The 144179-nt window shown below is 40.8% G+C and overlaps 2 protein-coding genes and 1 long non-coding RNA gene across 4 annotated transcripts in view; 2 read left to right on the forward strand and 1 right to left on the reverse strand.

Moving 5' to 3' along the window:
- The first annotated feature begins 1032 nt into the window (after window positions 1-1032).
- LOC132072713 (uncharacterized) lies at window positions 1033-5569 on the forward strand. The gene is made up of 3 exons (XR_009418372.1): window positions 1033-1099; window positions 4093-4231; window positions 4397-5569. It is a non-coding gene; the product is annotated as an uncharacterized LOC132072713 (long non-coding RNA).
- A 20235-nt stretch (window positions 5570-25804) lies between these two features.
- FAM193A (family with sequence similarity 193 member A) lies at window positions 25805-103006 on the forward strand. Its single transcript, XM_059471288.1, has 22 exons — window positions 25805-26222; window positions 57384-57449; window positions 60071-60316; window positions 62563-62729; window positions 62974-63141; window positions 65188-65422; window positions 68676-68800; window positions 73037-73181; window positions 77906-77983; window positions 79553-79665; window positions 79819-80061; window positions 81984-82137; window positions 82244-82423; window positions 85299-85550; window positions 87513-87711; window positions 88947-89219; window positions 89572-89854; window positions 91713-91899; window positions 93400-93630; window positions 95522-96365; window positions 99295-99376; window positions 102126-103006. Exons 1-22 carry the CDS (start codon window positions 25989-25991, stop codon window positions 102217-102219), a joined length of 4599 nt encoding a protein of 1532 aa, XP_059327271.1. The 5' UTR covers window positions 25805-25988; the 3' UTR covers window positions 102220-103006.
- A 40636-nt stretch (window positions 103007-143642) lies between these two features.
- Window positions 143643-144179, reverse strand: part of TNIP2 (TNFAIP3 interacting protein 2) — a 7556-nt gene continuing 7019 nt past the window's right edge. For both annotated transcript variants that reach the window (XM_059470444.1, XM_059470443.1), the window contains exon 6: window positions 143643-144179. This exon is cut by the window's right edge. The gene's annotated coding sequence lies outside the window, so the exon portion shown is untranslated.

Below are 144179 nucleotides of genomic sequence, written 5' to 3' on the forward strand. Positions count from 1 at the left end.
ACACCACATTCTGTAATAATGGATTTTTTTTATAAGTCAGGATTAAAGTGGCAACCTCCATCATGCAATATGTCACCTGCTGTTCAGCAGCTGTCAGATGTTTTACACAGAGGGCTGTGTGGACAGGAAGACTGTTTGTTGTTATAGGGAGTCCTTGCTGCTTCAGTTAAGCCCTTGATCTGCTTCTGGTGGAACATTGGATCCATCAGATGTGCTCTCTGATTTGCAGCCAGATTTGGCACTTTGGGTGGATGAAGCATGCAGCAACTGCAGAAAGCTGTTCTCACTCGGGGTTTGATCCTGTATCACAGTTTTGGAAAGCAGAAGGGGTGGATATGAAACAAACCAGAGAGAAAACCAGGTCCAGGGCATACCAGCCCTGGTCTAAGGAGCTGGGTATGAACCATGGTGCAGTGGCTGGGCTGAACATGGGATCTGGGTAATGTTTGCGGTGCTGCAGTGTCTGAACTGAAGGCTCAGATTGGGTGGATGGTCCTGGGGGCTGGAGAGGAGACCATGGCTATGGAATGGGGACCAGGGCAGGAACATCACTCACTAGAAATTGAACTACAGAGGGAAGTGTACAGATGTGTTTGCAGCTTTTTGTGTGTGAGCAGACAGTTGGCAAAGGGGAGTTGCCAAGGGTAAGTGTTGGTGTATGGCAGGTGAAACAGATCAGCAGGGCCAGAGCTGCATTCTGGTTGCAGAGCTCAAACCTCCATTTGCCTGGATTAGGATGGTGACACAGGTCTGGGGCTATGCTGACAGGTGATGTGATGCCATCTATGAAGTTTTGTTAACTGTAGAGATGTGTCCTTGCATTGTGTCTGCTCTACACTTGCTGGCAGTGTGTGGAGGGATGGAGTGTTAGAAAATAAAGATAGTGCAGAAGGTAATCTCACACCTGAGGAGTTGCAGCTGTACCAATCACCAAAGATTAGGAACAGGCTGCCCTTAACAGGCCACAGCTGTGTCCAATAAGGAGACGAGTGCTACAAAAGAGTGGCGTTAGCTGGGTGATGAGAGGGATGGAGTTTGTTGTCTGTGCTGTGGAGGAGTCAGTGCTGTGAGGAACTGCACATGAGAAATCACCAAGAAGGTATGGGAGCTTTGCAATAAGGTGACAACAGCAGTGAATGCTAATTTCACATGTTCTGTAAAAATCTTTTCTCTAGGTCAAGAGATGCAGTTGAGCCCCTGGGCTTCTGAGGATGGTTTTACCTCCAACTACTTTATCTTTTTTATGTCAGTGTTGCCTGATGATGTAAAATCCAGCTTGGTTGTTTGTGTTTCATCAAAAGATCAAATTCATTGTAGTTTCTAGAGTTGACTTAGGGCCTGTGAACAATGAGATGCTTTAGAGCTGCTTCATATTATTTCTGTAATCCTAAATCCTCCTACAGTTTTTCTTTGAGAGTTCTGGGAAGGTAAAAGGAACAGGAATATCTGGTCTGGGGTTTCTCTCCCACCACTGCCACCACCACCACCCAGTGAGGTTTCTATATCCAGCGCACAAAAAATTAGGTTGCTCAAGAACTGTTTTATTCCTTTTTCACCCTTTTTCTCTCAATGCCTTTGTGCTTCACGGTGGGCACCATAATCTGTCTTGGTTTGAAAGACAGGTGTCTGCTAAGGAAGGCAAGAGCCTCCCTTGGAATGGAAAATGTAAACCCCCTCCTTCTGAACTGGCCGCTTTTTGTGTTTTTCTTAAGCGCCCAGTTGTTAGTGTTTCCTAGGAAGTTATGGAGAAAAATAATTCTAGAAGTAAAAAGGAACAAAAGGAAAGAAACCTAATCCCCAGCATCAGAGGAGAGCATTGCCATCTCTGTTGAGGAGAGTTGTTGGTGCTATGTCCAAATGCAGCCCAAGACTCCATGGATCCCTTCAGAGAGGGGTCCCAGCCGTGGCAGTGGTGCAGGATGGATGCAGAGGTGATGTGAGAAGTACTGGGTTTGTTAGGAAGGAGATGGAGGTCTCAAAGACCATTTCAAAAATATTTTGATTGCTTGCCCCGTCTTTCACTCAGTAAAGCTCTTGATTACACCAGCCATGTAAACCTGAAGCCTCACTTCCCCCTAGTAACTGCTACACACAGATTGTAGATTCAGACTTTGCATATTTTTATTTTCCATAGTAGATGTTACCCTGAGGTTTTAGGTAAGCATTTAAAAGCAGATATATTAGGAATGGAGAACTGCTTCTTTCTAATCCTGTTTTCTCTCTCATATTTAATGAAGAAGATATTAGCATTAAAAGTCTTACACAGAAAAACAATGGGTTATGATATTGATTTAATGCAGAGGTTACAAAGGTCAAGGGATTAATGGTCATAGAGGTCTGTCTAAATGAGCATTTGCAGGTGTCAGTTTTAAACACTAATTCTAATTCTTTATGGGGGAACTCTTTCACAGAGAGTACACCAAATGTGTTCATACATAGTAAGGGATTCTTTCTTCCTGGGGAAAGAGAAGGGCCTCTTTCTCTAGCTGTAGTTCATCCCACTTAGTGCCTTATGGGATGAGACAGATAGAGCAGCATTATTTTTTTTATGTAAACTTCTGTGTAGCTCTTTTTGCACATCTTGACTTGCTGCATCATCACAAGTGGGCAATTCATAATTGGTGTGATTAAAAGCACACATATTGCAGTGGAAAGGAACACAAAAGTTAGTCATTAAAACTCTGCTGCAAGGAGATGGTGTCCTATCTCTTCTTTCCTTTGCCAAAAATTCCTCCACAAGTCTAATTTCAAGCCTTGCTTAGCAGAGGAAGGGTATGAAACTGTGGCTATTTCCATGACCAGTATTACAACACCATTTCCCCAAATCATTTATTAGTTGCCACAAAGATTGAAGTGTATTTCTAACTGATTCAAAAATCAAAATTTTAGACATGGATCATGCATATATGTGTGCCTTCCTTTTTGCTGGAATGCAGACAAATGAATTTTAAAAATAGCCTGGGGTGAAGGTTTAAGTAATTTGTTTTACAAGGCTCTTTAAAAGCTTCTTTCCTAACCTGCCAAATTATAGGATGGCTATAATTTAAGTCTTTCAACATTTAGGAAAGTGCCTGCTGCATATTGAAGCATTAACTTGCCTTAGCTGAGCAAATTGAGCACGGGGCTGCAGGAGCAGCCGGGGCTCCGCTGGGAAGGAGCTGCCAGCTCCACACCAGGCCTCATGAAGTGCAAAGAGCTAATTAGGAGAAATGCTCACAAAAGACTGATTTTCTGACACTTCTGCCTAAGAAATATTTGAAGTGCTTTGGGCATTCTGAGGATTGTCTGTCTGTAGAGATGTTAAACTTGCCATCGGTGTTCCTTTTATTTCTGTCTTCTCCCACCTCTCATATCTGAAGGCAGAGAGCATGGCGTGGAACAAAGTGTTGCTCAGCCACTGTCACCATCAATCAGAAAGATAGGGGGCTTCCAGCTGGAGGTGCTTGGACCCTAAAATTGATTTTTTATTATTAATGTTTTTTAATTATTTATTTCATTAAAAAGCAGCCAGTTCCATAAACTTCTACAGCCATCTGCAGGAGCTGCAAATTCTCCCCCAGAGCTGTTTTCAGAGGGGAGCAGAGACAAGCAATTCAAGCAGTGTTGGAGGCTGGGGATTTAATAAATCCCCAGGCATGAACTCAGGCAGAGCCCTCATTTTGGACCCTCCTTCCCTGAGAAATCAGGGCTGTTGATTGTCCTGTGCTCAGGGATGCCCAGGGAAAAGGCTGATGCCCAATTTGCTGATCTGCTGTGAACCTGCCACTCCCTCTGGCAGCAGTGGGGTTTCACTGAGCCACAGCAGGGCAGTACCTGTTCATCTGAAGAGATGAATGAAATAATTGTGTTGTGTGCACAGCAGCTCCTTGGAAATGCAAGGGAAGTAGAAATGGTTTACTTAAAAGATGGACAGGAAAGCTGTATATACTCTTATTTATTACATCTCAGCACATCGGTACCAAGATATTTTATAGGATTTTATTGGTTTTAGTATTGTTTTGTATCTGTTAGGATGCATGGGAAAAGCTTTTTGGACATTATTTTGAAAGCAAATGTTTATGTATTTATCTATCCTACACACTGATTTTGCAGCTGGACTTGCAATGCTTGGATATCCTGGACAAGAGTGAGACTGTCAAGTCTAACCTCCTCAGTCATCCCTCTGGGCTTCCTCATCTGAAATTGCAAATATCCACAAGACTGCACCCTTAATATCTGAAACATCCCTTGGGTAAGGAAGGTGTTGCATTTGTGGGCTGGTAAATACCTTGTGGTCCTGGGTTTGTGTCCTGTGTCCCTCATTCCCTGCCATAGTGATGCCCAGTTGGAATTATGGCAAGCCAGATCAGGCACAAGGCAGTTCACTAGGACAGAAAACACTTTGTGTCTGGTTTAGGTTGGGTCCAACACCTAGGAAGAGTTTGAGGGACACACATGGTGTTTGACAGTGCAGCTTTGGCTGGTTCCTGGCAGGCAGGAGCTCACATCCCAAACTGGGTTATGCTGCTCCTACCTCATGCTGCAGCCAAGATCCCATGGGAGAGACCATCCAGCACTGACATGCCTGGAGTGACTTGGGAACCTGCCCCCTGCTGCCAGCTTTCTTCTGGAAAAGGGTTTTGTGCCAGGTGGGAGCATGTGAGAAATGTCCTCTGGGATGCACTGACCTCAGAGACAGGAGGAGGTGACAGTGCATGGGAGACTTGGGTTTCTGCCAATGCTTTGTGTGGGCTTTTGTGCCATGTCTCCCTGATTTCTGGTTGTGGGATTAATCAAAATTTACAAATAGAGTAAAACCAAGGTGAGGAAATACAAGGTTGGCTGGTACTGCTCCATCTTGCTCTGGGCCCACACCCTGACAGAGGTCTGGGCTAAGTGTTTCCAGCCAAGTCCAAAGAATATGTGCAGTAAGTCACCATTATCTTCATTCCTCTTGTGGTGCCAGCTTGGAAGAAGCCCTGGTCTGACCTTTCTTGGCAAAAGCATAGTCTAGACAAGATGGCCTGGCTCCCTGTCTAGCTGAATCTTAAAAATGTCAGCTATTGGGGAGTCCCCCACATCTCTGGGGAGTTTATCCCCATGACTGACTGTTCTCTGTCTGAAAAAATTTTCCTCTTTTGTCCAATCTCACCAGGAGTAACTCGTACCTGTTACCTCCCCTCTTTTCCATGTGACCCTATAAAAAGGGAGTCTCATGTTCTTTGTAGCCACCCTTCTCCCCTGAGCCTTCTTTTTCCAAGGTTGTACAAACCCAGTTCTCCCAGCCTTTTCTATTATGGCTGGTTCCCAATCCTCTGATCACCTTTCTGACCCTTCTCTTGACCCTCTCCAGCCCGTCCATATCATTTTTGTGTAGTGGGGACCAAAACTGAACTTTGTATTCCAGGTGTGGTGTGACAAATGGGATAATGACATGTTTATCTTTGTTGGTGATGCCCTTGTTGATGCAACCCAGAATCCTGCTGGCTTTCTTTTTATATTGTGTTGAAATATTGTTGGAACACTGAGTTGCAGATTTTGTTCATTAAACAACACTAATGCAAATTATTAAAAATTAATGTCTTTCTAACTAGTCTGTTTTTGCTTTGTGTTCAGTAATTTGAAGAAATTAGTGGTGAATAGCAAATTTTGTCAGTGCTGTGAATAATTATACCTGCAATTATTAAACACTTGTTATTAAAGTTGATGAGGAAGCTGCCAGTTCCTGTTGAAACTGCATACTGTTAGTACTGAAGAAGCCAAGAGGAAAACAATGGAGATGATTAGGGATCTTGGTGGGACATATTGAAGAAATCTGACTGTTATTCAGCCTAACAAGGGAACTGTTAGAGAGGATTTAACTCAAGTGTTTGGTACATTGAAATTTATTGCAGTGACAGGCCGAATAAGAGGGAAGCAATTATTAAAGGTTAATGGCAAACATTAAAATGTGCAGTTGTGGTTCTCCCCTTCAGCACTAAGCTGTGAGCCAGGCATCTCAGCAATGCCTTATCTTAGGTTTTATATGTGAGACAAGAGGAGAAACCTCGTGGACAGATGGACATAAAAAGACACAGCTCACAGAAGGGCAGTTGGGATTTAGCAGTAGAGTTTCTGTCAGGAGCTTCCCAACCCGTGGGAGTGGCCCATAGTGAACCAGTGAAAAGTGAGCGGTGTTTCTCCAATGCCTCTTTGAAGATTTGAGGTTTGACAGTTAAAGCTTCGAACTGCTTCACTTTAGGAAATGAGGCATACGGTGTGAGGTCATTAAAAGGCTTTGCAGTTGATACTTCAGGCAAACAAGCAAGGAACACAGACACATCAGGTGAACTTAGCCTGGATACAAACGAGCAGCCAACGAACTTTGGGGGAGCAAAGAACTTCTCTCCTGATGTGCTGTTGCTGTGAGGGGGACCTGAGGTTTCCCCTCTCAAAACCCTCCATAACAAGGGCCCAAGCTGCCACAGAGGCTGCTGCAAAATGTCCATCTGCCAAGTGCTGGATGGAGTCTTTTCTGTCTGTGCTGCTGCTGCCCTGCCTCCCTGTGCTGTTGTGGCTGCCTGGGATCACCCAGCACAGATCTTCCCTCTGCACCCTGTGAGCCAGGCTGGACCCATGGTGCTGGTGTCCCCCATCCTGTGCTGCTCGTGGCATTTTCCCACCTCCTCTCTTTTGTTCTTCTTTTATGAAAAAATAAAGTTTAATTATTGCTTAGAATACCAACATTTAACCTTGTCTGTGTTTTAATCTCACTTTTGGGTATGTTTAGAACCTGATTCCTTTCTGCAGCTGTGGATTGAGGCAAAACTTGCCTTTCCTCATCTTCAGCAGATTGGAACAAATGCAGCCTTGTGCAAGCCCTGAAGGGATGTTTGGGGTAGGCAACCTCATAGCATGGCGTTGGTCACGTGTGCTCTTAATGCTGCCCCTCCTGGCTGGACATCCCACTCACCAATGAGGAAAAGAATTTCCTGCCTCTTGCTGAAGAAAATAATCTTGAAAATATTTCTATGGAAAGTAAACAAGGCCCCTCTCAGGGTTTTCTGGGCAGCCTAGAAATTAAGAATTACACAGAATCATCAAAAACCAGAAAATATTTCTTTTCAAGAGCTAAGTATTTTCCTGAAAAACACTTTTATTTATGACTGTGGTCTTAAATCAGTGCAGGACACTGATACACAACATGCAGCTCTTGCTGACTTCCCCACACCAAAGTACATGGGCCTTTGCGAGCTCCTGTGCTGAGCCAAGAGGGGAATCCCTGCACTCCTTGTTCAAATTTGTTTCAATTCATGCTGATTTTAATTCCTATTAATTTTTCTGTCACAGTAATTTCTCTGTCAAGCAGCTGAGCACCCTGCTAGGTGGTGACTGGTGAGGCAGCGTCTGCCTCTGGGGCTGCTCCCTCTCTTGGCCACTGGTGAGCTGACTGTGACTTTGCCAGGGAGACTTTGCACCTCAGTGTGGGCCAGCCCAGGAGCAGAGGCCAGGCAAGCCGTTTTTCCCATTTTCTGGCTGCAGAAAGGACAAGAGTCTGCCAGCAGCATAAAATATTGGCACTGCTGCTTGGAGAGGCAAAGACCAGACCCTGTTCAGAGCTGAGGACCACTCCAAAGCTGTTTTTTCCAGAAGCCTTGACAACTGCTGGCACATTTGGTTGGTACAAGGCCAGCTGGTGTTGTAAAAGGGTCAAAAGGTGGGAAGATATTGATTTGCCTGACACAGAAGGTGGTCACTGGTGCTCTGGTGCACGCCACCACATTGGTCACCTGTGGGCCAGCGAGGAGCTGAGGATCCCTGAGTTATAAATTCACATCATATTTTTGCCCTGGAGGAAAGGTGCCTGATGTGCTTAAACAAAAAACATCTCTGTGTGCTCCAGGTCTGTGAAGAAAAAGAAATTATGGCTCAGATTAGGGAGGTGAACAAAGTAAACACTTATATTTTTCAAATGACCTCAGCTCCAGAGGAGAGATTAACAGGCAGCATTGGGATGTCTCCATTAAACACCTCTCCACCTAATGGCTTCAGCTAGACAGAAATGTTTTTTTCCTACTGCTGTAGAGCAGATGAAACTACTAGAGGAAAATAATGGATATTAACTTTCAAAAGCATGGTGATTTGGACTGAAATAAAATTCCTGTGGTTGACACTATGTACTTGAGTTATAAGATCAAGTAGTGATTTACTTATGAAATTGCTACGAGGAGGTCTTTGAAGTGGTGAATTGGGGGAAAGCATGCCATAATATATTTAGCAACAGATAATGCAAATTGCAGAAGAAGAGAAGAGGAGAAGAAAATAAATTAACTCTTTAAAATGTTGTTGAGTATTTATGGGGAGGTAATAGGTTTCGTGTGAATCAGGACATTAATCCTGGGGTCCTGCAGAAATGCCAGATCCAGTAATTGCATTTTGTCAGCCCAAGTCACATCCACAGCAAAGCACTCCAGGCTTGCACCTACTCCAATCCCCTCCACCACACAGGGAAATACTTCCACCTCTCTCATGCCCTCCTCAGGGTTCCCAAGCCCCCTCTGAGGTTATCCTGATATTTCAAGACCCTTAGAAATGCAATGTGTCTGTATTCTCATAGGAAATCTGTCAGTGCTGCCTGTGCCTAGCTGGGACCTGGGGATGGCCACAGAGGAGGTGCCAGGTTCCTGATGTGGGCAGTCAAGTGATGGGCTGAGCAACCCCAGTGCCAGCAGCTGCTCCCCACAGGACTGCTGCTCCAGACCCTTCTCCAGCTTCCTTACCCTTCTCTATTGGACACAGTTCCACACCTCAGTGTCTTTCTCACAGTGACTGGGCCCCAAACTGAGCACAGGATTTGAGGTTTCATGCTCTCAAATCCCAAACAGGATTTGAGGTCTCATGCTTCCCAGGGAACAGGTGCACCCCACTCCTGAGTGAGCAGCCAGGTGCTCAAGGGAGACTGGCAGCAGCCCCCAGGAACAGGGCAGGGCATCTTCTCATCCCAGAGCTGCTGCACGAGCACAGCCCACAGAATGTATTATGTGATGTACCCCAAGCTGAGGACAGTAACTGCTTCCAGCAGGGGACTGCAGCCCTTGCTTGCAGCAGCCTCTTTCTCTTTGCCCTTGTCTGCCTCATTGGACCTTTTTGTGAGCCCTGAAGGCACCTGCAAGAACTGTAAATAAGTAACAAGGAGCATGTTGCAGAAGTTCAGTACGTCAGAGACAGATTAAAAGACCATAACTTTCATGAGCAGACATAAGGGTTGAGAGAGATTTATTTCAAAACAGCTTTTGAGCTCTTTGGTGCTCCCTGTGCCAGTAAGAAGAAATGTCTATTAAGTCTGTAATCTGCCAGTGACTATATACACAAAATGCACTGAACTGATGCTTGTAGCCTAATTGAGATGCCTATTGTGCCCTCTGGGTGTACCAGTGCTGCCTGGAGTTCAGCACAGTAAATAGATATGCATGTTCTACACAGATGGAAAGCAGAGCTGCTCTATGCCAAGGATTTGCACAGCAGAGGTGTCAGTGTGCTTTTATTTTCCATGTGAGTTTCATGGTTTTCCACAGAAAATAAACTTTCAGTATTTCCCTACCACTCCCTAGCCCAATTCCTCTGGGTAAAAATAACAAATACATGACCTAATGCAGTGCTGTGCTGCTGGATGTGGAGGCAGAGGATTTGCAGCATCCCATGCTGATGCTCAGGCACCATTCCACAGCTGACAGCAGCTCTTGGAGGGGCAGTCGAGCCCTCTGTGCTAACAGAGTTAATCCTGAACTGCTGAACTTGCCCCAGGATGTCTCTCTTGCAATAGAGGTCATGCCCTGCATCTTGCCTACAAAGCAGGAGAGTCCTCCTGGTCTTGTCTCTGCAAAGCAGATCCTGCTGTGGGAATGGTGGTGCCCCCGTGGATCGTGCCTGAGGAGGGGAATAAACCACCCATCTCACAGACACCAGTACATTTGTAGTCTATCACATTTTGACATCCAACAAAAGTGCTTCTGTGTTGGATGATTTACTTACTCCTTTTGCTTCCTGAACAACCACAGCCACCAGTCCACCCTCCATTGCATCAGAGGCCATGGTTGAAAAGACTTCCAGCTCAGTGAGTGCTTGTTTGCATGACCACAGTTGTGTTATGCTCCCGGTGAGGACTGCAGGGAGGAGGGGAGATGACCAGGCTCTCTTCATCTCCATCCATCCTCTCCTTTCCCAGTTTTCTGCACTTGGAGAGTTTCTGAATCAGGCTGGGGCAGACCTCACTCTGTTCCCACCACCAGCACCTTTCAATGTGCTGAGAACAGCGATTCGAGTGTGTGATGTATTTACTGCTCACCATCTCCCTGCCCTCATTTCATAGAAAATGAATATTTCATAGAATATATCTTGAGTGAATATTTCATGGAATATATCCTGAGTTGGAAGGGACCCACAAGGATCACCAAGTCCAGTTCCTGGCCCTGCACAAGACAGCCCCAGTAATCACCCCATGGGCCTGAGAGCTTTGCCTGTGCTCCCGGCCTGGCACTGGCTGCAGAAGCAGCAGCCTGAGGCAGCCATCCTGGCCTTAATAAGAGTCCTGTGTAGAACAGCAACCTGTCACACTTACCTTAACTTTGATAAAGACTGTCTGTTCTCTTGGGAAGGGTGCATAGCAGAGAAGTGACTGCAGCCGTAAACACCACGTGTGAATGTTTTTCCTTTCCCTCCCAGGACACTGGGAGGCAGCACATTTGAGTGAATGGCCACCAAGGACAGAAATGTCTGCTCTAACAAGTGCTTGGTGCTGTGACTGTGGCTGGTTTGTCTTTCCTTCTGTACCCCAAGACTTGTTTTAAACTTTCCCAGGTAGAAACATAAATGCTGTATTGTGTGTGATAAAGATGGATCCTGCTGGCAGAAGCAGTGGTCTCTGTTGGTTTTTTTCCAAGCTGTTGCATTGGCTTTATCAATTATCCTTTCAAATGTCTGGCATTGATTTCTCAGTGGCAGACAGCAGCCTGGATGAGATGTTGCTCTGGCCTTGCTGGACACCAGCATTATCCTGCAAGAACAGACTTTCATGTTTTGAAGAAATGCCCATTTTACCCAAGTGTGTATGGTTTACACTTATGGTTCCCACATGGAGCTACTGGAAGGAAAACCAGAAAGGAAACAAGCATCTTCTGGAATCAGCTTTTTATTTTCTTAACACACTGACTGAAATGTGTCTATTAAACTACTGCTTGCAAAACCACAGGGTATTATGAAATTTTGAGCTGAAGGAGATCAGTAGAAAGACTCCAGGGAATCAGGCTTTAAAAAATGCAAGTTTTGGATTGTGGCAAAACTCTGAGAGGAAATTCCAGAAAGCTATTTTAAAGTTTAAAAAGTGTTCCTCAAGATTTCAGGAGGTCCAAGGGCAGTGAGGGGTGAAGTGCTGTATCCACAGCCAGCCCTTCCTCTAGGCAGCCATCAGGAAGGAACATCTACATTTTGATTTACAAAGTCAGCCCTCCTCAGGCAACTCAAGACTTAATACTAGGCATAAACAACATTTGTAACCATTATCTTACAGGACAAAACTAAGCCAGTATCAAATGATTGATTTTGTTGTTTACAACATAGATACAATGCTCATTCCTAGGTGCAAGAACTTGAACTGCATTAGAAAACATAAAATAAATGTCCTTATTTTCTTTTTTTTTCTTACCAGTCTTTAAAAATTGGTTACTAATAGATCTTCTGTTCTTTTCCTACCTCCTTTCAAACAATGGCCCATCCAAGGGCATCTCTGAGCTACAGCTGCTGTTACCTGCAAGAGAATACATAACAGGCTTCACCTCCAGGCATCACCTTGGAAACGGCAGAGCAGCTTTGTGCAGTGTCCAGGGGAGAGTGGGATGCTCTGCAGAGAATCAAAAGGCATTGCCCTTCTCCAAAGAGCTCTCAGTCTGTTGTTTATGGCAGCAGCAGCCCAGGTGGAGGCGACTGAGGTGGGCTGATGCTGCCCATTGTCAGCCCTGACTCCAGAGCCCTGGGCACGGCGGGGTCAGGGCAGTTTGGGCTCAGCTCGTGGCACCCAGGCCTGGGCTGCTGTGTCAGGACCTGTGTGAGTGTCAGTGGTGCAGCTCTGGTGAGCACATCTCTCAGTGTCTCTTTTGTTATGGCAAGGAGGAGTCTTTGCACTGCGTCAAAATGTTCTGCATTGTGCAGGAGCCTCTGGCCACTGCAGCAACATTACTCTGATTACAGGGAGTGCTAAAATAAATCACATCCTCCACTGGCTGATGTCACTGTGGAAAGGAATGGCCTCACTGCCTGCAAATCTGTGGCTCTTAATAGACAAAATTTATGCATACATGGAAATAGTGTATTCATAAAAGATAAAGCAGAAAACCAATAGCATGTATTAAAAAAAAAAATAGGTAAGTGACACAGACACTTACCGAGCTGTAGAATGAAGTCAGGCTGCTGTTTCTATCTTCTTTTAATCACATTTCATCCCAGCATTGTCACACATCCACACCCTGGGCACATGGACTAGCTCTGCTGGCTGCTGGAGTCAGCTGCAAAGTCTCTTGTGGCGTTTTGGCCATCCCAGAGATCCCTTCCAACACATTACCATAAATAAAACCAAGTAAAGGCCTGGAAAGGCACCTGTAGCATAGGTCAGCATTTATCCTGCTTCAAACAAAGGGAATCGTGCTTGTTTTATCTCATTACTAGGGAATTTGGCAAGAGCTAGCCTGTGCAAAAGCATGGAGTGCTGGGGGAGATGCCCTGTGCTGAGGGAGTGTTGCAGCCTGCAGTGGCATCAAAGCCACAAGTGCTCTGTGTTTATCATGAACTGAGCTGCTCTTTGTCATTTTTACACTGCAAAACACAGTATTGGGGATTCTGGTGAGACTGAAGCTGGAAAAAAGGCAGAAGGGCAGCAAAGAGTGTGTGGCCAAGGGTCAGAAGGAGCAAGCGCTAATTGTCTTCAGCTTGTCAGCTAGCTGTGATATTTGTACACACCTTTATTTCTCAAGGTGATATGGGAGTGCTATAAGAATAATGAGCTCTTCAGCTTGCAGGCAGAAGGATGCTTTTACTAAAGGTGAGACATACTGAGAATGCTCCTGACACTGAAAAGACATTTACCTTCATGCCTGGTCTCGATGAGACAGAAAAGTCACCTGGGTAAAAGGTGGAGAGCCTGCACCTGGAGGGGAAACCAAGCTTTTCCCTCCCACTGCTTTCACTGTCCACCTTGGGAGCTCACATCATGCAGCCTTCAACACTCAGCACTGCCAGCTGCCCAAAGAGGGAGGCAATGCCTCCTAGTGCCAGTGGCCACACAAAACCCAATGCACAATTTTCACCATGGATGGAGGCAAACAGGACTCAGGACTTTGGGCACAATTTCACAGAGATAAAACCAGGAGAATCTGTCACCAGCTGATGTTCCAGGGCTGTGTGTGTGTGGGTGGTCCCACTGCCTCTCCATCAGGCTCAGAGGAAAGATGTGGCCACGCTGAGCAGTTTGGCAGCCAGGCAGGATGGCTACAAACCATAAAGCAGACAGGTTAATTTGCTACCTTAACTCTTGAAGGCTGCCTCAGGCTGAGAAAATCAAAATTTCACAGAGAGTGAAGCAAGCAAAACCCCACAAACATCTGTCTTTGGTGCTGCTGAGAGTCTGGGAAAAGAAGCATCTTTTCCCTGCATACCTGCATCTCAAAATGATGGAGGCACCAACAGGGCTTTGGGCTTCGGGAAGAGATTGCTTGTCACAGTGGGAATGAAGTGAAGACCATTAATTAGCACTGTAATTGGGGAAAACCGAACTCTATCATATGAACAAGGATGAATCAGCCTTTTTATTTACAAATGTTTAGGTTTTTCGGCTGAAGGCTTGGGCTTGAAGACATGTGCAGCCATGCAAAACCTCCCCACTGCTTTGACAAAGCTAGGACTTCCTTCCCTAACAGTGACCATAAATGGGGGGAAAAAAGAGAAAATGGATGTTTAGTGTTGCCTCGACTTGCTGAGAAAGAGCAGGAGGTTACAGTGATTTGTATGTACCCTAAGCAAAAATTTTAAAGAAAATTTTTAACTTTTTTTTTTTCTCAGAAAGAGGTTTCATCCCTTGTGCTGCGGGAACACGGATGAGCTCACATGTCTTGCAGTGGGGCATTTCCAGATTGCCACAACACTTAACTCTGTGCACAGACCTGCAAAGGTGCTTTGCTCATGAGCTGGTTTTGCACATGGGCAGGACACAGTGAAACAAAGGGCGACTCAAAACCTCCACATTTTCCCTGGTCCCCTCTGTCTTATGTTCTTCTGTTTGAACTGCATTTTCTGTACCATTATTTTCTCCTGCTTTCTGCTAACACACCCTCACCCCTTCTCCTCTTGGCTGCCAAATGCTGGAGGCTTTCCAGGAGACCCTCACCCCAGCTGAAGTCCAAGAAACATCTCCAAAAATCCATGTCTTCCTGTCTTGACTGCAGTCAGTACCTCTCTTCCTGTGACACTCGTGGGACACTCACCTGCTCTCCCTGCCCAAGTCCCAGCTCTTCCTGACTTGCAGCTCTGTGAGGTGTGTGAGGTGTTCTGGCCTTTTTTTTGGGGTATGTCTTCCACGGCTGCTGTGTTTCCTTCATTTACAAGGATAACACACAGTAAAAACTCACCCATGCCAACTAGGCCAAGCAGATGAGACTTCTTGCAGTTTAACAGTACCAGGGGAAGCATTTTCCAGTTTCATGCACTACTTGACAAATGGTCAATGATTTTTTCTATGCCATTGAAATTCCACTGGCTTTTTATATTATGTTAGTGTTGTGATTTTTAAGAGAAAATGAGGGTTTAGTTTAACTGTGGCAGATTTTTTACAGAGCAATCCACTTTATAGATGGGATTTATATGGTTCTTGCAGTAAGGCATCATGACAGGCTCAGAAAGAGGATTTGCACCATGAGTTTTATTTCCATTTAATTCTTGGGAAACTGAACCCAAGGAGGTTCAATAGAGGGTGGGAATCATGGAGGGCATTGGGCAGAAAGGAAACTTCACCCATCCCTGTACTTCCTAAACCAGAGCATGAGCAGCATCAGTGGGTGACCCAGGTTAGATTGATTTCTAAAGGACATCCTCAGGAGAAAATCTCCTTCCAAGAAACACATTTCTGGCAGCCCTTCCCCTACCAGCTTTCTAAGCTTTCAAGCTGCCAAAAATGAATTGCTCTCTTTGACAAAGCTTTAGAATTAATTCAGGCTGAATCTGCTGCCCCTTCTGGATTTATTATCCATTATTTTCATCTACAATGCATTTGGCTACCACAAACTTTTAAATTAAAACATTTTTTCTACATTTTTTCTTTTGCACTTTGAAGAAAGTAAAATTGTTTGAAATGTAGAGAGGTAACCCTTCTTTGAGAAGTGCAGGACATTCAAGTAAATCTTCAGCAGAGAGTATTTCTCACAGCAGCAAGTTATTTTACTGAAGCATATGATGTAGTTGTTTTATATATCATTTATTTGCAGACATATAATGAAATATCTCTTCTTTGTTCAGTCTGTTTCCAATTTAGTCAACAAGAAATAAAATAATTAGGAAAATACACCCGTGTCTTATCTGGCACAACAGAAGTGCCATATTTTTAATTTGGAATGAAATGACTAGAAGTGCTTCATTAACTGAAGACAGGGAGCTGTTATATGGCCTGTGGAAGCTGAAATGTGATAGAAATAAATGTAAATAAAGTTATCATAACCAAACCCAACTGTAGCCTGTATCCCTTGACTTCAGTTGGCATGAATTATCGACAATAATGTAGACATTTTAAAAGGGGGAAGAGAAAATTTATCATTTCTCAGTCAGCCTTGACTCAATTAGCCAGGATGGGAAGAATTTATGCTTGAAAAATGATTTCTGATTATTTAAAGTTGCAGGGCTTCTCATTGTTGTTCTGAAAAATTTGAACAACATCAGGGAGGAAGGAAGGAAGTGTTGGAAGGAAGTGTCGGAAGGAAGTGTCGGAAGGAAGTGTCGGAAGGAAGTGTCGGAAGGAAGTGTCGGAAGGAAGTGTCGGAAGGAAGTGTCGGAAGGAAGTGTCGGAAGGAAGGAAGGAAGGAAGGAAGGAAGGAAGGAAGGAAGGAAGGAAGGAAGGAAGGAAGGAAGGAAGGAAGGAAGGAAGGAAGGAAGTGTCGGAAGGAAGTGTCGGAGGGAAGTGTCAGAAGTGTCGGAAGTGTCGGAAGTGTCGGAAGGAAGGAAGGAAGGAAGGAAGGAAGGAAGGAAGGAAGTGTCGGAAGGAAGTGTCGGAAGGAAGTGTCAGAAGGAAGTGTCGGAAGGAAGGAAGGAAGTGTCGGAAGGAAGGAAGTGTCGGAAGGAAGTGTCGGAAGGAAGTGTCGGAAGGAAGTGTCGGAAGGAAGGAAGTGTCGGAAGGAAGGAAGGAAGGAAGGAAGGAAGGAAGGAAGGAAGGAAGTGTCGGAAGGAAGTGTCGGAAGGAAGTGTCGGAAGGAAGTGTCGGAAGGAAGGAAGTGTCGGAAGGAAGTGTCGGAAGGAAGTGTCGGAAGGAAGTGTCGGAAGGAAGGAAGGAAGGAAGGAAGGAAGGAAGGAAGGAAGGAAGGAAGGAAGGAAGGAAGGAAGGAAGGAAGGAAGGAAGGAAGGAAGGAAGGAAGGAAGGACGGTGTTGCTTTTGTGCCCCAGCTGCGTTTACATGCTGTCTGTTGATGTTCACTGTGACTGGCTGGGCTGTGTGAGGTGCAATGTTTGCAATGCCCAATCTTTCCTTGTTTCACCTTTTTCACAAACAAATGGCACATGGTTGATGGTACAAGGCACTCTCTGAAAATGGATGCTTTAATAGTCCTAGTTTCTCTCTGAGATTAAAAATAATGGTATGCTCAAAGATGTGTGCTAAATGTTCCTTTTTCTTTCATGTACAAGTCTGTTCACATGAAATTTCTGCTACTTCAAAATAAATAAATAAATAGACCAATAGATAATCTAGCAAAAGCCCCAAAACCCAGCAACTGTAGCCTTCTGCTAATGGTTTGTGCCCTGGAACAGTGTACATTAAAAAGCCCATTTCTGCTGAAGCTTTTGATAGTGCACTTGACAACTCTGATACTGAAGTGGCACAGAAAATGCCTCTGCCAGCCTTGCTAATGCACAAACTGCTTCCTTGCACTTACAGAAATGCCTCTTGCAAGCACATACTGTGCAAACATGTCAGTGTTTATTAAATCTGGGGCTGAGATATGGAACGGCCTCAGTTTCCTCTGATACCAAGGCAGATGATGTTCCACTCCCTGCAGGAACAGCTCTTAGCTGCTAAATAATGCTATATTCTCATTCTTCCTCAAGTAAATTCCCTTTCTCTAGCAATCTCACAGTCTTGGAGTGATGCCAGCCTTATCCAAATGTGACAGGCCCTTTGGGGAATTTCTTTGAATAATTTCTCTTGTAGGGAGGAGAGAAGCTGAGAATTATGGCACCCTGTATTCATATAAATACCATGAAATGGTTGTTTACAGAGAACTGCTTATCAATCCAGCAAAAAGCCCCACTGTGCAAATGATGTGAATTGGTTAGAATAACAGGTAACTCTTAAAGGACCTGCAGCTGAAATCCAGACATATTTATACTTGCTGCTATGAGATTCCTGGTGCTTGGCATCTCTTTGGAACACATCATTTATTAATTGTTCATTTTCTGAGGATTAAAAGACCAGGTTAGGACTTTAGGAGACAAGATGAAAATGATTCAACAATGTGGGGGCAAAACCAGTCAGTTGCAATAATCTCATCAAATATTTAAGTTGAAGTACAGATGCTTATTGTGGAAAGAAATTTGGTCTGGACTGGAATTTCACAGCTGGTTTTGGTATCTTTGATCTTGAACCAAAATTCACCCCCAACACCCCAGGTCTGGAGACATCTCTGCAAAGCCACCTGTAAATCTCAGTCTCCATGGAAATAGGCTGCTCTATGAAGGGTGGGAATGAAGTTTCCCATGGGATTGGACTCTGTGTCTTCCCTGTCCTTCCCTGTCCTTCCCAGCTCTCTCATTTCCTCTCTGCATGGCCAGACAAGAAGCAGCATCTTTTATGCTGTGTTGACATGGGCTGATTGTCCAGTGAGTTCTTGCCTCCCTGATAAGGTACTGGAAGTGTTTTTCCCTTGATGGGACTACCCTGGCATGTGAAAGCTACTATCTGCCCAAAACTCATAGAATGGCATACCTGTGGGGTCACTGCCTCTGTCAAATGGGACTGAAAGTGATTGGTGGATTAAAAAATTCTTAATTGGGTCACTGAGACAAGGTGGTAGCATTGGTTTGGTTTCCTTTGCCCACTACAGCTGTGAACAGCTTGTAGAAATTACTTTCCTAGCTTATTTTGGGGTGTTTTGTGCTTAAACTTGTGTGCTCTTTTGCAGACAAAAACCCCACTTCAAACATGGGATCTCTCTGCTGTGTGGCACTGTGTGAACCAGGTTAAACTTGTGTCAGGGGTAAAAGCAGCAAAGTTTAGTTTTGGTGCTGTGTCCCCCACTGAGTCATGCAGCTGAAACATCATGGTTTGGGGTCAGTGTCTGCATCACAGCTTAGGGTGCAAAGAGGAGAGGCTTGTGGGGGTTTGACTCCATTCCTGTAAAACAGATAAAGGCTTTAGATGGATCTCTTCTGTCTCAGACTCTGCCCAGAAATGGGGACTGCCACACTGCAGAAGACCTGGGGAAGAGAGGCAAAGGTCAAGAACAGGAAACACAGAATTATCAGCTTCACCTGAGTTCCTGCTGCTCTGTTTGAGCAGGGCACCATAAAACCAGTGCCATAACAAACAGTGCCATGTGACCACATGTCCTTTGGTACTTGGTATTTTTAAGGTTGGGGTCAGACATCTTCTGGAAAGCATTGTCATCCAGAAACTGATTGGGGGGCATCCCAACAATAAGTGAAATTTTAAGGACTATGTTGAAGGTGGTCTGGTAAACTTGGTTTGTCCAGGCTTTAAAGCAACACTTAGAGCATCCTAAGGCCCAGTTCTCCACCTTGTTGTGTCAGGATGGACAAAAGATGCTGAGACTGCTGTTAATTCCCCAGGGGCTTGCTGGTGTGAAGATGTTCCTATCTGGGACTTTGTCTCTCCTGACATCCAAGAAAGACGATACAAACCCATAAACTTCCTCACTGTTACTCTGGCCTCAACTACTTTACAAATGTCAATTAAAATTCATGAACTGGATTGCTCAGAGATGAACAGAGGCAAACAGGAAATTTTTATCCTTTTTCTCTGTTGGGTTTCTTAGACACAGGGTGGAAACTTGGGTAATCCATGAGCTCTGTCTCTTCATGTTATGAAGAGATCTGCAAATAAAATGACAATTCAGTGACAGGGAAAAATAAATTATTGAAGAAACAGCTGACAGAAGAGCAATGGGATACTCTTTTTCTCCCCCCGTGATCATAAATTTAAAAGCCAAAGCAGAAAGATAAACAGTAAGAAAGATTCATAACTTGCATTGTTCATTTTGATAATATTAAAAAGCTCCAGATGAAAAGAGTGCAAAAGCAGAACATGTTTCTTTTGGTACAACTCACAAAGAAATTGGGCATGTGCTTGTAGATGCTAATGGCTGCCAGGAGGCAGGTTCTGATCTTTCAGCTGTCATACTCTGGATTAAAACTGATGGATGGATTTGGCATCTTTTAAAAGGTGAAATGAAAGGGTCAAAAGAGCCCCAGACCTTGTTATACAGCAGTTGCTGGAAACAGGAGGAAGACTCCTAGAATAATTTGAACCTGACATGTGGAACCAACCAAGAATGCTGGGAGACCTCTCAGTGAATGGCTGCCAATGCTTCATTTTAAGGGTTAGTGAGAGGAAAAGGCAGGGAAATGGAACATCCCTGGTGATTGTGGCCTTCAGAGGGAGTGGAAAGCCTGGGCTCCTGAAGGCAGGGAGCTGGCTGGGCAGGCAGGACTGGAAACTGTGAGCAAGGAAACTGCTGCTGTATTTTCTTGCTGCGCAGGGACTCTGTGAATAGAGAAGATCACACTATGAAAATATCTTCTTCAGTCCCCCAGCACACCATCAAAGCTCTGAATGTGTAGTTAACACCTATTCTGAAAGGTGGAAATTGGATTTTCTTCCCAAATGCTAGCTGAGAGACTAAACATCATTCCCTGTACACTTTATTTCAAGGGTTTGAAAGCATCTGAGGGCAGACTTGTCCAAGCTGCTCTGCTTCATTTTGAGCAGCTGCTGGAATTGCTGGTAGGAGGACATCCTCCAGCTGTGCCAGTAACCTGCAGCCACAGCCTTTCCCTCACACAGGGGGAACCTCATGCTCTAGTTAGGAAAAACTGGAACCAGCACAGTCTTACCTGCTGTCCTAGTACTAATGCGCAAAACATTTCTCTGTTTCACAAGGGCAACGAGGGGACAGCAAAGTTGCTTTTAAAATGCAGAAAAGGCAACAAATTTCATTATGTAAAACGCCAGCTGGCAGAGAAGCAACATTACATGACATAACCTGTATTTCAGTGGCCAGAATTAGGTAATTCTTTATACAATGCAGGTTATGTTTCAAAAGGCATTCTTCAGAGTAGGCTGAAAGAGTCTACTCTAAATGGAGAAAAAATGAGAATCAAAGTAATGTTTTGAAAAAAGTTGCTGAATTAAGATCAGTTCAGTAGAGATTCATTCCCATGGTAAGAAATTCACCTTTGTTCGGTTTTTTACTGTTATTTGGAAAGCTTTTTTGCTTCTGCACAACACAGGAGTCTTTCAGCACAGGCACTGAGAACAAGAAGCCAGGAATCACACATCTTCCCAGCTACAGCAAGCACCAAGTCGAGTTTCCCCTGGGACTCTGTTCTCATGGTGGATGCCCTGGGATAAGTCTGACTTTCTGCAAGGCCTCTGTGCTTATGGCTTTAAAAACCACATAGTTCAAGGACCAGAAGGTTGTCTAGGAAAAAATCCAAGAACCATAAAGTCAAAGGGGTCATAAGGCTCCTGAAATGAAGTTTTATTATCCAGCATGTGAGATTCCTTTTATTTTGCTCTAAACCTCTTCAGCATTAGATAAAGTCTTCTCAGCTGAGGCATCTGGCTGTGAAACAAATTCCAGAGGAGATTGGGTGAAACTAATTTTGGCCATCTAAAGGAAAAGCTGCAGTCTTTTGCTTTACAGAAAGCCTTGCTGGAAGAATGATGCTGCTTTCATTATTCTTCAGTTTAGTCCCAGCAAGCACCCAGAAACTCTCTCAACCAAAGCCAATAAATTTATAACTTCACCCAGAGAACATTTACTCCTTTTCTTTGAAAAGGAGTGAGTACCTAGACTCCTTGGCCATCCAGGAGCTTGCTGTCAATATCCATCATACCTGAAAGGAGCTCAGATACTCTGGAATTGGGTGTGAGAAGTGAGGGTAAGGTGATTAAAAGGCAGGCAGTATACATAGATGCTGTGATGCTGCACACTTATGTGTAAACACATCCTTCCCTATACCTACCCACCTGCATGCTCACTCTCCTGTAGAGGAAAATGAACTTCTAGTAAAATAGCAGCTTTTTGGACAGCAAAGACAAATTAGTGCCAGTTGCTGAAGTTGTCCAGACTGGATCCAACTCACACACAATTCTACTGTCTCCCATGGGCTTGGGCAAGGGGCATTACTGGAAAATTCTTCAGCCTAGTAAGGATCTCTGATTTCTATCTGCTATTGGTTGTTTGAGCTGACAGCAATGAAATAACAAAGAGAAGTCTGAGGGCAATCAAAAGAGACTTCAGGGCCTTGGCACCATTGGCAGAGGGATAGGGAGCACAGGTGCTGGCTCCCTTGATCCTTCCAGTTACAAGGAATAATGCTGTTAGGCAGATCCATCAGGTCAATATGTGGCTCCAAGACTGGTGCAATTGGAAAAATTTTGAGTTTGTTGGCCATGAGATGATCCACTCAACACCTGGTCTACTGAGCACTGATGTGGCACACCTGTCTCAGAGGGGGAACGGAGCTGTGGCACAGGAGCTCGTGGGGCTCCTTGAGAGAGCTTCAAACTAGCTTGGAAGGCGGAAAAGGGATGAAACCAGGGCTCACCTGTGAGGAGTGAGGGCACCGTGTGCCAAAAACTTGAGGGAATGAGCACCACTGTGATCCCTTAATCTGCTTTACAGGGTATTGGCTACAATGTACCACACCTGAAATGTTTCCACACTAGGCATAAGGAACCAAGCCAAGGTGCTTGAAGCTTTGACCCAGTCTGGGGAGATGAGTCCTGTTACTGCAGGGCCATTTTGGATGTTTCTAGGCTCTTGAGGAGGGATAGGCAGGGCAGGAGAGGCAGAGGGATGGTACTGTATGGAACAGAAAGGTTAGAATATATGGAGCTCACAGCTGATGATGGAACAGTTGAGAGCCTCTGGATTACAATCAAGTGGCAAACAAATAATGTGGATGTCATTGTGGGAGTCAGCTACAAACCTACAGCCAGGATGATGATGCAGATGGAGCTAAGGGATACACCTCCAAGCCTACTGCCCCCTGTTCTTACTGGGGACTTCAACTTGCCAGAAATTAACTGGAAGCATCACAGCTGGTACATCTGAGGCCAGAAGATTCCTAAAACATCTGCATGTGCTTTAAACTGCCCATGGCATTGCCATGGGTGAGAGTTGCTCCTTTGAGTTCAGTCTATTACCAATGTCATCAAGTAGCACCTGTAAAATTGGGAACTAAATGCATAATTAAGAACCCCTTGAAATGAAAGAAACCATGAATTTTAACCTCCCTGGCACATAAACTCTTATTTCAAAAAATGTAATGACTAACTGGTCTCTTAATTTTTACTTGAGGTTATAACAGTAGTTCAGTGTATAGACTCCTTACATCATTCTGTGTGCAACAGGAGGCCAGTACAAATATTCCAGTGAGGTGGTAAAACCATATTGAGTTTTTCCAGCCACCCTGACATCCTGAAGGCAGAACTCAAAGGTAACTGTGACCTGAGCTCTCTATTCAGCCTTTTATTGACTTAATGGCTCACAGGGAAAATTACAATGCTGCTAAAACTGGGTTGGTTCAAAGGAAGAGCATGAGAAAGCCCTGCAGTGATATGCACTGTTTATGCAGTGAGTTTTTATATATGGCATTCCTGGAAAATGAGAAAAATTTTCAGAGTATAAATAATTTTTCCCCCAAAAGGGTTTTGAAATACCATGCCTTAGATTAACAGTGAGGTAAATTAGCTTGTTCAATGACTATGTTTATTTTCTTAGGGATGAGATGGAATGTTATAAGTAATTTAATTCAAGTAAGGACATGAAACATAGTCATAGGTCTCCACAGCAGTCAAATTAATTTCCTCTGCCTTTTGTTCCGGTTCATACAAACATCCAAAGCCACCATCAAAGTAGCAAGCTCATTTCTAAAACAACCTATTGGCTCAGCAGCTAATTGTAAGTGGTAGCTAAGTTCAGTGCAAACCTGTAAGAGTACTACATTTACCTGCAAGTTTAAAAAAAGACCCTGGCCTGCAGAGTTTATAAAAACTCACTGTCCTGCACTGTGAATTTTAATATTGAAAGCTGGATTTAAAAAAATCATCAGGATGTCCCTTATTTTATGAAGGGTAAAAAGAAAGCATTTGTTTCTGCAATAAGATTATCAGAATTAAATACTGTGATGTCAGACTAAGTAGCATTACTTTAGCTCCTGTATGGTTGAGTGATTTTACTATAATAGTTTCTCATAATAATGCTTTTTATCTGTAATACATAGGGGATAGAGAGACTGACAGAGCTATAATCTTTCTTTCAAAAGCACGGTGTTAAATGAAGAGGGTTCAAGTGAAAATATAATTTGGAAAGGAAGATAAAGACAGTCCTATATAAGACTGTGTCATCACTTCAAGTGAAAGATGTTAGCTCTGAAAATAATAAAATAATGCCATATATTATGAAGATAAGTCAACTTCAAATGTGTAGTTCAGGGCCCGGAATTTATTTGTTTGTGGCAAAAGGCTGTGTATGCTTATGTGTACACAGCTACTCTTGCCACTGCTATTTGCTGTTTGTGCAGGGCTGTGTGTGCTGACCACTGAATGCATTTTTGAGGACCAGGGTCCTGCCACAAAAAACCCTTTCCACCTACTAGAATGAACAAACGCGTTCTCCTGGTTTCACTGTGTGTAAAAGCAAAGCTCCTCTATGTGTACTGAGGCAAACTAAACCTGGAACAGCTTCCGTGTGGATGGCATCTTCTACTGGCCTTCTTCCATTGCTCTCCCAAAACTCCTGAGGCTGTCTTTCCCATGATCTTTTAAGAGTATATGGTCATTGGTGAATAAAAGGCAAATATGAAGTGCTCCTGCACTATCCTCTGACCATCACAACCACTCGATGCCTTCACAATTTTAATGCTGCAAAAGAGATTTTAGACTGTCCTAAGCAATCGGGTGTGCTCACACCTAGGATTTCTGCATTACACCACCCAAAGTTAAAGCATTTCATTGCATCCAGAGAAGGGTGATGGAGCTGGTGGAGGGTCTGGAGCACAGATCTGAGGAGGAGCAGCTGAGGGAGCTGGGGATGTTCAGCCTGGGGAAAAGGAGGCTCAGGGGGGACTTTTGTTGATCCCTGACGCAGGAAGGAGGCTGTAGCCAGGTGGGGGTTGGCCTCTTCTTCAGAAAATGACAGGATAAGAGGACACAGTCTTAAGGTGTGCCAGGGGAGGTTTAGGTTGGACATGAAGATGAGTTTCTCCACAGAAAGGGTGATTAGACATTGGAATGGGCTGCACAGGGAGGTGGTGGAGTCCCATCGCTGGAGGTGTTTAAGGAAAGACTGGACATGGCACTCAGTGCCACGGTTTAATTGACATGGTGGTGTTTGGTCATAGGTTGGACTTGAATTGCAGAGGTCTTTTCCAACCTAATGGATTCCATGATCCCATGAAGTTATCACCAATTTTAACGTGCACACATCTATGATTTTTGCATCAGGCCACCCAGATGTGTCAAAGTGCAGAGCTCCAGCATTTCACCTTTCCTGGGCCTGCGTGTGACTGTGCATGTGAGGAGAACATGGAATCATGGAATCTTTCAGGTTCTTAAAGACCTCTGAGACCACCGAGTCCAACCATTAACCCAGCACTGCCAAGCCCACCACTAGACCATGTGGCAAACTACTAAACTATAGCAAAGCAGCTCAGCTACACGTTTATCGAGCACCTCCAGGGATGGTGACTCAGGCAGTGGCTCTCGGCAACTCAGGGCACAGCAGTGCCCTCAGCGTGTGGTGTAACCTCCATTTTCAGCCTGCCTTGTGTGGGATTTGGGGGCGGTGGTGTCTGTGTTGTTCTGAGGGATGGTTGCACAGAGGCAGTATGACAAAAGAGCCCTACATTTAAGGGCTGTGTTATGTCGGAACAGCAGGGGGTCTGCGCCCCTTACACCCCTTACAGGGGTTTGCGCCTAAAACATCCCCTCATGCCTCATCCCCGAGCGCTGCGGCCCCTTTAAGGAGTCACATGGCTTTTGGGCGGCGCTGTAGTCCCTTGACCGGGGTGGCAACGCTGGCCGGCGCGGCTAACGGCAGACCGGAGGACTACAATTCCCAGCAGCTATCGCGGAGACGGATGAGCTCATCCGCCGCGCCCTGGTGGGCGTCACGATGCACGCTGGGAACTGTAGTCCAATACCAGTACCGGTGGTACGTTACGGAGAGGTGCAGAACTACGCCTCCCAGCATGCCGAGCGTGGCCGGTTCCCGTCAGCGCCGAGGGGGAGCCCCCCAACGTAAAGGGGGATCACTTTCCCCTTGTGTCCGCCATATTGGACGGTAACTCTGCCCAGCGGCGCCGGGGCCGAGCGAGTCTCCGTGGCCGTGACAGCCCCGCTTCGCCCGCGCCGCCCGGGGAGCTCCGGCCCCGCCCGGCCTCGCCAGCCCCGGGCGCTTGGCGCGACCCCGCGCCCCTTCCCCCCACCTCCTCCTCCTCCTCCCCGGCGCTCCCTCCTCCCGTGCCCGGGTGTCAGCACCATGAGTCCGGCCGACGCCAAGCGCGGAGCGAAGCGCCGGAAGAACAAGCGGGGCGGCGGCCTCGGCAGCACCGGCGGGCCGGGACCCAGCGGCGGCACCGGCGGGCTGGGCAAGGCCGGGGGTGCGGCGGCAGCGGCCCCCGCCCCGCCGGGCGCGGTGGGCGCCCTGCTGACAGCTCCAGGCGGCGGCAGCGGAGCCCCGGGCGGCGGCGGGGCCGCGGCGGGACACGGCGAGGTGAGCGGGGCCGGGGCGGGCGCGGTGACATCGCACACCCGCGCTGGCAGCCGGGGCTGCACCGCCACATCCCCCCGTGCCCCCGGGCCGCTCGGGCCCCGGCGGGGTCTCGGGGCTGGGCCCGGGGCTGCGGGGAGGGGGCGGCGGGGCTGGGGCTGGGGCTGGGCAGCGGCCGCAGCTCCCCACCCTTTGTGGGGGAAGGGCCGCGCCGGCTGCGCGGGGCCGCCGCGTCCTGGGGTTTGTCCTGAAAGCAGCTTCGGCCTCCCCAGCCGCGGGGTCTCACCTTAATGGAGGAGATGGAACAAATAGGCGGGCAGGCCTTGAGAAAGCAAAAAGACACCTCCATTACGCCCTTTTTGCAGTAGCCAACTTCATTATTAAGCATAGGAGGTTCATTGTAGCTTGGACTGTGGTTGGCACTCTGGTGCCTTGGAATAATTCAGATCTGTTACATTATATCATATTATGGTGAAATTTATTCGAGCGGATTGTGTAGTTTAACTGATTTTTTTTTCCAAGAAAAAATACTCAAGGATCAAGCCCTTAAAAAGGTGTCCTCTTGGTTCAAGTAGCAAAAGAGCAAATAAGTTCATGTTCCTTTCTCTTGTGAAGGTTACCTCAAGTTTTTTGTTATCAACACAGAGCTTGTGTTCAGGTATCATATTTACAGCAGCATTTCCTGCTGACAGCATCTTCAGACTTCCATGTGCATGTCATACCACCTGCTCCGTTTCCTCTTGCTCTCATGAACTTGTTGAGCACGTGAAGGGGAAATGAAAGAATTGGCTTTTGTGATGTAGCATGTCTGAAATGCCATAATATAACAAATGGGTTTATTTTTTTCTCCATGTAGTTTTGTGCCCATCTATTTTGCTGGGTCAACCAACAATCAATCTGGTGATTGTAGGTTGACCCCCCCCCCCCCCCTTTAAAGCTTGGATTCATACACTTTCATACTTGGCTACTGTACTTTTGATTAACTGTTTCTGTATGTCTGTCCTAATCTGACACTTAACTTCATGCATAATTTCATTTTGGGACAGTAGCCCATATGTGACTTAGATACCCAGAAGAATAATGTGCCTAATGGCAAGAGGTGTGCAGGTTTTTATTTGCAGCTTTGCAAGTCATCACTCAACACTATTCTAACTAAACCTGTACGAGGAAGATGTGTCTTGTTTTGTTTTGTGTCTTAGATCACAAGCCTTTACAGGTGCAGGTTCCTAGATATTGTTAGACATCATCATGCCAAGGGGAATAAAACCAGCAGGGAAATGATGCTCAGGATGGGACATTGATGTGGCTCCATTACCCCCAATATTTTGATGTTTGTGGCTTGTGGTTATGTGTAGTCTAGAACTTTGGTTCTCATCAGACAGTATGGGATCTTTCTGAAATTGATCTTAAAAGCCAAAATCATTGCTAGTCTACTCATTTTGTGTTCCTTATTTCTTTCAGACTAGGCAGTTCCAAATAAAATCTCTCTGAAAGCATGTCATGTCTTGAAAATTAAGTACTGTGTTTCAGCACTACATTTTTGGGAGAATACATCTGTCTATTACACTTGCTTACATGTTATTCATACTTTTATAAGTGTACACAACATATGATTTAATGCATTTGTGACTTTGTCTTAATTGGTCTCTTTTTGCCTCTACTCTTAGATGTGTATGTCAAATGTTTCCATTTGTAGTGTGATACAAGGGATTCTGAAGACTGATGGGCAAGTGGGGAGTTAAGTCAGCTAAACAAACAGATTAGTTAGTTAAACTAGAATACACCTGCAGCACAGATGTTGCTCAATCAAACAGTAAGCATGTTAGAATGAGATTTTGAGGATAGGTAAATCCCTGTGCTCAGTTTCTTGGAAGGTAAATGCTTATATACCCCATAATGCTGCTTTAAAGTTGGTGTTGCTTACTCCATAGTGGTTTCAGTGACCTCTTTCTTGACACTTTCAATAGCTTTCCAATGGTTGTGACATGAAAATTGCCAGTACTTAAAAATTTGCTGATAATCTTGTTGCAAAGGTGAAATCTTAAAGTGTCATTGCATGACTCTTGCTGATGTGAGAATAGGATCACCTTAATGGTGTGTTACAATTTGGTAGTTTAAGTACATGGTCAAAACAAGACTTGGTTTTTTGAGTGAAAGACTAGCAGATGTTTTTTCTGGATGAAGTTGAGAAGGAAAGCTGTATTTTTACAGGACAGATCAGTTCTAAATTAGGTGCAATGTTTGTTTTGGCTGAATGGAGAGTAAGCAACACACTCATAGCTGCAAAGTAGTAACCAGACTTGCTTTACTTTCATCTTACCCGGAATAATGTGGAGTTCCCTTTGGTGGGTAAGAGAAATCATCAACCAGTTCTCTGCTGAACTAACTTAAATATTTAATTTTTAAAAAGGTGTGTGTTCTACTTGTTCTCATTGCTCTCATGGAGTTTCCAGCTTTTGTCACTTACCTGGTTTTAGGGCAGCCATTCTGGGTGGGGTGGGCACATTTTTCTGATTGTGTTCTGTTAGGTGATTCTTGCAAATCTTGTCTAAAAGAATGGAACAGGATGTTAAATGAATAATCCTGTGTGTGGTGCACATTCTTGTGTGTCAATAATTGTTCAGGATAATGTATACTTTGAACCTCCTTTATAAAACAGGTTGACTGTAGTTTAAAAATGAATGTATTTATGGTTCAGACTAAAAGCTCATGTGCCAGCATTGAAATTCCAGCTAACCCTGTTAGAGCTAACAAATAAATTTGAATTGATGTTTTTATACATCTTATCTGGAGGGTTTTTGAAGACTATAGGCTAAATTCTGCATTAGAGTACATGCTGAGTCTTGTTCTGGGATGCAAGTGGGCAACTCCTAACGGGATCTTCCTGGAAGGAATGTTATTCCATGCACATGCTTTGTAACATCTGAGTTCATCCTCTGAGGCACTGTTAGATGCTTTGGAGTGCTGGTGAAGTTAAGGGTGCATTGGCATTGTAGCAGTGCAAGGAGTCTCAGTTTTGAAAACCTGTAACTGTGTCAACTTTAACTGGAACTGGAAACCAAGACATTTAGTTGTCCAGTGCTGCTGCAGGACTTCTCTAGGATTTTTTCTTTTTAATATGTGTATTTATAGAAATAGATGTTGCTTTCTGTTCTGTTTTGGTTTTAATTCAGTAATGCATTGTATCAGGCTTTCTTAATTGGATCCTATGAGTTTTTGACGGACAGTTGGATTATTGATGTTGTGAGTGGCATTTGATTATCTCTAGCAACCACTGCATAATTCATACATATACTATAGCAAAATTGGCTATTCATTAGTATGTTCAGGTATTTTGGAGGGGGAAGAGTGGTGTGTCAGTAGCTGATCAGCTACAGAAATACTTTTTGTTACAGGTCTGACCAATCTTGTGTTATTAAAGGGAATAATTTAGTAGCCATTTTACAATTCTCTCACTTGCATTTTTCAAAGTATTGTATGTCAAATGTAGTAATGTATTGAATCTTCTTACATTGGAGAGCTCTTTGAGAATTTCATAAAATACTTCAGCAGACTTTTTTTTTTATTACGAGGTACTGCTTTTTAAACAGAGATTCTATACACAGCAGAATGTACATTGCCAATTTCTTCAGCAGCTTTGTAGCTCATTGTGTTTTAGTGATATGTATGTTTGATTTGTGATTTCAGGTTTTCCCTGTTCTCTCTTCCCCTTCCATGATTCAAACACTCAGAAAAGGAGCTTTGTCAGGAGCTCAGAAGTTCAGCAAATAGCTAGCTTTTGTGCTTTTATGTAGGGCTTCCTCTCCAAAAGCAAACTACTTTTGGCCAGTTTTTGTCAAGGTTCAGGTAAACTAGATAAATTCAAATTAATAAAACAGTATTCTAACCTCTGCTCCTCAAGCTGAGGCGGCCGGTACTTATAAACACTGACTTGAAGAAAAACAAGCCTTTGTGACAGCCAGGTAGTAAATTTCTTCCTCTGATTAAAGGTAGTTCACTTTTTTTTTGTAATAGACATGCAGTGCCTGCCCTGAAGAGCTTATGCTCTGCTTTTTGTAATAAAAGGAGACAGAATGGGATAAAACTATTAGGATTTGCTTTAGATGGTATGGTTGAGTTAACTTGCTAATTTAGAAACAGAATCTAAACAGAACATTTCAAACTTTAAACAAGCTTAGTGGTTGCATAACATTGGCATTATTAGCTCTTTCATAGCTTCTTCCCATGCTCAGTTAAGGCATTTCTCAGCTAATAGACCTGAGACCAGAGGCACAGAACCAGCGACTGGGTCAGATCTCGTAATGCTGCTCCTGGGAAGAGAGTGCCTGTGTGTACTCATGACCTTGATGTATATCAAGTCCCTGAGCAGTGCATTTCTCCCCCACCTCCTGCACCTGCAAAATCATGCTCACCTGATAATGACAATAATTGGTTGTGAATTGTTAAATGAAGCAACCAAAATATCAAAAGTGTGTCTGAAAATAATGGCATCTGGTTCAGCGGTGTCTAATCTGTATCAGCTAAGGATCCTCCTTTGGCTTTGTTAGGAGACATTTAATTCCAAGTGTGAAGGCAGAGAATTTTTTTTCTCCTTGCTGTATTGGATGTAAAATGTGAGAGATTGAGAGAGAGAATTTTTTTACTCTAAAAAACATAGTGACTCCCTTCTTCTCCTCCCTTTTGTTTCCTGACTGTGGAGGCAAAACCTTGGTGATTTAATTTGGAACTAGATTAGTTTGAAAAGTTAGTTCTGAAGTAGGTATATATTGATGGGAATATCCAGGGTTCTTATCCTGTAAATTTTTTGACCCCAAACAGTACGTAAAGCTTTATGTAAGTATTTAATACTGCATTATTTTCTTGGTTATGGAAGTTTTCCTGTTGTAGTGGTATCTCATCTTGGGGGGAGTCTTTGGATGCTTTCTCCTTTACAACAGGAGATCCAGTCAGCTTCTCTTCTGCCTGCCAAGGAGACCTGAGAGGATCTGGAAATTCAGTTTGGTGGTGCTTGGTGCCTATGAGAGTAATGTTCAGACCTTGCTATGTGTGTTTAACAAGGGTGGTCCTGAGCAAATACAGACCTGCTGAAGACATATTGTGGAGATGTGACTGGGAGAAATAACTGGGAAATGAACTTGATTTGCTTAGGATGTGCAGGACTTCATGGATGTGCTAGGCAGTGTTCTGGGTTTGTATGGATCTGAGTAATCAAAGAAGGTTTAATATTTATTGGAGCTCCTTCACTGATGAGAAGGGAGGTCACATATCCCCTTTTATTAAGGTAATGGAAACAGTCCCTACATTTTCCTTGTGGTATTTTTTTTTAATTTAATAGTGACTAAGGTAGCTGTGGACTGGTCTGTTTTGAGAAAGAATATTCCATATGTGGAATTTTCCTAGGATAATGAAACATAACGAAATATTTTAGTTAAATGTCTCAAAGAATACTGCACTTCAGTTCCTTCTTTGCTGCAAATGAAGAGTTCAACAGGGAAATGACATTTATGATTTTACTCTTAATGGTAATACAGGAACTGCCTAAATTGAGGCTTTTCTGAGAATGCAGTAGAATAAATAGGCCCTTTTTTTGACACAACAATTACTTAATTTTGTGTTGTGAAAATTCAAGGCAGCCTATGACATTACTGACCTTCACCTCCTCCCCTGTGAGGAAACACATGAGAAATACTATCAAAGATACATCTGAGCAGCATAGCGTTTACCTGAGGTAAATATTTTTTCCTAAATATTCTCTTGGTATTTATTTTTTAGTAGAGGATGTACAGCTGCTTTAGTGATGCAGAAGTTAGTCCAGGCACTGTTTTGCAAAGTGGATTTTAGGGGGAATATTAATGGGGCAGCCTGTGAGCCGCTTCTGAGCTGTTGAACTGAAGTTGTTCATGTTGGACTGGTGAGAAACTTCCTTGGGGTGGGAACTTTAACCATGTTCTTAAATAATCAGCTCCCCTTCTTTTGTAAAAGCCACAAAGACAGTTCTCTCCATCTCAAAATTCCTAGCAATGCTAGAACCTGCTCAGGCATCTGAGAGGCAGTTCCTGTTCTGCACCACTCTCTAGAGGGGCTGTCTCTTTCCACTCTTTATTGAAGGGAGCCTGAAGACATTTTGGTACAAGCTGAGTGCTGAAGTTGGATAAGGTGAAAAACCTGTGTAGGAGGCCATGCTTAGCCTCTACCTGCCTACTCAGTTATGGTTTCTTCCTCTTAAAAAAAACAAAAAAGTTGGAGCTCAAATAGGTTTTGATACAAGCCCCCCTTAGGTCATACCTTAAATCTTAAAGAGTAACTTTGATCATTATAAAGAGGAAATAAAAGATGACTTCATTGTACATTTTTCAGAAAATCTCTGTGTGCTTCCATGAAATATTCCTATACACAGTCTCTCCTCAGGCAGAGAGGAACAAGCCACAATAGATTGTGGGTGCCTCTGTATTGTTACTTACTGTGGAAGGTCACAAAGTCCTCATGCACAGTAGTTGTTTTTTATATTAGTCCTCCTTTCACACACTAATATGTTGAACTGGCTTGTAGTAGCTTTGACAGGCGGTTACTTGCAAAGGATGTTCAAAAACATGAGACAACAATCATCCAGGTAAATAATTAAGTTTTTACAAGGTCACAAATGTAATTATTTTGAAGTCCAGAGCTGTGGACTGCCTGGATCTTGAGCAAACTTGTCACTTATGGCATCTGGACTTGAGGGCTTCTCTTATGGACTCATCTCCTACTCCTCTTAGAATGTGCCTGTGGGAGGTGAATTTCTTGTGGTCCAGGAGGAGCCACAATGGGCAGTGAGGACTAATTTCTGGGAGGGTTCCTGAATGGCAGTTGCTCGTAGGAAAAAGCTGCTGGCTTTTTTTTTTTCTTTAACTGCTTTGGCAGCAGTTCAGTGGTCTGTGTTGAGCTGCAGACAGATGGAGGATGTGACCAGCTGTTGGGGCAGTGTTTGCTGCTCTAAATAGCTGTTTCTTCTCTTCTCCAGGGAAAGGTAGCAGGCTGCATAGAAGTGTCTGGCTGGCAGCACAGAACACATCACTGTTCTAGATCTGAATTTTCAGATGCCCTTCTTTATTCTTCCAGATATTAATTATGCCTACAGTATCAAAAGTGATTGTTTAGTCATGGCTTGCATTGCACTTTCAGCTTTGCTCACTTGGATTCCTCAGTCAGTTGTTGCTCTTTTTGGAAATAGTAGCTTCTCTACTTAAAGCAAGACCAAACTGTGTAGAGAACTGGGCAGTGTTTGGTTTATGTCACAAACCTGTACATGTGCTGTAGACATGGGCTATTAACATATGCATGCATCACTAGAATATAAAATTCTAGTGATTGATATTTGGTATTAAATGATAAATGATTGATAAGTTAACTCTAGTAGTTGTCATTTAAAAATGTCAAGGGCTCCATGGAACCATAACTATTTGTAATTTTATGAATTAGGAATAAAGACCCTGGCAACTGAACCCCACTCAAAGGGTTTTCCTACTTAAAATTCCGTTGACAGCAGTGAATTAATTGAGATATGTTTTTTGTATAGTTATCTTCTTACTTCCTCCTTAAGGTTTCACCTCCTTTAGGAATCTGCAGGCATAGCAGAAGTAACCTCTAAAGTCAGTCCTCAGAAAGGGTCCTGGAAAGTGAGGAGTTAGTAGGCATGTTTCTCTGCAGCATCAGGAGCTGAAGGAGGTTTTACAGTACTGGGAATCTCAGTTATAACACTCATAAAGCTATTGAGAAGAGGGGAAATGCATATGGCATGTTGTGTTAGGACTATCTATCTCCTGAGCCAGCTTTTATAAAAAATGGTTATCTAAGCTAATATATGATCTGGATTTAGGGTAGTCAGCTGCCTCTCAGGGGGGCTTGGCACAGCTGTGTGCTGGCAGGGCTGGCTGCTGCCAGAGCTAGTGCAGGATAACTCAGTGTTAGTGTTGAGCTCTGCCCACCAGCCCAACAGGAGCTCTAAACATGGATATTTGCCAGCTAGACTCACATCTGAACAAGACCCTGAAGCAGCACCTTTTTTGTAGAAAAACGCTGCTTTCTTGGGGACTGGTCTTTTTTGCTCTGCTTTTATTCTCCTTGTATGTGAGAAGAAGCAGGTGGCAGATACAGGGTTGGTAAGTTAACAGAAGTCTGTGGGTAGTGAATGAGGGTGGGGTCTTTAGAGGGGTAGAATAAGACTAAAATGTGAGGTTTTTTTCCTCTTGGATGAAGTAGGAGATGAGTTAATGTGAATGAGGGGAGAAGACTGTAAAAGGGCAGGCACTGTTGATGGTACATGAAATATGCTTGGCCTTTTGAAGTGGACAGTTGAGTTCAAGAAAGAAAGACAGACTGTTGAATGCACTGGCTAAAAAACATGGCATGATGTAGACTTGTGTTTTGAATTTTGTCATGTGCCTCAGGTTTGAATGTCTTTCATGATACCAGGATTGTAAAGTGAGGGAAGGAAAAGAAGGCTGTCAGTTGGATAACTTTGCTGAAAGCAGTTTGTTAATTAATACAAGCCATGACTCTAAAGTCTGTGTATTAGGGGATATTTCATCGTGTGTAGCATTGCAATAGGTTGGAAATCATATTATGCAGTGTACATGTAGTGTTGTAAAGTGCTGTAAGGCTCTACCTTGACTCCTGTTCTGCTTTCAGCTTTGTGCTGTCAAACTGCATCGATGATGGCTCTCCTTAGAGGCAAAAGATGTGGCTTTAGGCAGGGGTGCCAGACTTGAATACACTCTGCCACCCACTTCTCTCTTTGAGGCTTTTTTCAAAGAGAGAGACCTAGTACAAACAGCTGTGTGTTGATGTGGTTGAAGTCAGTGCACTAACTGTGGGCACTACAAACTTTGATTTCTTCTGTATTTTGGGGCTAAAATAATTAAGGTTGTAAAGTAGGAATTTTTTTCAATGCAAAGCTTGTTTTCTGTGGTGGTGGGGTGTTATTGAGTTTGTTGGTTTCTTTCTTTCTTTCCCTCTGTGCAGAAATAAAAGCTTGAGCTCTCAGAGCAGAAGTCTTCCTAAACTAGGGAGGTGATGATGCCATTGAATTTTACAGAGAATTGCTGCAGTTGGATGGGACCACTGGTGTGGTCATCTGGTCCCACCTGCCTGCTGGAGTAGGGTCTTCCTAGAGCACCTTGCACAGGTGGTTTCTAGACAGTTCTGGAATATCTCCCATGAGGAAGAATCCAGCATCTCTGGGCAGCATGTTCCAGGGTTCAGTCACCTGCATAGAGAGGAAGCTCTTTTCAGGTTGAACTTCTGTACATCAGTTTCCAGCTCTTGCCTCTTCTGCTATTGCCTGGCACCGCTGAGTAGAACCTGGTTCCATGTGCTTGTCATCCTCCTCTCAGATGCTTATAGGCATTGATAAGATGTATTCTTTGTCTTCTTTTCTTCTTGAGGCTGAGTAGGTAGGTCAGATATTTCTACTATTAGGTGCTTTTTTCCACTGAGATTGGTAGTTTAATTTAAAAATGCCTTGAGAAAAACATGTTGTAATAGGCAGACTTTTTTTAGTTTATAAATATTAAAGGAAGTTAAGGAAATCTCTTTCAAGTTCTGCAACTATATTAAACTTAACAGTTGACAATTTCAAATGTGTTGTAGGGAATATTTCACTGAGATAGATATGACACTCTGAATTTGGGTAACACTAGTGATGCAAGCCCAGAGACACTTCCATGGGCAGATGCATGAGTGAGAATGTGTTAAGCCTTCAAGGAAAAAGCTCATGGTGAGCTGATGTGCATGAGGCTTTTTGGAACATGGTGGTTTTGAATATGGGTTAAAGAGGTTGCTATGTAAGTGTAGAAATGAAGTAATATTTTGTATGTGTGCATGGAAATTATTTTTGAGTAGGAGAACACACATACATGTGGGCTGCCAATGGAGAAAGTACCTGGGAAAATATTTAAAGGTTCTTTGCCACACTGTGTCTCATCCTGAAACCAGTCACAGGAAACAGAAGAGTTTGCCTTAAAAAGCAGTTCTGAGTCACAGTACGGTTCTGCCAGCCTTTAGTGTTTAATTGGTGTGGAGTTAATGACCAAAAGATTTCTTAATTGCCATAATGCTTCCAGGCTGATTATCTTCACTAAGCTGCTGCCACAACAGATGGTGGTTTAGCTGAGGTTCACTAGAAGTTTTTCACAATTTTGTTTTCATGGCTTTAACTTATCTATGTGGCTGTAGCTAATGTATAATTGAAACCCAGATCTTTACTGGAATAGGCTTCAAATGAATTAAGGTTTTAGTTTGTCATCCAGCAAGAGACAGAACTCTCCTTTACCGTCAAAGAAAACTTTGCAGTTTTATCTGTGTGATCATCTTCATTTTATCTTCACCTTTTTTCCTGGCTATTCCCAAGATTTGGCTCCACTATACTGTCATTCTCCACTTCTTTTTAGGGAGTCTGCAGGGAATTGTGCTGGTGTCTGCTGTGATTGGAGACAGCTTGCAGCACAGCCTGAAGCTGACTAGGCTGGGGGTTTTTAGCATCATAGTAGTCTAAGCCACAGGAATGAAAGTGGACAAAGTTTAAGTTCCATAATTTTTAGATACAAAAAAGCTGTCAGAAAGATTCTTATGTTTTCAAAGGAAAAAAATACAGTTATTTTTCTCTCTGGACAACAGGCTACCATACTTTTACAGTATACACTAGAGATTTGAAACGTTATGTAGGAGGGTATGGAGCTTTGTACTAAGAAACATTGCATAGTAACTGAGTTAAAGATTAATTATTATTTAATGTTGCAGAAGTGCTGTCATTGGTGACCTAGCTTACTGCTTTTCAGAATTATGCAGAAATTATGACAATTACACCCTGAATATGATTTAGGCTGCTTGTTGTATGTTTTTTGTAAACTTGATGGCTGCATCTTAAAAAATGGAGAGGAACATTCTTCTGTCAATATTTAAAGTAATTCTGAGCCTATGTTTTAATTTTTAATCAGGTGAAAAAGTCTAGTGATTGTGTAAGATTTAGGGGATTGTTCTGATCCCTAGAAATTTGTTAAAACCTTGCTAGAAATCGCCTGTGGTAATTTATTCTTTAAGTAGAATGTTCAGACACACGTCTGAATGTGTGCATGCCTTTGTGGCTTTAAACTAAGGTTGCAGAAATGAGGCTTTGTTTAAATGTGAAGCCAGTTTTGAAACAAGCTCTGAAGTCAGTGGGTTGCACTTGTTGGTGTTACCTGTTGGTCAGATTGGCTCATCCTCTCAGTCCGTAAGGTGTTACTGATGATTTGACAGCTAAGCTGTAAAAGTCCATGGTAGGCTGTGTCTCCTCTGCTGAAGTCCAGAAGATCCTAACTGGTGTTAGACCTCCTTTGCACTGAAAACACTAAAAAAAAATCAAAGAAATTTATTCCTAACCCTGTTCTTATTTGTGATAATCCTGAGACAAATCAACATCCTGATCATGAGCTTTTTCCATGAGGGTTTAGCTTAGAGAAATAGCACGTAAGTAGTGTACAATGTTACAAAATGGAGGATACAGAATCCCATTGTCAATTAAGTTGGGAAAGACCTCTGAGATCATGGAGTCCAGCCTTGACTGATCACCACCATGTCAACTAAACCATAGCACTAAGTGCCATGTCCAGTCATTTCTGGAGTGCCTTCAGGGATGGTGACTCTACCGCTTCTATGGGCAGTCCATTCCAATGTTTAACAGCTGTTGCCACAAAGAAGTTCCTTCTTATGTCCAACCTAAACCTCCCCTGGCACAGCTTGAGGCCATTTCATGTTGCTGGTTGCCTGTGAGAAGAGACTGAGCCCCAGCTGGCTACAGCTTCCTGTCAGGGAGTTGTAGAAAGCAGTAACATCACCCCTGCCCCTGAGCCTCCTTTTCTGCGGGCTAAACACCCCCAACACCCTCAGCCACTCTTCATGGAGTTATCCTCCATACCCTTCTCCAGCTCCCTGTCCCTCCTCTGGACCTCAGTAACTTCCTTGTAGTGAGAGCTGAACACCAGGACTCAGTGCTGAGGGTGGCAGTCACTGCCCTGGTTCTGCTGGCCACACCACTGCTGATTTAATTTTAATTTGATTTAATTAATAATAATTAACCCAGGTGTTATTGGCCTTCTTGGCCACCTGGGCACCCCTGGCTCGTGTTCAGCCACTCTCACCCAGCACCCCCAGGTCCTTTTCCACGGGGCCCTTTCCAGCCACTCTGGCCCAGCTGTGGCACTGCCGGGGTTGCTGTGACCCAGGGACAGGACCTGGCACTTGTTGTTGAACCCCAGAGCCCTGGGCCCACTGATCCAGCCTGTCCAGATGCCTCTGCTGAGCCTTCCTACTTTCCAGCAGATCAACACTCCCACTCCAAGCCTCATTATGTCAGGTATTGTCCTAATAATAAAAAATAATTCCCAAATAATTGTACTTTTACATTTTAATTGTTTTCCCAAGTAAGGGATGAATTTGTCTGATGGAATTTTTTTTTCCTGTGGTTTCTTTGTTACTCATGTATTTCCTTCTTTTTTATAGCAGGAAATTAGTCTTCACTGTTTTATTTTGTTTGCATTGTCTTGTCTCTGACACTTCTGCCACAAATATATTCTTTGTATAGTGTGCTTGAGTAGTTTAACTTGTCAAAGTTACAGGAAAAGTTTTTTCGTGTTGGTATTAACTCATGATCAGCAAGAAATAGTTGATGCAACGGACTGCCTTTATTGATGCCTTTAAGACTTTATTTATGACTAGAAATTGTCCTTGTCTTAATTTTTTTACCAAAATGACTATTGCATAAAGTGGTTGCAAAAAGACTATTGCATGGTTTGTGACATGAGAGAGTTTGCATAGCTCTAGCAGTAATCTGTTAATGAAAGCTACTACATGATCAGAAAGGTTTTACGTTGGATGATTATTTCTTTCATAGGTGTTTCTGCTTATTGGACTTTACTGGAGTTTAGTGGAGCACAAATTCCTATTGCTAAAGCATGAGAGGATCACTGGAAGATGTCTTTCTGGCACCTGTTGTGCCTGCCCTTCCAATATGCTCTTGAGATTCTTTTCCTCTTAAGCAAAATTTGACTGACACTATTGAACAGGAAGGATCTTGGTAGCGCCTCTTTATAGAAAACCAGTCCTTGTGCTCAGACCTCTTGAGCTAGTAGGAAATTACACTGGTTAGGCTTCCAGCTCCACTATAGTGCCATGAACAGGGCTGGGAGAGGCAGAAAGGATGTCTGTGTCCCACTGTGGGGGGATTTATCCTTCTAATTAGACTTTATTTTTCCATTTTCCTAATCACTCTTTCATTTGAGCACTTGTGAGAGAGATCATATGTGTGGGTAACTGTGAGCAGGCACTGAGCAGGCAGGTAGTCTGACCACCACAGGGTATCAGGAGCTGTGTAGCTTCCAGGGGAGTTGAGCTTTTTGCCTCTGGTTTTTCCCTCTGTGAATCCTATCAGGTAGACTCCACTAATTCTTGAGTTTTTAATCTTCTTTTAAAATATTAAAGCACATTAGTATTTGTAAATATATACCTTGATACATATTAAAAGGAGATGATTTGTCGGAGGAATGCAATTGATTTTCTTTAAGATAATTTTATGGTGTGGGTTTTGGGTTTTGTTTGTTTGTTTGGGTTTTTTTTGGTCATTGTTGTTTGGGGGTTTTTAATTGCACTCTAGGAAGTAGACAAAAATCCAAGCAGCCATCTTTGTAAACCATCTCCTTAAATCTGACACCAAAGTTGATTATAATATTCCAGAATCTCTTATCAGTGCTCTAAAGTCTTAACTTCAAGGTTTTTTCCATGCTTATTTTTATCTCATTCATCTGTCTTCTGCCCAGTGGAGACAGTACTGATTCTACTTTTTGTTACTTGTTTAACTTAAAATGACCTCTTTGATAGAGACTCCACAACCTCACCAAGCAGCCTATTTTGACTCTTAACTACTTTGCTGTTAATTTTCTATTGCATAGAATTCTCCCTTGCTGCAATTCAAACATTTTGTTGCTTATTCTGTTTGCTGTGGATGGAGAGAAGTGACTCTTCTCTCTCCTCAGTGTTTTGGTGAGTAAGGTTGGTGTCCCCAGTTCTGTCAGCCTTTCCTGGCAGGAAATAATAATAATAATATTAATAATAATATTGTCTGTGTCTGGTGGTAGTTCTGTTGTGGCTTTTCTCCAGCTGTTCCTGTCTGGCTCCAAGACCTGTGCTCAGAGTGACTTGCAGTTGTCCCTCTGAGACTCTGAGGAGCAGTATTAGGTGAAAGGATTATGTCCTGTGTCACATAAGCTATGCATCCCAAGGTAGCATTCATTCTTTCCATCAGCCTGACCTTGTTGACTCCTCTTTTGCATATAGTCACTTAGGACCATTTGGAAATTTGTGGTAATTGTCAAGATCCTGCTATTTAATTTGGTCATGAGAAAGTTTCAGTACTTAAGGCTGTCAAAGACATTAATCAAGTAAATCATGACATTTATTCTTCCTCCCCTGTGTAAATCTTTCATTGAAGTAAATTTTACTGATCTGACATAACTAAGGTGGCTGTTCCTTCTCTCCATATCATCTAAGTGCTTAAAAAGACTGTTTGGGTATATTTAACTTTTCTGGGAACTGATGACAGTCTATTCCTCAGGTGTTTCTACCTTCACTATCCTTTTTTTCTCCTTCAGTTTTTGGAGGTTTTTTGGGTGGTGTTTTTTTGTATGTTTATTTCTTTTCGTGAAGGGTTGGGTTTTCTTTGAGGAATGAGGTTGTTTCTTTGTTTTAAATAAAGGGTTTAAATAGTTCACCTCTTTCTAAACTAATTATCTAAGATATCCTCCATGAGTTTTCAAATATAGGATTATTGATTTTGAGGTGGCTCAAAGGATTTCCTGAGGAAGTTTCTTGAATGCTATCAGATCTAGCCTACTTGGAAAAAAGATAAGTATGGCTCTTTCCAATAGTCAGTTGATTCTGGGTGGATGTTTTTACTCATTTACTTGTGCTAATTGTGCTGGTCACATGCTTGTAGTTGATCTCTTTGAGGATTGTTCTTCATCAATATGTTTTCTCTCTTCATTCAGTAATGGAGAAATTCTAGTAGTAGTAGAATACTGATAGAATGATTTCTTAGTAGCCTCAAGCTGTTAAGTAAGAATTCTTTCGTTTTGTGCCTTTAGCCTTTCATATTTGTCCCTCTTATTCTCTTGCCATTGTTATGCTTGCTGCTGCATTCATATGTGCTTTTTCTGAGTCATTATTCTCTTGCTGTGCTTGGTTTTCTTGAATTTGTTTGTTTCTATTGTGTCATTTGAGAATTAACTCTTCCTTCCCATAGACTTGTCATCTGTGAGCTCTTAGTGATGTGAAATCTGTCTCTTGCGATTCTTCCTTCCTTTCCATCTTCAGTAACCATTGAATTGATGGTTCACTTCCAGTGAAACTCTTATTGTTTACTGTCAAATACTTTTTTCTTGCTGCTACAGCTAAAGGAAGTCTCTTGAGTTGCTTTCTGTGTTTTAAAAATGAACGTTCCTTGATCCATTCCCAGTATATGCCTAGATTCTTATCTCTTTGTAACAAAACGTATTACAGGGGTTTTTTTCCCCTTTCAGAAAGGATATTTGTCTGTTAGCTTTTTTTTGATGGTCTGTGGTAAGCTTGTAGCTTGATAGCACTCATGTGCTTTCCTTTTTATTATTTGCAGACTGGCAGGATACCTCTCTCTGCATTTGTGATGCTTGTATCCTTTGGGTATAGGGCATAACAGTCCTCAGCATTTGTTTGGTTTGGGTTTTTGTTTGCATGTTTAGGTGTTAGTTGTGTTTTTTGGTGAACTGACTGGATCCTTTTTCTGTTAGTGTTCCAGTGGGAAAAGGATTCTTATGGAGTAGATCATTGTGTTATTCCCATTCAGAGAATTCTAACTCCTTTTCTTGTGCTTTGTACATTAGTGTGCATTTGTCTAAGACTGATGGATTGGTTACTTGGATTTATGAAATTTACTTTTGTGAATAATTACTTGTGCTTACTTTGAGGCTCTTGCTCTAGTGCATCATCTTTTGTTTTGCTCATCATCCTGGTGAAAAACAGTCTTCCCTCAAGCTGACAACCAGGGAAGGCTTTTTTTGTGTGTGAATTCCTTGTAATGTACATTGTCACCTACCAGCAGACCCTCATCACATGGTCAGAGAAGCCAAAGCTGTCCTTTGATAGCATTTTCAAATTTGTGGGGTTGTCTGCAAGGAGAGTTTGTTCCTGACAGTGTTGGGGTGTGGAGAGCTGATTGGGAGCTTCCTGTTTGTTCTCAGTTGTTGTTAGTAGTTTCCATAAAGGGTGGCCAATATGGTGAATGACATTTGAGCAGCTTTTATTTTCTTGGGTGTGAAAGAGGCAAAGAACATCTGGAGCCATATGCACCCAAGTAGGGCCAGGATACAGCTAGTTCTTTATGGTGTTTTGTCTGGTACAGCTGTTTACTTGGCTTTGTCTTTTGCAGTCTCCCACTGAATTGCCTTAAAGACTTAACAGTCACAGATGTCTTGGTTCAGCTGCCTCCGCTTCTCCTTAATGCCTCACCCCCCCAAAACAAACCCCACAATCCAAATCTCAAAACCTGTTTCTAAGAATCTGTAATGTAGAACTATGGGCCCTGTATGTTTTCCTTGTAATCTCCCTCAGTATAGGAAATACAGGCAAATGTTCCTACAAATCCAGTCCAAGACATAAATTTGTCTTACTGTATCATTGTAACCTTTTCGTCCTTGGGTCAGGGAACCTTCCAGATGAAAGTTTTGGAGGTGCCACTTTCTTTTTTTAGTTCCTTCTATGTGTGTTGAAATCATTATCTTCCTGCCATTTACACGTTTGCATTTTGGTGAGGGGTAGCTGAACAGACTCCTTGGACACTCTGATCTCTGATTCTTGATTTGCAGCAGTAAATTTAGGTCAGAAAGATCTCAAGCTTTACACGTTTCCTCATTTAATTCAGTAAATGTCTGCTTCCTCCCATGGTGGTGCTTGAAGCAAACCAGGTGTTGTGTTTCAGCAGTGTATTTCATGTGGCCAGGAGAAACTACTAAGTGATGTGATATATGAGGGTATGGTGAGCATTGAGAGCTTGGCAGTTTGAGGATAATGAAGTAGAAGGACTAATCTTGTGTGGCTATTAGCTTAACTTGGAGTTTTATTAACTTTGTAATGATTTATTAGAAACACAGCCTTTCAATGCAGTTCTGATGTTAAGGCTAACTGGCTGCATCTTCGGTCATTTTGCTGATTGCTCTTAACTATTAAAACTTGGACTCTGCTTCTTACTGATGCTGATTTTTGCAGAATTGAAATGGCTTAGAAATAGAGAATTTCTCTGGCTTGTACTGTCAGTATCATATCCTAGTACAGCATATGTAATTTGCCCGACATTTCTTTTTTTCTGTTGAGGGAAAAACATGGCTAGTTTTAGAAATTGCACTGGTGAATCAGTTGGAAAATGGCCTCTCCCATGTCCAGAATGTGCCTTTACTTAATGCTTTATGAGATTTTTCTGTCAGAAGGATGTATGTTTAACAGTTAACAAGTGAGGCCATTTTCTTGTAACATAATTCCTGGAGTAGGGCATCTGCAGTTGTAGCATGGAAATTACACAGTCAGGTAGATAATTCCTAGATGTTGTCTTTCTTACACATCTTAAACTTGCCTTTGGATGAATGCTTTCTACTGTTCATAAGGCACATCTTGGAGTTGGGTTGGTTTTGTGTAATCCTATTAATTTTACATGTTTCTATTTCTATTTCTATCCTATTAATTTTACATGTTCAGTATTGAAGTTGAAACAACAGATTAAAGCTCTAACTGACTTGGAAAAGAATTTATATGCATGGTTGTTACCTGTCAGGGCTAGTTGAGAGAATTTTGGGGTGTTTTAACTACCTGCTCAGAGCACTTTGCTCATTGTACTTGGGAAATGAATGCTTAAATCGTGTTCATTATTAGCTTTTGGTGCCTTTTTTTAGCACGTGGCTGCAAAATCACTGGGAAAATGTTGAATGTATTCCTAGAACAGAAAAGACAGAATCCTGGTAGGAGGTGGATTGGCTGTGTTCTGCTGTGTCATATTTAGCTACAAAGAAGGGAAGTATTGCATGTGGGAAGGGGTATGTGCTTCTAAAGAATTTGTAATGTGTGTAATTAGAACACAATTTCCTTCCCTCCCTTTTTTTACTGGAAAGCCTGGATTCTTGGTAGCTGCACATGCAAGTATTACAGATACAAGTGTGTTTTCACTCAAGTCCAAGCTTGTCTGCACTTAAGTTAGTTCTGTTATTTTGTATACTTGCTGCCATTTTGCTTTCAGCTTGGGGATAGCCTTTAATGCTGTGCTGAAAGCATGAAATACAATGAATTCCTGCACATCCACCAGTGAAAGACCTGATTTCCTTCCCCTATGATTTTATTTTGATTTCAGGTTTTCAAGTTTGCTTTACCTTGCAAATTGTTCATACCTTTACACAAAATACTATTCTTTTTTTTTTTAATTTTAAATTCAGTTTTAAAGGATATGTAAGAGCTTTGTAAAACTCTTGTAGACAAATTTCCCTTCCTCTCCCCTGCTGCTGAAAAAAAGCACCCAGAAGACAAAGGCAGCTCTGATACTACAATTGAGTTGCAGATATATTTGAAAGGCTGCAAAGCTTTATCATGTGAATGGTGATAAAAATGTGAAGGGATTGGGGCAGCTGTTTTGATTCTGTTTATCTGTAGAAATATGTAAAATGCCTTTCACTAGCCGATTCAACTTCATTTGAAATAGATGTTCACTGTCCATATATCTTCAGTTCTGCTTCATGCTGTGGCTGATAGTCTTGTCCTTCAGTTTGAGTGTATTCCAGGACACTTGACTCTGCTTCCCTGTCCTTGGTTTAATTGTTGTTTTCTGCCCATCCCCAGTACCCTTGCAGAGACCTGAATTGCTTTGCTAAGCTAAACAAGGCAGGGCTCTTGCTGACAGCCCAGTTTGGCTGTCACCATGTCTGTTCCACTTAGGCATTTCTGGAGGGTGGCTGACCAAATGAGGTCTCCTCCAGAGGGCTGTGAAGCAGCGCTAATGCCTCCTTCCTCTTGAAAACAGTGAGATGCATCTTGCAATCATGTTTCCTTTTCACAGTTGTAGTGATGAGCATCAGCCATTGGTATAACAAAATCCCCTTTTACTTCCCAGTCCTGATAGAGGATAAATCTGAGAAAGCCTCTTTGGCTGCAAATGCAGAACGAGACACTTGTCGGTGTCAATGCACCTTTAGGACGTGCAATTTTTGGATTTGGTGATAGGAATTGAAAAATTCTGACAGTTGGAAATGTAAACTATGAATAATGAACTGAATATAGTGAAAGACAAGAAATTACAGAATCATCAATACAAATAATTAAATATACATGTGCATGATTATACTTCTTTAAAAATAACCAATTTCTAGTAACGTAGTCTTAATTTACATGCAGTACCTCAGATCAGTGCAAAGCAAAATACAAAGAAGAAAAGGATATTAATTCTACTGGCTTTAATCTGAATAATGGTCTTATTTAGCCAAGTAATTGGTTGCACAAGTATAGGCATTGTCTTGGTTTCACACAGTTTATGAGCTGATAGCCTCATGTGTATTGTAGCTGGTTTAATTTTGTTCTGTTTAAAAACATTTTCTTTAAGAAAAATGGAGACATAAGATGAACACAAGCTTATGTTACGGTTTGCAGCTTTCTGACTGGTATTTAATTTTTACTTCAAAATGTGGGCCTTTGTGATTCTTACCATCTTCACCACTTCTTTGCTGAAGTGTCATTATTTATTACCCTGAGTAGGCTATATTTCTATGCTAAGTTAGGTTTTAACTTGCTCTCTTAAACTTAAATGTGTATTTTTAAAAATTATTTTTAATGACCAAAATTATTTTATTTTACTGTGGAACTGAATTTTTCCTCTATGATGCTATGAGGAATGGCTCATCAGCTGCAGCTGCCATTTGTACAAACAGTGGTGCTGCAGTTTGCAAAGTAAAGCTTCACAGTTGGGCAAAAGTACAAGTTTAGGTTTCTCTTCCTCCCCCTGCTCCCCAAGGACAAAATCTTTCATTTCTTGCAGTACAATATATATTTCTGTATGGTAGATGTTAGGTATTTTTTCTAGTATATGTTTATAAATGTAAGTATGATAGAAATTGTGATTCTAATTCTTCTCAAATTTTTCTAAGATAAGACAGATGGTTTTAGGTTCAAAGGAAGATCAAATGACAAGTTGGGATTTGCAAGCATAGGTACTTTTCATGGCATCAAGGATCTGTTGCTTTCTGCTGTAGTAATCTCTGCTGGAAGGAATTAAAAAACCACCAGGGACTGCAGTAGGATTCACTATGGTGTTATTAACCCTTGCTTGGACATGTACATCTTCTTGAGAAGGGATGTGGGCAGGGCCATGGAGAGAGCTGGGCACTTCTTCCTCAGGGTGGGACAGCACTGCACCTACTGTTCACTGCTTTTGGAAAGGGGAGACTTCAGCTTGTTAGATTTCAAATGCAGTAGGAGTATTTTTGTTCCCAGGTGACATGCATCTTACAGCTTTTTGTCATGGAAAACCTTCAGTAATGGGTTTGCTAGTGGGTTATAGGGAATTGTGGTAGTGCTGTTTTTCTTTTTATGTTGCGTTGGAAGAAAACATGAAATTATATTGATAAAACTTCTAGGGGATATAGCGATGTAGAGAGGGATAATCAGAGCTCTGAGCCTGACAAAACCCAGTACTTGTTCATATGCTGCAAACAGTATTCATGGAAACCTTGCCAAATTTCATGTGACTTAGGTAGAGTTACCTCTAGGATGGCTGTGCTGATGGCCTCTGTCTGGGTGCACAATGTTCTGTGAATTAAAAAGAAAAGAAAAAAAGACTATCTTGGTCCTTTACAATCTCTTCACAGTGGTGTCAAGCGGGAGGTTATTGGTTATCTGGTCGGGATATCTTCCAGAATTACCAGTTCTTGTGAGTATTTTGTAGGAAGGATGATGTAATTGTTTTCCAAGGACCTGTTCTCTAACCCTTTCCAATTTCTTGGAATATAAGGAGAAAATGGCTCATCAGCTAAATACATAACAAAAGAAGAGTGATGATGAAGAGCACTACTTGATGTTTGATTCTGAACCTAGATTAATTCTCTTAGAGATGATTTGCTACTTGCAGTTTTTAAATAGGGGCTATGTCAGATCATGTCTTATGGAAAAAGCACCCAACAGTGGTTAGTTCAGGAAGGTCTTTGGGCTTTGTCAAGACAAATTTCATGAGATCATGTGCTAGGCAGCACTTAGATACATTTCTTAATTACAGCTTATGTAGGTTTGGTATTAATGGTGGAATTCAACTCAGGAGTATCTACAGAACACAGCAGGGACTTCTGGTAGGGTCTGTACACTGCATTCTACAAAACAACTTTTTATTTCTTAATTTTTTTTCCTTAGGGTATTTTTTGATAGTGACCAGTTGTCACATTAGACTTTTTAAAATAAAGAAGCAGGGGAGGTGAATTCTGTGGCAGTGGTTGAGGCAGGGATGAATATATCCATCTGTGAGTTTCTTGGAATAAGTAGTTAAAGTTGGCATCGTTCAGATTAACGGCCAAGGAAGTCGTTTGACTTTGTTCAATAAAGTGGAGTAGATAAGAGAAACTTATTGAATACAACCTTGCTTTAACTTCCATTTAAAAATTTAGTGAATGTAGGTTGTTCTGTCTTATAACAGGATATAACAGGATACTCATCAGAGTTTCATCTTTTTAATTTTGGATTGTGAATTCTTCCCAATTCCTGTAGAGATCGTGTTTTTTTGTGTGTGCTAACATTTTCATGTTGGGGCACTATAACCTGTGAACTCCTTATTTCCTAAGAGGTTCTCATTTCCTGAAGGATGTAGTTTAGGTTGATTCTGCTAAAAGAAAACCAAGTGTGCTATTGACGAATGCGTGGGAGGAATGGCACAGAATATAGATGTTGCTTCCTTAAAACTCATTACAGAGTAACAGTATCTGTGTTCTTTTCAAAGTACAACTTCAAAGTTGTCTTTTTAAGGTACTCCTGAGGAAAAAACTTTCACTGGGGAGTTTTGTGTAGTTTTCTTTGCAGTGTAGACAATGTCGTTTTAGATGGCTGTGTTTCTGAGTCTAGATTTTTGTCAGTCCAGGTTTGATGGGTTTGTGAATTTTAAATAGCTATTTAGACTTCAGTCTGTTCTGATTACTGTGCTACAGTAGAATTGTTTTATTTTGGCACTGGGGATCCAAAGGAAAAGTAAATGCAGTGGGTAAATAATCAGTTCTGTGTAAATCTACCAGAGGTGGTGATTTTACTTAATTTTCAGAGGACTTCAGTCTTACAGAACTAAAGTAGAGGGAGAACTGATTTTCTTTCAATTCTCCATTGTCCAATGCTGTCTGATTTCCTTCCTCCCTGCTCTGTTTTTGAAGGTTTTGTGTATGTCTGGGAAACAAAAACAAAACAAACACTTAATTATGTACCTTTTTTTCACAGACTTTTACAAGTCATCCATGCAATTGCTCTTCCAGAAGCTGGCAATGCATGATGAACACTTTTTCAAACTGTGGAGGAAAAGATGCCTTAAACTTTCTCAGACTACTAATATGCCTCATTTTGAAATACAGCTCTGTGTACAAGTGATTGATTATCCTTCTTCCCCCACCCCTGTGATAAGTCTGTAAATACTTAATCTTACAAAAATCTTACACATCTTACAAAAATCCTTTGGGGAAAAATTTTGTTTGCTAAATATCTTAGACTTGAGTTTTAGCAGGAAGGTAGTAGGCACTTGTCATCTTTGATATCTTGATATCTTGTCATTTAGGATATCTCCCAAATGGGTGAGATAGGGACAGCCTCCCCATGTACCCTGACCTCACTCTTAACTCATAATTATTGCTAAAAGAAAGTATTGGTACATTTGAACAAGTCCTGTGTATGCCTGCAACTTATCCTTCTGTAATTCCTCTCCATAGACTGAACTTCTATGAAAACAAAGACTTCAACTGGAAAAAGTGTAATTTGAAATAATTTCAGTTCCTGTTGAAACCTCCATTGGCATTTTGACTTAATATCAGAGGTCTTAAAGGATATCACTCAATTCAGATTTGAGCTCTTGGGGGTGTGGGGAGAGGAATAATTTTGGGGATTTGAGCCTTTCATGGTTCACTTGCTTCATAACCTACAGGCAAGCTAGTGGAGCTTTCTAGATTAAGCCTCCCCACCCTCAGATTGTCAGCTTGCTTGACATCAACAATTTACTTTAAGACTAGTTTTTACTGAACTATGAAAATAGTGTTATGTTTACTTAAAGCCCAGTGATAAGTTTTAATAACATGACTTGCTGAAGAAGAAAAGCCTTCAGAGAACCTGTATTGCAGGTTACTCAGATTCTGTAATGGTGTGATTTTACTTAATAAGGAAAACACTGGAAGTCAGTGTTATTACATAAAACAGATTAAAATTACAGTAGAAGTGTCACTAAAATTATTGAAACTTCATGTTGATTTTATTTGTATTTTCCTCATTATTCATATAAGAAGACTGTTAATTATATTGGCTAATGAGGATTTAACCTGGGGTCTTACAAAGTTTATTTTGGCAGTAGTACAGTTCAGAAGAGAAACAGTTTTGTTCATAATCACTTTCTGTGAAAATGCTTGGATAGGGAGTACCTGATTTTGGTTTAATAGGATGAGTGTCTATTGCCAAATATATCTTTATCTTAATATCTTGTCCCTAATATGAAGTTATATCACACTTCACCTTTTGAGGGCTAAACTGAGTGACTTCAACCACAGCCTTGTTATCTTCTTGCAGGTGTTTGGGTTAGGAGTAGAGTGTAACTGCTCTGCATGTTTCTGTCTCTTGCTTGTCTTTACAAACAAAGCAAGTGTGAATTCTCAAGTTACATGAATAATCTTTTCTTAGACTCAGCATTGTCTCTCTTCTTCCTTCCATCTCCAAAGGTCATTTCCTGCGTTTAGCCCTTGACTGTGTAATTCCCTCTGGCTGAGCATGGTGGAAAGGGCTGGTGTGTTCTACAGTCACAGGATTTCCAAGCTGCCCCATCCAAATGTGTGTGCACAAGATGGTGCATGAACCACTCACCTGCTGGTTTCACAGCTGGTTGATGTTTCTCATGTGGTGTTCTGCAGCAAATCTGCTTTTTAATGATTTCTGTTACGTAGTATAGCTATGGAACATAGATGTGCTGTGCACTAGATACCAATATAAATAAGGGTTCAGTCAGCATGCTGGCTGTGTTCATGTGCAGAGCTTTTGCTCTTGGAGCTCTTACAGGCTTCTCATGAACCCTTTACTCTTGACTATTGTTCACCTTCTGCAACTTCTGTTTCTCTGGCTTCTAAATTATTTCATATCTAAAAGCCGGTTTATCTGTATTTGAGAGTAATATCACAATTTTTAAAAAGTCTAAATATCAGGATAGTCACAATAGTCATGTAACTCTTCTTGGAATCCTTGTTCTTTCTCAGCTTTCACTTTTTAATATCCTGATAATTGACATGAAGATTTAAAGGTTCTCTGAAATTATGTCCAGTCCAGTAGCTTTTCAAAGGAGCACCAAGGGCTGACTTGTGATATTGCTGACTTGTTTATGTGTATTTTTTTCTTCATTAAAGCATTTCCAATCTCAAGAGTGTGGAGTGTACTAGAATAATATAGATGAGGCTGGGAAAAGATAATTTAGGTGTTTGTGAATATTAATGCCAAGGACAGAATGCTTGGTAAAATGAATTGATAGTCTGCAAAGTTACTCAATTGGCCAGATCAAGTGTTGGCTGCCTTAATAGGGATATTTGAACTTAAATTATTTTCCCCTTGTCTTTGCTCGTGTTGATTTTTATTTGGTACTTTGTTCCACTTAGTAAAATTAAGGGTCTTTCTGCATAGGAAGTCTTTACAACTTTCCCTGTTGGTGACTGTTGCAGATAATCAGTAACCACTTTATCTGTCAGTGTCTCTCATATAATCCTGAGAATTCCCTGGCAGGCAAGTCTGTGTTAGGATGTACAACTGCATTCTGTTCAGTGTTACTAGAGATGTGTGATTATGGCATGAAAAATCCAGATATTTGTCCATTTCTTAAGCAAAACACTCCAGCTTCTAGATCAGGAAGTGATACTATTTAGTTTGTTCATCCTTTAACTTTATAGTTAATAAAACTAACTGGTGGCCTTTATTCATTCCTCCCCCATTAAGACATGTTTCACTGCTGCTTCACACTAAACCATAGCTATATTTGGAGTAGGAACCTCCCAGACTTTTCCCTTTTGCCCATCTAACATTACCTCTTTTCAAGCTACTGAATCAGAAGTCTTTGAAATGAAATTTTATATAACTGATGGCAAAAGACTTTTTTTTTCTCCTCAAAACCAATAATAATAGACTCTGATATCTGCTTGAATGTTGCTGTGCTAATGAACACATGGAAATGTGTTGTATATTACTGATTGTTTTCTGGCCCATTCTTGGGCATGCTAATTTTGCATTCTCCTTGCTCCAGTGCTAGGAAGAAAACTCTTGCCTTTAATCTATTAAAAAATACCATTTTAGTATACTTTTCTTTGAGGTCATGCTCTCCTGCTACAAAAACCCTTGTAGTTTGGGGCTTATTTAAAAATGAAAATAAGAACTTCCTTTCTATAAGAGTTTCCTGTTCACCTCCACTCGGGTGTCAGACTTTGGTGACCATGGACAGGGACCATCAATGAGCTTGGGCCAGCCCAGCTGGATCACAGCAGGCCCAGCCATGCTGTGATAGGGGACATTTCTGCGTTTCTTGGCTGTATTGGTATTGACCATAAGTATTTGGATGTGCTCATCCTCTCCAAGAGGATTCTTGGGTGTAGTTCTGGGTAATCATTCATCTGATTGCAAGATCTTCCTGGACTGTTTCTTTCAGTATTAGAGCATCCTTAACAACAAATACTTTGATGAAAAAAAGATGAATACACAATTTTTTACCTAGAGTATGTTCTGCTTTATTGGACTATGCTTTGGTTTGCTTCAGTTTTGCAGTAATTGATGTCTTACAGTGCTTATGGCATTTTGGTGCATTTTGGGTCAGTACACTCCATTGTACAAAACAGCAGTTTATTTCCTTATTTCTGGACACTGCTGTGTCCATAGTATGAAACAGCCTTTTCTGTGAGAAACCAGGCAGTACTTTGCTTAGTCTCTTGGTAGTGTCCTTTCTATGCCTTTAAAATGCTCATGGTTTTCTTAAGCAGATGAAGAATAATCAGTATGTTGAAATAAATGAAATCTCATTGGCAAGAGTGATGACGCTGCCAAGTAGAACTGATCCGGTTTGCTGTTCCTCTAAAAAACTGAGTTGTACCAGATGTTAACTGGGTATAATGTGGACTTAAAAGAGGATTAAGGAAGGGATAAGTGTTGATAGTTCACTTGCTGTGTTTTACATCATAATATCTCTTCAGTGCTGTAATACATGTTTTGCAGAGGCTGCAGTCACTCCTACCTGTGTTCAGGAGAGGTGTTGGAAGCAAATCCCAAAACCTTGCTGTGCTACAGGTCTGGCCAGCATGGTGTCTTGTGTGACAGTGCTTGCTGCCAGAGAATGAAGAGAATTACAGTGCATGTGCAGAATAATCCTCCTGTGCACCTTCACAGGTCTTACCATTCCTGGGGTGTCCTGAATCAGATTTTGTTTGTTATCTGCTGTTGAATGTCTCTTTGATACATTTGTCATCATTCTTTCCCCTCATCCACCAGGCATTTGACTTTTACAATGGCTTATCATTAAGTCAGTTTCTGTTAGGGGAGAAGGATCCTGAATTTTCACTTACTGAAATCAGATTGTTTGCTATCTGTTGAACTAAAGGCATAAATAAATCATTCTTCATATCTGCAGTCACTTAGGATTTTGTAAGCATCACTCAGCTGCCAGCAGCAGTTCTGTCACCAATTTAGCTGTGGCTGGAAGAGGAGAGAAAGCTCAGGCTGTGACTGGAGCCTGCCCAAGTCAGAGCTTCACTGGGGTGGCAGGTCTGGAGCAGAGAGTGGGACTTGAGAGTGCTGCCACCAAAGGGTGGTGGGTGATGGCAGTGGGAGGTGAGCAGAGCTGCTCCAGGTGCCTGAGGCAAGGCTGAGCACAGCAAAGCCATGGCAAATGGGATTTGGCTTTAAAACGCAGGCAGGAGAACAAGTGGCATGGACAAGACATCTGGATGGATTTGGGGAGGGGTAGCAGGCTGGTTTCTTTAGCGTTAGTCAGATACTGACTGACTGATTTCAGCCAACTTGATTCTTCACCTCCCTATATAAAAATAAGGTAATTGATTCAAGTGGTATGGAATACAATCATTATATTAGGACCTTGTACAAGTAAGTGTAGCTGTAATTGTCTCTTGGTAACATTGTTTTTTTTCTGATCTTTCTGTCTTTTCTGTCTTTCCTAATGCACCTGAGAAAATCAGTACAATTTATCCTTGCTGTTTCTCTTTGGAAGAAATTTGATTCAATCTTGCCTTTTTTTTTTTTTTTTTTGAGCCTCACATTTCTTTTGGACAGTTTAGGGTTCAGTGATGGTGAATTGAATCTAAATTTCCTTCCTGTGCCTTTCTTTTCCTGAGCTCTCCTGAGATCTTGCATCACTCTCGCTTTCATGATGTTTGTGTGTCTTCAGCAGGCTTCAGTTGTGAGACAGATGGGGCTGTGTTGTCTAGTAAGGTGTCACTCAGCCTCCTGGAGGTCTGATTGCAGTAGTGACAGGCAATTAGAGCAAATTGTGGCAATCTCAGTGCTTATTTTCTAATTGCTCAACTGCTTCTTCAAGGTCATTCTGGTGTAATCAGGCTGTATTGTTTAAACTGGGATTCCCTCTCTCTTCATGCTTTCTGCCATGAACTATACTGTGCCAAGGTGTTGCATGTCTTATTCTCCAGGAAAATCAAGGTGAGTTAGTGTGACAGTAACTTCCAAGAAATACAAGATATATTTCCTTATATATTTTCAATTGTAAATAAAATTCATAGTAAGAACAGAAATACTTCACACACACACACTTTTCATTATGGTGAAGAGTGCTTGTGGAGATTCAGATGTTCCTCATCATCCATGTCACCCTTCCTTATGGCATTTACCTTCACAAAATAGCTTTATAAAACACAAAACATTAAAATCATTAAAAACTCAGGAATGAAAAAATAAGGCTTTTTAAAATAAATAAAAAAGTTAGGGTAATCCAGGAGTGACAGCATCTAGCTTGTCACTTCCACTTGAATTCTCTGCACACAGAGTTATATCTGTCAACATATGGCACAGTAACTCAATCTTGGATGGTCCTTCTGCCATTCTCCAGTCTCTTTAGTTACACGAAGAATTTAGTGCTATTAGCTGACTTTGTCATCTCAGGCACTTTCTTATTAGAGGCTTTGGGTAAGTGCAGTTTGTCTTTTGAAAGCTTAATAAATAAATAAATTATAAATAAAAGCAGTTGTTTGCTCCTCTCGTACCAGTGAAGCACAAAGCAAGCATTAACATGCTGAAATTATTAGTGCAATTCTGAGGTCCTTGAATTTCCTTAGGATTCTTGGCTGAATGTCATCCACTCTTGGTGGTTTGCTAATTTTTCACTTGTCCATTTTCTCTGTACTGTTTTTGTCTTTTTTTTTCTAGCAGTGTTTGCTTTGAAACAGATCCTCTAATGCATATTCCATGAAGGCCTTTCACTGGGAGAATCTCTTTAAGTTCCTCCCTAATGAACATGCAAAAAATAATTCTGGGTTTGCCCTCACTTTTGGTTATTTAAGTTTTTTTTCTTAATGCTTCTATTTGTTTACTTGCTGTACCCTTACCAATCCTGACAGGCTCCTTGCTTCTTATGTGTCTCAAGAAAGGATTTAGTTGTAGTTTTAATGCCTTTTTTTTACTTCCCTAATTTATTTTTGAGACTGTCTTGTATTTTTTTTTTCTGGTTTTAGCTTGCTATTGTTTGAGCCTCATTTGGACAACTTTTACAAGATTCTTCTAATATTTTCTCTAATATGTTATTTAGCCATCTTCTTCCTTGCCTGTCACATCATTATTCATCCCCACTTAAGCCTTTTCTTTTTTTGTGATTTTTATGTTTCCTCTGGGCCTCACATACAATGTCTTATATCTCGTGGTCTACACACAAGTTTTTGATGATTCTCTTTGTTGCCTCCTATTTGTCTAATTCCTCTCTTTAAATTCCTTGGTGTTTTTTCCTCCTGCAGATATTTAGGTCACTTTAAATTCTGGGGGAGGGTTGCACTAATATTTTTAAGCAAATTCTGCACAGTGCTTAGGATCAAGAGATGTCTTTTCTGATAGCTCTTTCCATGAAGCAGTCATTCCTGATATTCAGTATTTTGTCTTGGCTTCCTGTGACATTTAGTGGATAACAAAAACCTCCCATTGTTTTTTGTCTTTACTTTTGTAACATTCTGAGTACCTCAGCTTGGTCACTCAATGCCTGCATGTTTCAGTGTGAAGGCTCATGTATTTCTCATTATCACTGTCTTGAATGTAAAGAAGGTAAATGTACTCTTTTAATGAATAAGTAATGTCTTTGGATGAATTTCTCTTTTTATTCATTTTCTTCAAAAACTGGTTTTAGCTGCAGAAACTGTTTCATTCTAAACTTTCATAGTGGTTTCTTTATTTCTCAATGTATATGAATGCCAATAACCAGTGGACCTCCAGACTGGAGGATGCCTTTTCTTGATGAAGAGGACTTCTTTTTATCAAACAGCCTTTATTTTTTCCACTTTTTGGGAAGTGTCTGAATAAAAATAGGGAACTTATTCCACATCAGCATTTTTGTTCCCATAATTTTAGACCTGAGATGCTTGGCTTGCATAAGTTTTTTTTTCTTAAATATCTACTCTGGAAAGATAGCATAGTGTATGGAAGTGAAGTTGTGTGATTTCTTATAGGCATTTTCTCTAGCAGATTTGACAATCCCCACTTTGCCTTTGGAAAAATTCAGCTGAAGGCAGTGGCTTTGCAATAATGTCCCTGTCTCTGAACTGAGCTGTTGGGAGTGCTGTGAGTGTATAAAACTGAAGGATGCTCCTTTGCACTGAGGACAGCTCCAGCTAGAGTTTATGGCTTGGGCACAGGGCAGAAATGTTTTCTGAATCCTGTCAGTACAGCATGCAAGACCTGGGGGGGTCTTGGTCAGACATACTGGTTTTATTGTGGTCTTCAGAGTAGTCTTAGAAACACTAATATCCAACAGCAATAGGTGGGAAACTGGAGGGCAAAAAAGAGTTTAGAAAAGGCATGTGAAAGGTGGAACAGAAGCATGAGAACTGATGTCTGAAATTCAAAAGCTCAACCAGTGCTCAAGAAGAAGGAGAGACTAGAATAATTATCTGACTTTATTTCTCCTTTCCCATTTTTTAAAAAATGAAATGCCTTTTCTTCAAGTTGGTGTGATCTAGAGCTCTTCATTGTCACTGACTTGAATTCATACATTGTCTTGACTTTACTCTTGATTTAGTGTCCTCAAGTAGTGCTGTGAGAGAGCACTTGGGGCTTGTAAAAGGCATTTCATTGCTGTCTGGTGTAGTCTCTGTAGCACTTGTGTAGAGGAGATCTCAGAGGTTTCTGTATGAGTTATAACCTGGGGCAGGAGGAGGCTGCTGCACTGGAGTAGCTGAATGCCACTGGGAGCCTTGCTGTGGAAAACTCTTCTGGTTAACACTGCATATTTTTCTAAGCAGTGTGGTAGTCAACTTTCAAAACGCAAGAATCTTTGTTAATTGTTTTGATTTACAGTGGAAGTTCAAAAGCTAAATGCAAGCGATCAAATACTGAAGGAAAAATGTAGTTTTGCTTATGACTTTTCTGTTTTCCTGTATCAGTTCTTTCAGCTCAGAGTTGTTACTGAAACAGCTATAGTGCAAAAGTCGAAAATGCAAACTTTTGCATCTGTAGGACGTTTTTACAAAAGAAAAGCAGATTTCTGTCTCTGCAGTTGATGATTCAAATTTCAAAAGCTGTTGTATCAGTCTTCAGATACTGAGGAAGACTTTGTTTAATTTTTATAAAGCTCTTTTAGCAATAAACTCAACTGTTGTAACCAATCTCTTGTTATTTTTCCAGGTTTCACTAAATGGTACACAATTTACAGACAGTTCTGTTGGATCAGAATTCACAGGAGTTTCTCAGGTATGTACAGCCAAATTTTGTGGGTATATATAAAAGCAGAATTATTTACTAATAGGAGAAGATACTAAGCAGTATTAAAGGTACTAAATCAAACTCTTCAAAAAGAATGCTGTGTGAGATTGGGATGTTGGTAATTGAAGTCAATTTCTGATTATCTCCTATTTAAGCTTTAAAAAACAATGGAATTTTTTTTTTAGTAAAATTTTATTGTTACAGTATGCTTGAAATTGGACTTGGATGTTAAAAATATCTATGCAGTTTTATGGTAATAAAGTTATTCTTGGAAATAAATCTAAATACATCGCAGAGATGCAGTTATTTCTGTTCCAACTTGTCCTACTTCCAGCTTTCATTTATGAATGTTATATCTGAACATGTTTCAGAGATAAAGTGAGCCTGGGTGTTTTCTTGCAGAGATGCATCCCACATTTTTTGAAGCTTGACTAGTGGAAAAATATCTTGCTTTTCACAAAATGTGCACTTTGCTCTGATGGCACTGAAGAGACATACAAATGTGACCTAATTGCAGGCTCTCTTAATCCAGCAAGAGTTTGCTGCTCATGTTGAAATGGTCACATGAACACTCACTGCATTCATCATGCTTTAAATAAATAAGAAACTGCAATTTATTGCTACATTTTAGTAGGATGGAGTCATAACAGGTATCAGAGATGCTTGTGGTCTAGATTTTGTTGAAGCTTCAGTTTTGATTCTTGATTTGCATTGTGCTCTAGGAACCAAGGGCTTTAATTTGAGATTCACACCTGTTGCAAATGTAAATGTTCACTGAGTGTGGCCATAACAAAGATTGTTGTTCCTGCTGTGTTTGCCGTGGCTTTTTAGTGATTGTGGTGCAGCTTTAAGGAAGTTGCACACATCTTAACTTCTAGAAGTCCCTGCAGAGTGGCTAAGGTGTGTTTGCCATGACCTTTACATTTGCAAAAGAGTAAGTGTCAGGTTGTCTTAGCTTCTGAACTTTTACATTTTTGTCCTCTTCTTTTCCTGCTGGTTGGAAGATGTCCTACATAAGATGTTCATAAGGATTTGCCTGCAAAATAGCTATGAAGATGTCATCATTCTGACAGGGGCTCACCTAATCTGGCTTCAAAAACACTTGCTTTAAGAAGGAAACATTCAGGGCTAAGGGATAAGCAGCCATGGCCTCCTGCAGGGGTTTTAGGCATGAATGAGATCTTCAGTTGGGTGCAGGTCAGCCAAGAGCAATGTCTAACTTGGGAAATCTCTTGGTGCTTGTAGAGCCTATAAAGGAATTGGTCAGTCCTGGCCTTTCAGCTGGCAGAGGGAGTCTTCCTGCATGAGAAGCTTTTCTAAAAACCTGTAGTAGACTCCTGGAGAGTTTGTGTTCTTTTTCCTGCCTTAGTGCTTAGGTGCAAATTCCACAAGTGGCAGCAGTGAGCAAAGGTTAGCTGTTCTTAATAAATCTGTTAAATTTCTCATGAATTTTTGAAAGATAGGAAGATATTTATGGAGATGAAATCAGTCTGTCTTTTGGGTTTTTATGTTCTAGAATTCTTAATTTTCCTTTCCATATTGCTGAGTCTGTCAGTTTTACAAATGTGAAGAACATAAAAATCAGTGTCTGTAATGCTCTGCTGTTTTTCTTTAGATGTCAGCACTAGAGAATTGATTTGTTGTTGCTGTGAAGACAAGAAGAGAGTGAATTATGGTTTAGCTTGAACTGGTCCTTTGCCCTAAAGAATTGTTCACCTGTGCTTGTGCAGTTGAGCCTTACAAGATCTTTAAAGCTATATTGTTGTTAGTATTGAGATTAGAGCAGTATCAAGAGCAGTGCTTGAATTACTTAAAATTTGCCTTTTCTTTGAGAAAGAATTAAACTATTTTCATGCTTACATAGAAGGTGTTGTTAATTAAGGCAGAGTTAGCAGTTGTAATAAAATTGGGCAAATCGGTGATTCTGCCGTTACATGGTATTTTGTTCCAGTCATCTCTTATGTCTGATAAAATTGGGTTCTCTTTGTCTTGTGCTGCCTGAGTTGTTTTTAACTATCAGCCTTGGTGAAGAATCAGCATTTCATGGCTGAACCATAGTTTCATGCACAGTAGCATCTTGGAAAATAATTCAGGTTTTGAAGTACTTCTGTCCTTGTAAGCTGCCAAGTCTGCTTGATTCAATAGCTGATAGTGGATTTGAGGACCCTTTTGACTTGTGTTGTTGAAACTGACTTAAACTTTTATTTTGTAATAGGCTTAGCTGAAAGTGACTTTGTTTCAGGTAGTATTATAAAAGGAAGTGTCACAGAGCTTCAAAGTGGAGATATTTTTCTTTTTTATCTGTAAATGGTGACAGTAAAAGTAAATATCCCTTTTTAATTTTATTTGCTGGATTATTACATCTAGGCCAAAATATTTTAGAGGGAAAGACTGTAGACCATGCCCTTAAATGGGAGTGTATTAATAGTCTGAGTTGTTTGCCTCATGGATATTGAGATTGCTGTGTTTGTTGGGACACTCCAAGTATTCTGACTAGTAAAATATGTGTGTTGGTTTTGGGGGGTTTTGTTGTTAGTTTCAAATATCAGAATATGTACTCATATGTACTCTGTGAATAACCAGTTATCTATCAAAACATTTGTTTGTAGACACCATTTACCTTTGGCTTGGGCCAGAGGGCACCATATACAACTGGCGAGCATTGTCTTCTTTGTAGAAGTGAGCGCAAAGATACTTCGATTTCAGAGAGCGGAATCAAGAATTCCAGCAAAACAGCACTTTCCACATCTCCAAAAGCAAACAACATGCTGCACCTCCCACTGTGGGTGTGTCCAGACTGTAGAAGAACAGTGGAAAAGGAGGAGAGGCACGCTACAATAGAGCAGTCTCTTGTGGTAAGGTCAAGTAACTCGGTAAACTGAGAAGATCCTTAATTATGGGCTGCATGACACTTTGTGCTGTGGCACCACTGGAGCTGTAAATGCTTGAAAAGCTTTTTAGGTGATTTTGAGTTGGCTTTATATAAAATGAACAGGGAAGTTTTTCCAAAAGTGAGGAGTTCTGGTTCTGAGTTGAGGAGTTTTAAGTAGAGCAAGGTTTGGATCTGTTTTTTACTGAGCTTTTTGCTTTTAGTTCATTGGATCTCAAGCTTTGTCCTTATCCCCGTACTTAAATACAATTTCTTCTACTTTTACCAACATGACTTTACTCATTGCACTTTTTTCTATTCTGTCTGCTCATAGTGTGTTTTCCTCTCTTTGTGAAGTAAACTGTCAGAATTTTCCTTGTTCTTTCAGTGGACTTCTTGAGTCACTGCACTTGCACTGACACCTTCCTGCAGATTTCTGAGTTTTGCTGTCTTTTCTTTCCTACATTTTTTAATAAAGAAGCACTTTATTAAAACTTTGCATAGCATGAATGTAACAGTTTGCTAGTCTTGGTAGCACAGCGAGTACTAATTTAATATGTGGTGCTAATATTTCAAGTTGTGAATTCAACCTCGTGTAAGAGCTGTGCTTATTGTTGCAGGAAGATGCCAAGAGTTCATTGACAGGTCCAGCAAAACCTCATTAGAAGCAAACTATGTTATACTGCAGAACCAAGTCTTCATGACTGACCTGGAAGTCACACACTTGGGATAATTGGAAGTACTGTAGATTGCAGCTGACACCTCCTTGCAGAGAGCTAACAGGCTTGTGCACACACCCATAGGCACATACAGGTTTTTATTTCAGAAAATCACTGTGAAGGAAGATTGTATAGAGGATGTTGTTTAGCTTGTGTTGAAAGTATAGATAAGAACCTTTTTTGTGAGGAAAATCTAAGAGTATATCACTCGTATACAACTTGTGTTTACAGATAATGTTGCTATTAACAAGGGTGGTAAACTAATCAAAAGAGGTTACATCTAAGGGAATTATAGTGGTGGTATGGTGGTAAACACATCCTAGGGAGTTCAAAGCACAGCAAGACCGAGGCATATTATTGTTCAGTTGAGTCAAATCTTTTAACACATTTAAGCTCTGTTTAAGGAACTAGCAAAGAAAATGAGTGTTCTAGATTTGCAAGGAAGGCAGGTTTTGCTTCCTACATGTTTTGTTAACTTACAGATACTCCAGGTGTAAATAAAAATTCAGATATTTTTTTTTAATTTGGCAACTGTTTTCTTTTTAAAGAGGAATTTTTAAAAGCAGACAGCAAATAGATTTTCCAAGGTTGGAAGCTTGACTTAAAAAGGCGACTATATGAATTAGTCAAATTAGAGAAGCCAGCTGGGAAAAAAAGCCAAAATTAGCTAAAAAATAAAATGTTACCAATGACTGCAAGTCAGAATACAGGTGGTTTGCTGTAGGTGTTCCTGTTTTCAGGTTGCTGCTGCTCTCATTAGCTTGCTTGGTAGCAGCTGCATGCAGGTTTGTTCTTACCTGTGTCTGCATCTTGATCCAGGATTTGGGGCACAGAAAAACCCACCTTCAGTCACAGTACTGATGTGAGAGGTTTCTGCCTGGTGCCAGGGAAATCTGGTGGCAGACTTGGGAGGGTGCAGGAGAGAAGTGTGGCGTGTGCTGGGGCTGGAGCACAGAGAAGGGAGAGAAACTGCAGACAAAAATAGCAGCGGTTTGGGTGAATGGTCTGTGTCATCTGCTGGAATTGAACAGCACTGTGCACAGGAGATTGCATCCATCTCCAATGGCAGCAGCTTTCTGACATCCATTGCTCTGAAATACTATGTCTGGCTGTTACAAACAAGGAGATTTTATCATTTTTACTGGAAAGGATTGTTAAACTCCGGAAGCCAAACACACTGTTACATGGAGACTGAAGAGATAGTGCTGGTTTATGATTAAGTGTGGGTGATGCAAGCCTTCCTTTAGCTTAGTTCATTGTTTATGCTGAAGTACATAAAGGTGATAATTATAGCCAGTGTACTTTGGTCATTAGAAATGAAGCTTTGTTTGTATCTTTGGTCGTCTCTGTTCATCTCTTGCATTTATTAGTCTTCTGAAAGACTAATTCTTTGTGCCTGATTGAGTGTGCTTCCAAAATACATGCAGCACTAACAATTGCCACTTAAATATTTGTCTACCTAATATCATTTCAGACCTTACAAACTGTTTGGGTTATTCTTTTTGTTTTTCAGAGCCAAGATTTCCTTTTGCACATGCCTCTTGGAAACAGTGGATCACAGCAGGAGTCTGTAGGAGGAGGAAGAATAACTGTTGGTGCACAGACAGTGCCTGCTGCAGATCTTAGCAATTCCTCTCCTTCAGACATAGCATGCAACTGTGAGGCCTGTAATGAACGCAGGTAAGAGCTGAACTCATCCTCAGCAGCACAGAGGTTGTAGTCAGACTCTAGCAGTGTTGTACCTTGTTTGTAGGTGTGTGCTTCAACTCTTGAAACAGTAATTTCTGGATGTCAGTATTCACCCAGTTTCATACTTTATTCTAGGCATTTTCAGATGTACTTTTTGTTTTTTGGAATAGTAGGAATCAAAACACTTATGTGATGCATACAAACAGAGGGTAATTATTTTTGTCTTCAAATGCAGAGAAAATTCAGCAGAGCCTGAACGTGAACCTCAGCAGCTACAGAATTACTGGTCTGAAGTCAGATACATGGTCCGGTGTATTTATCGTCAAGCTGGGACCCCTCTGGCAGATGACCAGGACCAATCGTTGGTACCAGATAAAGAAGGAATGAAAGAGCTGGTGGATAGGTATAATACTTCAAAGAGGATTCATTCTATTTTATTCAGGATTTTTCAATACTAGTTTGAATGCATGGGAAGCTATTAAATTCATATACTGTCTGCAATAAGAATATAAATGCATAATTATGAAATGGTCCCAGAATGTTGTTCTTCAAAAGGCCTTAATCATAAGACACTGTTAAGTTTGAATTGCCCCATGTGAAAATCTTACCTTGTGGAACTAGCCTGAATTAGTAGTAGTTAGTGTTGTACCATACTGTGATTGTAATACCTGGAAGAAATTTTATAAGAATAAAGAAAAGTTAGATTGGACACTGATCACTAGATGAGGCAGATTCCAATTTCATTCTTACTTTAGAAATCATAATTGTAGCTTTTTAAGGTGTTGAAGTGAAAATGGGCTTAATGAGATCCTCAGTGGAGAGCTTTCTGCTTTTTAGAATAGTGGGGCAAACCCTGAAGGGCTCCAGTAGGATCATCTCAGTTTCTCTCTAACTCCATGTGTGGTCAAGGAGTTTTTGTTCTCCTTGGTTCCATATATGTTTAATATACTGAGATCTGAGCAGTCTCACCTGAGCTGTAGTTCTCAATTTCTAGTTGAACCTAAATTCTGATGAGGTAAAGACACATTTGAAAGAGAAATTCATCTAGCACTGCTCTTAATATGACTGTACACCTGAACTGGCTTTAGTAGATAATTAAATAAGCATATTGCACTTTGTTTATATAAAATCTGTTTGGTTTCATACATGAGTTGTGTACAAGCAGAGCAATATAATGTCCCTCCCTATTTAGTCACACTTCGTTTATTCAAGTGTTTAAAACATGCAATATAGGCTTGGAAATCAAAGTTGTTTAAATGTTGCATAGTGTGTTGGTAATTAAAACTGAATCACAGCTGAAGTGGTTATTGATGTTATGCATCTCCTTAATGGAAAAATTTTGGAAATCAGAACATAATACTGTGTAACTTGCTTACGTACTCAGTAGCTTTCATTACTCAGAACTGTTTTTCACTTTTGAGAGAGATTATTAACAATACAAAGACAGAAACAGGATTTCAAAGAAGCGATCCTTAAGTGCCAGTTGGATTATTTTTCACTTGAGTTTCTTATGGTCTATAAAGTGAAAAATAAAAAAGGATACAGTTTGGGCAGGCACCAGTGTGTCCAGTCTCTAGTGCTAGTATCGTGCAGAATTTTTTTACAAAGCTGGTCAATGTAGGTACTGAATGCATTTTTAAAATATCTTCCATTTAGGTAGGATGCAGAAGACCATGCTGTGGTTGAGTAACTCTGTTTAAAAGGCAGAAATTCCCACTTCCGTGCTTGGCTCCTGTTAGACACAGCTGGCAAAAAATGGAGTGTCTGGTTGTTTTTGTTGGAATAAGTAGTGGTGTCATCTAATGTTCCTATTGTATGTTGGAATACTTGATGGCAGTATGATAGAACTGTTTTGTGAGTGCTGAGGGAAAAGCATGGATTAGATAGCTGCAGACTTCTATTCATCTAACTCTTAAGTACTTACCCCATTCATTTCTCCCTGTGCTGTAAAAAACCCAAAGCATTCTGTGCATGCTTAAACTCCATGCACAGAAATTTAGAGTGAAATTGGATTATTTAAAGTGGTTCAAAGCAGCCATCATGTTCAGTTTTCTTCTGTAGGCACTAATTTGTCACATGTTAAGAACATCATGGAGAAATGGTGAAGAAGCTTATCTGAATAGTCTGGGTGCCTGCAGGGTTGGATGCAAATGGAGTTAAGATTTTGAGTTCACAAGTTGAAGTGAAATTTTAAATCCTAAATAATTGTACTCCTCAGGTGTGCAGACATGCTATTCCTTAAGGTACACAGGAGCTCAGTCCCATATGTGTACAAGTAGGGGACTGGACTGTGTTCTCTGAGATTTAAGGTAGTTCTCTAAACCTGAGCCACCGAGGTTATTTTTTATGATGATAATAGTAACTGGTAAATACTGCTAGGAAAATGAAAGCTGTTGATTACATGCTCTCTTTTTTTTTCTTTTCTGTCACAAATATTGTAAAACTAAAGGCTTTGTGAAAGAGATCCATACCAGCTTTACCAACGGTTGGAGCAGCAGGCTCGGGAATACGTGCTGGAGATGAAGGTTCGCCTGCTCAGACACCTGTCCCTGGGATCCAAGGTTGCATCGACCTTAGCCACAGAGGGGCCCCCCCAGGCCCAGCAGTTCATCTCCCTCCTGCTTGAGGAGTACAGTGCACTCTGCCAGGCAGCCTGTACAATCAGCGCCTTCCTGGTTACTCTGGTAAGGCTGAAAAAACAGCTTTGTGCTCCTGCTTGCCAGGGCTGATGCTAGCAGAGTTATTTCTGGGCTCTTTCAGGTGTCTTCTGGTGGTTGTGTTCATCATTAGAGACAGGGAGATTCTGAAAATGCAGTTAAATATTCAGAAGTGTGAAGTAGGCATCTCTGATATCTTTTATATATACAGACTTGATGTAATTTTTTTTTGTTCATAAAGAAAAAAGTGGGATGTTGTTTGTGGCACTTACTCTGAAACAGATCTTTAAGCGGATGTACAAAATATTAGATATCCTAATGTGGAAAACTCTTCTCTGGTAATCTTTAATGGTAGCTTCACAACCATGATTAAGTGACACCAACTTCTGTGTGTAGCACTAACTTAAATTGTTTCCATATATTCTGAGGCAACACAATCTCTTCAAGTAGCCAGCCTGGATTTTGAGTGAAAACTTTTCATTCACAGTCTAGGATGGCTACTTGAAGACATTGTGTTGCCTCAGCCTTAATCTGCTATGTAATTTATTATTTCTAAGGTTCTACCTTTAATGCTTTTTTTGCCAACTGATTGTGATGTTGGACTTAGGATTACATTTTTGGCTATAAAATAGGCAGTAGCCTTAAAAATGTCTTCTTGAGTAACTGTCCATTGGGTGAGTAATACTATAAGCATGTTCTGTAATTCTATTTGTTTAAGGTCTTAGAAGGTTATTAATCCTGTTTTGTTAATAATCCTTTCTTGTGCATCCTATGTTAATGTCATCATCCTGCCCATCCCTTTTCTTGTGTAAGCTTTGTGCAAGGATTAAAAAAAAGGGGAATTTGGATTTTATTGCCAGTTAGGTGAAATTGACTGTCTGGATGGGTAAAGAGAGGAAAAAACAGATGGGACATACACTATGGTGGCCTCAAGTGAGGATATAAAGTGGAGAGGAAGCAGAGTTTCATTACTGAAGTAGGGCTGTCAATAAAATTAAATTGGCAAAGCAGGAAGATGTTTCCTCTAAGAAACTTGATCATATCTGATAGGGTTTTTTGTTGTCTATGCTCTGTATTTGCTGTTGTCTCTATTATCTTTCTCAGCTTTATCACTTAGATACAGACATGAGGTCACTGCTATCTCCTGTTCATTGGCTGCTTTTAACAGTCAATAATTTTCTAACAAAGTGCTTGAGAGAAGGTTGCTCTTGAGGTTGGTTTGCATTGCAGCTGGTTCAGCTGTAAAGCAAATGGTTTGCAGTGCACCTCAGCTTTCTCAAAGTGGCTCTGCCAATAATGAACCCTTTAATGCCAGAATTACACAGCTGATCAGAAAATAACCACTGTATACCTTTTTCCTGGCAATTACTGTGAACTAGTAGTTATGAAAGCCAGTAGGTATGGGAGATGGAAATCATAGCCATGAGAAAACGGAAGATGCTTGAACTCCCTAGTCAACCCCTTTCCTGACAAAATTTAAAGTAAAATAAAATTCTTCTCTTTTAAAGAATGAAGCATAAGAAAAGAGAAAATATGCCAGATTTTCTTGTCTTTTTCCTTCTGTAGCCCAGTCAGTACTGCAAACAACTTTTTACTAAGCTATGGCCTTGAGAAACTGAAATGTGAGAGTGTAGGATACTGTCTCTTGTCATACATTTCTTAGCTTTATTAAATAACCTATTTGTTAAATTGAGTAGTATGTCACAGCTTGCAGTACAGGTTGTAGGGTCACTAGTTTTTTCAGTGTACATGGATATTTCTTCTGAAGATACAAGTACACTATGGAAAAAGGAACCTTTTCAGCTAAAATACATAACAGGCAGCCAAGATCTCTAAACTTGGTGCTGCCTTCCTTTTAAGGATGAAAGCTTTGCATGTAGTGTACTGTATAAAGGCATCTAATGCCTTGAACCTCCACCTGTGAGAAACTGATTTCTCGATGAAATTGTGAATAGTTGTCCTGCCTCTCAAAGGAATTCATCTGACTTCAATAGCAGGACCTAAAGCTTTGTGCCCCAACAATGCAGGGAATGTCAGATTATACTGACAACAATTTGCAAGGACTCTGGTCAGTACAGAAGGGCCCTCAAGTACACAGCATACAGACTAGAGAAGAAAACTTTGCTGATGTTTCTTTTTGAGAAATACTACAATCTGCACAAACTGGTACACAGGAGTTTGTAGGTAAGTGTTTATTGCTTAGTTCACAGCATATATGGAAATTCCTTTATAAGTCAGCCTCAGTGAACCTTGAGAAATTATTAGCATTTTATAAAAATTTAAAATATTTTGAAGACATAATACTCAAAATGAAAAAGTACATGTGTCTTGTGCAACTCATAAAACCTCACCACTCACCCTTCTTAATAATAATACTTTGAACTTAATTGTTTTTTTTAATGCTAGTAGTCTTGTCTTCAGGTCTGATACAAATATGTTTGGTTGGTTTATTTTTTGACCCACTGCTATTAAAAAAACTTTAAAATTCAAGAGTATAATGGTGCTTCTGGGTGCTTGGGGTTGTAGTACTTAAGGCCTACTTGCTGACCTGAGAACCAAAATGCTTGCATTTAATTCTGCTGTGTGGTTGAGTCCTGTATAGAAAACCTGCATAATGCTGGCTATATGTAGGAAAACTTGATGCCTTGAAATGTATATTATACATGTTTTGAATTCTTGTGTTTTAATGATAATAATTTTAAGGTTTACCTCTTGAAATTGCATACAATTGTATGTTAATAACTTCAAATACAAGAATATTCTGCTTACTGGAGAAGTAAGCTGTTGGTCTCTTCTGTTTAGAGAACTTCATTCTTTAACCTGTAGGTGAGGAGAACTGTTTATTTGATTTTATGTCAGTTTTGAATAAAGATTATAAGTTCACATTGTATATGTCTTTTACTAGATAAGTTCAAAAAACTGAAAAATAATCATAACTGAACAATTGTTTGACAAGAAAACCTGAGAATTATGGGTTCAGATCATAAAATGCATCTTTTGGTGCAGAGAGGAAAGAGAACTTTGAGTAATGTAGACTGATTTTTTTAAAATTTTTTTTCCTTAAATTCATGACAATTTAGAAAGAATGATGCTATGGTTATTTAAGTAATTAAAAATTGCTTCAGTTTTGAGGGTTTGGGTTTTAAAACTGCATAAGATCTGAGCTGGTTCATACAGCCTGTAGGTTGGAAATAAGACTTTTTAAAAAAATCTTGCCTTGTACTGAATTTTGGTTTTTTTCCGTAAACCTGGTTTATTTCTGATTGTTTTATCATTTTAGGAAAATGAACATTTGAAGAAATTTCAGGTGACATGGGAATTGCACAACAAGCACCTGTTTGAAAATTTGGTATTTTCTGAGCCACTCCTGCAGAATAGCTTGCCAACGCTGGTGTCACAGCTAAGGTAGAGTTTAACTTCTGTTTTGTGGTTTCAAGAAGAGATGAAAACACATGTTTGCAACCACAGCATTAAAAAAAATATGCTGCTGCAATTGAATTGGTAAAAATCTTTGTGGATCTCTCTTGAAAAGAGTGTTGATTGATCAGGCTGCTGTCATAACTTGCTTGTCAGAAGAATTACAACCCTAATTTGCTTAGTTGTAGGTTACCCAGTAAAATGACAGCATCCTGTGTAAATACTGATGGTATGACTGAGTAGTACTGTTTTCAGTTATCAGGCATTGCTGCTGTTTCTACAGCTCTACAAGCAAATTAAAGCCTCATTACCTTCTGCTTCCCATAGTGCACAGAACTGAATTTGGAATTTTAAGCATCTTCTCACTGGAGAAATCCCCTTGCTGTGTGCTTGTAGGTCTCATGCTTTAAAGCTCCTGAGGCATTAAATTGTATATTTTCTTAGTAGGGTTGCTCTGATTGTAATTTGTGTACTGCCAAAGTGTTTGGGTTTTCTAGGAAAGAGGTATTAATAGAAATTTTCTTTACCCTAAGTCTGAACATTTTTAACATACAGTCATGGGTGGTTCGTGTTGACCTCTCAGTCTTGTCTGTGATGAGGACACATATTTGATCTGTGTACATCATGTCTTGTCTTGGGTAATTTTCCATGGTGCAAGAGTAGTTTGACTAATTCTGCTACAAGAGATGTACACAGTGAATCAAAAAATTTCTTTTGAGTCCTTCTTTTGCTAGTAGATACCAGAAAGGAAAAAAGAAGAGACAAAAAAACTGAATTGTTGCCAGGCTCAGCAAGAAGTCTTAGGTCCCTCATAAGTTACCTGATTTGTTTAGATGGAACTGGGTGGATATTGAAAGTCTTTATCTCCCTGCCCCAACAGCTGATTTTGTTGCTGTGTTCCAGCAGCATTTTAATTGTGTATTTTTCCAGTGATCTGTGCCTTCTTTTTCTGTGACTATCCTTCATCATGTCCATGCTTTTTGACAAGGTCTCTCTGTACCTCTTTACTCCAGTAGTCCTGACTATATAAAAGTATTTGTGTTGCCTTTATCTGCAGAGCTGAGAATGCTCTTAGTGAGCTTTATGGTTATTTCTTAACAGAAGCATTTTCGTTTCCTGTACTTGTTCTGTGCTACTGCAGTTAAAGTCAGAGCAACTGACTTTAAGTCAGAAGTTGTGTTTCTGCTGTCACTGTGGTGACAGCCATCTTCAAAGCTTACAAATATGATGGAATCAGAATCTCTTCCTGCAGGACTTTGTTTTCCAGTGCATTTGTGTTTTCTAGGTAGTTTATGTGAAACATCCTTGAACTTATGGTTTTGCCTAGTTTGGTTGACATGAATAATTTTTTGACAGGAAAGGTTCAGCACAAGCTTCCCATTTCTAGGTTATTTAGTGTCTGTCTTGTTTTTCTTTAATAAGCATAGATTCTGTTTGTGTTCATGGTCTCTCAGGATTTTATTGTTGAGTTCTCTGTATCTTGAAGTGACAGAATTAGATTTCTCTGGGAAGGATATGTTTCTTCCTTCCATTGGAAATGAGTGGAGAAATGTTCCATCACAGAAGCCTCACATGGAAAAGGAGGGATCAGCCTAGTCCTCTGGACATTTGGTGAACAGAGAATCACTTATGTGCAGTGGAGAAAGTATTGCCAGAGTTCCTTTACAAAGAGCATTGGCCTCATTATTTTCTCTTTCTGAAGAGAAATGTGAAATGGCATTTTGACATCTCAGCTTCGCTTAGATTTTGGGTGTTCGTCCTTTCTTTCATCCTTTGCTTAAATCACTAAATTTTTTGTATAACTGACTTTTTCAAAATATGTAGTTGGTGTTCTGTGGTTAGTTCCAAGGATGCTTATCAGATGTCAGACTAGAAAAGGTGTTCACATAGTGAGGTTTGAACAGCAGCTCTGTGGGGATGGAGTTTGCTTAGCTGATACAAGATCAGCTGTGTCAGTATTGCACAGCTGACAGGGGACATCTGCTGGGGTAAACTACCTGGGTCTTCATGTGTTGTGTCTTGTTTGGCTACATCTGTGGCTTGTTAGGAGGCAGCTCAGCTGCACAGTCTGCAGACCAGCTGTAAGGGCTGGCCATGGCTTGGCAAGAGTTAATTATTCAGCAGGGCTTCTGGGTCAGACACAGCGGCTCATAAGGATGTATTTTCATAATGAGTGTTTGAGGAAATCCAGTTCTTCCAAAGGTGAGTGATAAAGGTGTCAATATGAAGAGTTTCTTAGAGGTTAAATAATACTGATTGGGTTAAGGTGCCTCTGATTACATGCAGCCTCTGATGTGCCCTCTGAATTCACCACACTGCTTTATTGGGATGTGGTGACCAGTGTCTGGGGCTTCTCTGTCCCCTTTGCTTTTACAGCATGAGATGGGACAGTGGCGAGGATATTTGCAGAGCTTTGGTTAAATGACATTGTCCAAAAAAATTGTGTTCCTGATCAAAATATGTAGGCATACAGTTTGTCAACAGGTATGGCTTGAAAGTCTCAGTTACTTTGAAGTGAGCAATTCTTGTTAAATTTTATTTATGTGTTATCCTTTTTATTACCTTTGTTTTTACTGCAGTTGAGGAACTTACTGCACCTCTGTTAAGAGGACTGAAATGTTAACTAAATTGTTACTTTAACCTTGCCTCGGGGGTGAAAGAGTGTGTTTACTAGGATCATGTTACCTTTACTCAGAGTCACAATAAAAAATTAAAGTGTAAATGCTATTGCATTGCTACTACAAATTTTTTTAATTGAGTTATTTTTCTTCTAACTTGAGCATATTTTAAAAATTATTTCATGTACAGCTGCTGTGTGAAAGAGTAGTACTAGTCAGGAGCAGTAATGATAACAAATTACTGAATTTTATATAGTAGGGATCTGATTTTCACATAATTACATAATACTAGAAACAAAGGTTCCAAAAAAAAGTAGTAAATTGTGGTCTCGTAACAGGAGTTGACAGTGTTTGTACTAATAGTAAGGAAGTGTTATAGCATGAAGACACTGTATCCACTGAAACTTCTTTGTGCACTCTTCAACCCACGGACAGCCCAGGTTTTAATGTGCAGAGTTGCTTGTGCACCCTTCTTAAGTGGTTGTGTTGCAGGTTCTGGGCAAAAACAACAAAACAAATTTGAATTTATTAGCAAATTCACACTGTCAGCTGTAACTTGGTGCTTACTGAGTTGTCTGTTTGCTCAGCTCTCCGTTATGCTTAATTGCCAAGTTAAGGGATTAGTTCTTTGCCAGGTGACAGCAGGACTGTGTGGTTCTGAGGTTGGGTTGACATCCTATTGCAATGAAAATCTACAACCTCCCTGAAATGCTGGAACTGGGCTTAAATATCACATTTTGTGTTGCTTCAATTTTGGTTTTTTTGCTACTGGCTTTGATTGCTACACAACCTCTGTGACTAATTATCACACAGCTTCTCTTTAATTACTGAGTAAAAAAAATGTTGTAAAGCTTCAGTTTATTTATGTCACTTGACATTACAATTCAGTGTGGTTTAAACACATGTTATTGAGTAGAATTTTGTCTTTTATTATTTGTCAAGTCAGTGTATTGGGAGTTGGCATATTTGCGTAAGAAACATTATGCTGTGCAAAATGCAGCAGCAGGAAGGGAGGTAAGTGTGTCTCCTATTTCTGGGGCTCCTCACAGACACAGTCAGCAGTGAGTGGCATCCCCATGTTGTGTATCCCATGCTGCTCAAGTGGTAGTAGATAACTGCTTGTATCTCACTTGCCTCATTCTACAGCACATTTCCCACCTGGAACTCCAACTCATCTGGTATTCTTCTTAGCATTGGTCATGAGAGTTCTGCCTAACAAGCTTCTGGCTTTATTTTTATTATGTAGTTCTGCAGTGGATAGTCAACATGTATATTTAGCCCATAGAATTTGGAAGGATAAATATATCAAGCAACCAAATTTGAACAAATAGGTTTGTCATCTGGTTGCTCATGGGAAAGAGGCTCTAGCAATGTGGCACTTCCCACATTCTTGCTATTGTTGGTTACAGAAGATTGGAATAAGCAGGGTTTGGATATTTTTTGAAAAACTACTAAAAATACTCAATTTTTGGGATGCAAGCAACTCTGTGGGCCTAGGTGTGTCAACAATCACATTTTCACAACATTGTTTTTGGCTGGCAGATCTTAAAAGTGTGATTCTTCAGTGAAATGTCTCTTGTGTAACAAGTGCTGTTTGAACTTTCAGGCTTGGAACAACCCACGATTCCTGTAGTGAAGATATGTACAGTACCTTGCTACAAAGGTATCATCAACTGGAACAGGAAATGGGCCAAGTTGCTGAAGCATGGCTTGAATGCCAGAAAAGAATAGACGATTATGTTGATGAACAGGTAAGAGTCATACAAAAAGTCTCAAGATTATGTAGGGAGCAGTCCATGCAGGACTGTGCCTTCAGTGAAGAATAATTGCTTGGGTATTTTTATCTAGGACTTTGAAGCAACAAAATGTAACTTTTTTCATTCATGTAAGTCATTCACAATAGAAAAGCATGAACTTAAAATACTTAGTGGTGATTGTAAAATGACATATTCAAATTGTTGAAGCAGACTGTTGTGTTCTTGTTTAGAGATGGTCTTTGAGCATTTTATAAATATGTTAGCCAGTAAATGAGCCATAGGAAATAAAATAACCTGTTCCACAAAACCCCCTAAGCTTTCAAAATAATAAGTGCATTAAATGAAATCCAGAGGAAGAGGTAGATTTTAAAAATTACTCTATGTTTCATAGTGTCATGGTGATCATTGTACAGTTGTCAAAATGGAAACTCCAGTTTGTCTCAAGGCATAAATATTTGAGACTTCTGAAGCAGTCCTTTAATCAAGTATGTGGTCTGATAGCTTATTCTTCTGAATTTGTGCTACATTTCAGAGAATAATCATGTCATTGTGCTGACTCCTAGGTTGCTAAGAGCTTAATTTTCAGAAAAATAGCTGTTTACTTTGCAAGTGGTTGTTTATACTCTTCAAAAATTTCTCCTGTGGCTTTTGCCTCGTGCTCAAAATAATTAATTTTTTTTAAACACCTCAGAAAAAGTGAATATCTGCTTAGTTCAATCCTGAGTGTTCTAGAAGAAAAAATGTCTTGGAAATATAACTGAAGATAGTGAATTCTGTGAATTCTAGAATCTTTTTTCTATTTTGAGGTTTTATGAACAGTGGGAATGTGGAGAACTAATTTGAGATTCAGTAATACTGTGTTGCTTCTATAGATGACAACCATAGTTAAGTCTTATGATGCACTGTAAATGTGCTTCAGAAGTTGTTCCCTGTGTTGAAGATTTAAGTGAACTTCTGCCATTAATTTCAGTGCCTTATCGATGGAGACAGGATATAACTAATTTTATTATTAGAGTTCACTCTGTATTTGGGGACTGCATCTGTGAGCTTTGAGTTAAAAAGTTTTCTCTTGGTCTGGCTGCTTTTGTGCATCTAAACATTTGACTGCAGCCCAATAAAATGTCATCACCTCACATTTTATGCTATTAGAAGTCATCTTTCCCATGGTGTCAGGGTGTCATGGCTGTCTGATATTGCCTCTTTAGTAAGAAAGGACCCCACTTAACTGCCATCATTCAGCTATTTTTTTAAATGGCATTTCTGTAGAGTTACATTAATATTTGGTTTCTGATGGTTGTCCTGTACCACTTGGTCAGCTCTTAACTGACTTTTCTGTGTTTCTTTTTATCAAGTGACCATGCTGCTGCCACAAGTCCTGTCTTGTAGCATTTTTTAAGTTTGCTCAGTGATGCCTGTATCCTATGCAGACAGACACTCTTCTCCCAGCTGGGGAATTTAATGTGATGACTTATTTCCTAATGACCAAAAGTACCTGCAACGATGTGTGGGGGGTGTGTAGGAGAAGCGACAGTAAAACTTAAACCCTCAAATTTTAAAGAAGATAATCATATTTATATTGCTATTTAGTCATATTTATGTTGCTATTTATTTGTAGGAAAAAGCATTTTCACAGTCATACCTTAAGCCCTGTGCTGGTGATAACCTGTGGTTATACTCTTGATCAAAAATACATTATTCAGTATAACCCTCATACCTGAATTTGCAGTGATATTTTTGTCCACAAGGTAGAAATCAGAAAGCCCAGCTGCTACAGAAACTGTGAATCATTCACTTAATAGTGAATGCATGTTCATTAGTTGCTTGCTTATTGGCTCAACAAACTTGTGAGGTTTTCTTGGTAGTGTTTGAAAAGTTAAAAAGGAAAGGAGATTTAAGAATGGTTCTCACTTATGCATTGTGGAACTGTACCCAGAGGAGTCCATCAGCAAAGATAATTGATGGACCCTCCACTATAGTATGTTATGTTACTTGTTGGTGAAAAAAAGAGATTAGCTCTTGCAAGCAGTACAAATATTAATTGTTTAAGACTCTGTAAGATAGTTGTGCCATGCACAGATATAACTGAATACACTGGGCCATGTGTGTATGCTGTGATGAAGTTTAGAATAAGCAATCATCAGTGCCTGTAATAATCATATGCTACATCTTTGGAAAAACTTTGGCCTATCTTGAATACAGGAGAGTTTTAAGTATATGCAACCTGTACATCCAGTTTCTGATTTCCTTACCAAACTTAGATTACGTTTACCTAGGAGGTCCTGGGTTATTTCAGCAAGTAATGGCTAGACAGTCATATGTGCTTCATGCTGAAAGATTTCCTTTTTTTATTTCCTTTCTTACTTGTTTTTTAACTGAAATGCTTTTGCCCAGGCAGAGCTTCTTATTTGTCTCTCCATATTAATGTATGATTTTTTTTTTTTTAAGTCCTAGTCAACTTAATAGACAAAATAATATGGACATAAATTAGTTTTTGTCTTTATGGTGGCTGTATAGATAATTGAAGCAATCATTATTTTTGTGTGCTGAGAGTTTGTGATGGAGGAATTATTTTTGTTATTTTTTATGAAATAGTCTAGGAAAAGAGGTTCACACATGAAATTTGGGAAGATCAAATGTGCGATTTCCATTTGGTGCAGACTTCAAGATTTGGGAGAAACAAGCATCCTGTGATATATGTATGGACATCAGAGTTTTCACAGATGATTTAATGTTATGTTTCTGTTCTGACCAGGCTGCTGGTTTCATTTCTTGATTAAATCCATTTCAGAATGGAAGAATACTTATTCACATGTCTGTCTTGCTTGTCTGATGGAGCTCAAATACTTTTTAGCCTCAAATAAGTAGGGAGGAAGCAAGAGGGTGGTAGTGACCCTCTCTTCTCCATTGGGCAGTGTTATTCATATTCAGTCCAGATGTACAAGACTGAAGTGTAAATTTTTTCTTCTGATGGCATTTGAGTTTATCTCTCACTCCCTAGCAGAGTTCTTGGGCATGAGTCATGTGGTTTGTATTGCATCTGCTTTGCTCTGGTGAAATAAATATTCACTGGGGAAAAGAAAGGAGGAAGAGAAGTGGGTTTCTATTATTTATGGAATCAATAACTTAAGATACTTGTAGACATGGAGTATTGGCAAGGCTGCAAAGGTGGAAGTAGGAACACTTGAGTGTCAGCTCCTGTTCCCATTAATGCTCAGGTACCAGGCCTTGCCCTGTGCTGTTTGCTGTGACAGTTTCTGGGCAGGCTTGAGTGGCAGCTCCCAGTTAATGCACTGGCTGTTTTAAATGTCATTCTGTGGCATTAAAAGTCTTCTCTTACAAAGTGTAGTGAATGCAGGCTGACTTTGATGGTGGGGGCACCCAAACCAGTGAGAGCTGCTGGCCTTAAATATAGCTCAAGGGTTCTCAGGGGCTGATAGTTCATCCAGGATGAAGTTCCTGATGTTGCTTGCCATAGGCTCTGCAGTACCTTTTAGAGTGTCTGAGAAATGGTATGAGTGATTTAAGAATATTTCATAGGTGTCTTTTTTTTTTTTCTAATTTTTATAAATGGTAAACTCATTTTTTGGTGTTAATGTTATCCCACTGGAGTAAAGGAAATCCAAATCCACAGTAGTAATTAAAATATGATGCTGATAGTTTCAGAAATTAATTAGGCAGATTTTTTCTACTTAATACTGCTTCAGATCCCCAGCTTAAAATTTTATTTTCCTAAGTAAATAATGATAATAGCAATAATGTACTTAGCTTAATGTAGTGGGACTTTAAACTTTTTATCAAGTATTAATTTCTGGAGGCATGCTTTTGAAGATAAAAAGAATGTTGGTAGTGGTGTAACCCAGTGGTCTTTGGCTCACTAACCTATTTTATGAAGCAATCTCTTATATTCTATAAGGTGATAGACTATGATGATGATTATTAGGTAAATTTTTAAAAATATCTGTTAAAAGATAACCCAGGTAGTTGTTTTTCCTCACTGATGAAGTAATGATATTAGAATTTTGTAAGGTACAACAGGAGGAGTTTTGTTCTTGCATTTTGTTGTGTTAGAGTTCATGAAAGCTTTTGTGTTCCCTCAGAATCAATTTATTTACTAAATCAGTAAAATAGCATTTGTGTACAAAAAGTTACAGACTCTTGTGTTCATTTAGGTTGATATGATTTGAGAGACAAGCAATTATCGAGTGTTTTTCCAGCCTTAGATAAATCAAGGGGCATGAAAAACTTTCATGATTAAATAGTGTTAGTCTAGGTCACTACTTTTGATTCTTTGACTCCTTGGCTGATTAGTTCCACATGTGGTACTTCAGGGTTTACACTTGAGCCTGCACTGGGCCTTGCTGTAAATCCATTATCTCTAGATTTTAACAGATTGCAATGAATCTGAAATGTTGAGTATTTAATAGCAATCACTGTTTATCAAAAATATTATGAAACTATTTAATGAAAAGGAATATTAACATAAGGAGTAAGAGTGGATAAGTCCGAGTGGAAAATACAAGTGAAAAATCATATAAATAAATAGAAAGTCTTTTGTTTAAGTGACTCAAATTATTAGCAAATAAAACACATTTCATATTGACTAAGTGTAAGTACTTGCAGAGTAATATAGGTAAGCTAGGTTTAATGAAACAGGCCAATGACATCAAAGTAGGTTTTCTATTGTTAGATCAATGAGTTTTTCTTAAATTCTGTTTTAGATGGCAATGAAAACAAAACAACGCATGCTAAAGGAAGACTGGGAATTTTTTAAACAGAGGCGTTTTATTGAAGAGCAGGTAGGATTTTTTTTCCATACCCTTCTAAGTTATACTTATGCTGCACATATATTTGCAAGATGCAAACATGAGTGTAGTATGTTGTACTAGTTCTGTGCAATCTAATTCTGCAACTATGCCAGGCATGAAATTTGCTCAGTTAAAATGCAGAGAAGTGAGATCCAAGAAGAGCATGTAAAGGTCTGTAATCTCAGTTACTGCAAGGTAAAACATAAACACTGTAGTCTTAGGACTGAATGCCAGGTGTTTAAAATTTTTGTACAAAAAAAAAATGGAATTTTTGTTGCCTTAGAGTGGGATCCAAAAGCAGCCAATACATTGAGTGTCTTGATGTACATGGTAGGGAATATTGTGCTCAAGAGTTTAACAAATGCCTGTGTGTGTGCAGGAGTGTGAGCCTCAGTGTCGGGGCAGGTAATTCCACCTGTTGAGACTCCAGAGATAGCTCCTGCAGTTGTTTCTTGGGGAAAGGGCTGAGCAGAACTGTCTTCCTTTTTTCAAGCTGTAACCAGAGAGGGGCCAGTAGAAGTTTCTACCTTATTGTAAAACTGCTGTTTAAGACTCAGTACTCTCTTCTGCAGCCTAGAAGTGTTCAAGTGTGCATCATGCTTTCCATAAGAGTACAGTGGGCTTCGGCTAGAGTCAACTCTGGATGGAGAACCTCTCCGTTCCTGTGCCAGTATGCAGAAAGAAACGCTAGTCATGAGCCAGAGAGAGTATGATAGTACATTTTAATAAACTTAAACTTAAGCTTAAATTGGCAATGTCTCAAAGCAGTCATCAGTAAGTACTTTTTCCTATAAGGAACCTAAGCCTATGTTAACCATGTATTCAGAACATCTGGTATGCAGGTCTCCTCAGAGGACTTGAGGAAGAATCCTCTTTTTCCTTGATCTTAATTGGCCTTAAGTGAGCTGTAAGACCATGGCTGCTTAGGTAAGGATCAGGTCTGGGCATCTATAGAAGTGGGAGCTTAGGCACATCCTTGTTTAACCTAAGGCTTGTAGGTATCTAATGAAATTAGGTGTTTTCAGGATTAGGCCTCTGCCAGGTGGAGATTATTTGGATTGTATTTTTTTACTAATGCAGTCAAGTCCTGTTTTGGGCAGCTACTCTTGACTCCATACCATTGTAGCTAACAAATTAGTCCTAAATTTTTTTTATTTGCAAGTTAAGGGTCAGTTTGCTTTCTCCATTTGTCAGCAGTGTCCTTTTGTGCATATCATGAAACAAGACAAAAACTGCTCAAGTTCAGAATGCATCAGCAGAAATACAGTGCAAGATGTACCTATGAATCCGTCAGGGAGACAGACTTGTCCACTTTCCTATTTCATACTAGAGACAGACTTTATTTGAAGAGTATTGATGCCAAATGTTTGTCATTTGTAACTTTGAACTTCCTTTTTGTGATCAAAACGCCACCTTCATGGAATTATTCTGAATTATTCTGCTTTTCAATTATTTTGCCCAAAGAACCCTTTTTGGTTATGTGACTTGTCATTATGTGCCATTGAGTTTTTAACGGGAAGACTTGCACTACTAAAACATTACTTTTACCATTTACTTCAGCTTAATAACAAGAAAGCACTATCTGGGGAGAACAACTTCACAGACACAATGAGACACATGCTGTCATCACGTTTGAGCATGCCTGACTGTCCCAACTGTAATTATAGAAGAAGGTGAGCTGATGTTTTTGCTATGAAATCATAAAAAATCATTACTTTCCTGTTCAAGGTAAAAAGAAATACATTATTGGAACAAAGAATATAGTTACTTTGAATAAATGCTAGTTAAACAAGATCATAAAAATCTGTAATTTAATTTTTGAGCAGATGTACTTGCGATGACTGCAGCCTTTCACACATTTTAACGTGTGGCATCATGGATTCTCCCATAACGGATGACATCCACATTAACCAGTTACCACTACAAATCGATTCTGCTCCGGATTATTTATCTGAGATCCGCCCACCCAGTATGTCTTCAGCAAGTTCAGGATCTGGTTCCAGCTCACCTATCACAATTCAGCAGCATCCCAGACTCATCCTCGCAGATAATGGTTCTGCACCGACTTTGTAAGTTCCTTTTCCTGTTTTAAAGTTTTATAGTGAATTGAACTTAAGCAGACAAATGACATTGGCTGGCTATCATTATGTAATGCTAGTTTAGCCCCAGAAAATTATTTAATAATGGTACTGTGTTCAGCTGGCCACAACTCCAGCTGTTTGCTGTGCAAACATCTATATATTAAAATAGATGCTGTCAGGTTTCTGAAAATTTCTGAGGATACTGTATTACCACTATTGCTAGAAGTTTCTGTGGTACGCTTTCCTGCTTTGCAATTACAGGGACGTCAGATTCTGACTGCTTTAGAACATTGTCTTTAAATGTCAGATTTTCCTAAACTGAGCAAGGGAACTGGCATTCCTTTTTTTGAAGGATCATCAATTCACATGAATCGCTTTGGTTCCAAAAAAACCCTTTATTATATGGCTTTTTGGATTGTTGAACCTGTGTTAGTATGGCTTCCATCAAAAATTGTTGTCCCTATCAGAAGTATCTGCCACTCAATTTCTTACACTCCACTCCAAGTCTTCAGGAGATTTGAGACATTAGCCTAATGGTAACTTCCACCTCTTCGTGATTCCAAACAGTAAAAGCTGCCTGGTGGGCTGGCTTTTGTACTCAGTATGGCTACAGCTAACCAGGAGTCTCCTCTGTTACGTGCTGTTCTAAAGAAATACTTAAAAACCCCAACTTGAGTTACTTAAATGGTGGGAACACTGAAATAATGAAATACCTGCTGTAGGTACAGTCAGGGGAATTTCCCATTGTATTCCATGCTCACAGGGTGTGATGAACAAGGACAGTGCAGGTGTGTGGGGTGTTTGTGGTCACTGTCAGTCACTAAGTTCCGTTTTCTCTAAGCATTTATCTACTGCCACCAATGGTTTAGTATTCCATTACAGAGCTGTAGTTTCTGTACCTATTCAGGGAGCCCTTGAAAACTGCTGTGTTCTTAAGTATGTACTTTGCCATTTCTATAAACTCTCACTAATTTTGGTGCTGAAATGTCAAAAATTGTTCACTTTGTCTCTTCAGAAGCTAGTTCAGTTGAATCCAAGTAAGATTCAACTGTAAGAAGCCTATTTTTAGGGAAATACCACTGCTCCTTGGGGAAGTGCCATTTTATGTCTTATACTATCTGCTGTGTTTTGTTTCTTCATTGCACATTTGAAATATGCCTAATGGTGTCATCATGTAATTAAATTTTGGCTGAGTATTTTATGGTATGCAAAAGATAAAAGTGCACAGTTTAAGAGCTCTTTTAAGAGCTTTGGATTATTGTAGCAACATGAACTAACTGATCTTTGCAACACTTCCCTGGAGTGAGTAATTAAATGTGCACGTCCTATTACTATCTATCTGTTAGGCAAAAAATTCCACTAAGTATTTTAGAACTAATTTTGAAAAGCATGCAGATGTGAGGTTGTCTACAAACTATTGAGAAATTTAAGAGCTGCTGCGATGTGTTCAGTGTTCCCTTTTTACTGGTGTGACATTTAACGTGTGGAAAAACTCAAATTTTATATTCTGGGTTTTTCCACTTAGCAATTTGAATGAAGGAAGACATTGGCATAAAGCTTTTTTCATCAAATTTAAGGTCATCAGTATCCTGGAATTATTAATTCCCTAGGTTCTTGGTCAGAAAAGAGTGCTTGAAAAATATTTTGCCCAAAAGCAGTAGAGAATCCTGTTTTCAATTAAGTCTGTCATTTAGGCATGTGACTGCTACATTGAGTAGGATTATGTAGCAAATCGTTTGATTTTACTTGCTTGAAAAAGTAAATTCAGTTGAACAACTTGGAAGACCATCCATTGCTCCTAATTGGAACATTTATACAAGGGATGCCCTCAACTTTATTTCATCTTGGTATTCTAGCTGCTTTCACTATAACTGAGCACTGGGATTTATCTAAGCCTCTTTTCCCCTCAGTGGTAGTGATGATGATGATGTTGCACCATTATCAGCAAAATTTGCTGATATCTACCCACTGAATAATTACGACGATGCAGAGGTTGTAGCCAACATGAACGGAATCCACAGCGAGCTGAACGGCGGCGGTGAGAACATGGCCCTGAAAGATGAGGTACAGCATTTGCAGTGCCCTAGCTTGTTCTGCTTTTTGGATGTGCTCACTGGAGAAAGGCTTGTCCTTGTTAATGTCCCCATGTTAATGAGTTAATGTTGTCCAGTCTCCTCAGGTGAGCAGTACTAGCAGCAGTTCCTCAGAAGCAGATGATGAAGAAGCAGATGGGGAGAGCAGTGGTGAACCACCAGGGACTCAAAAGGAGGAAATGTCTCTAGGAAAAAGGGCATTAAGGAAAGAGGAAACAAAAATGGATAGTCCACCACCTTCTTACCCCAGTCAGCAGGTACAGACATCTAAAAGCATCTTGTAGTAGATTAATTTCTGAAATGTGGCTGTTGAATGAGAAGACATTTACATTGTCAATTACTTTTTTAACTTAAAATATTAAGTTGTCAGTAGGTAAGTATGACACCTAAAATAACTAATTGTTACATTGTCATGTCAAATAATCTTTTAGTCAAAACCTGAAATATGTTAGTTATATTAAAAGTTGCTTCAGGAAAAGGGGAAAAGGCCTATTCCTACCTGTATGAATGAGAAACAAACTAACAAGCATTTCTGTTTGGAACATCAGCCTGGTCTTTGCTAAATATTGGTGTTATGTTATTTGAAATGAATTAGGGTGGGGGTGGATGTTATGAGTACTTAGTTAACACAGATTTCTTTCATATTTGAGGATAGTCATATCCTCTATTTGAGGATTGCCTTTCCCTGTGTATATACATTCGTTGCATGACTTCAACAGCATGGGTCTTGGGATGTTTGGTTTATTTGTTTTTAATGGCTTGAGATTATGAAGCTCTTGACTGTGAGGTCATCAGACCACCTAGAGAACCATGCCTGGACTACCTGCTCTGCAAGTAGCAGTGTTTGGTTTAACAACTGAGCACCAAAGCAAAGGATCCAATGGATTTGTCTCTGTAACCACAAGGATTTCAATCTAAGTTACCCTGCAGCTACAACACAGGCTCCCTGCTTTGAGAGAGACTGTCACTTTCATTTCTTCTTATTGCATGAGAGAGTGCATAGTGGTGCACCTTTGAGACCTTAGACAATAATCATCTCCCAGCAAGTGTTATCCTCTGGTTAGGATGTTTTAAGACCTTCCACTGAAGGTATTAAGAGTATTAAACCAATTTTCTTTCAGCAAGTACATCGAGGGTTTATTCTATGTATTGCTGACCTATGCCATAAAAATTACATGGGGTGAGACCTCTGTCAGACTAGTTTGAAACTGGTGAAAGAGATTCAGTATTTGTTGTGGAAAATCAAATTAGATTATATAAGTCTGCTTGCCTTAGGGAAGCAAACTAAAATGCAAGATAAAAAGATGGATTTGGCCTTTTTCTTTTCTTTGAGGAGTAAGAGTATTTTCAGAATGATTCTGAGGAACTCTTAATGACATTCTTATTTAGTCTGATCTAATCAGAGCTGAGTAGTGTAGTGTTGTATTTAAGTGATGAATTTCACTTATACATGTCATGTGAATTTGAGATTTTTTGGCATTACCTCTTGGTTTTGCTAATTTACTCAGTACCTCTATTTCTCTTGGATTCCTTTTCAGTACCCAATTCATCAGAATTGGGGTTTGAGTCTCTTCAGTTTGTTTGAAATATTTTTTCCATTTTCATTTGTTAGTAGATTAGTGTTGATTTCTGGATAGTACTGATTTTTTTATTATAAAGGTGGGGGGGTTTGCTTTCTTTATACATGAAATTAATTCAGCTGTATTTAGTTGATGACATCTGTTATTTGTTAAAATATACCTTATGTTAAAGGCTGTAATGCCTTTAAATGCTAATGATGAGTTACTTGTTTCTGAGAGGAAGGGATATGTAAGAAGAGCATCACCTGGCAGTTCTTCTCTAGAAAGCTAATTTTAATGTTACATTTTTGGAAAAATGTGAACTGCCACATTGGTGGGAAAATGAGAAATTGGGAAGTATTCTTGGTATTGCTTCTGATAAAATTATATACCAGTGAAATATCAGGTGACAGTGCTGGAAAAAGTAATGAGCTGAAAGGGAAATGAAGCTGCTCTTTCCTGGGCTGCTTTTCTTCTAAAGTCTGGAGTTCTTTTGAGACAATAGAGGCTGATGATACCTTGAGATCTGTCCAAGTTTCTGAAGTGTGGATTTTTCATGGTTGGTGCAATTGTGACATTTTTAGGAGAAATGTCAGCCTCACACATTTACAGGGTAATTGAGTTTAGAAGGGGCTTGTGCAGATAATCCAGACCAACCTTCCTGGTCAAAGCAAGATCATCTAAAGAGAGTTGGTCAACACAGTGTCCAGTTGGGTTTTGAGTACCACCATGAATGGAGGCTCTAGAACTGCTGTAGGTGTTATGTTCCAGTGTTCAGCCACTCTCACAAATGAGTGGTTTGAGTGGAATTTCCTGTATTTTAGTGTGTCCATTTCCTCTGATCCTTTCATGGGATGCCACTGAGAGGAGCCTGGTACTGTCCTCTCTGTTCATCCCTTCTCCACCCAGTCAGGGTGAATCTCCTCTTTGAGGCTGAACAGTCCTAGAGCTCTCCTTCACTCCTTGACAGATGCTCCCATCTTTGTGGTCCTTCCCTGGTCTGACAGCAGGGTGTCCCTGTCTCATACTGGGGAGCCTGGCACTGAGCCTGGCACTGGAGTCACCAGTGCTGAGCGAAGTGGAGAGATTGCCTCCCTTGACATGCTGTTTGTGCTCTGCCTATTATACTGAGGACTACTTCCAATTTGATCAGCTAATCAACTCTTACCACTGCTTCCTACACCCATTTTTTACATATGCTTGGAAAGTTGTGAAAAATATTAATCCAGTTAGGCCTTTTCTTTTTATACTGGGGTGTTTGCCTGGTAATGATTGAATGCTGTCAAGGTTTGTATCAGTATTTTGCTTGTTGTCACTCATAGTGGACATTAAATCTCTGTATGGTATGAAATCTCTCAGTTTTTAGGGTATTCTTTTAAGTAAGACAGAGATTCTTCACTAGTGCTTTTGCTTCACTATGAGACTTTTCTATTGGTACTAGAAAAAAATTATATGGATGCTCTGAAAATATTAATTGATGTATGCAAAATGAAATAATACTACTGATTAGTAGGAATTTTTTGTCTGTTGAGTAGATTGAGTTTTTAATAGGTTTTGTTGGGTTTTTTTGTAGGCTGACCAAGGTCCAAATGCTTGTGAATGTCATGTTTGCAAACAAGAAGCCTCAGGACTTACAGTCTCTGCACTTGCTACTGGACGCCTGCCTGCTGGGCACCAGTTTATGAATACTGAAAAACCTGCACATCCTGCACTTCATCTTTACCCTCACATCCATGGGCATATACCATTGCATACAATTCCTCATCTGCCTCGTCCACTTATCCATCCCACCTTGTACACTGCTTCTCCCTTCACACACAATAAGGTAAGCCTGACCAAGGAGATGGATGCATCCCCATCCCAGGGGAAATTCTGTACAGCTGCATAAACCAGCATGACTGAGTATCAGTGAAATAATGAAAAGTTGTTCCAAATTGTGGTTTGGTTATAATATTTCTTTTGCAAGGAATGCTGAGGGGCAGGGAGTGAGATTGAGAACTGCTGGAAGGTTTGTACAGAATGGCTGAGGGTATTTTTTCGTCAGGAAGACTGATAATGTCTTCATTGTGATTAGGAAGCATGTTGAGTCAAATGAGGCTTGCAAGGTGGAAGCAGTGATGGATCTTCAGTCAGTGTAAGAAAACTAATTGTCTTCATTTTATATGTATCAGAAAAATTTAGTATTCCATTTTGGCAATAATATTCTGAGATTTGTAATTAAAAATTTTTGTGAATTCCTCTTTTTTTTTTTTTTGGTTGGGATTTGTTGGTTTTTTTTGAGCAAAGACATACATCATATTTGTAAGGGGTTTTTTGTCCTTCAAGAGTACTCGTGTTTCTGCAGGTTCTGCAAAGTTCTTTTGACCTTAAACTCGTAAATAATAAACAAGAGAGAAAGGTGTGGAACAAGAATTGGGACCAAGTGACAGCTTTTCAGAAGTATGAGTTGAACCCAAGCCTCCCTGTTCTTGGGGATGCTGTTTCACATATGTTTAAAGCAGCTGAACTGTGGGTGATGCTGAGAGGGGTAAAAAAAGCCTCTGTCATTAGGTACATCCTTGTCTTCTCGTGGTCTGATCAACTGGTCAAGGTTGCAAGGAGAGTAGAATAATCCATCAAGATGACTCTTACTTGCTCTTTTTATCCTTCTTAGCATCCACTTTGGGTTTCCTGTCTTGGGTGTCCCTTACTTCTGTTCCGTAGCTGCAATGTGCCAGCAACAGCCCATTGCTGTTCTTTTGAGACCATGTTAAGTATTTCTTTGCACCCATGTAGTCAAATTTTCTTCAATGCAGGTTATTCCAGCCCCTCCCACCTTCACCATTAGGCAGATAATGAAAATCCTTCTTTATAAAAAAGGGAGACTATGTATTTAAGTAGTTTGTTTGGCCATGAGTCTAATGTCTGAAAGGTCTTTGGACTCAACTGATATTTTTAATATCTTTATCTATAATATCTCTATCTACTTCTGCATAGCTTTTAATTTGCATCAAATCTAGTATAAAAAGAGAAAAAAAGCTGCTTTTCCTTTTTAAAGGTAGCAGTATTTGAATATAATGTTTATGTTGCATGAGGTCTCTGGGAGACAGGTAATTTTAGAATGTGTAAACAATTTCAGCCAGAAGAAATCGAGTGAGCCCAAACAACTTGTCTCTATAAAATGAGAAAAAATGTGTGCTTCCTTTTCTTTTTCCCCCACTTGGTTCTTAAAAGGAAGGGGTGTATTCCTTGCTTGTTAATTTTAAGTTAGGAACCACTTAATACTTGAAAATTAAAGGAAGAAAATAATTAGCGTTTTTTTTATGTGTTTTGTTTCTTTTTCTTTTGTCCTTATTTTCAGTGCTGAACTGTTTGTAATCCCTTTTTCACAATTGTGTTCTGTGGTAATGATTGTCATGTCAGAGAAGATTAATTTGTTTAGGCAGCTCATGCTTTGAAAGGTAGTAATTCCTAGCAAGTTCTAAATTCATACAAATACTGGTTTTAATTATATATTGACACAACTAGTTTTTGAGACTTGGGTATTTTATGTTCATCTGTTATTTGATTCTAAAAGCAATGCTTTGTGAGTGTAAAATATACAGATCTACACACAATCTGTCTAATATGTTATATGCATTATAATTATCAACAAATCAGCCTTTCTATCTTTCTGGGAAATAGTGTCTATTATACTTTTGATAATGCTTTTTCCAGTTAAAACACTATGATTTGAATATTGCTATTGGAGTGACTGTGCAAGCAAACAGAATATTAATGGGGAAGATATTCTTTCTTTTTGTTGTAGGCATTACCACCAGCTCCAGTTCAGAATCATACAAACAAGCATCAAGTATTCAATGCATCTCTCCAAGATCATATTTATCCAAGCTGTTTTGGGAGCACTCCAGATTGGAATAGCTCTAAATTTATAAGTCTTTGGGGTTCAGAGGTGATGAATGACAAGAACTGGAATCCTGCTACATTTTTGCCTGACACAGTTCCTGGTGAGGGTTTGTTGCTACTTTATACTGACTAGTTAAAAGCCTTATGTTTTATGTTTCTTTTCAGGACTGGTGGATTTTATCACCATGGTTTTATAAAATGGGATTCTGGCAGATTTGCTGCCACTTCTACTCCAGTTGGGCAGAAAATTGGAAAATAAATTCTTATGTACTAGGGAGAAGATGCTAAAGGCAAACAAATAGCATGCTGGTTTTCACCTGTGGTCATTGTAGAGTTGTTTGTCTTCAGAAGTTTAGTATTGTAAAGGAAAACTTAAATAACTTCTAGACTTCTCCACAAAAGCCTGCCTTGTTCCTACAGGGTAGTAAGAGCACTGGTAATAACGCACTGTGTCCTACTTCTTACAATGCACACAGATAACCACATTGTCACTGAGAAAAAGGCTCAAATCAAGAAAAAGATTAACTTAAGCCAAGAAGCATTTGGAAATCCTAATGGTTAAAGTGAAAGAGAATAAAAGGAAAATTAGAGAAATCTTTCCATTCGCATCCGAGCAAATACTAAAAAGCCGTTTTTATTTTTTGTCTTGTATACAAAAGGAGGCTTGGGGATTTTGCGTGTTGGCTTTCTTTTTCAGACTCATGTGCTGCTAAGTTGTTGAAGCTACTACAGTGATATTTAAAAAGAAAGGCATTAAAAACATCCAGAAAATTTCCCCAGTGGGACAGCTCATCCATTTACAAGTGTAGTTGTGGGTAGCTATTCCAACAGATGGTTGGTGGCAGACTCATCTGGAAGGTCTATCACAAAGGTGTTTCTGTTAACTGCAATTCAAATTAATAAATGGTTTATAATTTTGTATTGATAAATGGATATGTTGTTTCATCTTACAATTTTGTCATGGCCTACTTGGATTTCAGATAGTGGATATTATATCTTTAGCATGTTAAAATGTTGTCAAGTTGAAATTTTTCAATTATAAATGGATGAAGATACCTGTAGCACATTTACTGCTTGTTAACACATTTAGTGACATTCTTAGAATTCTGTCTTCAGGGTTTGTGATTCTGCTCTGATACTTCCCAGCACATTTTGTTACACCTACATTATCTGGGAGGATGGAGAGGGAAAGGAGAATTCCCTTCACTAATCCTACTAATCCAACATTAACAATATATCCTGTGTCTGCATCTGAATTATTGAATGTGTAATTTAAATCCTGTAAAGACACTTCAGTAATTATGTGATTCTTAATTACTCTGTGTTTCAATTGAAGGGAGTGATATATTAGCACCAGCACTCTCAGAAATAAGACCCGAAGCACTTCCTACTACATCTAGCAATGAAACAACAGCAGTTACTGACAGCAAAGAGAAAAAAAATGGTGCAAAGAAGAAATGTCTGTACAATTTCCAGGATGCCTTTATGGAAGCTAATAAAGTTGTCATGGCAACCTCTTCTGCCACTTCTTCTGTCTCCTGCACAGCAACTACAGTGCAGTCAAGCAGCAACCAGTTCAAAGTATCATCCAAGAGACCTTCATCGATAGGTAAGGATTTGTAACTCACATACAGCTTCAGTAACTGGCTCAAGTACATATAGCTAACTATAAGGATTTATATAAGTGTTTAATTTAGTAAAATCATGCATCTTGATGATTTTTGTTAATTGCTGTTATTATTCTTGAGATAGTCTCTGTCTGGATTGAAGTCTTCTGGATTGAAGAACTTTGTGTGACCTTGATGTTAGGGTTGGAAACTGGTAATGGAAATTAGTTGAAATACTGCTGGTTTTTATAGAAGCTGAGAATATACAGTACTCTGTATGATTTTATGGATAGTTTATGGGGACTTAGTAATTATTTTTAACTGTAGGTGGTTTCTTTTTTCCCACCAATTTAGGTGAAGTGTTCCACAATATTAATAAAGAGGATCATAGACATTCTGCACCAGTTGCACCACGAAATAGTCCTACCAGTTTAGCATCCCTTCCTTCACTGTCTCCTGCTGCACTGTCTCCAGCCTCCACACCACATCTTCCAAACCTTGCTGCTCCTTCTTTCCCCAAAACTGCTGCAACAGCCCCTGGATTTGTGGATCCTCATTCAGGTCTTTGTCCTACTACAGTTGCACCTCCTACTTCAACCACAGACAGCTCTGTAAGTGCCCCACCAAGTGTCTGCAGGTAAGTTTGTTGTTATTCTTGCCATTCTTTTTTATTCAGTAGATAGGAAATGAAAATACTGATACCTCTTCTCCTTTGCCACTGGTTGTAGTGTGAAAGCTGTGTTTGTGTTCAGCAAATGAAACCAAGTGCAGATACTTAGTATTTAGCTTGGTGTGAGACTTCACAAATATGATTTCCATTGTGCAGTCCAGTTACTGAATTCAGAGGCTTGAAAAGAAATGTTTGCACACTTCTAGAAATATTGTCTGGGATATACAAATCAAACTGTTCTTCCTTACTCTAATTACTGGTTAATGATGCTGCTGAGACGCAGACCTCTTGTTTTCTGCATTTTGGCATTACATGGCAAGCAGGAGTGGAAAGCTGTGAAGACCTTACTCTGTAATTTAGCTCAGAATATAAAGAGGTCATACATGGTCTTGAAACCTGCCATGTAGTGACATGTTTTCCTGACTGCACTTTAGGCTTCTCAGATATAACTCCTACCATTTATACAGTGGTTTTAGCGTGGAAGGGATGTTGTGATTTCTGAAGATTTTCAAAGGTCTTGGAGGTGGGAAGCATTTTGGTGGAGCTGTCTTCTGGTAATGTTATGTACTGTGGCAGGCTGACAATGGTGGCAGCCCTTTGATGTGTCTGAAGGGTGGAGGCATAACAGAAAAGGAGTTGAGTCATTGCTCTGAGCTCTATGACCTGTGGGGCTGTGATCATGGATGGTATCAATGTAGTCTCCTGGCTGCTGTAAGTTTTTGGAAGATGGTGTGAGATTTAGTTAGGGTTTGGTAAATACTTCTAAAAATGTCCTTGTTTCTGTTACCAACTGGTTTTATTGATGATGTCTCCAGATAAGTAACTATTCTTTCATACTTGAGAAATTATCACAATTTTGTAAAGAATTTTTCTTATGTAGTGCAGGGACATAATTGAATATGGACACAGTAGAAATCCAACTTTTTATCATTGTTTCCAGGTGCTAATGTGATATTTTTTGTTTGGGAAAAAAAAAATGAACTGAGAGAGACCCAGAAGCAGTGATTGCAATCTGGGAAGGGGGAGTGAGGTTAGAAAGCAGATTTATACATATTCTGTAGATAAGGCAGAATATGGCCTGTTTTCACCTTTCTAACATAAGAACAAAGAAATACTAATGATAGACAAGAAAGGGGATTTTTTTAGTGCTACTTTCTTTTGGAGCAAAATCATGTCTGTTTTAGAAGACCTGGGCAGTAGAAATGTTGTGTGCAGTTACACAGAGCTCTGGGGGAATCAAATGCTTATTGAAGAGATGTGCCAGTATTCCCCCTTCAAAATCAAGTTGCAGACAGGGTAATGGAAACTTCTAGGTTTTAGCTGACACTGGATTTTTTATTTAAGTCAAGAGCTTGAAAATATATCTAAAACCAGGAGATTTGCAACTGCATTTGAAACCTTCTTGATGTCACAAATGGTGAGAAGGGCAGCAGTTTCAAAACTATTCCATTTAAAAAAGCTAGTCAGTACTTCTGAAATACTTTACCTGTTTAAAGCCAGGAAGAGCTGTTCCAAAACTCACTCTCTAGGCATGCTTGTTCAGGGCATCACTAAATTTGGTTCTTATAGATGGCTTTCCTGTGTATCATTTTATCCTGCTGCTTGGTTTCAAATGTCTCCATTTGTAAGTTAGTGGATGAAAGCTTTAGGATGACTGATATCCCAGTTCGAGAACCATTGTTCCTGTTAGAGACAGGAACATGTATACATTTCTCTTTTTTTAAATAATCATAATAATATTGTTGTTGTTATTGGTTATTATTATTATTATGCCTTATTTATTATCATTAGGGTTTTATAAGCTTTTTTTTCTAATTGGACACAGTGACCCTGATTGTGAGGGCCATCGCTGTGAGAACAGTAACACGTACGATCATCAGCAGTATGATGGGGAGGAGAGCCAGGATGAAGATAGCTGCTCAGAGCATAGCTCCAGTACCTCAACTTCCACAAATCAGAAGGAAGGAAAATACTGTGACTGCTGTTACTGTGAGTTCTTCGGCCATGGAGGAGTAAGTTTTTGTATTTTAAATTGCTTTTGTTTGCTTTTTGTCACTTACTCATCATAAGGTTGCGTGTGATTTATCAGACTGCATCTTAGGGGATGGCATTGGAACTCACTCAAGAGGTTGTAAAAGGAGTTGAAAAGTAATTTTCTTCTTTGAAATGAAGGATTGAAATAAACCTTTCCAGTTCAAAGCATTTAAGAGCAATAAAAATGACTAAAAGATTTAGGAAGCAACCAACTTGGATAATAGATGCCATGTTTGACTGAAACTGCAAACAGGGGCATTGAGCCATTTAAATAACTGTGCAAAATTCATTTGCTCCTCTGTAGTACTGTAGTTACAATGAATGTGATGAGGTTGGGTAAAAGTACCCTTTATATAGGATATTAGTTTAAATCTTTACAGCAATTTATGAGGTAGTCTGCTAGCTGTAAAAATAACAATCCTCAAAGTATTCACTTTATTCCAATTCTTTAAAAAGGAGAAAAAATAAAAAGAGAAACTCTAGATTCTTAGCTGAAATATAACAGATTATTTTTTTCTTAACTTGAAAATCTGTGTGGCCTGTTTTAATAATCAGTTTACTGGTAAAATTTGAGTCACTGGCATTTTTCCTATTTGAAGTAAAAGCTCAGCTTATTTGCCATGTATTCGATCAGGTCAGTTTCATCTTAGTGTTTCAAGTGAATTAAATCCCCTGCCCTGTGGCTTAAAGGGGCCAGTGAAGGCATCCCATTTCTCCTTGAATGCTCCCACCATATCCATGCTTGATTTGTGTTTGATGGTTACCTGACTGCACAGTAAGTTATTCATTTTGCTGAAGTGGCAGAATGTGACAGGATTTTTAAGTTAATAGGCTTTGTTTTGCTGGTTTAGTGAGTTGAACTAGTGTAGCTGTGAACAGATGGGCACCAGGGCTGGTACAGGAGCAGAGAGGGTAAGGCATCAGGAGGGGAGAGATTGGAAATACAGATATGGAACATGATGCAAGGATTCCACTTGCAGCAGTGTTGAGTTATTCACGGGACTCTGCTGGAGAGTGGGCTGGCAGGCTTCAGTGCAGGATATCCAGCCCTTCACTGGTACAGCCCAGAGGCCTGGGTAGCTCAACCTCTGAAACAGATTTCATGGGAAATAAAAACAGAGCCAGCGTCTGCTCCTTTGAAATTTTCAAATACAGCTTACCAATCACAAGAGAATATGGAAATAAAAGTCACTGTATTTTTTCTTGCTTTTAAAGGTTATTTCTTTGTCTTCTTACTCATGCCATCCTCCTCAAGATCTGCTGTTCTTTCAGTTGGAAAATGTAGTTCAGAAGCCAGCACCAAGTGTGGCAGATCTGTTGCCTGTTAAATAGACTTTAGGTTCACATAGAAACAATGAGCTTGATAGAGGTTTGGACCTCCTGTGTTATTTGAAGGCAGAGTATTTTGGTATTTCAAAAGCATTAAGTCAGTGAAATTTTTCCATTTAGTCACTAAATTTTTGTCGTGTGTCCTTCAGCCTCCAGCTGCACCAACCAGTAGGAATTATGCAGAGATGCGAGAAAAGCTTCGTTTACGTTTAACAAAAAGGAAAGAGGAGCAGCCGAAGAAACCAGATCAGATCTCTGAAAGGGAAACTGTTGTTGACCATCGAAAGGTGGAGGACTTGCTACAGTTTATAAACAGCTCTGAAACCAAACCTGTGAGCAGTTCTCGTGCAGCCAAGCGAGCCAGGCATAAGCAGAGAAAGGTAAGACATGAAAGTATCTTTGTCCTAGACCTCACACTTTTGAATCTGTGCACTCCCCTCAAGAAGCCACTGTGTACTGATTTATCCTAATGCTGTAATTGTGGTGTGTGGCACACTGCCGGTTTGTTTTTACACAACTGGCTCACCTGTTCAGGAGTTATATACTCAACTGGGAGGATTCCTTAAAATGCCATTGTCATGTGTTTTGGTGCAAATCAGCTTTATATTGGAATTCCCCACACTTCCAAAGGTTATTTCTGAGTATCAGAAGTGTTACCAATTTTATTGTTTTGTGGCATTGACATTTAAAAGTGAGGGAAATTAGAAAGTCAGTGTTTCTGTACTGGGATAATGTTTTGATAAAGTGTCTCTGTAGAAAGCCAGGAAACATAGGTCAGTGCTTTTATGAGAGAGGAAGAGTTGCATTTGGTATTTTTAAAATAATTGCACTGAGCACCTTGCTGTCCTGAGTGACAGAGGTTAAGTGCTGTGCCACGTGATGACACAAAGGGTTATCCTGAGCTGGAGTGGCAAGCAGCAGAGAGGGGGCAGGGAAGAAAAAATTACAGGTTGCTTTCAAATGAAAATTGGCACAAAAGATTTCTGAAAAGTTCCACTGTGTAATAGTGAAATTAATTTTTTTGAAACAGTATTTGCTGAGGATAATACAGAGGAAATATGAAAGAGGAATAACAGAAGAAATACCTTTTTTTAAAGTTGGAACAGTCAGGAAATCTTTTCTTAGAGCAGTTCAAGTATCAGCCATAAGTATAAAGTTCAAGGCTCAGTGTAATTGGTTGCTGAAGGTTTTTGATTTCTGGTAAGCGTGTTATGTGATCACACTGTAAATATTTTCTTGTTTGTGGATTTTCTTCTGGCACTGCTTCTGCATTCTTTAAAGGCTTCCATGGGTTTGGAAGACCCATGGGTCTTCCATGGGTTTGGAAGATTAATATTCACAAGTTAAATTCTCTATGTTCATCTTGTAGCACTATTCAGCATCTTGAGGGTTTAGTGGATTACTTATAAATAAAATAAACTTTGTAAAACTTGCAATGCAAAATTCACTTTGCTCATACAGTGCAGTTGGAGTGTAAGTGGAAAATTCCCATAGGGTCATTCTCATGAGTAATTCCCATTTTTGAATGACTTCCATAACTGAAAAAGTAATGCCATACAGGCACCTCTAAATGTGCAAGAAAATAAATGTTCATGGTTGTTCTCATTGTATGACTTTGTTTCATTTTGTTAATGATGCAAGATCAGTGCTGCCCAGCAAAGTTTTAGGCATTGGCAGTAATGGCCGGCAAAATCCCTCATGTCTTTGTTTTTATTAATGAACTAATGGCTGACAATGGAAATCTGCCATCCTTAGGATTTTTGACAACTTCTAATGTAACTATTATTTGCTTAGTGTTTTGGTGCAGAATGTTTTTAATGATTTTTCCTTCTAATGTTCCTGATCTCTGAAAGAGGGCAATTCTGCTACCATAGCAAGAGAACAGGTAAATTGTACAACCTGATACAAGCTTGAGTTACCTGAGAAACACACACGGTCTTTGAGAAGGAAGCTGAATATTTTGTGGCTATAGAAAACTTTGATGTGAAGTTAGGCGTAGCAGCAGGGAAGAAAGGATCAACAGTTGGTATTAACATTAGTCAAATGAGTTAGAGAAACATAGAAAATGTGAACAGAGAAAGGATTGTAATATATTTAAAAGGACAGCTTTTGTATACTTATTTGCTTGCTCTGCAAAGTTACAGATCTAAGTACCTTCATATGTTCACATCCAAGGATTTATAACATTCATAAAGCAAAGTAGTAATAATCCCTAAAACTCTTCATTTCCAAAATATTTGTCACTTTCAATAAACCATTGTTACTTTGCAGCTTGAAGAAAAAGCTCGACTTGAAGCTGAAGCCAGGGAGCGGGAGCATCACCAGCTGCTCGAGGAGCAGAGGCGGCGTGAGGAAGAGGAGGAGGAGAGACTGAAACAGGAGTTACAGCGGCTCCAGGAGCTTCAGCAGTTGCGGGCTGTGAAGAAAAAGAAGAAAGAGAGAACAAGTAAGGACTGTGCAAAGGCAGAGCTGCTCACTAGGAACTGCCAGGCAGTGAAGGAAGCTGTGCCAAACAGCCCAGAAGACATTCAGAATGGTACTCTTGAGCAATCAGAAAAGATAGAAACCTCAGCTGGTTCACTGTCCCGACATGTGAATCACACAGAACAGAGGCCAGTTCTAGAGACAGGCTGTGAACTGTCCAACCCTGTCAACACTAGAGACTCAAAGCTGCTTTATCAGAAGGAGGGCACTGTAAAGCAGCATGAGCCCCTCTCTTTTCTGCTTGATATTATGCATCAACATAAAGAAGGAAACAGCAAACAGAAACTAAAACAGATGAGCAAACAGTGTGTTGAACAAGTGAAAAAGCCTGTTGAATCCTCCAAAGCAGCTGAGATCCAGACTAAAGCCAGAAACCAAATAGAATCCAAAGCAAAAGTAGCAGAGCTCCCAACACTTGCGGAACCTAAAAAGGATGAGAAGAAATTAAACAATAACAACAAAAAGCAGTTGAACCATGTAAAGGAAGAGAAAGCACCTGTAACAAGTGAATCCCCATCACCAAGTGAGCAGCAGCAAAATAATAAGCTAATACTTGCAGATTCTCCTCAACCAAAAGGCAAGAACAAGAAAAACAAGAAGAAGAAAGGGGACAAAGTCAACAATTCCATTGGTAAGTGTGTAAGAGAGTTGAAAAACTTGGCTTATGTTCTGTTCTTACCATTTAATTCCAGACATATTTATCTTCAGGCATTCCTGCCAATGTCAATCAGAGAAACTGGAAAACTGGTATCAGGAAAAGTCAAGTCATCAGAATTGTAACAATTAAGAGATGGATAGTGTTTTAGTAAAAAATTGTAGGATGCTTTTACAAACAAATGAATAAGGATGTGTTCTAGGTTTTCTAGGGGGTTTTGTCAGTTAGGCTTTCCAGGAGACTGGCTTTCTTTTCTTGCTTAAATATATTGTTTAATTCAATAGTATGTTGAAATCCATTTTGAATTTTCTTTAAAAGCAAGATTGTTTCTCATACAGCACGAAGAGTATATTATGAAGTTGGTCTTACTCTTTAGGCAAGGGAAATAAGGGGATTCTTCAGTCAAAGAATGGTCTTTCATGTGTGGTCATTCAAGTATGCATTTTTTTCAGTGACAATAATTCCTTTCTTATATTAATTACATCAACAGGTAAATTAATGCGGAAACTAATTTACTTTTTTTTATTTGCCATAGTGAAAAGTTGTAGTGGAATGTTAATTAGTTGATAAAATTGAGTGTGTTCTCCACATTAACTCATTCTAGTCAGTTATTTTTTATTTCTCAGAAATAATAAAACTGTAGAAGATTGAGTTACGTCAAGCAAGTTGCACTTGAATAATTTTATTTACAACTTATTTTTTGTTTGCCTGAACTCATCCAACAGCTAATACCAGGGCTGAGAAACACACACAGTTCTGGCCCATTGGCTTTGTCAGCCCCATAGTCAAACTGCTTTCTCAGGCACTTCTTTATTCCTGCACATCCTGGGTCCCTACTGGGACTACCAGCTGGGATGGCAGCTTTGTGCTTTGTGGTGTGAACATCTGTCTGCTTGGAGCACTCAGTCATTCCCCTGGAATCACCTGGTAGCTGAGTGCTAACATTACATAAATTCAATGTACACAAGTTCTTGCTGCTGTTCTGGTAAGCACAGCAAGACAGGAGACCTTCATGCCTTGGCAGTTTCTGCCAGTGTTCAGAATACTTACTTTTGTTAAGCTTTGTTACAAAAATATAAAGCTAATTCCTGGTTGCAGGAAGTGCTAGGGATTTTTTTAGTGATTTCATGTTTGGATTGGGTCAGCCCACTATCTTTGTTTTTAAATCTGGTGCCTAATGTTTCCATTCTATGTCAGCCAAGCAGCAGTACAGTATGGAACCATTTTCTCTGACACCTCAGTTCTTGTGCATACTCTGTTGTGGGGTGTTTGGGTTTTGGCTCTTTTAATTTAACAAGAATGTACTCCAATGATTGGAGCAAGACAGAGCTCCAGAACTGGGATCAGAAAGAAGAGACTGGAGACATTTGAAAGAGAAAATATGGGAGGGGGTGTTTACTGTAGGAGAATGCAGGTACCTTCTGCATCTTATCCTCCTCCCCGCCCCCACCATTTTTTTTCTCCTGCTTAAGTCAAAGTATACATAAAATTTCTGAAAGTTAATGTTTACATCTGAAAAAATACAGGGATGTGTTTCTGAATTTGTCAAGAAAAAATTGTGCTGTTCTCTGTAGACTTGGGACTGAGTTTTTACTTTAAGTCGTTCTGACCTGAGAGCTACAAGAAAGATACTGTAATACATGGTTTTTCTTGTAGTTATAATTTTTTTAAGATATAGGGTTGATGTACCAAATTAGCAAAGATACAAAAAACTAGGGTAATTGGGAGAACATGAAAAAAGGGAAACAAAGCTAGCGGGTTTTAATTGAGTTTTCAAATGAAGTGTTAAAGCAGTAAATATGCTTTTGGTGAGATCTCTGTTTCTTAAAGAAATTTCTTCTGGCAGAGTATTTTTACTCCTTATTACTAAAGGGCTGAAGAAAGCTAGAAGTGTTAGGGATGCCCTGTGTTTGTAGGGCTTTCTGCTTCCTCAGAAGTAAGTTGAATAGCAAACACATGAAATTTTTAAAACTGCCACGAGTGTCTTTAGCATGAGTTGTCTATTCTCATCATCTCTAGGATTCTCTAGTCAGGTGTGTACTTGGTGGGTTTGGTTACTTGCTTTGTCACACCTGGTTTTTGAAATGTATTGTAAAGCTGCTTCAGAAATGAGACTGGAATGCATATGAGACTGGAATGCATGAAATGAGACTGCATGTATATGCAGTGAGAAAAAAAAACTTCAAGAGGAAAATGTTCAAATTGGTTTCTACAAAAATGTGTGGCTTGCAATGCATTTCTTTTTAAAGTCTAAAGGAGAACCATATGCTGGGATAGCACAATGTACCAACGGGCTCTGTGGTGACTTCTCTGCTAGAGTTGAGGCCATACAATTCAAGTCATACATTAATGTGTTAAATATTTGGGTTTGGTTAATTTTTTTTTGAAATCTATTCGGTGCTAGCATGAGTTAAACTCTAGCAGACGCAGCCTGATCCTCATGTCCCAGAGGGAGTACAGCAACTCTATAACCCAGAAGTTTCCAAGTATTTTTCTTCAGAAATACAGCTTTAAAAATATTTCTAGAACTACATTTTTAGTAGTCAGACCAAAAATTTCAGGCATTAAACAGCTATCTGATTCATCAAGCCCTCTATATGATTTGGTTACTCTAATGTGCATTCCAGGTTTATGGTACCTTTTGCAGCCCATGCAATTAGTGAATTTACTGTTAAATCATCTTTTTTACCAGTGTAACTCCTTCAAGTCTGGGCAGAGATGCTAGTATAGGGGTTTTAAGAAGTGTCTATTTAATTATGTGTGTATTAATTCAGTGTAAATATGAATAATGAATAGTCTGTGAGGTTCAGTCAGTTCTCCAAAGACATCTTTAATGCAGCTTCTTCCTCTTTCCTTCCCCCTTCCCCATGGAATCTAACATTGTGCCATCATTTTTTCTTTGTAGATGATGTGTTTCTTCCCAAAGACATTGATCTAGACAGTGTGGAAATGGATGAAACAGAACGAGAAGTGGAGTATTTTAAAAGGTAAAGTGCTGTAATCCCTGTGCATAATGCTGATGTTGCTTCTTTCCATGTGTCATGGTTGTAAAGCAAGCAAAAACAACCCCACAGCAGCCCCCAAGTTAATAACTAACTCCTGGCAGAAAAGCCTGTGTTGTAACACATCAAATCCTGTTACAGCTGACATTCCGAAAACTAACAATCACCAAAGCTGTGATCTGTGGGCACAGCTTATGGCTGAATAGCACAGATTCAGAAGCCAGTGCCAGAACGATCTGTGTGACCCCTAGGTACTCATCAAGGCCTTCAGAATATTCTCAATTACATAATTTATAAGCAAAGTTTGTGTGGATATTTCTTAGCCACACAGGTCAGATACTTATTAATATTTTTATTTTTTTAAAAAAGTTATTAGGTTTAAGTTTCCAAACAGATAGTTCAGAAAGGCTTGATTGTTTTGTTTTCTTCCTTGTTTACAGAAGCTGTTAGTTGGGAATTGTTCACTGTACATTAAGCAGAGGTGTAGAACTGTGGGGTAGTGTCTTACACCAGACTTTAAGGGGAGATGCTTATCCTGGAATCATAGAATGGTTTGCATTTGAAGGAACATTAAAGACCATCTTGTCCCACCCCCCCTGGCATGGGCAGGGACCCCTTCCAGTAGAACAAGTTGCCCAAAGCCTTATTCATCTCACCTAGTACAGTGACAGTAAAAGAATAATATAAATCTGTGCTTGTGAAAGTTTTTTCTTCTGGACTTTTTGGTTGATTTTGGGATTTGTGCATCATAATGAGAGTTGGACTCAAAGATCGTAGCCCTTCCTACTCAGACTATTCTGTGATATTAGTTACCTCTGAATTCCTCAAATATGAGGAGACATCTCATGTTTAAACAGTGTAGCACATGTTCTTCCATAATACTGAAATCTATTTGAATTTGTTCTCCAGTAGTTTGGTTGTGCTGGTTCCCCATGAATGCATCTAGTGAGCTATTCACTATGGTAGCCAAATCTGTAATGGGCACAAATAACTTGGTTTCCTGCAATTGAATAATTTAGGACTCAACAGTAGTATTTCCCAAAGCAACACAAGCCATTTGTTACAAGAAGGGGCTTTCAGTATGGATTTCTTTTCTAAATTCATGTAGTTTTCATAGCCTACATGCCTGGGATGTAATGTGTGTCTGGGTCTTGGAAGGAACTGAGTACAACTCCTGCTTATTATTGCTACAAAACGCCTATATCTAATTACTTACGTGCAAGACAATGAAATTGTTGTAGGTACATGGTCTGTAGTCTTAAAAATTATTTTTCTGAATGGTGCCAATTAAAGGATTGTTTTAAAAATCAAAATGCGGGTTTTACGGGTGAAATATGGCATGTGTTAGATCCTGCTAATGTTGATACAGTATAAGCCTTTGTTATGGAATATTCTTACCTCCTTCAAGTTTGCATAATCTTCAGTAAATGGAGAATTTCTCTTCATCAGTTATTTACTCTCAATTGAATGAATGAAACAGTGTCTTACATTTGCAGAGGTGCAGTTGAATTTTGGGAACAAATTTGTCAAATGTTATCCAACTGAAGCGTTAGCACTTTAAAGCCTGCTGTTTGTAATCTCTTCACTAATTGGTGGAGTCTACTCCTTTACTGTCATCTGTAGGAAGTGTGAGTAACTGTCTAGGTTTTTACGAATACCTGTTTAGGAAAGGTGTCTGAAAAGCCTGATAGGTGCTCTTTTAGGGGACAAAACCAACTACTTAATGCCATTAAGGCTCCTTTAATACCTAGGTAGGTTCTCTACCATTTGGTAATGCCCAGCATAATACTTGGAAGGCAAGTAGCATGGCTTGTTCTAGTAACCCTACATGGCAATGAGCTACAGGCTGACTGAATTAATATTTTTCACTTGGAGTTCATTCATCATCTTCTCTTCATGTTTTGTAGTGGTATAATAGATGAATATCTTAATTACACCCTGACATCATGATTAATATTGCATGCTGCTTCTAACCAGCACAGAAAGAAAAAAATAAGTCTGACTATAGTCTTCCACTGTACCTGTTTAATTGTGCTCCTTCTGACTGCCCTCCTTTTTGGCTTTCAGTTGTTACAGAAGCAGTGTAACCTTCTGTACAGAGAGAGGTTTGCACTGTTTTGATGCAGTCATGCAGCCTTTAGCCTCACCAAGCTGCACCTTGCCTCAATAAAGTTCTTCAGATCAGATTAACAGTCCCTGAAAGGCCTGCATGTGGCAACTTTTTCCAGAGTTATTCCATAAACTGTGGTCAGTGCAAACAAATAAGAGGATTTTTGTTCTAGGAGTGTTTTTTCCAGGCATGTGGGCTACTTATCTGCTGTACTATAGAGACCTCCTTTCCCTAGGTCTTTTGTCTCCAGTGTCCTTTTTTTAAGAAGAGAAGCAGCAGTGTCCCATGCCATTGGTGATGCTGCTTTACACACCATCTGCCACTCATTCTTACCCTTTCAAAATTTTTCATGGGTACAGCAATACCATTTCTGTTTCTAGTTGACATTGAACTTGCTTCTGTGCTGCTGAATGTGCAGCATTCTTTGCTACCTCCTTTGCTTTATTCTTATAATGCAGTGGTGTTGAAAGTAACTGTTTTGTTATGTATGTGAGTGATGGACAAGTGATTTTTTTTAATGTATAGTTTTGTCTTTCTGAATGAGAGCTTATCTCCAAAAGAGGGATATGTGTGGATTGATTTTAATTATACTGGTTTCACTTTATCACTTTTCTTTGTTTTCAGATTCTGCTTGGATTCTGCCAGACAGACAAGGCAGAGACTTTCCATCAACTGGTCCAATTTTAGCTTAAAAAAAACCACCTTTGCTGCACATTGAAATGACACAATACAGGGAGGGAACCCTGCAGGAATCAATGAACGACAACTCCACTTACCTGTCCTGCTGTGCTGAGAGCTTATCTGGTCTTGAGCCAGTGCTGCCTTGCCTTGTCCCCAGTGCTGTGTGGATCTGCACTGAACCCTTTGGCCTGATAATTCTTGCGGACTGAAAAATTGCCACTTTCTACCTGAATTTGTTAGCTTGTGTGCTTGTAGTCTGTGAGTGAGACTTACTTGATTGTAGCTGTATGCTGTTGGAGTTGGAACAATAGCTCTTTTCCAGCTCCTTCTGAATGCCTTGGCCTCAGAGACTTTAAATTGCTTAGGCTTGGGTGGAGGCCAAAATACTAGATTGCATCATCTGCGGTGGCTCCTGTCACTTCTGCATCTAGCTATGTTTTGTCATTCTGACTCCTGACAAAGGAATGGACCTAGTCAGTTGTGCTTTCATCTGCTCCAGAACTCTCCTGACATGACTTCATGAAAGAGGCTCTTATGGGACAAGTATTCCCTCAGTTCTTTCACAATCTACTGTTTAAGAGTGTACAAGTTACGCTATTTGTGTTTTGATTTTTTTCTTCCTGACTTGTAGCCAGCTTGTGTAAGAATACTTGCAGAATGAGAAAATTTAAAAAAGAACAGTACTCACACTATCAAATCTGTTATAGAGTGTATAATTGTATTAACACTGAAGCCTAACTGGCTACTTTTTTAACATATTGTTAAGTAATATTAAAATCATGTCTTTCTTTTTGAAAGATGGAATACATTAGTATGGCAGATGACTTGTGTCTTGCTTTTTTCTGCATGGGTGGGGAAAGGGAAGAAAGAAACATACCAAAAAGTTTTGTCAAATGAATTTCAGCTTGTGTCAAAATTGGTCAATGAAGACTTATCAACTTTAATATATTCTCTGTTTGCCAACTCACTTGATAGGAAAAACTACCTGCTAGAGCAAGAAAGATGCCTCCTGATTATTTGAACTAAGTTTTTGTGAATTACCGTTATGTTCCTATTTCAGTGGATGATTTGTGAGCAACAAGGTAATACAGAAATTTCCAGTTTAATAGCAGTGCAATAGTGAAGTGGGTAGGTTCATTGCTGCTGTCAGGTAAATGGTTGACAATATAGTAGTGGTTTGCAGTTCCATAGTATGCCCAGTGAGAAAGAAGATGGGTGATTTAGGAGTTTGAACTGTGTAAAGATAGCACACTTGTAGAAGTTCTCTGATACTCTGTTCAGAATAGAGACAGCAGAAGCTTTTTTACTTCTAGATGACCATACCCAAATTGTAAGGCAGTCTTCTTCTTTTTTTCTTTTTTTTGTTTTGGTTAAGAAAATGCATCTTCCACTCAGCATATATTTAATGTCCTTTTCCAGAACTGTTGCACAGTTGTCTTTCTTCTACTTGTTAACACATATTTTTCTGTGATCCACCCCCTTGGCTTGGGACTGAATTGCAAGACAATGTCATTACACTGAGCTTGGGACTTGGGAAGGTTTGACAGATGATTGCTTTCATGTCCCCTGTGAGGCATGGATGTAGCAGGATTGGGTTGGCTGCACGCCACTGAAATATCCACAGCTTCACATCCCTCTTTTTTGTTCTGGAGCTCCTATCCCAGTGTGTGCTCCTGGTACAGAATATAGTTGCTCAGCTTATACCCAGCCATTGTAGGTAAAGGAACCCTTAGTCTCCTCTTGCAGAAGAGATTTTGAGAACAATACCTGTCTTCCAAATATAGTTCAGGGACATAAAGGGGACATCTTCTATTATTCTTCTTCAGAAAAAAAGTTGAGGAAGGGGTTAATATCTTAGACTCACATTTTTTGGCACTGCAGTGTTTGTCAATGGATTTGTTTGCTTGTGCTAGAGGAATGGCAGCTCAAACCTAAAAAGTAATATCCATGCCACTCAGCACCAGTTGTCCCAGCAAAACTAAAAAACTGTGTGCTCTTGAAAACACCTGCATCAGTGGAAAAGGATGAGCTTTGTTTCTTGGGAGTGTGGAGGCTTGCAACTGTTGCAGCCTGAGTTAGATCTTAGTTTTATATCTATAAATAAAATGTTACTGGAGAGTCTCCTCATGTGGAGCAGTGGCTGGGGAAGAAATTGCTGTTAAAACAGCAGAAGCTGGAAGCGTATGTGACACCCAGCTTCTGAGACTTTTTCAGTTCTAAACCATAACACAAGATGGCAGTGCATGTCATCACTTTGGCAAGGATCTCAACAAATTGAGACCTGGGCTGGGAAATCTGTTTGATGTCACATGGGTGAATATTGCTGGAGATCACACCTTCTCTAGAGTTGGAATACTTTGAAAGTACTGAGATTTTTAATGGTGCTAGAAAACTCATAGCATTTGTTTTCACTAGGAATTAGATAAGAAAGTTGGTTTTATTCTCTACTAACAAAGCAGTTTAAATATTGACATGATTATGACTGCTTTCCTTTTTTTTTGAGATCTTGGGTGCAGACAGCAGAAGTTGTACTTTTTGCATTTGAGGAATATATGTATGTATTTGTAATATCCTTCAAAGATATTTGCCATGTGCTCCATCATGGTGTATTGGTACATGAGATGTGCTCCCGCACTCTAAACAGAAAGCACCAAGAATGAGTCTCCTTGGATTTGAATGAGTCTCCTTGGATCTGATGTTGTGCCCCTTGAGGAGAAGTTAAAGGCAAATCATACTTTTTTATAATAATTGCATAATTAGGTGAAGATAAGCATGGTTTAGTCTGGGAGATTTGAGGGGAAGTTGTAGCCAGGTGGGGTTGGTCTGTTCTCCCAGGTAACCAGTGACATGGTAAGAGGTGATGGCCTCAAGTTGCACCAGGGAAGGTTTAGGTTCAATGCTAGGAAATATTTATTCACCGAAAGGGTGGTCAGGCATTGGACAGGCTGTGAAAGAGATGGCATGACCACCCCGGAAATATTCAAAAAATGTGTGGATGTGGCACTTGGGAGCATGGTTTAGTGGTAACGTGGCAGTGATTGGATCAAGGTTGGACTTGATGATCTCTGAGGTTTTTTCCAACCAAAATGATTCCATGAGTCTATGAAAAGCACTGGCTTCTGTTCTACCACTTTGTGGCCTTGGGCAAATGCATTCGTTACTGTTACTCCATTCATAAAATGGTTTTATTGAGGATTTGCTGAATTATAAGTTTGTTTCTTAATGCCTAAATTAAGTAGCTATGTGAAGTCTGTTGAGGTACAACTTATTGGAAGCATAAATCATCCTCATTGGTATTTGTGTAGTTCAGATAAAATACATTTCAAGCTAACTTTGAGTAGAGGAGACCTCTGTAAATGATACATCATGACTGAGTAAGTTAAGGGTTCTCATGAGAGTTGAAGGGGGAAATAATTCCAAGTTTGAGAGTGGCCTGCTTTGATAGCTGTAGTGTAGCTTATGCCCCTATTCCTTACTGGCTTCAACCTGTATGAAAGATGGAATCCAAGTTCTGGAGGAGGCTGGTGACACATGTATTTTGTGCCTGTCTGCTGATACCAGTGCTGCTGCTGAATCTGAGGATGTGATGCTGTCAGGCATTTCCTTAATGGAAGAGGGCATAACTGCACAAAATGTGTCTATCTTGAACTGTGTTGATTTTGGAGGCTCTAAGACAACTCTTAAACAGGGATGTCTTATTTCTGTTTGGCATTCACTACTGCTGCTTCCTGAGGTAATGTAACTTAGAGTTCAAAAATCTTCAGCATGTCTTTTTGGTGTGGTATCAGTGTTACCTAAAACTGTGCAGCTGAGGTTCTGCTTGCTGGCAGCACAGATCTCACCATAGACTGAAAAGAAGATTCATGTGTTAAAAATTAATTCATGTAAGTGGCTGTTGCGTGTGTAGGCGTTTGTTGTGCTCAGTGCTGTTCAAAAAGGCTTTGCAAGTTGCCTTCAGTTTCAGAGAAAGATTAGCTTACAACATGCTAAAGTGAAGGTATCATAATGGAGAAATATAATGGTTACTGGAGTAAATGTTTACATTAATATTTACATTGACACACATCTCCAGTACAAATGAAGGTGTGTGATATGCAATTGCAGAAGCTATTCTAAAAAAAAAAACTCTGCTTGCTTTGTTGTAACATACATCTGAGCTAGATGAGGTGTGTGGTATCTTTGTTGTCTTTGGCTCTTTCTGTTTAAATCTCCAGGAAATCTGAAGACTCAAACCTTTAATAGGGGAATTCTCTGAAGTGAAGTCACAGAAGTGTTGATTTGAGATTCTCCTTTCTTCTTCCTGCCACCAGAAAAGACTTCTAAGAAGAATTCCAATTTTCCAGATTTTCAATGCCTTCCTCATGGACAACAATGTCTGTCAGCTGTTAACCCTGTTTGTCACTTTGTTAATCATAAAAATATTGTATTTTGTACTGTTGCTACAAGTACCTGATGTAAGGGAACTGACATTGGAAAGAAGATGTTTTTCTCTTCTGGTCTCTCCACTGAACAAAGAAGTAGCAATGCCAACCCTTTTTTGGGGGCGTGGGGGTGGGTAGGGGGCTCATTTCTCTTCTTCACAGGTCTGTGCTTTTAGTTTCAGCTTTGCTGCTGCCTTTAGGAGAGTTGGGCCCTTCCTAGCTCACTGGTTAGAGATTTGAAAGAAATTCATTGATGTGCTCTGGATCTACATTTCAACATTCCCATGTTGAAAAACATGCCAGGTAAACCTGTGTTTTCCTGTAACTACTTTTGAGTTTTTACTGGTTTGCTTATAGAGATCATAAGTATAAATGGGATTTTAAAATGGATAGTGTCAATTTCTATCTCTCTAAAAAACCAAAAGAGTTATATTGATTGTGTCCTCTCTGATGGGTTCTTCTCAATTTAGAATGGCTTGATTCAAGGGTTTTCACACTTGATTCAAGGTCCATAGCCTTTAACATTGCTCTTTTATGAGAAATATGCAGTCTTTTTTTGTGTTGTTAATGGCTCCTTGGGCAGAGTTTCCAGGAGAGCAGAGGGTGTGTGCTCTGGGTGTTTAACCTACCTTTTCCTTCCAGTATGTCCGTGTTGCAGAAGTTCAGCAGTCCACAAATCTGCATAGAGGGAGCTACTGGGCACTTCTGGAAATTGCCCAAATACAAACCCTCTGCCAGTGAGGAGTGTTTGGGAATCTCATATCAGCTCTTAACCTCCCTTTCCTTGACTGTTTTCTTCTGGAAGCTGAACAGAAAATTAAAATGAAGATCTCAGATACCCATTGGCTGACAATTCCAGACTCATTAACTGGCAAGGAGATTGTGACAGTGTAATTTAAGTAAATAATTCTTACATCCAGTTTGCTGTCCGTGAAGAGAGGAGGCAGTGGGCAGGTGCAATATCTGTGAAAAAAGAGACATGTAGTATTAAATGGAAAAATAAATAAAAATCTATACTGATGTACTCACAAATAATTATCACTGATAGTGCATGAACTAGCATGCATTCCACACAAAGTATGTCACTCAACCAGCTTACACAAGTTTGATTTTTCTGAGGCAAAGATGTCTGGGCTTATTTTCCCATTCTGATTTCCCTTAAACAGCCTATTCACTCAAATCAAGTTGCTACAATGGCTTGTGCTGGTTTAGGAGGAGCCAGAGGAGTTGTATGCAGGCAACATGATGTTGGCCAAGATTGTTTTGCTTGAGGCTGTAATACAAGATTTGAATCCAGGGGTTTGGAGTAGAAAAGCTGCAATGCCAAACTCATTAGACCAGATGAGTGTATTGCTGCCTGCTGTTGCTTCAACAGACTTCATGCTTCAATCCACTCATCTGTGTCAGCTCTTGGGAGACTGGTTCAGCTGGAAACCTATAAACAGCAAAGCCCTCTTCTTCCTAGAGGAAAAAACATAGGAATCAAGTCACTTGAAGTCAAATATTTGACCATACATACCTTGTCTCATACAGTCTGTCTTCAAGATCTGATACAAGTTTTTGTCCAGCTATTGCTTGATCACTAAATAAATTCCACAGTATTGCTAAAGGCAGTTAAATTGAGGTTTTTATGGTTTTTTGGATGGTTTGTTTTCTATTAAGTTGAGGGCAAATTAGATATAACCAACTTGCAAGAGAGGTCTTCTCAGGACAGTCTTAACAGAATAACAGGGAGAGTGAAGTTTTAACATTACATCAGCCTCTTCACTTACATATATTGTTTGTATCAGGCTGTGAGCTCTTTGGTCTTGTAAGTGAAATTTCAAGGCTGGAAGCAGAGCCAGAGTTTTGTAGAATTGCTGACTGAAAGGTGTGATGGGTAGAAGTATTGAAAATGGGAGGAGCAGTGTGCCCTGGTAGCCCAATACCTAAGATAGCAACAGTACTGTCACCTGTATCCTTTAATGCAAGTCACCTCTGAGATTTCTTAATTTTGTGTACTCTTACTTTTTGTAACAGTTGCAGATAAAGTCCTTGAGTTCTAGTTAGTAAGTAAAAAAACTTTTGAATAGAGCAAGAAAATTTGCTGGCATTTATCTTATATGTGCATCTACCTTTTCCTTTTTCTGCCATCAGTCTCTCCTAAAAGCCTTAAAGGGTGATGTCTCTTTCCTTCTTAGACTGAATTCTTGTTTGAAAAGTCCATTTGAAGAATTAATGAACCTTTTCAGTAATGTAATTGTGGTGCATGTCACTTGCCCAAGCCATTTTGTGGTCTAAAGTGACATTCTTTCTTTTATTCATTCTCCCCAGCTGCCTGTGACCCTTTTTGTCATTTATATTGGTCATACTTGCATACTTCCCCAGGTGGGGAAGCTTTCTGAAGGCAGTCTTGCAGAAAATCTTACCCTTTCTGAATCATGAGTTATGCTCCTGAGTCAAAAGTCATAAAATTGTGTATTGACTGGGGGAGAGGATGGGTTATTAAAATAATAATAGTAATAAAAAATTTGGGACTGCCTGCAGTATTGGAGTGTAATTCTGGGAGGAGATAGCTTAATAAACTGAACAGGTAAGAGTAGAATTGTGAGGTAAAGGGCTTAAATCTGTTACCTGATGCTCCTTATTCTAACTGAGAGCTTCTGTTTAACGTGAAGCAAAGTAATTCATTGTACAGCCTGTCAGAGAAAGCTCTGAGTACATCACTGAGCTTCTCCATACTGTCTTTTAGTGTTTTTGAAGTGGTACAAAAGCATAACAGGTAGTTGAGAACTGGTGGAAGAGTTATGTAAATGCATGTATAAAGTCATAAGAGGTTTCAGATGTTCATTAAATTTGCTGCAGAGCCACAGCTGGGAATGTAATGCTAAGTAAGGAGGTAAGTGGAAATGCAAGAGTTAAGCACGTCAGTGTACTGACTGTGCAGTGTAAGAGTCAGTCATCTTGCCACATCAGGACTGTTAATCTCTTCCAAGATATTTCTTCATTTCAGTTCACATAGAGACCACCAACTGTGATCATTACTGTAATCACTCTTCTGAAATCCATTTTTAGCCCGTCTTACCAATTGGCCAGTCCAGACTGGTCACAGCTGAGTTACTGCTGAGAGTTGCTGTGTTCTCATGTGGTCTGAACTTTGTGTCTTTTTTTGGTCACTGTTAACCAGTATACCAGTTAACCTGATTTATTTTTTTTTTCTTTCTTCATGCAGATGCCTTTTTGAGCACTAATCTACACTTGTGCAACAGGAGTGTCATTGCTGTGTGCCTTGGAATGTTTCAGGCATAAGAGTCAAGGGCTTGAAAGGAAGAGACACTGGCAATCAATTTTGGCAGTGCCTTGGACTAGGACATGCTAATCTGTATGATGCCTGCAGATAGAATAAACATGGAAAAGAAGGTTTAAAAAGTTGAAGTCATTTCCATGCAAAGGTATGTTTGTCCTTGAGTTGGAATCCTTTAAATGATGTGGTATGGGGAGAGAGGAGGTCTGGCATGACCTGCTGCCAGTTCCCTTTTCTCAGCAATATATGAGCATGATATGGTCTGATGATGTGGGTGAAGCATTTACTAAAACCAGTTGGATCTCAAATACAGTTGCAGATTGCAGTCTCCAGACTGGCTGGCTGACTTTGTTTATTGCACAGTTTCTTTTAAAAAAAGAACCCAGCACCCTGTATGTATTTAGATGGGGAGATTATCATCTCTACTTTGGATTTGGTTTTGATGTCAATTGACACTTCATAATGTTTGGCTGTTGGTGACTTAAGCAATCTTGAATGTTGCTGTAATACAGAATCACCCAAACAAAAGTCGCCCAGTAAGGAAACAGTGCAGCTGGTTGAGAAATTGTGGAAGTGATAGTGTTTTGAAATGACTGTGAGGGGAAAAAAACACCGCCACAAAACCTAATTTTCTAGGGGTATAGCCTGGAATGCATTCTGTGTGTTAGATTGCAAGAGATAGTGCAGCATAAGTATGAAAACCAAGCATGTTACTTGAGTTACATGTGTAAATATTGATGCTCTGTTTTAATGTGATGATCTAAAATGGTTTTGGTCATGAAGGTACCCTTGTTCTAACTGCGTAAGGCTTACACATTGCACAGAGATGACCCACTTCCTCTTCAATATTTTTTTCTGTTGTGGTAGGGTTTCATAAGCTAAACTTCAGAAGACATGCCATTTCTTGGCTGTGCTGAGCAAGTATTGTGCTCTGCACAACTTCAGATGCTGTATCTTGTGTGATAACTCAACTTAGGTAGTGAGAGTAAATGAAAAAGTAAAAAAAATGCTATTTTGAAGTAGCTTTAAAAACAAGATTTTGTTTTCTTCATTATAAGGTTTTTAGCAATTATTTTCTTCATTTTAACTTGATTTGTAAAGCATATAGAAAAGATTGCTGTAAATTTTTATACCAGGTTTTGTGTCTTTGACTCTTTGGGAATGTGTTTCTTACTTTTGGTGAAGGACTTTGATCACTTTCTGAAATGTTTTTTCCCCTGACCAGCTGCCAGTATTTTTGGTTTATTGTGGTCTGTGGCATTCACATTCTCTGAAAAAATTCTTTTGCCCAGGCTTTTTCTCCTGAGAAGCTGAGAAGCCTCAGAGTTAAGGAAAACAATTCTTATTTTATTTGCTTCTCCTGTGTTTTGCTCCTTTGGAATGTGTTTGGAGATTGTTTACCCACAGGTGATTGTTTCATTGGATTCTGGTGTGAGTTGTTTTGACTCATTGGCCAGTTGGGGCCAAGCTGTGTCGGGACTCTGGAAAGAGTCACAAGTTTTCATTATCTTTTTAGCATTCAGTAAGTATCCTTTCTGTATTCTGTAGTACAGTGTTCTTTAATATAATGGAGTATCATAAAGTAATAAATTAGCCTTCTAAGAACATGGAGTCATTCATCATACCTGCCTTCGTCGGGGCATTCCCTGCAAATACAGTAGTGGTCTGTGCAATCCAGTAGCTCCATCACTGCACTGACAGTTGGTCTTTCCTAGGAAGATTAGTGATGAGGATTTGAACTGTGGTAAAGATGTCTCCAGGCTGACACTGGTGTCCCACATTGATGTACAACTGGAACAGGTGAGGCAGGAGAGACATGGTGCAACTACAGCTTGACTCCATTTTACAGAAGAAGCATCAGCACAGAGATGAAACAGCTTTGCCTCAGAGCTACCTCAGCTCAATCCATCTCTGAAATTGTGTTGGAAACTGAACACTGGCATTCAGAGACCAAAGTCAGCTGAATTACTAGCCTGTCTTATGAGGGTTTAGACAAGAGTTGTCACTGGATAAAGGAGAGGAGGAGCACTGTGAAGCATTATATTCTTGCTCTGTGGTGATTTTTGCACTATGTGTTCTCTTCTCATCCATTTACTCTCACCACCTCCCAGATCATCACATCGATCCTTCTTGCTCCTACAGACCTTGTGGCTGAGGTTCCCTGGAAATATCTGAAGAGCAATTGATTTCTATAAACAGTAATGTTCTCCTCTGGCTTTTTGACTGCAGAACTTCAGAGTTAATCCTATGGGGCTTAATTTATTCAGTTGAAGCATGTGTGAAATAACATTTTAAGTACCAGCATCATGCTGTAGTGTTTCTTCCCATGTGTGAGCAGTGACATCACTGAAAAGGGATGAGTGCCCTGTGCTGCAGTCAGACCATGTTGTCAGTAACCCTGGTGGGGTCAGAGTAAAAGTAAAACAAAGTAAAACTCCTCATTGTTCTCTAAACAGCATTTGGTGAGAGGAAAGAGGAGAGGTCTGGTGTTTCTCTCTTACCTCATTCATTCCTGCCACAGTTAACAGTGTGTCCTCTGCTGGAGGAGGCAGTCACTGGGATGGATGGGTGGATGGGAGCTGTGGATTTCCTGGTCTGTACTACTCTCTTGGTAGAGTCACATAAATCAAGAAGCTTGTATCTCACAGCTGTGGCCAGATTGCAATCCAAACCCTCAGTGCTCAGTTTTCTATGGATTGGTCTCACCTCTTGCTCCTGGCTTAAGTAAATCAGTTTTTTTGTTTCACCATATCAGCGTATGGGATTGATCTGGTTGCTGTTCTCCATCATACATGACCACATTTCTTTCTGGGAATAGGAACTGTGACCCTAAAACTGAGTATCACTTTTGTACTTTTGAAATAAGGGCAGTTGTTATTAAATACTTCTTTTGTACCTCTGAAAGGTGTTTGGTCTTTAGATCATGGAACAGGCCAGTGGGGGGAATTTTTGTCTGAAAGGTGTCATGAAGAAGTTTAGCAGAAACATTTAGTAAGTGAAGTGATGGGAACATTAAATGCTAATTAAGGATGTAGGTTGCATTTTGTAGGTTGCATGGGCTGGCCACCTGGTGCAGTATCCCCATCTGATGGATGAGGAAGTGAATCATCTGACTTACACGTTTTATGCTTAAAAAACTATAGATGTGAAAGACCTCAGGTGTTCAGCTGTGGTATAAATGATCTGAAGCAGTGATTGTGGACTGTGTAGAATTGGAAGAATTCTACCTGCTAGAAACGAATTTCCAGGAAAGCACATGACTTACTTGGTTCACTTTACTTTTGCTAATAGAAAGAAACTGAGAGTTTTCATCAGCAACAGCAAGTTTTGCATTGAATGAGGATCCTTGTCTCATAGCAGATGTACTTATTTGCATGGGAGTGAGCTAACTTCCCATTATCAGCTCAGAATGGGCACTACCTGCCCCTGCCATTTCCTGCTGAGAAGTGTTGAGGGAGCTGAAATAATCTATGCAAACACAGAGAAAAGATAACAGGTATATGTGAAGAGCTTGGCCAAGTGTGTTTAAGCATCTTGGTCTGGTGGGATAACTTCTGATAGAATGAGAAGTTGCCTCTTAAAGATGTTTAATGAGAATTCACTATGAAATTTGATATTGTCTAAAAAAAGAAATTACCAATTTTCTCATGTCTTGGTCTTCAGGTGAGAAAATAATTCTCCTTATAACCAACAAGAAAGAATATTGGATGCTGGATTTTTGTAAGGAGTGTGTGGTACTTTGGATCACTGAAGAGTTGGCATTATCTATGCAGAAGATTATCAGTCTTATCACTTGCTCTGTTTTCAGCTAAAAGTGGACTTTGCCAGGATTGTAAAAGATGTAACTATTTTTAATAGTGATGAGACCCAAAGTTTAACTTGAAAGGTTAAATTGCCTTTTCAGGGTAATGTTCACCTAGGTGCAATTTGGTTTGCCCTTTTCTGTGTAACCAGTGCAGAAGCTTGGTTACATTGCATACTGAGCTTTCAAACCATACTACATCTGAATTTCACTGCTTGGAAACAAAAAGCATTTGTGTGGTTCTTGTTCTTTTGGAGTGTGGAAGTTATGGCCTGCTTTTCCTCTAGGATGAGTCACTGAAACAGCCCTGCTCCCTTTTATGGTGACATTCTGGTGGTCCCTTGTTGGAAAAGCCACCCAAGAAAGGAAATACTCTGCCTGTGAGAGTGATGTGGCCAGTACAGAGGCTGGTGCTTTGTGGCTAAGTGGGCTTCCTGTTTTATGTTCACTGTAGTCTTCCACTGCTGTTTTCCATTGCCAGCACTAGATCTTTTGGGATCAGCATCAGAAATATCTTAAATATTGTCCAAAATTTAAATAATTTCCAGGTTTTTGTCCGTGGCATGTCATGAGTGGTGTTTCAGTGGACATACCTCAAAGCACAGATGAGGTTTTTGAGCAGAACTTCGCTGTGCTCTACAGGAAGGGAAAAAAAAAAGGTGAATTTTCATGTATCAATAAAAGTGCAAATGTATTTCAACACTATTCTTGTCAAAGTAAATGTGACAATCAATGGATTGTCAGAGTTCTGACTCATTAAGGCAATTAGCCTGGGGTGCTGCTAGCCAGGAACTGATTAAACAAAAAACCATATGACAGATTGGTGTTACAAGTCTGCCTTAAATTTTGATTGCACTGCTCCCTGTGTTGGTTAAGAAAATGAATGTTTAGCAGGGTAAAGACTGATAGCTCTAGGGAAAGGTCCTGGTGCACATCCTGCTCCTGCTGGCAGTGCTTTCACAAGACACGAGGTGGCAGTCAGGGAGGGTGGCACCTAGTGGAGGGCTGGCCACCAGCAATCAGGAAACAGGCATTTTTGCAGAGGGCCTTTTAGATTTTGATTCTGTATGACTCTGTCTAGTTTGACACTCCAGGAGACAGACTGAGGCCACACCAGTTGCAAAATGCCACCCACTGCCACCCTGCTTGCTGTGCTGGTGCATCAGCCTGACAGATGTGAAGTGTGGGCTGCCAGCTTCACAGGGATTGTGGTTTCTAGTGAGCCCTGAAAATCTGGCAGGGTAGTGAAGTCTAGCACTCATGTTACAGCCTGTCCATCCTTCTAGATACTCTCTAGCACCTTTGCAATGCTGTTTCAAGGGCCCAGCTTGCTGGTGCTCTTTCAAAGCTGCTGCACCATCTGGCAATAGGAGTTGATGGTTCAGTTTTACTGGGCTAGAGGGTTGATGACTTTCTCACTTGAATGCTTAAAGGCTGGAGAACCTGCAAGGGGAGTTTTGGTTCTGAAGACTGCATGTGAGCATGTCTGTGTTGCCAGACTTGAGGAGATTCAATCTCTTTAGTCAGAGGCTGAACCCAGGAAAGCTGTGTAGCAGGAGTAAAAACCAATAATAATTCAGGGCAAAAGGTACTTGGGAAGTTCACCAGTCCAGCCTCCTGCTCTAAGCAGGATCGGATTTGAGGTGGGATCAGGTTACTCTGGTCTTTACCTGGTTTGACTTTGGAAACTTTTTAGAACAGAGAATGAAACATGCCTGGACAGTCTGTTCTTTGATTTATTGGTCTTAGTAAATTGGCATTCTATTTGTTATTATTGTTCATTTACTTTCTAGCCTTTAAACTCATCTTTCATGTCTCTGTTTTACCAATGGAGACGCAAAGCTTATTTATGGCTTCTAAGCAAGTTCTGGAGAGAGAATGGGAATTAACCCATGCATTTCAAAAGTTTCAAAGTGAAACAAAACAGCATTGCCATTGTGAAGCACCTGGTTTACATCAGCCTAGAGAAAATGTTCCTGTGGCAGATTTTTCCACTATGTGACAATAATGGCGTAGGCATTGTAGCTATTGTGTTTGTATGTGGTGGAATATTGTATTTACCTGGCATGTGAGGTGATGTTTGTTAATACTATTTCAGGCTGATTTGTTGATGGGGAGCCTTGTTTCATTTTGGCTGCATCACAGTTGTGTCAGGTCTTTCCCTTTATAACCTACTCACTCTGTAGTTACATTAAGGAAATAATAAATAAATGGCAGTGGGCTTTCCCTAGCTGAAATTAGCTGTTGACCTTAGAGTACCATAAACTACATCTGCAAAAAGCCCCTGCCGGTTTTCCAGGTGGGCTTGAGGAAGCCTCTGAGTGGCTTTTTGTGAGTTAATATCCGGAGGAGGAGTGGTGGAGATGGTGTGAATGTTGTGTGTTTTGCTGCAGGAGCCGGGTGATTGCTTGAATGAGTGGACTTCCTGATTCAAAGGTAAAGAATGAATAGTCTCTTCTCACAGTTTCAAATTTATCATAAAAGGTACTTTAGCGGCTCGTTGGTGTCTGCAGCCCTACACAAGGGCTGCCTAGACAATTGTTTCCACTGCTTGAGAAAAAGTCCATCTGACGCACCAATGGGAAGTTGACACTTTCAGTTCATTAACGTGAACATCTCTGAGTGCTTGCACTCAGCTGAGAATGTTTCAGCTTCTAAGAAGGGTCTGAAAAAGGCTTGAGCTTCAAAAGCTTTATTGTCCAAAGGCACAGACTTACTGCTCAGCTTCCTCCTGCTGGAGCACTGGGACTAATTGTGTAGCTGGTATTTGATTGTTGCAGGAGTCTTGCCTTAGTGCTTGGTCTTGCTTTATTTTAAAATCATAATTTAAACGGTGGCTTTCTGTGTTTGCAAAGGTAACAATGAATTTGGAACATGTAAAAGAACAGGTCTGGCTGATAGCTGAGTGAAGGGACCTTTACAGAGACCTGATACTATACTGATGCTTTACTTAAATTCATAATAGTTTCCTGGTTTGTTCTTTTCACAGAGCTAATATACCTGTCTGTATTTTTCCTTCAAATTGGTTATTACTGTGCTCCACTGGAAGGTGCCCCTGTAGGGGCTTTTCCCTCTATTTTGTTCTAATGGTTGCTCTGATGTACCCTAAGCACTTGGGGACCTTTTAATAGTAGAGTATAATACGATTAAATTTCAGCCACCAAATCTCTGATGTCAACCCTTTGGTAATGCGGGAAGCAATGATGTTATCAGCTTTTCTGATACGGTTTAGAGGGCAGCAGTGTGTTTGGCCCCATCTTGTTCTCACCCAAGATATTGCTGTTTGAAAACATCCCTCTAGAGCTGTCAGCATCTGACAGAGTAGTGTATAAGAACTGGTAGTGAAATAAAATCAACATTTTGGGTATGCATTGTTATGTCTCCTGTCTTGAAATAGAGCAGCTTTTTAGCTTTGGCATAGTTGTGGTTAAGATGATAGACTGAAATGATGCTTCTACCTTGTTTCTTCTTTGGATAGTAAAAGGGTTAATGGTGATCCCTGGGAATTTGAATCACAGCTGATTCAGGTTAGAAGGGACATCCCCAGGTCATCCAATCCAGTCTCCTGCTACCTTTTATGATGCCTCATTTGCTGAAGTGGCCCCTAATGCACTTGCATAGACTCTGCCCCTACCTTCAGGGAGGTCTGAGAGCAGACTTTGCCAGCCAAGTAGATGTTTTATGCCATGGTGGGGGATTTTGTGTTCTTTTCCCTTGGATCAGTGTTTTCCTTACTGCTGAAATACTTCTTGTTGCATTCTGCACACCTTCCATGTTTCAACTCCAGATAAACTTTTATTTTCCTGCCTTCCTATGTGCTCAGTATTGGCTCAATACTGCAAGTAGCCTGTCCCCAGTTCCACCTCCTGTCCTCTTCCTAGTCGAGTTTGAGCTCAGGCAGGAATTCCCCCTTGGGTGGAGCTGGCTGCCTGCCACTTTTGCTTGACTTCCTGCCCATCAGAACGCTCTGTTCTGCTTGAAGTGCTGCTGCTTGGAGATCAGCTGGCCTCCCAGTCCCTTTGCCTTAGCTCCACTGGGATCCTGCCTGCCAGTTCCCTGCACACACACAGATCTACTGTTCTGAAGTGCAAGATTTCTATTCTGCTACCCACCTACCTGGCTACTTTCAGGATCTTTAAATCACCCTCAGGACTGCTGCAGCCAAGGCTGTAATCAACTTTCACAGCTTCAGCTAGTTTGTCTACATTAATGAGTAGCAGATTGAGCAGGGGGTGCCTCTCCTAATTGACTTGTCTGACTTGTCTTCTTTTGTGAAGAAGGTGCCCTTCTGGATAGCTCTCTGGGATTGTTTTCACCCTTCCTTGTTGTCCTGCCGGGCAGATACTGGCATGGTGAAACCCCCCAGAGAGAATCACAGAATCATTTAAAGGAGGAAAAGACTGCCAAGATCAGAGTCCAACCTCTGACTGAGCACCACCATCAACTAAGCCCCAGCACTGCCACATCCAGTCATTTCTTGAACCCTTTCACAAATTGTGATGCCATCACCTCCCTGGGCAGCCTGTTCCAATGCTGAACCACCCTTCCAGTGAAGAAATTCTTCCTGATCCCCAGCCTGAGCCTCCCTGGCACCCCTTGAGGTTCTGTCCACTTATCCTGTCTCTGAGAGAAACAGGGCCTGCAGACAAAAAGGCTTTTCCTCCCAGCTGATGACAGCTGATTTCATCAACTTTCTCCTGGTTTTGGTGGCCTGTAGCAGACTGACTGTGCTATTCTGCTTGTTGGTTCCTCTCTCGTCCTGACCCTTAAGCTTTTGATCAAACTGTGACCTATTGCTTGGCAGAGCTCTGAACATTAACATCACTTCTTTGCAAAAAAACATGGCCCCGAGGTCTCTCTTCTCTTTTTACCTTCCTGGACATCCATCCATCCATCCATGCAATGAAATCATGCAAACTGTCCCACCATATATCAGCTCCTAAAAATATCACTGCTTTGTGCCCTGCACACAGACTTTCCCTTTCTTCTGTTTCACAGAATTTTTTATGTACAGGCCCTTCAGAGGTAGCCCACACCTGGAGGGTGGGAAGTCTTGGGAAGAGAGTAGGCTGCTGGCTACTATTTGTTCTTTAACTTTCATTTTCTGTGGAACACGTTCTGGTGTCACAATGTTAATCTTTTTGTGAAGCAAAGAAGCTGCTCCACTTGTGTGGGAAATGTCAGGAATGTAATTCCTGGTACTGTGAATCCTGAGAAAAAACCTTTCATGACCTCCTTCTGGGGCGAGTGAGTGAGGCACTCAGTAGGAGATACAGGCATTCCTAATCTGGCTCTTTCATACTGGTCTATCTCTTAGAGGTTGGTCACTCTTTATGGTTGTTTTCAAACATTCTGAATTACAGATTATTTACTTTAATACCTTCTTTCACCTACTTCACGCACTTGCACAAACACATGTTCTGTCTCTGTAATAACTTCTGCTCAACCTTCTTCAAGCAGAGTTTGCTTTTCTTCATCATTTTTCCACATAGTGGAGTATGAATGTCCCACAGTGGATTTGAGATTTAGTCCCCAATGAAGAAGAATGGAAGGAAGCTCTTTCTTCCTCTCTCCAATGTAAGGGAGCAGAATCAGCTGGCATTGGCCCTGTACTTCCTCCTTCTCTTCTCAGAAGCTGGAAGATTGTAGTTCCCTCCTCCCACATCCTCTTCTCTACTGAGATGTGTGCTGCTATTGATGATTAGAAGTAATTTTTTTTCATGTCCAGGGTTCTTCAGGTGAATTCCACCCAGGCTGTGATAGCTCCAAAAGTGACTATCTGAAGAGGAACTATCCTAGAACAATTGCTTGGAGCTCATTGCACACTTCCCCTGAGCACTTCTCCATAGCTGTGGAAGTCATGATGTGCTCATTGGCTGAGGTGTCTCAGTGACTTCTCTTTGAGGGGATTTTACTGTACACAGTTTGAGAGACTCTTTCTTAGGGCTGTGCTGTGTCCCTGGGCTATGCAGCTGCTGTGAGCAGACTGCTCAGCTTTATTCTCTCCTTTACTGTACCTTCCTATATCCAACAGACTGTCTTGCAAGGCTTGATGGTGGTGAAAACATTGCAGTAAAAGGGATCAGAGTCTGGTGGCAGCTATAAAAGCTTGGGAAGCAGTGCCTTGCTGTGTCATATTATTGCATGCAGCCTGTCACTAGGCACACACGAAGATGGAAACAGCCTTTTAGTGGAATCCTTTTCAAAAAGGACTAGAGCTTTTCACATGCTTGATATCTTACTGTAATATCCTCCATTTACCACTTATCTAAGAGCCTGTATGTTGTGATGAAATCATAATTATGGGGGTTTTTTTCTTGTTTCTGTTGTTAAAGATTTCCAGAGAAGTGGTTTTGGGTCATTTTCTGATCTCTGGTGTAAAGAATGCTCTGTCCTTATCTATTTGTCCCATGTTCGATACAGGCACTGAGGCTTTACGTGCAAACCATTGTTTCCTTGCCTCTTCTTTGAGTAATGCTTTTCATCCATTTTATTAAACTTCTGACTCCTTAAAACATGACCTGAGAAGTCACAGTGTACATTAATGGTGACAGTATTGTGGTAACAGGGTATTCAGTCCAAAGTAGCTTTAAAATACCCAGGTTTAATAAAGCAAGCTGTGGCTCCATTCATTCTTGTGCACACTTACCCTTCCACACCCACTGCTAAGTTAAGTTTTATCCCCTCCACTGCCAAGCCAGCTTCACCCTCTGAGCTACACTGCCAGTGTATGGCAAGGGGACCTGAGCCACGGTGAGAGGCCACAGGAATAAAGAGGCAGCCCAAACCCAGATGGCTTCTCTGCTGCTGGCACAGTATATCTGTGCTTCAGCCTTGGTTCAGCTCTTCCTCAGCTGAGGCAAAAACACAGCTTCTGTATTTCAGGAGATGAAAGATAGGATGTACCAGCAAAGAGGAAGGATTTTTCCTAGGATTTGATGCCTCCATGTGGAGAGTGTCTGGTGTACAATGTCTCCTTCACTGCAGCAGTCTTGCTCCCAGCAAAGTCCACTCACGCTTCCAGAGAAGCAAGAATCTCCTGCTTTGGACATGCTTATAAGAATGCACCCATAGCCAGGGTGTGAAAGAGATGAACTGATGCTTTGCTGAAGAGTCATTTCTTAACTTGGAAAGTGCTTGTACTTGGAACCCTAATAACCTTTCATGCTAGTAAACAAGCACCAAAAAAGAAGTGGTCTGATAAGATTGCTTTGTTCTTAGATTGCACTTTTCATATACGCATTGATGCTAAGGGCATGCATGACACTTGTAAGGTCAACAGGAGAGTAAATGACTGGCTGAAAGGAGTAGTCAGTCAGTATCAGAGCATGGAGCATCTATCTTATCAATGGATTCCTCTTTGTGTTCCAAGCAGAGACCCATTTGAACACAGACTAAATAATTTTGTAGCAATAGTGAAACACAGAGGTTGCTCATGTATCAAGTTAGTGGTGTCTGTGTTAATATAGGCTAATCATTATTCCTAAAGAGGATTTTCCTGTTATGAGAAGAAAAGGTTCTTTTCCTCCTCTCCCCCCTATAGCTTTATTGTTTCACTTGGAGCAAAAGATTTTTTTAAAAGCAGAGGTTAGCTTGCTACCATTAATACAGTTGTGAATATAAGTTTAAAACAAAACTTCATGTGATTCAAATGCAAAACATGAATTTATTTGGAGCTGCAGTCACTCAACTTAAGGACTATAATGTTCAAAATAGATGTTTTAGAAATGTATTAGTTATGCTGAAAAATGCTCTGTGCTTCATTTCTTACAGCATACATCTGTCACCTGCTGCAGAGGACTTTCTGACTTAATATTTTGACTTCATTATTTAGGTGAGCTTTTCTTGTTTAATATTTTCAAAATTATGGGGGAAAAGCTTTCTCATCATTTCCAGCAAGGCACTTGGAAATGATGAGAAAGCTTTTTGCCTTGGTCAGATGGTCTTTAAACCAATATCTCTCAATTTTTGAAGGTTGGATTTTGCTCTGATGCTTAGTAAAACAAATGTAATTTGAAGATTGTTAGGTACCTGTGATTTCCAGAAACTCAGGTATCATTTAAAGCTGGAGTTGAGCCTAATGAATGCAGTATTCTGTGGTTTTTTATCCACTGCTGGATAATGAATTTGAGCTATGAGGCACAGCAGAGGCAAAAGTCAGGTCATTTTCATTTAAGAGCCATTAGTCTCATATAAATGGTTTCCCTCTTCTAGCTGATTTTTTTTGAAATGTTGCCCGGTTTTGATTGTTAAGACCAAATGAAGCAGATGAGCCATACTCCCATGTTACATTTTCAAGGTATGTGTCTCTCAGTGGCAGCTTTTGAGCTGGAGCAGAGACAGAACATCTCTGCTGCATCCAGGGCTGAGGCCAATCTCTGCTCTTGACCATTTGGTTTCCAAACCCTTGTGGGGATGGCTCATATACCTAATGCACAGGTGGTATCCCACTGATAATTTCTACACTCAATTTGTCTTCCCTGCTGTGCAGAAGACCTGCTTAAAATAACAGCACCCCTCAACCACAGTCTGGTTGCGGTGGCCTAACCCTGCAGTCACTCAAACCACCTTGGTAATTCCAGCACACCGTTCATGCACTGCTTGCTCATCTCAACAGGGGCATTCCCATGCATGGCTCTGAAGCTGACAGCCAGTGTCTGTCTTTGTTCCTGTCTAGAAGGATTTTCATCCTTGTTTGTGGCCCCAGCTCCATGAAGCTGCTGCTGAAGCTCCCATTGGCTTCAGTAGGGTTTGGCATTCCCTGCTCGTTCTTTTCTTTGTGCCTGTGTTCACACAGCATGTGTTCAGCTTTGGTTTCATGCTCAGCTCTCTAGCTGTTCCTCCTCCATTCTTGTCTCCTTAAAAGATGATAAAGGCACAGAAATAGCACTTCATGCAGTCTTCAGAGGGGTTATTTTGTGGTTTCCTGGAGAGTCCAAACTTGCGTCTTGCTTGCTCGTCAGTTTTTTGGGGTTTTTTTTGTTTTCTTTTTCTTCTCCTCTCTTTTGAAACTTATATGCTGAAGGCTCAGCCTCACAGGAAACCATCTTTAATCAAACGACAGCAGCAGAATTATCACACACCCCCTCCCCAAAACCATCTCATAGATCACATAGGTGGCACAGTTTGACAGCCCTAAGAATTTCAGTGCTTTGCAGTGGGAATGCACACACTGGGTAGGAAATCCCAAAATGTTCCACTGTCTCTGCCTCAAAAAGGGCCAGTGCTCTTTAGGCTCATATCAATTCCTCTTAGAGTGTTGAGGTAGGTGTTTTTTCTGGGGTGAGGAGAGAAGAGGTATTGCTTCTACCTTCATCAGAGTGAACTCCAAAAGGGCAGGAGTTCTTGTTCAGGGTGTGTGTGTGCTGAAGAGGTCATGGGCCCATCATGCTGGGATTTGATTAGAGTGAAAAAAATTCCTCTGCCATCTGGAGCCTTTTTGAACTTGCCATTTGTTGTACACTGTCATCATCTTTTTGTTTTCCATGCCTGGTGGCTCTTTATTTTTGTTAGGATGTCAGCTCATCTAACATCAGTGCAGAACTGGGGATTCCTTCCACTTACACTAGTGGTGCCCAGCTTTGGGAGTGTGCCAGGTATCCATAGTTATGTTCTTTGTTCGTCTTTGTCCTCCACAAGCCTTTATGGTTGGATGGGGTTTTTTTCCTGCTGAAAGCTAGTGCTACCTGTCAGGCATCCTTTTATCATGCTGCTTCTGATTTTAGCTAATGCTGCTATATTGCCTTGTAATGTACAAACAAAAGATCACTGAAAATATCCTTCTCAGTAATCGTGATTTTCATATTGGATCAAACGATTTCATTTGAATTTTCATTTTTTAGCAAAAAGACATGCATCATCTATGTTAATTGTAACTCTTCATAGGACCAGGATTAACAAAATTTTATCTCTTCCCTGTCCCACAAGACAAGTTGTGTTGTATTCACTCTTCAGGCTGCTAAAGGATGATAACCACTTATGAATTCCCTTTCATGGTATAAGGAACCATTTGAGCAAAACCCAAAAGTTAGCACCAAGTCAGAACTGGATCTAAGAGTTAGGTAAACCATGTCTTCCCTGACTTGTCCAGAAGTGAACAAGCATCTTTGGTTTTTTTACCCCCCCTCTCTTGCATTCAGGAATATTTGCACAGAAATGACAACATCCTCATGGAACAGAAAGATAATTTTTTATGATATAAAACAATGAGGTTTTAAGAAGCTGGCTTTGCATGACACTCCAGCTTATCCGTTGAAAGTCTTTCTTCCTGTGCTGTCACGTTTGAATAATTTGGTTTTCTCAGAATTTTCAACTTTATCTGAATTTTCTAGCTTTCCTCTGATTTATGCAACATTCATAGTTCATTTTCTGAACTGATGACATTCTCTCCTTTATTCTCAAGATCTGTAGAGAGTTAGTGGAAGGCCAAATTCTGCTCCTTATGTTGCCCACATAACAAATCACTTTTTCTGCCTGTTTTTCGTTAGTATTTATTTCCTATCATAAATTATACCTTTTCTGTAATCTCTGAAGGCCTGATCACTATGACACTGCAATTTTTCTTGTATGCTGAATAAATTGTTTCCATGAAGGGATTTATTTCCTCGTCTCTAGTGTCTATTCTGTTGTTTCTCTGTACCTTCTTGGAAGCATGACTTTTCACCTCTTATTCCAGGAGATGGGAAAGAAGCTGTGTGGGTGTTGCAGAGCTGCCTTTCCTGCTGGTGCTTGTTACAGGCAGAATCTCAGCTGGACAGGTGGTTTGCTTTGCCTTCCCAGGGCAGTAATGAGCAGGGATAAGCTGTGAGCACATTGACAAGCCTCACTGACCTGGAGGACACCTTTCAGCCCTCCCTGTTTCAGGGCTGGAGCACGTTTGGGGATCAGTGTTCTCTACACACAGTGACTGCAACCTCCCCTCTCTCTTGTGCCACCATGGCAGCAGGTGGGAGCTCATGTCTGTGTCATGTTTGCTCTGGGGTCTCTACCAGAATTATCAGTGTCTTCCATAAGCTCCAAAATCTCATTTTTTCTTCTGCTGGTAAGGAAAAGGACCAAAACAATTGGATTTAACACTCATGGAGCAAAGAAGCTTCAGAGCTGTGATGCATGCAAGGAGAGGAAACACATTCTTTTTATTTTTCTCATTCATTCATTCATTCATTCATTCATTCTGTTTTTTCTCATTCACTCATTCATTCTATTTTTTTCTCCCTAATCCTTCCCCTCGACTTTTTGCAGAGTTAAGGGTTGTTACCATGTACATTTCTGTCTTGGACTAGTGGCTCATGCCAGAGTGAAAAAGGAAACCATGTGAAAGTGTGAGAATCCCAAGGCAGGAGAAAGAAGAGATTTGTGTGGGAGAAGTGTGATTTGATGTAGTTAATGTAGCAGCCATGGTCTGTCATTTGTTCATGCTTCAGGACTGTCCTACAACTCTAAAGCCTCTGTCTCTGGGGGTCAGAAAGAAGGTCTGATCTCAGAGAGATGATCTGAAGCCCATTCATGGTTTGTACTTCTGCTGTATGTTGTCCTGCACTTCACCAAGCAGTCCCTGGTCACAGAGAGTGGACAAGCAGCACCAGAAATCTGTTCAGGAGAGGTGACAAAACCCACATGGCCATGTGATGGGACAGACTGGCCACATGACTGCAAGTTAATGTCTGGCACATGGCAGCTCTGACTGCAGGTACATAATTCAATTTCTGAATGGGGAGACCGGGGGGAAAAACCCAAAAGAATTTTACAATCTGCTTAAAGGGAAAAAGAACCTCTTGGCTCTCTAGCTGCACACTGAACCAGAAAAAGAACTGTACGTGTAAGAATTCAAGTAACAAGCCATAAAAGAGGCTCTGAGATGAAAGATGTTTGGTTTTCTGACGTGAGGTTCCAGTGATGAAAACTGCCAGAGGATGTCGCAGTCAATGACCTAAGGATGGAATTTCCACATTGCTTGTGAGTCCCCTTGGTTATACGGAGTGACGCCAGCCCTGTGGGCTTACACCAGTGTTGATGGTTTTGTAACAGCCTTTAGCACACAGGGATTTTATTTTGGACACCAGGACTCCTACCTTGGGAACAGATTTGAGTGATGTTCCTTTGCAGGAAATGTGGGAAATCCTCTCCTGTTCCTGTATAACCAGAGGAGGCTGGTGAGAGCAGGAGGCTTGGTTAATTCTCTGGATGAATGAAGCTGCCCCTGAAATGTTATGTTGCCTTGGTGTGTGTAGAGATTCTCCTTGGAACACTTCCAGAGGTGCACTTTCTCTTCCAGGAATGAAGAGCTGTATATGGCCCTGTGTGTTCCCAATAATGCTGCTGAGATTTTGTTCCTGGTTTCTGTAGCAGACAATGAGCAGAGCTGCTCAGCAGTAGATAGCAGAGTAATAACACAAGCAGATGATATTTCTGCATGAGGTTCCTGTGCTGGTAGTTTGCTTTTTAAAGGTGAACACCTCAATACTCCCTCCTGCTCTTCTGATTCACTGTGCAGATGTGTTAAAGTTGTTTAAATGGGACCCCCTCTCCAAACAATAAAATAACAAAAAAAAACACCCCAACCCTTAGGTTTCCTTGGCCCCAATTTCAGTATTTCAGTTCCTGGTGTTATTGGTGGTTTCTCCAGGTCAGTACTGAAATACATCACTTGAGGTGATTGTTCTAATCTCTAGAAGGATTTTTAAACCTATTTATTAGAGATATAATATATATCAATTTAACTAACATGGAGCCATTACAGTATTGAAGAGACTACTGGGATTCTAGTGCTGAACTTTCATGCCTGGGATGGTTTGGAAACCCATGGTCAAATAAAACTTAATCTGGATGGGGCGAAAGCTCCCCATTTCAGCAAGTGTTTGTGACATGGAAAGTTTAAAAACACAATGTTCTAGGACAAGCTTGTAGCTGTGGCTACAAGTAAACACTTCTCCTATCAGTGCCCCCAGGTTTCATGATAAATCCGTGTGTTCTATGTGCATGCATGTGCACAGCTGTTGCAAATCTTGTTTGAATAAATTAGTGTTTGTTGTGATTTCCCAGGCAGCTGGTTGTCCTCAGGCTGTCGTTTGCAAGGGAGCTTCTTGGCTTCCTGTGCAGTGTCCTGGCTGTCACAGCAGGCTGTGATGAAATCAGGGAATTTCAGCGAGCCAGAGAAGGAAGTGAACGTTCTGTGCGCCTGCGTGTTGTGGTCAAAAGCACCCGGGTAAAACTGCTGGGGTGAAATGAGGGCATGTTTAAAGAACTGCAGGAGGCAGTTCCTTTTCTCAAGCAAATAGATGCAAAATCCCTGGATTTTCAACAGTAAAAATCTCCAGTGGTGGAGTTTTGTGAACCCAGCACAGCTGTGGTGTCTGTGTGCCTTTTGGTTAAGATTCACTGTGAAGCAAATGCTGTGTTATACAGCCTAGCAGGTGGTTAACCAAAGGGAATTTCACTTTGCTGCAGAGATGGGAAACCACAATACGTGTGTCTTCCTCCAGGTTATTCAGTGGGCATTCACAGAAAAAATCCTGGGGCTGGAGGATGTGAGGAGCATACTAAAAATTTAAGGTTTAGGTTTTTCTAGTCCATTCAGACACTCTGTACAGCTCTGTAAAATGGGTGGAGAGGGATGTGTTGTGCCACAGATGTCTTTGAACTCTTCTGTCTTTTTAGAGATATCAAGATACGTAATTGACCAGAGAAGTTATGAGTGGCTCCTCCCTGAGAGTGTTCAAGGCTGGATGGGGCTCTGAGCAGCCTGATCCAGTAGAAGGTGTGTCTGCCTGTGGCAGGGGATTGGAACTGTATGGTCTTTAATTGCTCTTGCAATGCAAACCACTCCATGATACCCAGACTGTAGTCAAAATATACTTGTTGTAAAGGGCACTACTTCCAAGCACCTTCACCAAAGCATGTGTTTATAATAAAGCTCTTGCAATTACAATTAATTCCTCACAAAAGTCCCTTTTAAAAGCAGTGGTACAAAACTCGAGGTTTTTGGACTCCTTGCTTTGTGCTAATATTGCCTGGAACCACTCTGTTGACTAGCAGACACTAACCAAAATGTTTCTTCTGCTGGACAAACTATCTAAAGGTGGCTTGCAATAAAGAAAATCTAACTGGTAATTTTTCAGGTCTTGGGTTGTTTCTAATAAATGTTAGAATTTTTGAGGGATTTTAAAGGAAGGAGGAAAGGTAGATGAAAGGCCTGAAACCAACCATTTCTGCTTGCTTTATGCCATAAGGATGGCACCCAGTCCTTTCAGTTGGATTGGACCTTTTGGTGTGTTTTACAGAAATAACTTGGGTAAAGTAACCTCTGGATCCAGAAGAGCATTACACAATGTTGGACACCTTGTAATTTCAGTGTTCTTCAGTAGATGGGCTTGTAGTGGTGTTACATGAGTACCAGCAGATGATTTACAGTCATCAAAATGAATTGCATTATCTACAAATCTGGTTTCTTATCTCTCATGTCTCAGTTTCCCAGATACAACTGGAGTGAACAGGACGAAAATAAATTATACAAACCCCCAGGCCAAGATGGAATTTCTGTAGGAATCTCCCAGAACAAGAAGAGGTACAGAGCTTTGTTCCCTTTCTTTGTGCACCAGAATAGGAAAACTGATAAAGAATTTAGGAGCATCCTCTGACAGAGGGCAGTAATGAATAATATAGTGATGAGCATGTATTTGTTCTTTTTCTCATTTTATTTCCCTGAAGATTCCCTGTTGGCTTTTGTCAGTTAGTGATTTAAGGACTTCCTGAGCCAGATCCTGTCATCCACACTTGTGCTTAAAAGCAAATAGACCTTTCTTCCTTCAATTAATCATTTTTTAATCCATTTATCCTTTTGCCATCCAAAACATCCCATGGCAGTGAGTTCCTAAGTCTGATTATACCTTTTGTTATGAAATGACCTTTTGGGTTGTGTTTGTTTAGGGATTTATTTTCACTTGATACTGAATCCCTGCATTATGAAAAGCAGTATGTACTAATCTTCCATTCACCACATCGCTCACTCCTGATTTGGTAAACTTCACCCATCAGTCATTTTTCTTCCTATTTAAGAATTTTGAGCTTATTTAATCTTTCCTTAGGTTAAAGCCTTTCTGTGTCTATTTGGTTCCCTTCTGATGTATTTTGTATGTTGTCTTTATGTAATTTATTAGAAGGCAACCCAAGCTGTTCAGTGGTGATGAGATGTGGATTTATAAGTTAGCACAATGTCTTTGATTTCTCTCTCCAATTCCCAGCTGCTTTTTGTCTTTGTCGGCGCCTGATCCCCGCCCTGGTTTGTTCAGGGAGCTTAAAACTAATCTGGATACAGCCAAGGACCTCATGTTTTCTGAATGACTCACAGGAGATACTCTGCCTATAAGCACCAGCTCAGTCTGTGTTTGGGTGGTGTGCCAATCCTTATCAGTTCAGGTAGGACCTGTGATTTTCACAGAAGCTGACTTGCCAGAGAGGGAGAGGATGGGTTTATATTGTTGCTGTTATGCAACAAGTTCCATGCCTGTTTTCCCCCTCTCCCCTCCCAAATGACACAACTCTTAAGAAATGGAAAGGAAAATCTTCCCTAAAATTGTTCTTGTTTCTTTTCTGATTCCAAAGGAAAACACCCGAGCTCTGCTTCAGAATATCAATAATTCTCAGTACTAGAAAAACAAATCACTTTCTCCTTCTGATTATAAGAAGAGGAGCTGAAACAAAACAGGAAACTGATCCTGACAGTCCAATCTGTTTTGCATGCATGGAATTTGATTTCAAAAGCCTTCCCAAAATTACACTTAAGGGATGGAAAGTGCTGTGACTTTTGCAGCAAGTGAGGAATTTTATCATTGGCTTTACTAGTTTGAACTACTTTTGAGTTTGGGGGAATGTAGAAAGAAAAAGAAGCTTTAAAGGTCAATGATATGTGCTGGTATCATTGAAACTATGAAACTTTTGGGCGCTAGGTCACTTTTCAAGTGTACTGGAAATTCCACATATATGCTTTGAATTGTAGCTGTTTGGGAAAACTCTGGAAGGTGATATGAGAAAATGACTGCAGTACTATTGTTGAAGCTTTTAATGAACTTTTTAAAATAAACTTAAGATGTTCTGAAGCACTAGTCTTATTCTGAAATAGTTGTTCTTTTTCGTTTTGGAAAAATTTAAAGGAAAATTTAAGTAATTTTTCAGCCTTACCACAAGTAAAGCAAATTCTGCTGTCTCAGAGGGATGGCACAGGCTGCAGTTATTATGTGGAAAAGAATAAAATACTATTTCAGACCAAACTGAAGTGGAGGGATAGCTGCTTTCACAGAATCACAGAGTCAAGTAGGTAGGAAAAGTCCTCTAACATAGAGTCCAACCTGTGACCTAACACCACCTGGTCACCCAGACCATGGCACTGAGTGCTGTGTCTAGTCTTTCCTTGAACACCTCCAGGAATGTGACTCCATCACCTCCTTGGGCAGCCCATTCCAATGTCTAATCACCCTTTCTGTGAAGAAATTCCTCCTAATGTCCAACCTAAAGCTCCCCTGGTGCAGCTTTAAGGCTGTGTCCTCATGTCCTGTTGTTATTTACCTGGGAGAAGAGGCCATCACCCTGTCACCCCCACCTGGCTGCAGCCTCCTTTCAGGCAGTTGTAAGAGACTGATAATGCCCCCCTGAGCCTCCTTTTCTCCAGGCTGAAAGCCCCCAGCTCCCTCAGCTGCTCCTCATCAGACCTGTGCTCCAGACCCTCCACCAGCTCCATTGCCCATTTCTGGACTCAAGTCTGGACTTCTATCCAGGGTTGGTCTAGTGAAAGATATCATCTTTTTGTAATCCTGAAATAATATCAAAGATGACATCAGAATTTAGTTGGGTGTTTAACTTCATTTCTGCTGGACTTTCTTACTTTCCAGCCCCTCTGCTGTCTCTCTGTGTGAAGTCACATTGTATTTAGGCTGCAATACAAAGCCAGCATTACATATTCATTATGTTTTCTCTGTTTCACTTGATTTTTATTCTTTTCCTGAAGATTTTGCCTGGCATTGATCTCATTGCTATCAGACAAAATCCCCTTGGTTTTCTGCCTTTTATTTTGACTCCCAGCCCTTTTTATTCACTTTTCTCAGCCCTTACAATTGTTCTCTTTTCTATCAGAAGACAGAGCCCTGTGGCAGATGTCTCCTGGTTTGGGGTATGTGATACCCCTGCTTTTGAAGCTGGAGCACCTGGCTGCAGGCAGAGGCACCTCCCCTGAGCTGGGATGTGGCTGTAGCAGTGTCTGCAGCACCTTGGCTGTTCCTGCTCCCACTGCCACCTGCACTTGCAGGGAAGCAGGAGGGAAAGCCAGACCTGCTGTTCTCACCAGCCCTGCCAAAGACAGGATTGCTTTCTCAGCCTTTCTTCCACGTCAGCCCTTCCACTCATCTTTCTGCCCATAAATTCACTGCCTTTCTCTGCTGTCTTTTGTTTGTAGCAATGCTGGGCACAGGGAGTGTACTTTTTTTTTTCTTTTTCTTTCTAGTTTTCAATTGTTGTGCATTAGTCACTGGTGCTGATTAAAGCCCAGCCCAGATTAAATATATTGAGGTGACTTCATTACCACTGTGTCAAGGAGCAAGAAGGTATAAACTGATCAAATGACACAATTACTGAGTCCAACAATGGGGGCCCATATTTCAGTCATCTCTAAGGTGGTGATGCTTAGTGGAAAGGCTTGTGCAGGAGCCAAGAAAAAAAGGAGCAAAAGGTTAAGCCTGGAAGGGTGGAGAAGGGAGGAGGTGGGCACAAAGAGGAACTGAGGAGCTGGCAAAGGCATTGCAGCTTCTTCTAAACCTGCTGTTTCATGAGACCACAACTTGGATATGTGTTGCTGAAGGCTTTAGGAAGCTGGAAGAATCATGGCTTTTGTAATATCTCTGGTCCAGACTAGTGCAACAGGGATGCAAAATTTTTTGTCTCTCTTTTGTGTCCTTGGATTAGAGGATGCATTGCATGCAAGTGATGCAGCTCCCAGACATGCACTTCACAGAACATGGAACCAAGTGATTTCCAAATAAAAATATTTGAGGAATCAATGAAATCAGGATGAGATGTTTGAAAGAAGTGAAAGTACCTGGCCTGGAGATAGCTGGGAGTTTTGAAAAGCTGGTGGTTTTGGAGCAAACTAACTTAGCAGCACCAAAAAGCTTTTATTGAAACTCAACCTCAGTTGAACTGTTGATTCTACCAGGAGAGATAAGAGAGAGAAAGAAAGGCTGTGTGAACCAGAAGGTCAAAGTTGAGAGTGGGCCCATGTGTGGTCAGGTGAGTCAGTTTCAGGGCTCCTTCCAGACAATCTGTCTGAGCCCCTGCCAGGATTTCTGCATGTAGTGGAAAATCTTCATCAGGACAGAATGGAAGAGGCATCCCTGAACAGTCTGTCTTAGAGCATTGCCCTGCAGTGGGAAGGGTTCCTCCCCTACCACCAGATGTAGATGCACACATGTTTATGATTTAATCAAATATGCACTCTCCTGCTGCATATCTGTACATGGATTTTGGAGATTCCTTGCAGACAGTGTAGTGAGCAGCCGTGGCAGGGGGTGAACAGTGCAATTTCTCTTTGGTTTGTTGCAAAAGTTATGATGCACATTGTGTCTGAGGAGGGGAGGATGGCAGGAGGCAGCTGTCTGTGTGTGTGTGTTCCTCATGTTGTGCTCCCAAAGGAGGGAGGGATTGCTCCATGCCTGGGAATGCCTGTGCTTGGCCTGGAGATGCTCCCACAGAGCAGGGCAGGGCTGCCAGGGCTCTGTGTGGGAGGGAGCTAACACAGCACAGTACAGCAAAATGGGCTAGAGTGTTTTTCAGGGACCAACTGGACACTGCATGGGGTTTTCTAATCAGGGTAGTCAGAGAAACAATTCCTTGCCTCCTACAATGATGTAGCCAGACTCCCCTCACTCTTCTGCTCTGCTGTCTTATTTTATACTATTTTGTTGAAGTCTTGTGGCTCTTAGTCCAATATTATTGTTACTATTATTATATTTTGTACTTTTGTCCCCAGATTTTTCTTGATGTACAATTTTCAAAGCACAGAGTGGTACTTCATCTGTGCTTTGTTAACCCCAAGCAGAGCAGAGGGATTTCTTCATATCCAGCTGACAGCTTTTCTCTTTATTCTTTGCATTTTCATGTCTAGTTTATTCACAGCAGCCTATGGCTCAATCCAGCTTCTGATCCTTTTTGAGGAATTAGCCCATTAGTGATTCCTTGTTACATATTTGTGCAGTTTGTTGTCCTCAAGCAATGTAAGTTTGTGTCTACTGAATTGCCAGCTTTTTCCAAACCATCTATTTGCCAAAGTCATTCTGATTCCTTTCACCTATGCACTGGCACTTTATTTGCATTTGGGATCTGCGTGTGTGTTTAATACATCTTCTCTGTCCCATCCCCAAGCAGTAATGGAAATATCTCATTGTTATGTTCAGGACCAGTGTTTCAGGAGCATTGCTGGTATATTCTCCCACATCAGTTTTTGCACCCCTGAAGACAATGTTTTTCAGAGTTTATTTACTGAAATGTCATGTGAAAAAGGCATTGAAGCTCTCATTATATTTCGTGATATCTACTGTTTCTCTTCTGCTCACTGGGCTGTTGTTACACTGAAAAAGGAGGAAACAAACAGTCAGCAGTTCAACCATGAGTAGCAGCCAACATGAATTTGTCAAGAATAAATCACCTCCTTATTGTCAGGCACCTAAAAATCATCTGCTTGTTCCTTTAAGGGGAGATTGAAGTTAGTTTGTTGTCATTTTTAAGATGTTTGTCTTTTCTGGGCTTGTGGAGTTTCATCTGTTACTTCTCAAACAAGATTGAGTCTCTCTGGGAATTTAAAAAATTCAACCAGTTTTTTTAATATAAACTTTTTGATGATTAGCAGCAGCCTAGTTACTTTGAAAAACCTGATGTATCCAATGATTCCCTAGTTCAAATTCATGGTCCCTTGTTATCACTTGTGCTTGTTGTGTTTTCTGCTCTGTTGCAGCTGACTTTGGTAAGAACAGCAGGAACTCTGCATTTCTGTCAGGTTTCAGTCCTTTTCCCTCAGTCAGAGTCCATGTCCTTGCTTTTGCTTTCATCTTTCAGTTTAAAATCAGGGTCCTAAATGTGGTGTGGACACATGTGAGTTTCAGACACACAGTCTAATGCAGTGAAGTTATTCTATCAGGATTTTAACTTGCTGTGGTGTAGGAGACCTTGGCTATAAAATGGGGCCCTGCATTAGACCTCCCAGGTTTTCAAGGTTCTCTCATTTTCTATCAGTCTGTTAGCTGAGTTTTCAAAATAAGCCTGTGCATTTGAATTGAGGAATTTCTGTAGTCTGCCAAAATTAAGTGGAAGATTTGTTTCCTTCCTCTTCACCATCCATCCCTGCCAGCAATGGACTGTGTCATCTTTCTTATAAACACTTCCAGAAGTGCTTGTTTTAAAAGCCATGCTGTGTGCTGTTTTTCTGATTATTCAGCACTGATTCCTGAGATAAGGGTCTTTGTCTAGTGTTTTAGCTGAAGTTTTAGTGTCTCCTCTGTACCTCCAAGGGTTATTTATTTATGTAGATCTTGAATACTTTGAATGTGATAGTTAATAAATAAATACATTAAATCTGTCTCAAGATTTGGGTCAGAGAGGAGGGGCAGAATAAAAAAAGAGACTTATTTCTCCCTTTCTTGAACAGTGCCAAACAGCTGAAGCTCAGGTTAACCCAGGAGTCTTGGCCGGCAAGTTGAACCTGAGCCAGTGGTGCGTCCCTTGTGCTGAAGGTGGCAGGTGCTGGGCAGGGCACTGCCACCATGTCGAGGGAGGTGATCCTTCCCCTCTGCTCAGGCCCATCTGGTTCTGGACTCCCCAGTGTGAGACAGACATGGACAGAGTCCAGCCAAGGACCACCAGGGTACTTCAGGCCTTGGAGCATCCGTCAAACAAGGAGAGGTGAGAGCTGGGACTGCCCAACCTGTAGAAGAGAAGACTCAGGGGGATCTTCCAAATGCATATAAGTACCTGGTGTGGGGACAGTATGGAAAATGGATCCAGACTTTTCTCAGTGGTATCCAGTGACAAAACAAGAGAGCAAGGGGGCACAAGTTGAAATGCCAAATTCCATTTAAACATAAGGGAAACCTTTTTTACTGTGAGGGTGATTGAACTAGGAGTAGATTGCATAGAGACATTGTGGATTCTTCATCCTTGAGATGGTCAAAACCTGAACTGGCCACAGCCCCAGGCAACCTGCTCTAGCTGACCCTGCTTTGAGTAGGGGATGTAGAACTACGTGATCCTCAAACCTTTCTCTTCCCAAGCTCAGCTATTCTGTGGATTTTGAAAACTTTCCATTGACTCTGACAGTCATAAATTTGGCTTAGGCAAGTAATTCATGCCTAGACCTGTTGTCTTTGTTCAGAACTTCCAGTAAGTTTCTTTCTGTGTTTCCTTTAGGTGCTGGCTCCATGCCCTTGTCTTTTTCTCTGAAGTACTCTTGCATACAGGCAGAATTTTCCATTATTGATTTAATGGATGCTTAAAAGATATTCTGTGGTTGATTTCCTAAAAGTCCCTTCCTTTATGGTCAGTATTGGCTTCCAAATCCATAAGCTTTTATAGCCTTTTATTGTGTTTATATTATCCTTTTCCATCTTTGACCTCTCACTTGCAGAGCTGGAGTGGAAATCCCAAAGTCCAGGACACACAAAGTGGTATTTTCCAAACCTATGGTCCACACATGTTACTTGGAAGAGATTCTGGCTTTTGAATGTGAAGGATCTGCTTACCCTGGAGTCTGAATTTGTGGCTTGCTTTGACTGCCAGCCTCTTGTGTAGATGAGACTCATCTTGACTCATGAGCCATTGCATCAGGAACTGGAGGGATTGCACCAGGGTGAACAGCTGTGTAGCTACAGTTTGTACTGGTTGGGTGCATTGGAGCCCTCAACAGCTTGTGGGTGGTGTTGCCACTACAAGTGCTCCCTAAACTCCTTTGCAGCTGAACTTTCACTATTCAAACCATGCCTGCTTGGAAATAGGTGTTAATGATGTGTTGAAATACATTGAGTAAGACATGTTTTGAACCACATCATGTTAGTGGACAGCAAGCGATAGGATGGGGCTGGGTGTGCTGGAGGCTTGCTCTCTTCTATAGCTGGGATTTTTAGGCAAAATAGCTTTCAAAAGTGGTGGGGCGTTGTGTTTGTTATTTATATAGTGCACTTAAAAAGTTGCATGATCACTGTTATTATTTAAGTATGCTATCTCTGAATGTGGGCACAGCCTTAAACTGCAGCAGTGCATCAAGCCCCAGAGAAGCCTCTTCAGCCTGGGTACTTCAAATCTGTGGCTTCCAAAAAAATGCAAGTGGAGGGAACTTGCTGGTTCTGGCAAAAGCTGGCTTAGAGAACTTGAGTATAGAAGCAGGGGAAGATAAACAGTTCAGTAATGTGGTAAACTATGGAAAAAGAGTCTCAGTGGAGTTTGTAGCTTGTGACAATATAAAGTGTTTGTACAGGTGACCTGAGGCTGAGATTTTTAGTGTATTCAGCTCAGGGCTTCTTCCAATAAATTACAGGGTTGTCTCATTGGAATGATGTCAAAACAGTTGCAGTCTTTGGACAAAGCTTGTTCTGGTTTGTGTTAGCACCATCTCTATAAACACTTCGAGGTTGTCCCTGTGTTGTCACTTAAGAAGCAACAAAGAGAACTTAAGTGACAGCTCTCTGCCTTCCTTAAGTAGAGAGTTGCATAGAGGAGACTGGAACTTTAAAAGTCAGTCAAACATGAGCCATTTTAATATTAACACTTTTCAGAACATGAACCCCAGCTTGTAGAGGGCGGCTCAAAGATTCTGAAGAGCTGCTGAAGAGTTACACAAGCCCAACTTCTCATTATAGACATTGGGATCCTTTTCTGTGGATGCTGGGAACATTTATGTGCCCCTGTGGTTACAGAAGCAACCTAAGAGATCAGTTTTGTGAACGCCTGTTACAAGTTGTTGTCTGTTCTTCCTACTTGTTTTTGCATTATTGCAGCAAAACAGAAATATTTGAAGGTACCTATAGTGCAGGCATTCTTTTGGGACTTGGCTCAAAATTGTTTAGTTGCCCAGGCTGTGGAAGAGGTTCAGGTATAGATTATGGTGACTGCCTGGTGAAGGTTGTTGGCAGCTGCTGGGGGTGCAAAGGCACAAGCTGACTGCAGGGAAGAGTAAGAGGTAGCACTGGCTGCCTTTCCAGGCTGTCAGAGTGGCTTTCACTGCTCAAGTGTTTCCCAACCTTGTCACTGCCCAGTGTGTGTAACAAGTGACACTGGTGCATGCAGGAGAGTACAGCAAAGGCAGAAGGGACAGTGTTCTCACACCCTTTTGCAACAACTGCACGTTTCAAGTTCCCCAGCTGCGCTGAGAGGAAGTGGTTATTCAGTCTTGCTGCCATTTCAGGAAGATTAAAGCTCCAGTAAACTTTCCCTGAGAGAGTCACCTGGAAACCACAGAGGTAAAATTTAGTATTTGCCCACTGTCTACCAAAGGATATACCACCAGGAGGAAACTGAGAACAAGGTGGGTGCAAGCTGAGCTGAGGAGAAAGGCCACAGCAGTGCAGTCCCCAGTGCACAGGAGTTACCCTGGCCAGCACACACTATTTCCCCCCTCAGTGGTTATTGTTGGGAGTTGAAGACTGACATTTTGAAGGAGGGGGCGTGGTGCCATGCAACTGATGTGTGTAGGTGCAACAAAACAAAGCCTAAAAACAGTTCACAAAATAAGCTGTCACTCATTCTTTGGGTGGTGAGGTAGTTGTGCTCATCAATTTTTTCCACTGTCCCCAGGAGCTGTCACCATGCCGAGGGTTTAGGGGATTCCGTACCTGGTTATCAAAGGATAGATCTTGTGTGGGAGGGGAAAGCCTGCCTGCACCCCACATTGGTTCCTGGTCTCAGCCACAGACTTTATTCTCTAGAACACCCTGGTCTAGTCCATATCTTTGCCTTGGTGTTTCTTTTAAACAAATTATACCTTATTCCCCTTTCCAGATCCTCTCTGCTCAGTGGCAAGTGCTCCAGAGCCACCCTCTCCATTCCTGGCTTGCACATGGCAGAAACCTCCTGGGCCATCAGAGACCTCTCCCCCTTGGGCCAAGAGACCACCAGGCTACACCTGTGCCCTGGTATTTTGCAAGATATTTTCTTTTCTGTTTATTTTCTCTTTTGCAAGAGGACTGGCCCTGAGAAAGTGCCACAGGGGAAAGTGATGATGTTACTGCTGGAGCTGAAATGCCTTTCAGTGACCACTCATCACTTTAATAGAAGAGGTACTTGAAGAAGCCTGAAGGGCAATTGCTTGGTGCTTTTGGGACCAAGCTTGGTGCTTAGAGGCACTTAGCTGGGCTGGCCAATGTCACAGGCTCTGGGTGACATTGAACTCATGGTGACTCCCCAAGAGCCATTTTTGTGTTTGACTGGGATTGGAATAGGGCAAAAGGAGGTTCTGATAATGGGGAAGTGGACTGCTCAATAAGGAGAGACTGGAGGATAGAAACACCTCTTGTGACAGCAGCCAGGACCAAAAGAAGGGCCTTTTTTCTCCAGAGGTGTCTGCTTCCCATCTTCCTGCTGTCCCTGGGAGTGACACAAACTCTGTCCTTCCACCTGGGGAGGTAAGAACAGGCCTTGCAGAAGGTGGAGCAGGTGCTCAGTGCTGACGTCAGAAGAGGAGCTGAGAATCACTAAATTAGATCTGCATCACTGAGGGCAAGCCCAGGTGGTGGGAAAGAGGAGTAGGATGCTCTGTTGGACTGTGCTCAGCTCTGTGTGTGAGCTGCTTCACATCCCACCAGGCCCCACTTTCTCTTGGTAGGTGATGTTTTTTCCTGCAGTGTCTGTGGACCTTTACAGTCCTCCCTGTAGGTCTGAATTTCCCTGAGATGTGGTAGTGATAGAATGAGGGCTGACTCTTCTGTGGGTGTCTGAGCTCCTTTCTTTGCTCATTTTCTGTTTTATGAGCTGGGCTCAATTGGTCCAAGACCTGAGCATCTCTCATCTCCCCACCTGTGAGTCCTACAAGAGATGGAGCCCCTGCCCTGTTGTAGCAAGGTGTGAGACCTCCTTCCTGCACTGGGCAGGAAACAAACAGGGTTTTGTGAGCAGGACCAGCCACAGTGGGGCTGTTCCCAGAGCTGGTCTGTGTGCCTGTGGCTCTCCTCCCAGCCCAGGCCCAGCTGGTGGCTACAGGTGGCTGGCTGGTTGAAATTGCAGCTGGCACAGACCAGGGAGGGCTGTGGGGGCACAGCTGGAAGGAGATGACAGCTCACCTTGCCCTTGGTGCCATCAAAGCCCTGTTCCCATAGTGTAGGATCTTGTCTCAGCGGAGGAGGTAACTGGGTATGACCCAAGTCCAGGCTGCTGTGGAACTGAGGAACTCACTGTTCCCTTCAGATGTGCCCTTCTGGGCTGTGCAGGGGAATTTTGGGACGTGGCTGAAGGAAGCCTGGCCTGCAGCAGGAACCAAGAAGCTGAGCAAGGCATGGGGTGTTCTAGTGCTGGCCAAATAGCTGGTGGGGCACACTCCAGGCTGCCTTTGCCCCTCCTGTATAAAGGGCCTGTGATACTTGTGTGTAGCCAAGGTATCTGCCTATGAGTTAAAAAAAAACAAAAAAACAAAAAAAAAAACAAATTAAAATCCTTTTTATATGAAGACAGATTTGATGAGTGCAGGATGGGGGAGGAGGGTCCCACTACTCTTTCTTCCCTCCCACTCCTTCAGAAGTGAGAGGGTGAAAGCCTCAGGCAAGGAGAGTTCCTGTGACCCTGAGGAGGTGGGGGTCAGCATGAGCAGCCAGGTGCCCTGCTCAGCCCAGCCATCAGCCAGCTCTCCAGAAGATGTGCTGGAGGGTTGGGCTGGGGAAGGCTGGTAAGGCAATCAGTGTGGTGAAGTACACACTTCTAGAAGGCACCAAAAACACCCATTCAAAATCAGCTGTCTCTTAACGCCCCATCTGATTCAGTGTTCTCCGTACCAGAGCCCCATGTGCCATGGAAAGATCTCAGGTTCCTGAGGGAGGCTGTTGGCCCCTGTCGACCCCATACACCCTTCACATGTTGTGGGTTGTTCCTGCACCAGCAGCCTCTTACCAGCAAGTGTAAAAGGAGGGGTGAAAAGTGGACTAATGAAAAAGGGGAATAACAACCACACTGAGCAGCAGTGGAGTGGAGACACAAGTGCTGTGCCTCTTGGGATGGTTGGTGCCTCCAGGAGCTCGTGTGTAAGCAGTTCCTGCAGCACACTGTAAATCCCCAGCTGACCTTGCTGGAGCCCTGACCCCTAGGACAGGCTGCTTCAGGGAGGTGCTGGGCTGTGTTCTGCCCTCAGAGAAGAATTTAAGGCATCAGGTAAGAAGGCAGGAGTGCTTAGCCTTATATCCCATTGCTCTGCTGAGGTCCTGCTGGGCTGACCTAGTGCCTCATAAGCCTTTCTTACACTTTAGATTTTTAGCTGACACCATCTGTGTCCCAGCTGATAGCTAATGGGGCATGGTACTCTGAAATATTACTACAGCATAATTTGAATTCACATAGATTTTGTAGAAAAAGCATTTGAGACTTCCCTTTTTTAGAATGAGAAGCACTGCTGTTCTGAGTATAATGGTGTGGCATCTTGTTTGGAATTTCCCTTGCTTTCTATATATACACATGCAGCAAAGCCACAGGAAATGGAAGTTTAAAAAAAAGAGCATAGAGCATAGGTATCTGCTTCTTGAACAAATTTTATTCTTGTAGTTGGTTTTACTATTAGTGAGCACTTACCTTGAGGCATCATTTAAGGTTTATTTTAAAAGATGTGACATCCTAAATCACTGAAGCCTGAAGCAGACATGGACTTAGAAATTGCACATTATTTGAGAAACCTTTTAGCTCTGTCCCGCCCATGCTACAAGAAAGAGCATTATTGTTATCTTTTCTCCCTTGGGGCTTTTGGGGTAGGGACCAACTTCTAAGGCTTCTTGCATTTGTATTTTCTAAGATGCAGTGAGTCAGTGTTGCCTACAGCTGCTGTCGTGATTGTGTGCTAAGGGCCCACTTCTGCATGGCAACCAGCAGGGTTATTAGAAAACAGCTTTACTCCAAAATCCCGAGCAAAGTGCATTGTAATCAGGTCCAGGAGAAATGAGAACAAGCTTGCCAGCAGCTGGAGATTGTACAGTCTGGGAATCTCATTGCTGGTGAGGTGAGACAGATCCTCAGGAGCTGAGTTACCCTGGCTCTGGACTCAGGTTGGTTTGGAGAGCAAAACTGAGGAACGGTCATTTGATGGAGGAGAAATTTTAAGAGAAGAGACTAATCATGAAGGTAATTGGACAAATCCCTCTTGGCAGCTTTTAGTGTGTTAAGACACATTCCTCCAAGTCCCAGAATAGGCAGTTATCCTGCCTGCTCTCAGCCTCTGTGGAACGGCAGTGTCTCTGTCTGCCTTCTGTCTGGTATTGGCATGCTGCTGCACTACAGGCAGGGCTCTGAATGAGAGATCTACAGAAGCCTAAACAGGCATTAACTTTGCCTGAAAACAGGGTTCACTTCTCTTGGGTGCCTTTATTACCAATACAGCTAATGAGGAACTGAGCCCCATCCATACAGTCAGATAGTTTTTCTGTATGATTTCAAGAGTCTCTTGTGTGAGGATGTCTTTCTGCAGTTTTACAGATGATGTGTTTCAGTGAACAAGTGTAGTACAAATGGATAATGAAAGTTCACAAAGTTTATGCTACTGAAGCTCCTTTCACTGCATGCAGTTACTTTCTTACTCATTATGCCTTTATTGCTTTCTTTTAGGAAAGGGACTGGGTTCTTGTTGCTATTCAACCAAGCAAGACACTGTTTGGACAACCATCCAACAAGAAAAGAGCACCAGTGCGATGTGAGGCCAGAAGGAGCTTTTCTTAATTTAAAGAGTTCAAAAGTGCTGGAAATTCACAGCCACTTTCACTTGAGTGTTGGGAGAGTGGAGCTGACTGGTTTTATGCATTCTTGTCTGCAAGCTGAGAAACGTGGCTGGTGAAGGTAGGGGTTGGTGGCAGTTGCTGGGGATGCCTTGGTGTGTATGCTTTGCTTGGCGAGGAGGGGGCAGGTAAAGACTTTGCAGTGTTTTATCAAGAGACCTACCAGTGAATTTGGTGTAAAAGTCAAAGCACTGCGTAACAGACAACTTTTCTTAGGAGCAATAGTTTATGGCCCACAATCTGAAGCAAATATTTGCATGTAAGACAGTGGCAGTTCTTTATAATGTAACATTTCTTGGTTAAGCCAGAACAAGAAACAGTCATGCTTTTTACCAGCTTGGGGGGGGGGGGGGGGGGGAACCAAAAACCTCAGTAGAGGTCAAGTCAAACAGCTCTGAGGAGAAACATTTTTATACAGAAAACCAGCAGATCTGTCCTAGATTTATGTCACAGGTAGTCAAATGCCAGTCCTCATTTATTGCTCTTATTATTGTATGTGGTAGCTGTAATCTGGGCTTGATATGTAACTTTACCTGGTTTGGTTTGTTGTTGGTCCAGTGTTGTCTTTGCTGGAGGTATATCCAAGTTTCCCAGCTCTGAAGTACTCTCCTTTCCCAGGATTAGTGTGAAACTAACCTCTGCTTTGACTAGGGAGTAATTCACAGAATTTAAATCCACAAGAGTAGGCACTATTAATTTTTTGTGTAGTGCACATTCTCCTATCTAATTCCTGCATCTATTTCTTATTAGAAATTATTATTTCTTATTGTAGGTCAGTCTATCCAAGTATTCCCACAGGGATTAACATAAATGGAAACCTATAGCAGATTTCTCCCTCGGATACATATTAAAGCAGTCATCATCTCAAGGCAATTAAAAAAAGGTTCTGCCAAGACCAAACTTACTTTTCTGTCTGTTTGTTTTCTTAAGTATGTTCTAGTGTGAATCAGTACAAAACTCAAGTCCCTCTTTTGCTGTATCAATCACGGGCATTATCATACTGATAAACACTGAAGCTGTAAACCAGGCTTGTTTAATGAGAACTGTCAAAAAAGTAAGATTAGCTTATGCCACAGGAAGTTTAATCATGTTTCTCAGCTTATATTCTCTGGGCTGCATCTGATCTCTAAGACCTTAAAAGGCAATGTAAAAAATGGTCACTAAAAAAAAATCCCAAAACTTTCTGCATGTTTGTGCGTGTTGTGTTGGGAAGAACAAGCTGGAAGTGAATGACAGGATTGCAGGATTGCAGTCAGCTGTAGATTAGATTAAAAGTAACCATTGCTGCATGCAAGGGCCCAGGCATTGCTTTTGGTAATATCCTACCTACGATAAGAGTGGCATAAACCATCATCTTCCTTTGGGGCTGCAACAGGATCCCAAAAAGGAAATAGCCAGAAAAAAATCCACATTCCTTTTCAAGTGTGGAATGTGGACCGAAGCAAAGCAGAAGACAAAAGTTGTTACACAAAGTGAGTTTTCTTTAATTATGAAGTGCCATGGTTGCACTAGGCCTTTACTTTCTGTCCCATCCTTAACTCTTGCTCTGACACAGTGAGAAAACAATTTCAGCTTCACCTGGAGCTAAGCTGCAAAAACCTGTGGCACTCTTATATTTGTACATTTTAATTAATTGCTGATACTCCTTCTCAAAACAGTCCCCTGCTATTTGTTGAAGCTCTCTCAAGTGCAGACAGGATAAGAAGAAATTTTAAGTTAGCATTGACATAGTCACATGTGTGTGGCAGGGTAGGGGGTTAAATGTGTTCCTGTGCCTCTGAAATGTCAATCTTTCACTCAGAGATGAGGGGTGATTTTTTTTTTCAACACATTTCAAAATAGTCTGAGAAGCTGGTTATCACTAAAGTAATGAAATAACTCATACCTGAAACCATGACATTTAATTAGCCCTTAGTATAGTTCACTATTTCACATTTAAATACTTACACCAAAAGAGATTTTTTGGACCCCTTTTGTAGTAAAGCAAATGCAGAATCACTTTTATTATAAAAATAATCCTTAGGTCAAATAGGAATACAGACAATAATTACACAAATATCCATTCACAAATCTGTAAGACAGATATTTATGGCACAGACAATATAAATATCCCTGTACCTTGTTTCTGTGCAAAAAAGACAGGCTAGTTTTAGTCAATAACCAGCCCTTTTATGTTTTCTTCACTTCTTCTGATTTCAGTTAAACAGAAGGATTTTCAGATGAGATGTTTGAAAGTTCAGCCTCAAGAGTCAAGGAAATACTTTCACTTTTAATCCAGATAAAACACAATAAGATTTTTCCTATCTTCTGCCAAAATATTCCTTCCTGTTCTTCAGCCTACATTTTTTGGAAGAGGAGGAAAATTTCAAGTTCAGTAATTTTTCTCACAAGCCATCAGACTGTGGTAGAGAATTAGACCCAAATAAAGTCAAGCTGCACTCTGAAGCTAAACTACCACTGTAGGTTTCAGTTTAGTTTGTAGTAGAATCTCCATTACACTTGCTTTCC

The sequence above is a fragment of the Ammospiza nelsoni genome, chromosome 4 (assembly GCF_027579445.1).
Source record: "Ammospiza nelsoni isolate bAmmNel1 chromosome 4, bAmmNel1.pri, whole genome shotgun sequence".
Taxonomy (NCBI): Eukaryota; Metazoa; Chordata; class Aves; order Passeriformes; family Passerellidae; genus Ammospiza; species Ammospiza nelsoni.

Coding starts and splice junctions, on each gene's coding strand:
- FAM193A (XM_059471288.1), top strand. CDS start 25,989: ATGAGTCCGGCCGACGCCAAGCGCGGAGCGAAGCGCCGGAAGAACAAG. Junction 89,855..91,712: donor GCCCCACCAAGTGTCTGCAG/GTAAGTTTGTTG, acceptor AATTGGACACAG/TGACCCTGATTGTGAGGGCC. Junction 93,631..95,521: donor CCAGGCATAAGCAGAGAAAG/GTAAGACATGAA, acceptor GTTACTTTGCAG/CTTGAAGAAAAAGCTCGACT.